The sequence below is a fragment of the Astyanax mexicanus genome, chromosome 21, assembly GCF_023375975.1.
Source record: "Astyanax mexicanus isolate ESR-SI-001 chromosome 21, AstMex3_surface, whole genome shotgun sequence".
NCBI lineage: Eukaryota > Metazoa > Chordata > Actinopteri > Characiformes > Acestrorhamphidae > Astyanax > Astyanax mexicanus.
The window spans coordinates 8359901-8504079 of NC_064428.1; the positions used below are offsets into that span (position 1 = coordinate 8359901).

Sequence of the window (144179 nt, forward strand, 5' to 3'; positions counted from 1 at the left end):
TCATGTTCCAAACTTTAAATACAGTATATAACTACTGCTTCTGCAACAACAGCAGGTGTAAATCTAGTATAACTAATACACAATTTAAAATATACAGATTATTAATATTAAATAAGAGGCTATGTTAAGCCAACTACAGCTGGATCTGGATCTTAGCATTAGACTTAACCAGGTTCTGTCAGTGATACAGACATATAAAAAAGAGGACTGTTTGGACTGAGTGTGGCCAACACTGAGTGTTGGTTCAGGATAAAGGAGACGAACAAAAGTGTGAGAAGTATCTCCATTCATTATTCAGGTAGAAATTTAGATACTGGGGTTTAAAATACTTCTGTAGAAGTTAAAGCATTAACTTACTGTTACCTACTGTTTTTTTACTGAATGAATGCCATAGACAGTTTTTGTGTCGACAATATATCACTCAATTACAATTGTAGACAACATGTTGCACACATTCAAAACTTAAGTACATTTTTTATTAAAAAATGTAAAAAAAAAAAAAGAAACATGATGCTGTTTCTGTAATGTCAGTAGCTTTTATTATTTTGACAGTGGTTGCACAGTGATTGACTATAAATAGCTCTGGAACAGAGAACATTAGCGTTAGTGTTTTGAAAAAATTAGTAGATTAGTAGATTCAGGTTTTTGTGTTGTGAGAACAAAATGTGCTTTTGTGCAGAAAATCAACTATTCGGTTCATTGTATGAAGTGAGTGTGTTGCTGTATTTACAGTTTAGAAAAATTGTCTTCTTTCTTGATTTTTTGTTTCTGAATTTCTTTAGATTTTTTTTTTTTGTATCTTTTGATCTACTTCGCTTCGTCAGGCAGGTCCTATTTAATGTATTTCTTGATTAAGAACAGGTGAGGCAGTAATCAGGGCTGGGTGTGGCTGGAGAAATTGAACTCAGGTGTGATGAACCACAGTTAAGAAATCATGAAGGGGAAACACTTTTTTACACCACTGTCTATATTTCACTATTGTAATCATAGTGATTGTGCTTCTCAATAGTGATCTTTCTTTGTCTATTTCTGAAACTGTTGTGTGTGTTTTAGAGAGTTCTTGAGCTCGATGTTGCTGCAGTAGAGCACCAGTTCCTTTTTACAGTTTTTACCAAATGTTTAAATGCATTTCTAGAAACTCAGTTTCTCAAAACTCTACTGAACACAAACTGAAAATGATTAACTGCTTTGTTGAAACTCCACAAACCTCTAGCAAAACTGATTCCTTTCACCAAAACAACACACAGATATTTATATACTCATCTCTTGTAGAGCATCAAACACTGACAAGATAAATTCAGAGCTCTTTTATCAGAAGTATTTGGTCATGTTTTTGACTTCATGAGGCCACTGTACAAATTCAAATGCATTCAATTCCATAGAAATATGTTGGCTTTCTGTTCTTTATATTTTTATTTGGTGCGGTGTATTATTTGCCCCCCCCCCCCCATATAGCATTTACAGTACTACATGTATATACAACACAAATGTAAGCCATTTTTACTGTATGTAGTTTGTTGCAAAACTGTAATTTTCACTTATGTAATGAGAAACATGACGAGGAAAATCAGATCACATACAAAGACGTAACAAACATGTATTTATTGTTGATGTATTTGAAGGTCAGTGATTCTTAGGTGATCAAGGTTTTCTAAATGATGCAGTTTGTGTTTAGTGATTTGTAAAGCTGTGATTTAGAATGATATCTGAGTGAGAACATGTGGAATTGTGCTCAGAGTTTAGCAGTTTGGAGTCACAATGTTACACATGAGCTTCATGTTTTTGGATTTGTGTGCATAGTTCCACATTTTGTGTTTATACAATGTGGAAAAACTGTAATTGATGAGGTTGGATTCAACCTCACAAAAAGACTCAGGAGGAGAAGGAATCTCATCAGCCAGCGCAGAGGGAACATCACGATGTGTGCAGCAATTACCCACAACAGCATCATCCATCACCATGCTACCCTTAACTCCTACAACACCGCCCATCTGATCACATTCCTGTACACCCTACACACCACACTCACTCCACCAGATCAGACAGACGCCCAGAGCTGCTCAGGTACGCTGTCATTTGGGATAACGTAAGTTTCCACCGGGCTGCTCTGGTTAGTAACTGGTTTACCGCTCACCCACGCTTTTCAGTTGTTTATCTCCCTCCATATTCTCCATTCCTCAATCCTATTGAAGAATTATTCCACCTGGAGATGTGAAGTATCTCCTAACCTAACTTCACAAACAGGTATACCCCTTCTCCAAGCTATGGAAGATGCATGTGGAGAAATAGCAGTTGATGCTTTTCATGGCTGGATTCACCATGCTAGATGATATTTCCTCATCATGCATGGTTTAGAAAAACAGTGCTGTGATGTAGATGAGGTGCTGTGGCCAGACCTAAACAGAAGAGAGGATGCAGTAACTTTATACAGTAAATTATTCTGCTCTTTTGTATGTAGACGACTGTATGTGCATATTTGTGTTAGTTGGGATATACACTGTGTACATTATTTTTGTTTAAAAAATAAAACTAATAAAAATTTATTTACTGTATATTTGTGTGCTCTGAGTATAAAAACAATATTCTAAAATATTTTACAACACATGTATTGAATGAGCTGTCTGTAGAAGGAGTAACACTGAACATTAAAGGATTAAGTCATTATGATAAATGAAGAAGAAGAAGAAGAAGTGTTTTACATTGAGCTCATCAGTGTTTAACTGTTTTTTATATATAAATTCCTATTCATATGATGGTTTGTATGTTTCTTCTAAAAAAACACCATTTTGAGAGGAGAAAACATTGATTTGAATGTAAAGTTTAATTTTGCAGGTAAACTGAGGGGTTTTGCCCATTGTGTGTGTGTGTTTGTTTGATTTGTGTGTGGAGTTCTGAGAGTATGAGACATGCTTTCAGAAAATGTGTTTAAACAATAGAGAAAAACTGTAATATTAGATTCTTCTACTTAAGCAGGAATGAATACTTGGGATGTATGTCAGTCCACTTCTCTAGGATTTGATCATTTTCCTATAGTATGTGAATTTGGTAGAGATTAATAGGATGGGGATTGATTTTTTGTGGAGGTGGAATTTTGTAAATGTTTTCTGAACTTCGTCAGACATTGAGAAATGTAATGATGTTTTATGTGATATTTTATGTGAGTCGGCTAAGAAGTCTGTTCCTTTTAAAAAACCTTACCTGAAGAAGATGAAAACCCTCTCTTGGTGGAGAGAGGAATGCTCTGAGGCTGTTATTACTCATAATAAAGTTAGAAATGCTCTTCTACCCTGTGATTCAGTGGGTTACAAAAAGGCTCAGGCAGTGAGAAGTGAGAAAAACTGTAAATAAAAAAAAATATTTACTGATGATCTTTGTGCAGCATAAATGGAGCCGATATTCCTGTGTGTGATGTGTGGAATATGATTTTAAAAATTAGGTCTATAAGAAATGGTAGTGTCATACCAGGAGGTGGAGGTGGAGTCAGACTATGACAAGGCAGAGATGCTGGATCAGGAATTTGTTAAAATTCACTGCTCAGTAAACCATAAGCAATAATATGTTATAAAGTGTTACCATGCAGTAATAAAGTTCAGATGCAGCATCCCGGGACATTGCTCTGAAGAGAGAACTGCAGCAGTGCTTTAGACTGTAGAGTAGCTATAAGCTGTGGTCTGTTGGGTTTAAGAAATGTTATTAATGGATTCCAGGCATCGTTAAAGTCTGGTATATGCTTCTTTTAATGAGTGTGATTTGTTTCCATTGAGATGTATTCTAAAATGAAGTTCATCCAGTGAGTGATGTGACTTAAGTTCCTTTATTTTTGTTTATGGTTCAGCAAGGGGTTATTGAATTTAGATGGGAGGTGTATAATGGTGGATGGTGGAGAGTGTTTCAGTGACTTTGGTCCAAAAGGAGTGAAAGGAATGACATAGCCATGTCAGTGGCGTGAGGATAATTGCCTGTGCTCCATAACGTGCACTGAGAACAGATCTCAGTGTCGGCTGATGTCATTTTAAACTTGTAGGCCAGTTTTAATCCTGAAGGTTCATCAAACACTGTTTAGGCTCCAAATATAGAGAGTGTGTTTGATTTTTTTGTGGGTTCCTGCACATGTTGAGGTGAGTAGAGGTGAACGCAGTCTGTTCAGAAGTCATGCTTCAGACTACAGCTCAGTAGGTATGGGAGATAAATCCTGCCAAAATACAACTTGAAAAAATAAAAACACTAAAATGAAAATGGCAATGTTTTACACTTTCTTTTTCCACACATGTGTGAAAATATTATGACAACATTAAAAACTAAATTAAATCACTTAATTTGCAAATTATTTTTTCACTTCAGCACAGGTTATATGTGGCAAAGATAACATTTTAATTAAAAAGGCTTTTTGCCATTTCATTTTCATTACTATACGGGTATTTCACAGTCAAATCTAAAATCAAAATGCTAATTGTTAAAAGAAAAATAAAACCTTCACTTTTATCCTTGCCTTTTCTTAATGAACTGCATACTAAATGTCAAAACTAAAATCAAAATGCAATGATTACGTTTTTATTTATTAGTCCTTGCAAAGCGCTGCATGTCTGAGAGAATTAAAATGAAAATATAAAATGGAAAAATTAATACAAAAGTGACTTTCTGTGATTCGGTTTTTGGTGTGGACGGCGCTTTAAGTGCCAAAATAAAAAGGCAAATGCAAAGAAAGATTAGCGCTCTCTACTGGTGATTTACTTCTCATTTTCCACTTTTCTTTTTTATTTTCCTCTTTTCTTTTTAATTTTCTTAACCAGCATGCAAATACATGTAAATGAACAGTAGGCGGGGCTACAGCTACTGAATCTCCGGTAAGAGAGGGGAAGGTGCTGGGTTACAGTGGGCAGCTCTGCAGAGTAAACTGAGGATCGCTGCTGATGAACCGCAGCCTCAGCCGTGTTCAGGAACCTCACAGCTTCAAGAATCTCGAGACGCTTCAGTGGAGAGAGAGACGGTTTAAAGTAGGTAGCTTGTTAGTTAGTTAGCTAAGCTAGCACTAGCTAATTAACCAGCAATCTACTTTAACGGTCTCTCTCTCCACAGAAGTGTCTGCGGGCTGCTGAGGCTGCGGTTCAGTAGCAGCATTACCTGCTGTAAACCAGAGCCTTACACCAGAGTCAAGCTCTCCACGCTTTAAATTTAGATGCGCGTATACTCACAATATTACAGTAAACAGACACGCAGGCTGATAGCACGCTAAAATAGCACAGAGAAGGAGAGACCGACACTTTTCAATCGCTAATATTAATTTACACACATACATTACGCTCAAAAACAAGAAGGAAAATGGATTAAAATCACTCACCTCTCTGTAGATTTTGTACAGTACATTATCTATTTGATATAATGCCATAACAATCCCACCAGTGTTTAAGAGAGAGTCATTTTTAATATGACCAGTGCATTCTGAAGTGTTATTTAATTTATTTTATTTACTTAGCAATTTCTCATAATGCCATAAATAATTAAGTATTCAGATAAGAGATGAGTTTCTCCTCTCATGATTTTCCATAATGCCAGAACAGTTCTGCTACCAAGTGTAAGATGTAGTCTTAGGCTATTACCCTGCAAGTGTGGGAAAATTTCACTGTATTGTTTATTTTTTATTATATTTTTTTTTAATCCATTTAAAATTTTAATTTATCATGATTTTCCTTAATGCCACAACAGGTGAAAGAGGTAGTCCTAGGCTATCACCCTGCAAGTGTGGGCACATTTAACTCTATTGTATATTTAAAGGGGGAAACAGGGAGTGGGTGCTCTGTATAAATCAGTTCTGCTGCTACTTCACTATTTAAGGTGGAATAGAATATTAAGGAAGTTTCAGAGTGTTTTGGTGTACTTTGGGGGAGTTTAAAGGAGTACTAGACATTATAAAACTATCACTATTTGTTCACTATTCTCTTTTCTGCTACAGAGTTTGGTTAATGTATGTTTACTGTGGTTCTGTGAGGATTTTAAGGTGGTGGAGACAAAACTGATTTATACTGAGCTCCCACTCCCTGTTTCCCCCGTTATATCAGAAAATCACTGCTCACCGCTAGAGGGAGCCCGCGAGAGAGTCCTCAATGAATGGAGGTGAATGGAGTTAAACAGATAAAAACTGTAATTAAATACAGTCTAACTATTTCTCCAGGATATTTCTTTAATTTTAGAAATTTGAATTAAGTATTTTACTAAAAACGCAAAGAAATCTTACATGTATATTTCAGTTTTTCTACAGTAAACAGGTTTTATACAGTAGAGTCGCTGCTACTTGTTTATAATAAGGTTTATATTTGGAGTTTAAAAGCTTTTAAATTATATCTATATTGATGAAACATTTAATATGGTTGTTTTCTGAGGAACTTTTTCAGTAGTAAAACGATCAAATATTTATAAAATATGATTTTCTCCATAAGACCCCATTAATTTAGGGCTGACTCTGGAGCGCCCTCTGGTGGTGTAATAAACCCGTAAGACTTTCTGAAGTGGGCATTCTCCTCTCTATACATTCTCTGCTCGAAGCTTCAGAACACAGTGTACATTATCTGCATCTGGAGGCTGAAACCTCAGAGTGATTTGTGTATCTAGTGGACAGATTTTAAAACATTAAAAACATGATCTTTAATGTTACAAAAAAACTGATAAAACTAAATAGTTTGTTGTGCCACTGATAGAAAAGAACATTGAATAAAGGTTACTTTTTTGGTTGCATTACATCGTTTAAGGTTGATGATGGAAAAACAAACTTAAAACAACATTTATTTAACATTCCTAATAGGCATCATCGGTTAGTGTTAGCCTGATAATGAATCAACTTACATTTAAAGGTTTTGAAAAGGTTTGTACTATATTAGATTATCTACTATATATAATATTATCTATTATTATAATACTATACTGGATTATCTACTATATATAATATTATCTATTATTATAATACCATACGGGATTGTCTACTCTCACATTAACGCTTTTAGTTGAAAGATGTTTCCCACAAATAATAATTAATCATAATTCATATTAATAATTATTATTTATTTCTAAAGTGCAAGGCCACAGTACAGACTATGAGAATAGAATACAAACAAACTGCCTGAATAAATCAATTCTGATTTGTTCAGATACTGATTTATAGATCAACATTGTTTCAATGCATTACCGATGGACAAGTTAACGTTACTTCAATTTCTTTTTGGTATCTGGGGCATGTCTTTAAGCCCTTATTGCTGAGGTTTACATACTGTATAATCACTTTAATGGCGGAATAATTTAATGTATTCTATTATACGACAATAAACAGAAATATATTTTAAATAAATATAGAATACACACTGAAAAAAAAACTTTACTGTTGTAATTTTATTACATTCACACCGTTGCTGGTTTTTCACTTTTTCATGTTATTATATCTGTTAATATTTACAAAATCTCTCGACCATAGAATGTATAGAGAGGAGAATGCCCACTTCAGAATATCGTCTGAGTTTGTTTTGCCACCAGAGGGCGCTCCAGAATCAGTCATAAATTCATAGATTGATATAGAGCATATGAATATTTGACCATTTTTATACTGAACATGTTCTCATTTCATATTTTTTTAATATAAAAGGGGGGAAACAGGGAGTGGGAGCTCAGAGCTTTATCACTAAAGATCAGCATCAGTAAAATAAAGATCAACATCAGTAAAATAAAGATCAGCATCAGTAAAATAAAGATCAGCATCAGTAAAATAAAGATCAGCATCAGTAAAATAAAGATCAGCATCAGTAAAATAAAGATCAGCATCAGTAAATTAAAGATCAGCATCAGTAAAATAAAGATCAGCATCAGTAAAATAAAGATCAGCATCAGTAAAATAAAGATCAACATCAGTAAATTAAAGATCAGCATCAGTAAATTAAAGATCAGCATCAGTAAAATAAAGATCAGCATCAGTAAAATAAAGATCAGCATCAATAAAATAAAGATAAGCATCAGTCAAATAAAGAGCAGCATCAGTAAAATAAAGATCAGCATCAGTAAAATTCTGAAAAGTTCTGAAGAGGGTTTTAGTTTTAAAGCATTTCAAATACTCTTTCATAATATTTATAGAACTATCTAGCTATTTAAACCTGTCCAAGAATTCCCGAAATTAACAGTTCTAATACTTTTTATGATATGTTTTGTTTCTTTATGATCGTAATACTTTGCAGTCAGAATAAAAAAATGAACAGCAGATTCAAGAGATTTTTTTATTTGACGTAGCAAATTATGCCTTTGACGTAACAAAAAAAATATTCTAATTCACACAAGAGAAACAATAAAACTCCATTACAATACAAGGAAAGATGAGCCAGGTTTTAATCGCAATTAACACAAAATGTACAAATATTTCTTAAGTCATATTATTTATTCATCATATAATTGGAAGGGTAGATGTTATGAGGTGTATTTCTTTTACTTTATTTGAGAGTATTTAAACTTTCCCTCAGTGAATATTTTCAATAAGGAAATTCCAATAAAAATGAAGCTTTCTGAGATATTTTGAGTGAAATGTCTTTGGAATAAATGTTTTATTACAGGATCTGTCTAGAAGAGGAATAAGTTGCAGAGTAAGTTCGGGAACATGATTTATAAATGTTAATTCAGTTTTTATTAAATTATTTAAACTAGAGGAAATAACTTTAATTATAGTGAAACTGAATGGGAAATTGGTTATTTAAACCCGTCCCTTAAGAAAGTAACCTTTGACATCACAACCTTCACACTGCTTTATTTTCAAAGGAATCAAAAGTTGCCTCTGATAGCCCTTTTCCACCAATGTGGAACCGGTCGACACATTTCCACTAAAAAATATGGTTTGTTTGGAAAAGTTTCTCCCAGCTGGAACCGAGGAACAGTCGGTTTTTTTATCGTAAAATAAAGCTGTTTTGTGTAACTCCCTCTGTTGATGACGGATTCTGTGATGTATCATCGGTTTCACTAAAACTGATGCTGGTTTTATGAGAAGCACCACAGTTCCTATAAGTCTGAACAGAACCTGTTCCAGAACCAGAGTTCTCCTGGTATTTTGGTGGAAGTAAAAAAATTCAGAGATAACAGTTCTATATGTTTTCACTAATATTTACAGCTGGAAGAATCTTTAATAAATAAATTTATAATGGACAGTGTAAAGGATATAAAAAATATTATTTTCCCCTCTCATAATCTTTACCCTATTTAATATAAATATAATACATATTAGGTGCAATCAAATAACTGATTAACTAGATAAGCTGCTTCACATGCAGGACCAAAATGCTATATCCTTTAAAACGGGCCACGTGCTAATTGGAGTCCGAAACTTAATCCGAGCTGATTTACGGAGAGACTGACCCACTTCCTGTTTCCCCCGTTATATCAGAAAATCACTGCTCACCGCTAGAGGGAGCCCGCGAGAGAGTCTTCAATGAATGGAGGTGAATGGAGCTAAACAGCTAAAAAATCTAGTTAAATATAGTCTATCTACTTCTCCAAGATATTCCTTTAATTTTAGAAAATAAAATAAATTATTTTACTAAAAATCAAATAAATCGTACCTGTATATTTCAGTTTTTCTACAGTAAACAGGTTTTATACAGTAGAGACGCTGCATTACTGTTACTGTGATCTGATTGGTTGGTGAGCTGATACTGGAGTTACAGTCAGAGCTCATTTAAAAGGTTTTTAACTGAAGTTTAAAAGCTTTATAAATTATATCTGCAGTGCTGAAATAATGTAATAATGTTCTGTGTTAAAAAATTAAAACATTGTTTAATATGTTTTTGCTCCATAACAACCCATTCATTTTGGACAGCCTCTGGAGCGCCCTCTGGTGGCGAAACAAACCAGGAAGATATTCTGAAGTGGGCATTCTCCTCTCTATACTTTCTATAGTGATGAGAAATTTTGTAATTATTAACAGATATAATAACACGAATAAGAGAAAACACAGCAACAGTGTGAATTTAATAAGAATTACAAGAGTTTAGTGTTTTTTTTCAGTGTGTATTTTATATTATTCAAAATATAATTCTTAAAGTGATTATACAGTATGTAAACCGCAGCAATGAGACTTTAAAGACATGCCCCAGATAGCAAAAAGTAATTAAATCAACATTAATTTTTCCACCAGTAATGCATTAAAACAACGTTCATCTCTAAAATCAGATTATATTCATTCAGGAATTTTGTTTGTCTTCTATTCTTATAGTCTGTACTGCGGTCTTGCAGTGTAGAAAGATATAATAATGATCAATATGAATTATTATTATTATTATTATTATTATTATTATTATTTGTGAGGAGCATCTTTCAACTAAAAGCATTAATGTGAGAGTAAATAATGCAATAAAGTATTATAATAATAGATAATATTATAATATCATTTATTATAACTTGCTGCTGCAAGTTCAGCAATTAGTAATATTAATAATTTCACTTAATATTTATCATATTGTGTCTTAAGCTTTCCACCCTGTCCTGGTAAAATATCACAGTAATTACATTTATTTAAGAAAACTTATATGTAAACTAAAAAAGGAGCCATACCACAAAGAAAGCTTACAAAAGCATTATTTACCATTTGCATTAAGCTAATTAAATATAATACTCACATATATTGCGTTATATTGAAGTATAAAATGTTTTAACTTTTTTAATGAGGAAAAATATATTGAAATCGCCTAAAACAGCAGTAATTATTTTTTAAAGAACTATTAATAAGGTTCAGGAAGGTGCATAGCCCTTCTCATCTAAAAGGCAAGGTCTGTGGTTAACTAAAAAAAGAACCATTTCTCTGTCTCAAAAGTTTTTGTATTAAAAGTATAAATATTCATATTCTTTAAAAATAGATCTGCTTCTGCTTTATAACTTAAAATTAGACAGCTGAACATGAAAGTTATAACAAATAAAGAAATATGTTTGTGTTATATATACAGTATACAGTACCACTCAATTTTTTATTTATTTTCTACATTGTATATTAATATTAAAAACGTTAAAACAATTAAGGGACACATATGGAATTATGTAGTAAACAGGACAAAAAAGTGTTATTCCTCCACATTAATCCCCTGATCTAAACCTGATGAACTGAGATGGTGATTTGAGGTGATTTAATTGGGATGAGCTGGAGCTTCACAGCGTGAAGGAAAAGCAGCAACTATTGTTCAGCACCTCCAGGAACTCCTTCCTTCAAGATGCTGAGAAAACTATTCCAGGTGACTCTCCCTCATGAAGACACTGAGATTAAAATACCAAGATTGTGTAGATCTGTCCTCAAAGATAAATGTGATACTTAGAATAATCTAAAGTATAAAACATATTCTGGTTCGTTTAACATTTTTTATTAACAGAATAATCCAGCATGTGTTTTTGTATAACTTTTATGTCTCCAATATTAATTTTATAATAAAAAAAAACATACAAAGAAATAAAACACATTGAATCAAAAGAAGTGTGTCCAAACTTTTGACTTGTACTGTAAAAGTGATCTGAATGTACTCATTTACAAATTATATTTCTCACAGGCTGAGAAAGCATTATTTTAATAAACATGTGAATGAAAATAAATCCATGTGAATGGAAACCATCACCCACTCTGACTGTAATTCTGTATAAAAGGGCCACTACTGTCACATGCTGAGACATCACCTGTGGGTGATGAGGAGAAATTATAGGCAGATAAATCACACTGATTCATCACAGGTTCTGATCCAATCGTAAGAAGATAAAACACCCACAGGACTCAGCATTATAGTTACATTACTTACAGTCAACAGAAGACAATATAAGTACAGTACATAACATTACTGTTCACTTTATTCTGCCACGCCCACTTTCAAGTGTCTGTTTCTTCCTTACTTGAGTCAGAATTTCCAGTCAGTTAATATTAAATGGTTTCTAGTTGTATCATATTTCACATTTAAAGTAAATGCAGTCTGAAGTAGCTACTGCTGTTGACACTGATCATAAAAGAGCTAGATATGCTAACCCAGCCTCCAACAGGCTATTTATATTTTACCTTATTTACAGCTATTTACTATATTATAGATAACCACATTTCACAAACACACACGCGCAAACACACACATACACACACAAAGATGGGAGTGCTATGTGGGACTCGCTTGCTAACCTATATTCTCTGCCTTCCAGAGAAGAGGAGCTGCGTCTGTGGCTGAAGGAGATAAATTTAACACATCCACCTAAACGTCTATACATCTACTACCATTCTGTGGAGGAAAACTCAGTTCTGAATTCTTATTTAATTGATTATATCTTACTGTTTAATGCATGATTGTTTATGCTTATAATATAAAATTTAACCCCTTCTAATATATTGAGGAATTAAAGTCTTATTAAATTCTTAAATTAATTTATCTTTAAATGTTAGCTGTTTGAAATTAATTATTGTATTCTTAATTACAGATATTACTAGTCTAAACAGTATATTTATAATGGAATATAAAATGTATTTGTGCTGTCTGCAGCACTACAGTGCACAGAACCACTGTAAAAACACTCCTTCTGAATATTGTTTCCCTCCAGCGACCAATCACATCACACGGCTTATCACAGTGAACAAGCCAGGCCTCAACTCTGCTCTACCAAAGCTGCATTCACATGCTTGTTAGACGTACATTTCTCCCAGAGGAGAGTCATTCCTCTAAATTGGTCACATTTGTGTTGTTTGTTTTGGAAATTTTAAAAACAATTTGGAACATAAACGCGACCAAGTCGGGTGAACGACTTTCCTCTCTGAGAAATCATCGCCTGACAAGTGATCTTTTTTTTTATGCTAAATGACATATGTTGTTTGTAGATGTCTAAATTGTGTTACTGTAAGATTCTATGTTTAACAAGCACAGTGATGTTTGATATTTTACTATTGTTAATATGTTCATTGATGTTGGAAATGATTACATCACAACTTAGCCAATTCGTGCTACACTGAAATTTTAGATATGTCTGACTTGAGGTGTTTTCTGGTGGAAAACTCATTTTTCTGATAAAAACAGCAACATATGTATGCAGCATAAGCCTGGTACAAAGCAGGTTTATCCAAAAGCATATCAGATATAAGTATCTCCAAAACAGCAACTTTTTTACCGGAGGAAGATAAAACCTTCTTAATTTTCAGTGGAATTCAATTTAAAAGAGTTTATTTTGGGTAATATTGGAGAATTTCTATTCGACCATTTGATGTGTTCAGATTATGTAACATAATCCACATAATCTACAAAAATGGAGATACCTGTACTTGTTTTTCTTTGGACAGTGACAATATAGTTCTGTACATTTAAGCAAAATGAACAGGCTTACCTCAAAAACCCAGCTTATAGATTTAGCTTGTTTTTGAAAAAAATCAACATGTTTACAACTTTTCATCAGCCATGTTTCAGTGTTAAAAAATTGGACGCATGCATGACAGGAAATAAAAAAAACAAACAATAAAAATGATTGAGCTGGAAAATATGATTTACATGTAGTATGAATATGATAAATATGATAAAAGTCACAGTATTCTGATAATGACCCAGAGGAAGGCTGTAGAGTGTGTGTGGATGAAGCTGATGAACAGCAGTCCTGCATAAATCCTTTCTGAAACTCTGAATGTTCACAGGGAACTTCAAAAATCAGATCTTCAGTTCTGCTGGAGTCTGAAGGGTTAATGAAAGAGAGGGAAACTGAAAGCTGCTGTAAACGGAGAGCATTCCAGAAAGAGAGCAGAGAGGATTTCAGAGCTCAGTGCTTTATATTTCACTCGGTAAGTTAAAGATCCATCCTTAATATTGTTTATATACAGTTTATATAGAATTTATATAGAGTTTAAATGGAGTTTAAAGAAAAAAGAAGAAATCTCTGTGTGTTCAGAAATTAAACAGCCCATTAAACACCTGAACTTCCGTCTCTCCAGGTGAGAATGACTCGGCAAGGTAAAGTTTCACCTTATTCCCGAATCGTTCCAGTGACTGTTTAAAACCTTAACTGAATCTAACTGTTCTGAGCCGTTTTGTCGTATTGTCGCCCAATAATCCAGTTGTAATAAAATTACAAAAATAATAACACGCTGTTATAACAGCTACCACTTCGACATTTGATTGTATTCTTTTTCTGCGTTGTCTGTAGCTTCCTGCTAAATAGACTGAGCCGAGTTAGACTCCTCAATCCCAACGAATCGACTCCTAGAGCAGAGATTCACTGAATCGGTTCGTGACTGAGACGAACTCTCTTCAAAAGTCTTAATTTTAAGCCATATTTACCTGAACATGAGACATAAACCATTAAAACATGCGGTGGATAAAATAATAAAAACAATATTCAAATCTTTTCACTCACTTTAATCAAATGTTACCCATAGCGTTAGCTTAGCATAACTTTATCCTTAGTTGTTAGCCTAGCTTAGCTAGCTAATGTTTCAGCTCCAGTTTAAACTCACATATTTTAGGATAGAAATAAATATTTAGGGAACTTTAATTTAAGTTTATATGTAACTTATATTAGTTTATCAGTTAGTCTGAAATTAAATATATGAACGTTTAAATCATTATACTGTCTTGTTAGCTTGTTATATGACCAGGCCTGCCTGCTTTAATGGTAAGCTAACTAATTAGCTTCCTAGCTTCTGTATTTACAGAGGCTTTTTAACCTAGCTAGCTAAAGCCGGTTAGCTAACAATTAAACCAGATATAGACATTTTATATTAGATATATGATCTTGAAATGTGAAAATTATGTATCTGTATGTTTCCTTCATATAACTAGCTATATAGTTTCAAAATAATTACCTATTTCTCAAGATAATGACATATTCTGTTGCTAATGTTATGTCAAGTTTATTATGACTTGTTTGGAAATTTTGACTTATGCTGAATTTCTGCCATATGTGATTATTACATATAAATCAATTAATTAATTATTTAAAGTAAATTAAATGTTATATTTTTTATTATTATTCCATAAAATATGAAATTTTCCTTTATTTGGCAAAAAATGTTGCGTCCTGTATGAAACCAATATGGGACTCGATTTGTTCTGTATTTTATAAATGTCTAATATAAATGTCTGTCACACACACATCAACACTGAATCTAACAGCGCTGCTCACAAACCCGCACCTTGTAAACATCTCCACCACACCCAACACTCCACCTGAAACTCCCTCCACTAGGCCTTAACAGTGAAAACGTCTGCATAAGTACAGACGTGAGCGGAAAGAGGCTCATCCTTGTCTGAACAGCAGATGTCCCAAGTCTCCTGGAAGTTGCGGGAGTCTACCGCATATCAATTACAGTTCCCTCAGATAAAATCAGATAAAATCTCCTGGAATCTTGAAGGAGTGGCCCAAGAGTGAACACAGACATTTTTTACCCCCGATCACGTGTGCTAAAGAAAGGGGGAGGAAGAGAAAGGCGCTTCCTTTGTGTGCATATTCATAAAGCGCATGAATATAGGTTGGGTGGTTAAAGTCCAGAGGCCTCATGCACTAAGACTTGCGTGGACTTCCTACAAAAAATGTTCCGTGCGCTCAGACCTGAAAAATTCCGTACGCACAAAAAAATCCGGATTTATCAAACGAGCATAGGCAGAATCCCATGTACTTTCTTTTAGTACATCGCAATCAACTTGAAGTCATCAATGCCATCTCCAACAACTCCAGCGCAAACTTTTATGCATGTTTATATAATCTAGGCTAAGTGGAAACACGTTGAACGATTATTTCAGTAAGCAAATGAAATTGTCTCATTAATTTACTTTATTTTACCCAATAATGGCTTACTACAATGTGTGCATAAAGGATATCTTAATATTTGTAATTTCAATGCATCACCTCTAAGTGTCGCCAAATGACAAAAACACAATACATACGCACAAAAAACCTGCGTACACCCGAAACGAAAGTGCTGTGGGGGAACGCTCTTTCTCACGTTCAAGTCAAATTTAGTACATCTGACCGTGAGCGTAAAATATGGCATATGCAATGTTTTTGTGCATACGCACCTTTAGTACATGAGGCCCCAGATCCGGCGGTACCTCCCTGAAATTTATTTGTGCTGATGAATGGTGTTTATGATTAGCAGTGAAAGTGGATACTGTGTAAGAGCAAAGGGTTTGCTGGTGCTGCAGGTACTGAACTTTAACCACTGCAGAGTTATTCTTTATTATCAGGTTTTGACCGATACCTGGTTAATTATAATCTGTTTTTCAGTGTCCTGGGAAACTGTATGGAGTAGAGCGTGTCAGGTCCACTGTCCAGTTCTGTGTGAAGAGGACATCAGGATGGACCCTCAAAACTTCAGCAGTGAAGAAGGACTCCCTGACTCAGAGTGAGTTACTTTATATTAATAATAATAATAATAATAATAATAATAATAATAATAATAATTTAAAGCAGAATTGTGTAGCATTTGAACATTCAAATATCATCTTCAAAATCGTGAAAAATATTCCACTGACTGTAATAAGGAGAATATTGTCTCTACTGCTGCTACTCTGGGCTCGGCACACTGCTAATTACAGCAGATAACATTAGTAAAGTTGGTTATATTTGTGTAAAATCCTGTAATATTTCTATATCGCCTCAGTCTAAATACTTGTGTGCGGTGGATCCAAGCACAAACTACACTACCTGGCTATAGAGGATAGGGCACCAATTCTTATCTAAAGTTGTTTTAAAGCACCACATAATTAGTGATCTCTGCTAATGACTGGTTATTAAACTTGATTTTCAGCATCTCATTTACAGCATCTCAGATGTACAGCTTGATGTTTATTAATGTGAAACATTTAGGGTTGTGTTATGTGTCGTGTGTTGTGTAATAGGATTGATAGCTACAGCAGAATTCTGTTGGATTAACTACAGTACGCTGGATAACACTTTTAATACCAAACTAAATGGAAACCAGTGATTCTCAAATATGTAAATTCTATTTACTCTCTGATTTAGCTGATATAACTGTCCTTAGTATGCTTTATCTGTTTTTTTGTCTTTACATTCAGAGCAGAGCCCAGCTGTGTGTCTATGAAGAGCAACCACTCGAAGTTTGAGTCTCCTGATTTCAGTAATGAAAGAAGCAGTGCTGACTTCAGGTGAGACTTTAATACAATGAGAGCACAACAGGTCTTAATAGCACAGACTGAAAAAGAAAAGTGAGGAGAGTGTAGATAAACTAAACCAGAGCGTAAAACTCTTCTGTTGTTGTTCCTGCTAGTTAGTAACCTGCTGTTTACTGGCTGAGAGGTGACTGAAAGTTTGAGTTATGGTCAGAGCGCTGACCAAACACACGAGAGAACATCAACCTGATTCTGGCATCATTTCTCTGGAGAAGTGGGGAGGCAGAAAGAGAAGTGAAGAGAAGCGAGGAGGCAGATTTTTATTTCTATAAATAAAAATATCAGTTTACTAAACATCTTATTGATGTTAGACATCAGTACATAACATCAAGAAGCAGCTGAAGAAATTATAATAAAATACATTTTACAGTCTGTATTTACTGACTGTTTTTTTTTTATCAAAGTATCTTTATTGTAGTTTAGTTTTTTTTCCCCCCGTCAGGCACAACAGCACCGTCCCTCAATGTTTATAAAGAATTAAAATACATAAATAAAATAAAATAACTAAATAATTAACGATACAATAAACAAAACAAAAAAAAAACCTTAATACAGAAAAAGTAGATAAATGAATAGTTCACAAATTGTTATTACTTAAAATTTGTATCGACATTTGTCATCATCATCATATATGGTTCCCAGAGATTGATAAACTCTTTTCGTTTGCCCCTTACAATATATGTTAATCTTTCTAGTCCAATAGAATTTGAGAGTTCTCTTATCCACAGTTTCAATGTAGGACCTTCCATGCTCCTCCAGCATAATGCAATCGTCCTCCTGGCTTGGAGAAGCCCGAAGTCCAGGACTGGGTATTGTTTCACTTTTCGCAAAAAGTTCTCCGATATATCCCTAACAGGCACAATTTGGCATTTAAAGGGACTATAGCATTGAACATCTCTGACAAACAGTTTATAACATCCCTCCAAAAGCTATACATTTTTGTACATGCCCATAAGCAATGAAGAAGGTCTCCTTTTTCAGTCATACACTTAGTACAGATATCTGGGATGTTAGCAGACATGTGGTGGAGTTTAACAGGTGTTATATACATTCTCATTAACCATTTGTATTGAAGTAATTGAAACCTTGTATTTATAGTCAGTTTTTGTGCTTTTAAACAGGCCTCTCTCCAATCTATTTCGTCAATGTTATCTCTAGTGTCTGTTCTCCATGCATTCAATTTGTCCAATACTGATTCTTTGCTATGTGCAACTAAAATGGTATAATATTTAGATACATGTCCCTTCCCTTCTAAATTTTGAAGTGTTACTTTCTCAAGTTCTGATAAAGGCGGTAAGCACATTATTTGTTTATATTTTGAGGACATGTAGCTTTTCAACTGTAGATATTTAAAAAATGTTTCTTAGGAATGTCATATCTTTGACACAACTGGTTAAAGGATAGTAAAGTTCCCTCCTCATAAAGATCCATTATTCTTTTAATTCCTTTTATTTTCCATAGCCTAAAACCTCCGTCTTTTCTACCGGGTGTAAACTGTTCATTACCCCAAATAGGAGTGAATTGAGATAATGTAGGTTCATCTCCCATGTGTTCATGTGTGGCATGCCAGATTAAAGCTGTATTTTTAAGAAAGGGATTTTTTGTGCATCTTTTCAATGTCTTGATATTACTCGAGTATAAATATGAACACAATGGCAGATCAGGAATGGACTGCTGTTCTATATCCATCCAGGCAGGGGGTGTTATCTCGCTGAAATAACACGATGCCGCACTTAGTTGGGCAGCCATATAATACCATTTGAAGTTGGGTAATTGAAGGCCTCCCCTCTCATAAGGCAAATATAACAGCTTAAGGCGAAGTCTGGCTTTCCTGTTATTCCAAATGAAATGGCTTATTATTTTATTGAGTGTATCAAAAAAGGACCTTGGTAACGGCAGTGGAAGTGTCTGGAAATAGAATAAAAATTTAGGTAATATACTCATTTTTATCAGGTTTATTCGGCCAATCATAGATATGGGTAAAACAGACCAGCGATTTAATGTGTCAGTAACTTTCTCTAGCAGGGGGTTATAATTGGATGGGATTATTTCACTTATTTCTGGAGTTATCTTCACCCCCAAATATCTGAAACCCTCTATAGTTGTAGCAAATGGGGTATTTATCATGGGATTATATCTTTCTTTTTTGTTGAGGAACATTAGCACTGATTTAGAATTATTAATTTTATATCCAGAAAATCTTCCAAATTTCTCTATTAATGTTATCAGATTGGGGATACTTGTTTTTAATTTTGACAAGAAGAAAATTATATCATCGGCGAATAAAGAAATGCAGTGTTCTGTGACACCAATTGTAATACCCTGTATTTCTGTGTGCATTCGTACAGCTATAGCCAAGGGTTCAATTGCTAATGTAAATAATAGCGGTGATAGTGGGCAGCCCTGTCTAGTAGACCTCTTTAGACTAAAGGGTTTTGAAATGGTATTATTAGTTAATACTACAACCATTGGGTTTGTATATAGCAATTTAATCCATTTAAGGAAGTTGTTACCTAGACCAAATCTAGGAAGCACATCAAACAAGTAGTTCCATTCTATTCTATCAAATGCTTGGCTAGCATCTACTGATAGTATTGCTGTATCTGAAGCATTGTGTTTCTCATAAAGTATATTTAGGACCCTTCTAATGTTGTGGTATCCTTGTCTTTTCTGTATGAAACCTTGTTGATCGTCCCTAACCAGGTTAGGCAGATATTCATCCAATCTCCTTGAAAGGGCTTTACATAATATTTTTGTATCACATCCCATTAAACTAACTGGTCTGTAAGAGGCACATTCATCCGGGGGCTTATTTGGTTTTAATATTAGGGTTATTAAAGCTAATCTGAGTGAGTCTGGAAGCATTCCTTTATCCAGCGATTCTTCAAACATATCCAGAAGTGGTTTTACAAGCTTTTTACCAAATGTCTTGTAAAACTCTATTGGTAAGCCATCTGGTCCTGGTGCTTACCGCTTTTCATATCACCTATAGCATTAGAGAGATCCTTTACTGTTAATGAGCTATCTAATGTTATCATTTCATCCTCTGTTATCTTCTGAAATTGTAACTGGTTAAGAAATTTTGTCTGGTCCTCCCTATTTCCTGTATGTTCTGACTCGTATAATAGTTTATAAAAGTCTCTAAAGTTATCATTAATCTCCTGCGGGTCCGTCGTTAAGTTGCCAGATGCCAGCTTTGTGCTTAAGATTGTTCTCTCAGCCTGTATTTTTTTAACCCTCCATGCTAGTAGTTTACCTGGTTTTTCCCCTTGGTCATAATAGGTTTGTTTAGTCCACATTAAACTTTTAGCTACCTTATCAGATGTCAATTTATCATATTCCGCTCTCAAAACTAATAGATTCTGTAATGTTCCTGTGTCCTCATCCTCATAGATTTCCTTTTCAAGTTCTCTAATTTTGTGTTCCAATGTTTGCAGCTCCAAATTATTTTGCTTTGTTGTTGACTTTTTATAACTAATCATTTCTCCCCTTATGTAGGCCTTAAACGCTTCCCATCTTATGCTAGCTGTAGTTTCATCTCTGTTCATGTCAAAATATGTATTAATGCAATTTTCTATAAATTTAACAAAGACTGGATCTTGTAATAAGTATGTTTGTAGTCTCCATCTTGAACAACGTTCCAGTCTTCCTAATTGAATTTCCATTGATACGGCTGCGTGGTCACTGATTACTATACTATTATACCAACATTTTTTTACTTTTTTCTGTAGTTCCATTGAAATTAAAAAATAATCGATACGGGAATGCGTTTTATATGTACTTGAGTAGCAAGAATATTCTCTGTCATTAGGGTTCTGTGTCCTCCATATATCGATTAATCTTAGATCCTTCATATGATTAGTAAGCATTTTCCTAGTTTGTACATGGGCCATGTCAGTGTGGGTGGATCTGTCTAACAATGGATTTAAGGTGCAGTTGAAATCCCCCCCTATAATATTTAACCCTTCTAAAGCAGATACTGTAAGAAATAGATTTTTGAAAAAGGATGGGTTGTCCTCGTTGGGGCCATAAACATTTATAAGATTTAGTTTTTGATTCAGTATTTCGCCTTGTACAATAATATATCTTCCATATGGGTCCTGTATGGTTTTTTTGACCTGAAATGATATTGAGTTGTGTATGAGTATAGCGACCCCCCTGGCATGCGTTTTATATGAGGCACAATAAACTTGTCCTGGCCACTTTTTGTTCAAACGATACATGTCTAAGTCGGTTAAGTGAGTTTCTTGTAAGAAAACTATTCTAGAGTTAAGATATTTTATCCTATTCATTACTTGTTTAAGTTTGGCAAACTTTCTTATCCCTCTAACATTCCAGCTGGTAATTTCAATTCTAAATTTACTTTGTTCTGTTACATCCATAGTTTGTTATCAGTTGTCAGAACATAAATTTTGAAGCAATTAAAGCAATAAAAAAAAAAAAAAAACGGTGCACATGCCTGAACACACACTGACACACTGAACGAACAACCCCCCTCTCCCCCCACCCCTCCCCCCCCCCCCCACTGACGTGTATCCAACCCACTCTCCTCCCTCCGTCCCTCAGGTCGAAAAAAATACAGGGGACGTTGATCCACAACACTTGGGGAGCAACTAGTCAACAAAACCCGACCCATACCTTCAAATAAACAATTTGTTCTCCTAAACCGTGCACTTTGTTTTATAAGATACTCCTTTTTAGAACATATCTCATTCGCGAACTATACAACTTATTAAGTCATACCAAACTCAACCATTTATATAAGGGAAGAAAAAAAAAAAAAAAAAAAAAAATCACCTCAGGCCTGTAAGGTTTGTTCAGAGAGATGTAGCTTGCCTTTTACCATTATGCAGTGTTCAGTTTTTAAACGTTCAAACGTTTCTATAGTATTCACTTGGGCTGGGAGATCTTCCCATAGAATTCCTCCGCTTCTTGCGGTGTTGAGAAGAGGTGTATCTTGCCATTATGCAGGACTCTGAGTTTGCAGGGACTGTGTTGAAATCCGCGGAAGGCCTTGATGTCAACAAATTGCTTAGTAATAGCGTTAAAGCTTCGGCGAACTCGAACTGTCTCCGCTGAGAGATCCTGCACCACCGTGATCTTTGCCCCTTCGTGAGTAATGTCCTTGCGCCGTGCTTCTCTGTAAACGAACTCCTTCTCCTGGAACTTTAGAAAGCGAACCAAAATCGCTCTGTTTTGGTTGGGTTTTGCAGATGCGAGTGTGCGGTGCACACGCTCCAAGGTGAAAGCTGTTTCAGAACTCAACCCCAGCCATCGCGGTAGCATGTTGTTCATGAAGTCGAACAATGGCTGTTTACCTTCAGCTCCCTCTCTCACCCCAAGCACACGGAGATTCTTTCTCCTACCCCGATTTTCCAGGTCGTCTGCTTTGGATTCGAGAAAGGCGATTCGCTTAATTGCCGAGTTCAGTGTAGCGTTAGTGTTTTCCAGTACATCTTCCACATCGCTGACACGGCGTTCTGCTTCATCAATGCGGGCTGTGTTAGCAGAAACATCTCCTCTCATTTCTGTTACCTTGCTCTCCAGTGCGGTCAGCGAGGCTGTCATATCGGTCAAGTGACTGGTCATATTATCCAGCTTCGTCCCGAAGTCCGCACGAAGCGCTTTCAGCTCGTTTAAAACTTCGGCTATGTTAGCCATGTTGTCGTTGCTAATGCTAGCAGCCTTATTAGCTGGAGGACTCGTTGAAGTCGGTTTTGGCGTGTTTTTGCGTGCTCGTGTAAAAATATCACACTGCTTGGTCGCATGGAAACCAGTGATTCTCCAATATGTAAATTCTATTTACTCTCTGATTTAGCTGATATAACTGTCCTTAGTATGCTTTATCTGTTTTTTTTACTTTACATTCAGAGCAGAGCCCAGCTGTGTGTCTATGAAGAGCAACCACTCGAAGTTTGAGTCTCCTGATTTCAGTAATGAAAGAAGCAGTGCTGACTTCAGGTGAGACTTTAATACAATGAGAGCACAACAGGTCTTAATAGCACAGACTGAAAAAGAAAAGTGAGGAGAGTGCAGATAAACTAAACCATGTTTAGGGTCACAGTTTATTGAAGCAAGAGGGTCATAATGGCTAAATAGTTCCGTTTTTTAATATGTCTGTAATTTGTTTTTTTCAGGCGGTTTTCGAGAAGTGGATTCTTTCTTGTTTGCTGCCTTTTCGGGTCATATAAATGCTTGTTTTTACTGTTGACATATATACAGCTCTGGAAATTATTATATTTTTATTATACTATTTATAGGTTTATGTTTGAGTAAATTAAACATTTTTTTATTCTATGAACTACTCACAACATTTCTCCCAAATTTCAAATAAAATGTTGTCATTTAGAGCATTAATTTGTAAAAAATGAGAAATGGTCAAAATAACGAAAAAGATGCAGAGCTTTCAGACATTTTGGGTTGTGTTATGTGTCGTGTGTTGTGTAATATGATTGATAGTCAGCTACAGCAGAATTCTGTTGGATTAACTACAGTACGCTGGATAACACTTTTAATACCAAACTAAATGGAAACCAGTGATTCTCCAATATGTAAATTCTATTTACTCTCTGATTTAGCTGATATAACTGTCCTTAGTATGCTTTATCTGTTTTTTTTACTTTACATTCAGAGCAGAGCCCAGCTGTGTGTCTATGAAGAGCAACCACTCGAAGTTTGAGTCTCCTGATTTCAGTAATGAAAGAAGCAGTGCTGACTTCAGGTGAGACTTTAATACAATGAGAGCACAACAGGTCTTAATAGCACAGACTGAAAAAGAAAAGTGAGGAGAGTGCAGATAAACTAAACCATGTTTAGGGTCACAGTTTATTGAAGCAAGAGGGTCATAATGGCTAAATAGTTCCGTTTTTTAATATGTCTGTAATTTGTTTTTTTCAGGCGGTTTTCGAGAAGTGGATTCTTTCTTGTTTGCTGCCTTTTCGGGTCATATAAATGCTTGTTTTTACTGTTGACATATATACAGCTCTGGAAATTATTATATTTTTATTATACTATTTATAGGTTTATGTTTGAGTAAATTAAACATTTTTTTATTCTATGAACTACTCACAACATTTCTCCCAAATTTCAAATAAAATATTGTCATTTAGAGCATTAATTTGCAAAAAATGAGAAATGGTCAAAAAAACGAAAAAGATGCAGAGCTTTCAGACCTCAAATAATGCAAAGAAAACAAGTTCATATTCAATAAGAAACAACAATACTAATGTTTAAAAAAACATTAAAAAACAGTACTTGATGCAATTACCCTGATTTTAACCCTAATATAAACCTCTGGAATGTAATCAAGAGGAATATGGATGATCACAAGCCATCAAACCAAGGCTTGAATGTTCACACCAAGGGTGGCAAAAGGTCACCCAAAAGCAGTGTGAAAGACTAGTGGAGCAGCTTTTACAATGCTGTAAAAGCTGTGATTAAAAATCAGGGTTATTCCATTCTTCCCAGGAGAAATCAGACATGTATGTCTTCCCACCTCTGTCTTCTGCGCACCCTCTCCTGGTTTAACAAATGGAACATTTGGACGAGATACCTCTGGGAAGGTGTTTGCCCAGACCCTGCACTCTAACTGCTCTACCAACTTTCTTAGCGCCTGGTTGTACCGCCATCTTAGGTGACCCTGTGACAGAGCTACACTACACCCAGATAGTATGGGCTGGAGGCCTACACTACACTTCTCCTCACTTCCAAATCATTGGGAGAGGTTTTGGGGGCAAGGCCGCGACGGAGGCATTCGCCAGATGTCTGTCCAGTTTATTACCCTGTGGATAGTATCCTCCCAGCGGGTCCATGCTCCTTGTTTGCCCTTGGCTGACTTGGGTTCTTCCCAGCACCTCCTTATGCTGCAGCCTGCTGATGGCTTGGTTCACCTCTTGCTGCGCCCTCCACTTGCGCCCAATGCGGATGGACACCTCAGCACCTTTCACTACTTCATCTCTGGACTCCTTTACCTCGAGTACATGACGGGTTTTTTTCCTGTTTGTATCCAAGGTTTATGGACTTCAAAGGGAACTGCATGCCAAAAAGTCCAGCCTCAGAAAAACAAACGCGGAAGGCCCAACCACTTTTTCATGTAGGAGTCGGCAATGTCGTCCATCTTGCTAGACACGGAGGAGGGAGCTGCACACACCTTCAATGGCCACGTCACCCTCTGGAAGAGTGTGAACTGGTAGCACCAGGTTGCGAATTATACAATGATAATTGGGGAGGTCAAGTATTTTTTCGGGGTGTAAATGGAAACCAGTACAGCGAAGGCGCAGGCTTCACTAAACTGAAGTCTTACAAATGTCTAGCCTCTTTACTGTAATGTCTACAGCACGTAAAAAAATATTCATGACATCAGCTTATGTAGCACATACCACACAATAACCTTTATAGTCATAAAAAATATATATTATACAGCAAAATCCACAGTTAATCCTGCAAAACACACACAATGCTACTGGCTGCTATTTTTCATCAGCTTTCTCGCCATTAAATTGTAATTAATATTCTACAGGATCTTTCCCACAGGAATCATATGTTGATTAATTTTAAATAAATAGAAAGTAACAATGTGACTGAAAATCCCTGTACATAAGGTTTTTTTTTCCCATCTCATCCACATATTTTGACACTGGGACTACAATATTAAAATCTAAGGGGAGATGTAGAAATGCATTTATATAGCTTGGCTAATGCCTTTTAAAACACTTGGCTATTGTTAATTTTCAAAGTAGCCTAATAAAACGATTGAAACAAAGTCTTACCTTTACAAATTGCAATACACCAGTTTACTGTAAAACCACATTATTATATTATTGTCTAATTAATATTCGTTATCTGTCTCACACTAATTTCACTTTAATCTCGTTCTCTCTCTCTAGCTGTGGAAGGGATGTGCGATTCCAGGATCAGTCCAGGTGTGGAGTGTGTGAGCAGATTCAGACAGATCCAGTCTCTATCACCTGTGGACACACGTTCTGTAGGCAGTGCATTAACAGATACTGGGACCAGTCTGCTCCATCAGGAGACTTTGCTTGTCCCCGGTGCAAAAAGAGATCTAAAACACGTCCAGTTCTGTATCCACTTATGGAGGAGCCCATGAAGCAGCATTACTGTCCACCAGTGAATGATGACTTACCCACAGTCTTAGAGAAACACAGAATCAGTATGAAGAACAGGTACGAGAGCTTATTCGAGGGATTCAAAACACAGGAGAATAAAATTCTGCTGAACAGGATTTACACTCAGCTCTACATCATAGAGGGAGAGAGTGAAGGAGTGAATGAAGAACATGAAGTTCTACAGATGGAGAAAGAACTCTGGAAACAGCTGCAAGAAATACCCATTAACTGTTTAGATATATTTAAACCCGTTGAGGGAACTTTAGGTGGAATGGGAGCAGAGAACACTAGAGCTTGGATGGATGAAGAAAGAAAAGAAGATGAAGGTAAAGAAGTGCAGAAACTCAGAACTGTGCTGACTAAAGGCATTGCTGGCATTGGAAAAACTGTGTCTGTGCAGAAGTTCATTCTGGACTGGGCTGAAGGAAAAGCCAATCAGGACGTAGATTTCATGTTTGTGCTTCCATTCCGAGAGCTGAACCTGATTAAAGGTGATCAGTACAGTCTTCATAGACTTCTGTGTGACTTCCACCCTGAGATCAAAGACCTGCACCCGAAGATCTATGACCAGTACAAAGCCGTGTTCATCTTTGATGGTCTGGATGAAAGCAGAATTCCACTGAACTTCTCAGACTGTGAGAAAGTATCTGAGATAACGATGACATCATCAGTGGATGTGTTGATGACAAACCTCATCAAAGGAGAACTGCTTCCCTCTGCTCTCATCTGGATCACCTCCCGACCAGCAGCAGCCAATCAGATCCCAGCTCAGTTCATCAGCCGTGTGACAGAAATCCAGGGATTTAACGACTCCCAGAAGGAGGAGTACTTCAGGAAGAGAATCAGTGACCAAGAACAAGCTAGCAGCATCATCTCACACATCAGGACGATACGGAGCCTCCACATCATGTGCCACATTCCAGTCTTCTGCTGGATCTCAGCCACTGTGCTTCAGAGAATCATGAAACAAGGTAATACAGAAATCCCTAAAACACTGACTGAGATGTACTCCCACTTCCTGTGCACTCAGACACTCATGAAGAGAGAGAAGTACGAGGGAAAAGACCAGAGAGATCTAATGGAACTGCTGGAGTCCAACAGAAAGATGCTTCTGAAACTGTCTGCTCTGGCTTTCAGACAGCTGATGAAGGGCAATGTGATGTTCTATGAAGAGGACCTGAGAGAGTGCGGCATTGATGTCACCGAGGCCTCTGTGTACTCTGGCATTTGCACCGAGATCTTTAGGGAGGAGTGTGTGCTTTACCAGAGGAAGGTCTACTGCTTTGTTCATCTGAGCTTTCAGGAGTTCCTGGCTGCTCTCTATGTGTTTCACTGCTATGCGAATAAGAACCTGGAGGAACTGCAGTTTCTGAAGCCTAGGGGTGGTAAGTGGAAAGACAGTGTTCTGTTGGAAGAGCTGCTGAGAGGAGCTGTGCGTAAAGCTGTAAAGAGTGAGAATGGACACTTGGATCTGTTTCTCCGTTTCCTGCTGGGAATCTCACTGGAATCCAGTCAGCAGCTCCTACAAAACCTTCTGACACAAACAGTGAGCAGCTCAGAGAGCATCAAAAAAACAGTCCAGTACATCAAACGCATCATCCAATCAGAAGATCTTCCTTCTGAGAGATTCATCAACCTGTTCCTCTGTCTGACTGAAATGAAAGTCCAGTCTTTCTCCAAAGACATTCAGTCAAAAAAGAAGCTCTCCACCGGAGAGTGTTTAGCACTAGCCCATATGATCCTGATCTCAGAGGAGGTGCTGGACGAGTTCAACCTGAAGAATTACTCAACAACTGAGAAGGGCTACAGGAGACTGATCCCAGCTGTGAGGAACTGCAGAAAGGCTGTGTGAGTTTACATTAATCTGCATTCATCTCTACATTAATGTGTTGCATTTTATTTTATATTTACAGAGGAAGCAGAGGAACAACAGAGAATATTTTTTTTGTTATAACATGATTTGTTTTAGAAATGTAAAGAACCCTTAATCAGATATACAAATTCCCTTACAGTGAATGACTTGTGTGAGCTTAAGTCACACAACTAACATTTAGGTTTCATGTTAATTTTTCACATAGTAAAGCAAAATGAACCCAGCGTTTAAACTGCTTTTAATTGTATACAGTATAAAGTTACAGTAAGACTGCAGAAGTCTTCAAAAGTATCACAGTATTTCACAATTAGCCTAAAGCATTAACAAAATAATTGTAAATATGGTTAAAATAAAGGGTAATCATCAGGTTGTACAATTAATGCATGTTATTTTGCATGTTTGCCCTATACTAGCAAGCGTCACTATAAAAGGAAGTACTCACAGCATTCAAAATAAGTACTTAATTAGGAAAAATATATGGGCCCTTCACCTAAAGCAGCCCCCCTTAGTCTCAGTAATTAATAGCAGAAAAATTACTTTTTCAGTACACACATTTATTAAATTACAGAGCATACAAGACAAAATGTCAGTAAAATGTCAGTTTATTACATTTAGAATAGAAATATAAACATAAATAAAAAGGCATCACACTGCTACCAAAGGAGCACTCATTATATGGGAAGTGATGTAAGGCAGAAGGAAATCACACTGCAAAACACGGAAATACTGTGAGTGACCAATCACAATCACAGCACAACATATTTAAAGGGTGTAGGTTCCAGAAACACTCCTAAATGGCCAAAGTTCTCCTGCCAGCACAACTGCCATCACTCCAACCCAGTGAGATACTGATACAAAAAGAGAAAATAGTCTACTAGCCTGTTATTTTTGAACTGGGCCGAGGCTTAAATCCACAGATGGAGTGGGTGAGGGGCAGATTACGGCGAATGTTGGGGTCAATCTTGGTGGCATAATTAATTTGCTTTCAAAAAATAATAGCGCATTACTGATTAATCCAAATGAGTTGTGTGCATTACAGTTTAACGCTGACAGCCCTAATAAAAATAGATATGTAAAGATGCATGTAGATATATACACAACATTGTACTGAATGATTTTGTTGTAGATTACTAGGTAGCCACCACCTTGGTCTTTAAACTCACTGTGGTAAATATCCATCCTCAAACATGTCCCTGCCCTTTTTGAAATTGAACTGAGGTGGAGTTTTCTGAAATTACTTATTACTCTCTTATAATTACTGATAATCGTATGAATTAGATATTCTCTGTGTTTAATTTTTTTTTCTCTTGTAGATTAACTGGCTGCAGACTCACCATGAACTCCTATGAAACTCTCTGCTCTGCTCTGAAATCAGTAAACTCACCACTGAAAGAACTGGATCTCAGTAACACTGAGCTGCAGGATTCAGGAGTGAATCTAATCTCTGATGGGCTGAAAGGTTCAAACTGTAACCTGGAGATACTCAGGTGAGCTTTCTGTCAGGAGATTTCTGAATGAAAAAATCTTCACCTGTTCTGTATTAAAGCCAGTCCTTATTTAAGTAATGCTCAGGTTTGTGTATGTGATGGTGAAGTGCAGCTGAGCACAGTAGGAGCTGTAGCTGAAATATAACTGCCCCACTAAAACCAGAAGAACAGAACAGTAGAACCGCTGTGGATAGATATAAGATCACATTTCTGTAATGTCTTTCTTTTTTCTAGGGCCAAAACTATAAAATGTGTTCACATATATACATGCTAGTGGCCTGGCTAGCTGACAATCACTAAGAGGAAGATGAATTCCCAAGTGTATTAAATATTTTAGAGGATAATGTGAGACTGTCTGTATATCAACTGAAACTCTGAATTAGGGCTGAAACGATTTGCTGACAATTTGTAGACATTAATGTGTGAGGAATGCAGTGTTGCCGAGAAATGTGGGCCCTCACACCCTTCACTCGCTCTCTGTGTCTCAAAAAATGTAAATACACCAGTTAAGACAAGACAACAGCCATGGTCATTTAACATATTCTTCAAAAATCCTGCCTAATCCTGTCTGTCGAAAACCAGCCCTTCAGAAGCTTAAACTAGCCCAATATTTTAGGTTGTCACAGACGTTGACAACATTACATTTTTATTTTGAACAGTTTGCAGTGAAGGCTTTGTGGCAAACATGTTAAATATTAAAGGTAGCCCAAAAAACACACCCCTATAATTTTCACCTTGTGACTATCAAACAAGCCCAATTTAAGTTGAATTTCCTGAAAATAACATCCTACATGTGTGAATATCTCCTATAATTTCTCAAAAGGTATATCACCTATAAAATTTGTCTAGGGGGCCTAAAAATGTAGCTGTCAAGAGCCTCATTAATAGGACTACTAAAAAATAATTTTCAGGTTAGTTGACTACATTGGTCATTAGTTGCAGCCCTGCTGTGTTAAACTTATGTGATGCAACAGGACACTGACTCAAAACAGCAGAGCAAGGGTTAAGACAAACTAAATCTGCCTTTAGGAGTGACCAAGTCAGAGCTGTCTATTGTGTTTGTTTTATATTCAGCTTCAGATGAACAGATAGTCTACTATAGAATCATCTTATTCAGATCAGAATTCCTGGATCCTTTAATAATAGAAAGTTGTCCAGGTCCTGTGGCAGCGATATGCGATATGTTTTTAAAAGCGAGACGAGTGTAGATGATTTGTGTCTTGCTGCTCTCTCTGGACGCCACTTTTACTCCATTTTATAAATTCAGCAGCATTACTGTGATGATGTCACCTGGCTGTATTTGAGTCACAGTGAAGTTAAGATAACACACGGAATGATGCTACTTAAATACTTTCACTGTTTTAATAGTTTTTCTTTGTTTTGTAGATTATCTGGATGTAAACTCACCCTGAACTCCTATGAATCTCTGTGCTCTGCTCTGAACTCAGTAAACTCACCACTGAAAGAACTGGATCTCAGTAAGACTGTCCTGCAGGATTCAGGGGTGGAGCTAATCTCTGATGGGCTGAAGAGTTCAAACTGTATACCGGAGATAATCAGGTAAGCATTAAAACAGTGTCACCAATACAGACATAACGGTATGAAAATTCTATATCACAATTGAAAAGGTCAACATTATTCAATTTATATTCAATTATAATATGCAATCATGAATATATATATTAAGTAGTGCTGTCAATCGATTAAAATAGCTTAATTAATTATATTCTTTGTGATTATTTAATCTTAATAAATTTTATGTATCAATTTTTGCTATCAAACCTCTCTCATCCAGTTACTAAGACAAACAAGCAGGGTTGCCAGGTCCTCTACCCACTCTCTAATACTGCTGTAGCTCACAAGCAACCCAACATTTCCCACAGGCTCTCTAAACAGAGCCCATACCATACACCTGTAAGCTACATTTGGCAGGTTTAGCAAGTTGCTAATAACAACAGTGGATGGCTAAAGTTTTCGACTTGCCTGAGAACTTCGGTTCACATTACGTTTATTGAACTTTGCACTGGTCGCACTTGACTGTGCAGTGAAGACTTTTAAATTTAACCACGGTCTGCCAAAACATACTGTGCTATTTTTATTGTTATTAAATAATCAAAAGTAACATGTTATTATGAAAGGTTAATATGTCACATGTTAATATGTTAATTATTGTAAAATGGCAGCTGTTATGGATTATGCTAGTTACCAATTTTTAGCTAGTCAGCTAAGTTTATCTTCTAGGGAAACACCTCACCCAGAGCCCTCAGCAATCAACTATAAAAGTTAAATATACCTAAAATGTGCACAGTAACTATAAGTTATTATTAGTTATATTTATTTCTGACATTTATAAGGATTTATATTTATGTTCAGTACACAGACTTAATAACTGTAGATTCATATAGCAGATATAGACATTCTATACACAGCATTGCACGCAGAATACTACAATAATACAATATGCTACAAATAATATAAAACTCAGTTCAGTTAAATAAACATGAGTAAGGACATGTAAAGTTCATCAAATATTGTCAAATATAAAGGATAGGTTGAGGTTTTGGTGAGGTTTTCATGATTTGAAAATGAACTAAAACTAAAACTTTTACTATTCTGCGCATCAGAAAGTCTGTGATTGTTTTAAATGAGGTTTTAAAATGAGTTTTAATTGTTTTATTCTTTTTATAATTTTTATCAAATTAGTTAAGATATATTTTTTTACTTTTTGTCAATTTTTATGATCTTTTTTAAAATGTCCTGTTTTTCCTTTTTATCCGTCTATAGTAAATGTCAGTTTTTATTTACATTTTTTAAAATAGTTTTAATCCCTTTTAAACTGTAAATAATAAGTGTAAATAATGGTTGATTGCTTGATTAATATTCAGTGTTGCAAACCCAGTTTTTACATAAACAATAAACAGAATAAAGAATAAAATAATGTTGCTCTTCCCTTATATGAGCTGCTGGTTTATCTTCACAGCATGACGGCGCAGTCAGTGTCTCTGCGCTCTTAAAATACGAATGACCACAGACACACTGATTGGTTTATTTCACGTTACGCCCAAAACACACCCATGAATAATTAAGAGAATTAAAACACTCCCTTTGCGCTGTTGGAGCTGCACAAAGTGTATTTCTGCGGCCTTTCCATACCAAAGACACAGGACACGCCCCTAAATCCAGCTGCGCAAAGCATAATAAACTAGTATGCTTTAGATCACTAAAATAGGGCCCAGAATGTGGCCAGTTTACTTGTCCTTGTACAGTTCAGTTTTGTTGGTTGGTTGAGGAAAGTACCACTGCATGCTCTTCTTTCTTTATTCATTCTTCTTTGTCCCTCACAACATCATACCAAAAACAACCACTTTATTGGTCATGGGTAGGAGACATCATCTGAGCTCCCTGGGAAGATCAGTGGCTGTCCCCAACCATGTTACTTACTGTATCTCTCCTAACACTTTCTCCAGCTCTCAGCAACATTCTGGTGTCTTATTGAAATCACTTTCTGACAAGTTATGACTTAAATTTGTGGCAACAGTGGAGAAGTGGCACTGTAACGTAAATGGCTCAGTGCATTAGAAAATACAGCACCAAAAAAACAGCATCTCCATGAAAAACAAGTATCTCCATTTTTGTACATTTTAAATTTTACTACATAATTTGAACAGACAAACTGTCCCTTACACTGTGCCAAGATTTCTTGATGAATGGACCAATAGAAATTCTTCAAAAATACTTCACCTAAAATAAACCATTTTTACATGGACTTCCATTGAAAGTTTAGATGGTTTTTCTCTCTCCTGTAAAGTTGCTGTTTTGAAGACATTTGTTTTTCATTGGACAGTGACCATATTCACAATATTATGACCACTTTCTAGTTTCTGTTTTCACTTTTTTTTTCCTTCAGGACCCCACAGAGCAGGTTTTAGTTGTGGTGTATCAGCTGTTAGTGTGTGTTGTGAATTCTCTAATATAGACCTCAGTTTGTAGACAACTGTGTTTGAATGTTGCTGTCCATTTTCTAACACTTTTTAAAGTGTTGGAGTTTTCTGAAATCACTCAGTGTCTTATAATTACTGATAACTGTGAGTATGAATTAGATATTCTCTGTTTTTTAATAGTTTGTTTTTGTCTTGTAGATTAACAGGATGTAAACTCACCATGAATTCCTGTGAAACTCTCTGCACTGCTCTGAAATCAGTAAACTCACCACTGAAAGAACTGGATCTCAGTAAGACTAAGCTGCAGGAGTCAGAAGTGGAGCTAATCTCTGATGGGCTGAAGAGTTCAAACTGTAAACTGGAGATACTCAGGTGAGATTTCTGTCAGGTGATTTCTGAATAGAAAAATCATTAAAATTCACCTATCATAGATTGAAGCAGGGTCACCAGTCCTAATAATAAATAATTCTTGAACTCTCAGCAGAGCATGGGGATATATTCTATGTTAAAGACACACACATAGCTCTGTATTTTAATACTTTTTTCTTTGTGTTTTTAGACTATCTGGTTGTAAAATCAACATGAATTCCTATGAAACTCTCTGCTCTACTCTGAAGTCAATAAAATCAGCAGTGAAGGAACTGGACCTCAATAACACTGAGCTGCAGGATTCAGGAGTGAAGTTAATCTCTGATGGACTGAAGAAATCAAACTATAAAGTGGAGATACTCGGGTAAGCTTTCTGTTAGGTGATTTCTGAATGGAAAAATCACCCCACTCTGCATTGAAGCAGCTTCACCTCTCACAATTTAAAATAATGATAAGCAGAGCCCTAACATTGTACACTAAATACACACATATAGCTGTAAACTGTGTATTGGTGTTTTTAGCAGATACTGGTAGCAATATTGGTTTATAATGGTAGGTTAGCAGTGTGTGGATATTGGGAGCTTATGGCAGTATACTGGTGTTTGAATGATGGTGCGAGCCTATGCTGTTTATGCTGTTTAATACTTCAAATAATTTTCATCCTTAATTAGTAACAACTGGGAGCTATGAATAAAAAACATCTTACCGTGCGTCCACACCGAACGCGACGCGAGCAACAAAGCAGCCGGAAGTCGGTCATTTTCAATGAGAGCGAGCGACACTGGGCGACAGGCAGCGACGCGATGCGAAGCGGGCGGTTTGAGCGACGCGAGAGAGTTGACCAGAACTTAACTTTATGCAAATGAGCAGCGACACGCGGCGGCGACTACCAATCAGAAACAGATTCTCATATGTTTGGCCTGAAATCGCTGCTCTGATTTTCGGTTCCTACTGAAGATTTATTCCGCCAGCAAAACGGAGAGAACAGAACTGAACTGAGCTGATCTGATCTGAGGTAAAATACTCCACTACACCAGCAGCTACCCCACTTACAGAATTACCTTATTTAATAGAAAACTATATATTAAACTGAGGAAACTATTTATTAAATTAACAGAACGATTTATGACAACTAAGGGAATATTTTTTTTTAATTAACAGAACCTTTTATTGAAACAAAGGGAATTATTTATTAAAGTTAACATAATGATTTATTACAACTGAAGAAAGTATTTAATACATTTAATATAACAGTTTGTTCAAACTGAGGTATGGAATTTGAAACGATTTAGGTAAAACTGAGGGAATTATTCATTACATTTTACAGAAAGATTTATTAAAACCGAGGGAATTATTTATTAAATTAAGAGAAAGACTGTTTATTAAATTAAGAGGACGATTTAATATATTTAAGTAAACATATTAATTACATCCAATAAATTATTTATTACATTAAGTTAACAATATTTGAAATTATGGACAAATTAAGAGAATGATTTACTACATTAAGGAAAATAATGTATTATATTTAAGTAAACCTATTTATTGTAATATGAAATAATTATGTTAAATAATTGTACTTTAAAATAGTTATAAAAGTTTTTAATGTTTAGGAATTGTGTAGAGAGGCTGAACCCTTGTTTCGGTACGTGCCGTATTAGGAAAACGCCCACCAGCGACAGCTCGTTCTGAGTGAGACACGCCCCCAAGCGACTCATCGCCTGTTGGACAGGCGACACAGAGCGATTTTATCGCGTTCGGTGTGAACGTACAGTTAAACAGATGACAAGTAACCATTAAAAGCTTTTATTCATTTACATTGACTCTGCAAACTGATTCTCTAACACTGAGATACAGTGGAGCAGGTATTAGGCTGTTCAAACTATAAATTATCATGAAAACTGTGGATAGTAGTTTGTCATAATGTGTTGTCACTGAAGAATGGCTGAACAATAATTGTGTATCAATATTCATTGCAACAGAAAATATTTATCACCAATAGTGGTCTGATTTTAAAAACCCATTTCAGTATCACTCAGAACCTGCACTGAGCCAGTAGCTAGATGACACTATTCTGAGCTTCATAATTAAGGACCAGAGTAAACCACAGGCATAACATGCATATAATAACAGATATCAAGACTTACTCTATCTAACCAGTGCAGTACAGTTGAGCTGTGATAAAATAATAGTGAGTAATCCAGCACAAGTCTGTGAAGTCTGGTTATTCGCTTCACTGCTAACTGCTCCAACACTGTTGAGGCTGGTTTATAACATCGTCACTAACAACTCTAAGCCTGTTGAGACCGGCAGTTAGCATTGTGTATCTGGTATCATGGTGTGTCTTCACAGCGTGACACACAGTCAGTTTATGAGCTCTTAAGATAGAAATGAACAGAAGTCAGAGCGCACCTGCGTCTTAAAGGGAATGACTACAGACACACTGATTGGTTTATTTCAAGTTGCGCCCAAAACACACCCATGAATAATTAAGAGAATTAAAACACGCCCTTTGCGCCGTTGGAGCTGTGCAAAGTGTATTTTTCACGGCCTTTCGATACCAAAGACACAGGACACTAGGGCTGGGGCGATGCGTCGACATAATCGACGTCATCGATTACGAAAATACATCGATTTGCATAACGTGCGTCGGCGCGCCGTAAACATGGCGGCGCCTGTGGAGAGCATTAGAGGTTAGATCGGGCCCAAAAATTCCAAACCGACCCAGCCCGAGCCCGTGCACGTTCTGCTCTAGCCCGACCCGACCTGAACCATAAACTGGCTGTTTTCGGGCTGTTTGAATGAGCGAAATATGATCAGAATTATGTTAAATTACACTGTAACATAGAAGCATAGAACTATTATTTAATTAAAATGATTTTTAAGAACAGCTAAACACAGTTCTGCAAGTCAAACGCGGAGGAGTTCACGTGCAAGAGAGAGAGAGAGAGAGAGACACACACACACACAAACAGAGAGAGAGAGATTTGCGTGTTCTGGTGAGAGCTACTCACAGGTGAAGGTTTTCTTTTATCTCCTCGTGTTCATATTCTAGTCCCATACATAATTCTGCAGCTCCCTCAGTGTTTTCTGTCGTATTTTGCGGCTAGCGCGAGCGCTTACAACTGACACCACGGACCGCGGGGTGCCGCCGCGCTTGTGCCGAATCCGACTCCCGCTTCGCGGACAGAATCGGCACAACACCCCCGCTGTAGAACTGCGGTAGTGACAACAGCGCTTATAAATAAATTAGTTTAGTTTCACTTTCAGTTTTCATTATTTTCGTTTTTTTTTTTTTTTTTATAAAAATATAATTAAAAAACAGACGCCTACATCTCGGACTATTTTCTGGAGCCCGGGTCATGTCTGGTTCGGGCAGAGAATCTAAGCTCTAGAGAGCATGGACTCCGGAGAGCAATCTCCAGCTACAAAAAAAACGCCAGCGGGCATCTAAAGTTTGGGAGCATTTCACGCAAAAGGGCAACAATGTGGTCCTCTGCCATATGTGCAAAAGGAGCACTTGAAGCGCAAACATCCAGGAGCACTATGTCAACAGGGTCACACAGTAAGTTACCGTTTACATCAGGGTCTCCGCGGGTGTCCTTAAAAAGACTTAAGGCTGTCTACCAAAGGTTTTAAACCTGCCACAGGCAGAAATTATACAGTTTTGGTTTATATTTGTGCATGGCATTTCGCAGTTTCCAGAAACAGTAGCATTATTCATAAGTTCAGGTGTTTAGCTAAGCTAGCTGCCTTAAGTTATTTTAGCTAGCGCCGTCGGCGCTGCGGTGTTACACCGTTTTCTGTCACCGTCGGAATTTTGTGACCAGTGCTCACGGTTATGAGCGTTCATTGGCAAAACGGAAGCTTTCTATACCTACACCTTACCCTCAGCCGTAAACTGAACCGTTTTGGCCAGTCGGGGTAAACATTAGAAACGAACACGTTTCGAATCGGTCAGTGCACCGGTCTGCTGAGAACTACTTGCCCGTGGTCACAAAATCTAGCGGTCACAGAAAACAGTGCAACACACGGTTGTGGTGTATGGGAGCTTATCCATTTTTAGCGTTATAGATCTAAACGTGTTGTACATGTAAGTGATTATAAGTGTGGGGTTTGGTTTAGTAGGCTTGTGTTGTTGTTGTTGTTGTTGTTGTTGTTATTATATATAAATATAGTAATTTATCGTTTGCTTTAAAACGTAAAATAATTATTATTTAAATATGTTTCTCAATAAATAGATTAGTCGACTAATCGAAAAAAATAATCGTTAGAATAATCGTTTAAAAAATAATCGTTAGGGACAGCCCTACAGGACACGCCCCTAAATCCAGCTGCACAAAGCGTAATTAACTAGTACGCTTTAGATCGCGAAAATAGGGCCCAGAATGTGGTCAGTTTACCTGTGGCCGTGCTCCGCTTGTCCTTGTACAGTTCAGTTTTGTTGGTTGGTTGAGGAAAGTACCACTGCATGCTCTTCTTTCTTTATTCATTCTTCTTTGTCTCTCACAACATCATACCAAAAACAACCACTTTATTGGTCATGGGTAAGAGACATCATCTGAGCTCCCTGGGAAAATCAGTGGCTGTCCCCAACCATGTTACTTACTGTATCTCTCCTAACACTTTCTCCAGCTCTCAGCAACATTCTGGTGTGTCTTATTGAAATCACTTTCTGACTTAAATTTGTGGCAACAGTGGAGAAGTGGCACTGTAACGTAAATGGCTCAGTGCATTAGAAAATACAGCACCCAAAAAAACAGCATCTCCATGAAAAACAAGTATCTCAATTTTTGTCCATTTTTAGTTTACTACATAATTTGAACAGACAACCTGTCCCTTACACTGTGCCAATATTTATTGATGAATGGACCAATAGAAATTCTTCAAAAATACTGTTTTTATCATTTACATTGACTCTGTAAATTGATTCTCTAACACTGAGCTGCAGTGGAGAAGGTATTACACAGTTAAAACTATAAATTATCATGAAAACTGTGGATAGTAATTGTCGTAATTTGTTGTCACTGAAGTAGGGCTGAACAATAATTGTGTATTAATATAAATTGCAATAGAAAATATTTATCACCAATAGTGATCTGTTTTACATGCCACTAATCTGAGGATATAATATGCATATAATATCACATGGTAAGACTTACTCGATCTAACCAGTGCAGTACAGTTGAGCTGTGATAAAGTATTAGTGAGTAATGCAGCTCAGAAAAACAGCTAACCTGCTCCAAGCCTTTAGAGTCCGGTTTTTAGCATCTTTGCTAACCACTCCATCACTCCGGAGGCTGGCTGGCAGCATCACCACTAACAACTTTAAGCCTGTTGAGACCAGCTGTTAGCATTGTGGCTAACTGTCTGTATAAGGCTTTCCCTTCTGATCCCTTGACGGGTTGTTTACACCAGAAGAGGAAATATATATATACATATTTAAAAATCTCAGTTTAAGACTATATCTTGGATCTCCTGAAAAAAGCATCTGGCACACCTAACTGTCTGGTGTAAATTGTAATTTTATGGTAAATGAAGGTTGTCGTGTGTTATTTCACGACTCTTCTAGGCCTCCCAGAAAGGGAAGCCTGGGCTAGCTAAAATGAGCTCTTAAAACTTATCTAGTCATGCATCACTACAAAAGCTTTAAGTTCAAAAGAAAGAAGGTAAAAACAGACGAGTGCCTTAAGTTTAAAGAAAGGAGAAGACGAATCGTTCCGAAGTTCTAAGTTGATTCTTTATTGTTCTTGAAGTCAGCCAGGTTCAGTCTTCTGAAAACACAGAGGAATACACACACTTTTATACAGTATTTGGGTGAACAAAGGTGGGGGCTTTTGGCACACCTGTTCTTCACTTGGGCACTCTTCTCGTGAGAGAAAGCTGAGTCAGCAACGTCTGGGTGAACAACGGTGGGGGCTTTTGGCACAAGTCAGACAAAACCCAGGTCGCCTCGACCAGCACCTCGCACCTTGGTACAGACTGTACAGGCCTCAGAGAAAGGGTCAGACACCTGTTTTAACAGAACTTAGTGAACTCTAGACTTTTTATCCAAATATATTATTATAAAGGTAATATAGCATATATTGATCACCAATTTAGGGCCCACATTCCCCCCTTGCGTGGGATTTATCCCACGCATCAATTGTGGTGGGATTGGTTAAGTTATTTGCTGTTATCTAGTAAATAAAGATCAAGGTTTGAACTAAGTTTTAACATTTTTAAGGTGCAGGTTCCGTGCTATTTATAAGTCCCAAGCCCATATCAAGCCATGCTGATCTGACACGATTTGCATGCATAAATGCGAGCAAATATGACAGAGTAGTAGGAAATACATGATTATACATAGCATCTATAACACCAAAACAGATGAATAAATGATGGTGTAACTACAAAAGGTATGAAGACTCACACATACATATGATATATAAATTGAATAGCATATATGGTTTAAGTTCCATATTAATATATTGTCCACTAGGAGGGTCAGACAGGTCCAAAGGAATTTACACATCTCAAGTATTGAGATGGCCATTTATTACAACTTTTTGGTATAAGTATCTTACTTTGCCCCACATTCCCCACCTCAGCTGGAAACTGGCGACTAATCGAGCATAGAACGGCACGTCAAACATGGCACCAGGCAAAGCGACCCAACGTGACCCCACAAGCAGCAGCATACCCCAAGAACCAAGGGTTAAGGCAAACCACCCCGGAACAAAGTCAAGGATGGCCAACCCCCCTTAGAACCAAAGGCACTTTGCCGATGAGAGAGTAGCTACGTCATTTGGTGGCTTCCCGGAAAAGCTACCTCATAGGTCCCCTATGGGATTGTGTAGCATTACCAAGACAATGCACAGTCAAGAGGCTCCTCTTCACGCCTCTTCAGAGGATGTTGGGAACGCGGGCAGAGAAAAGTATAGGCCAGAAAGAAGCCTGTGTATAGGCCAGAGATTAAGCCTGTCCCCCCTTTCGCACAATACACATATGTAACGGTAAAACATTTCACCAAACAGTGAAAGGCACTCTTGTAAAAAAATAAAGAAAACACACAATCAATTAAAATGGAGCATTGGGACAAAAAGGAATAAAAGGGTGCTTGATTAAGTAGTCCACAGAGTTGGAGAAGAAATGCAAAGATCAAGAAACGAGTACAAAGTTCAAATCCAGAAAACAGGAAGTAGCAAAAAAAGGTAAAACGATGGTCTTCCGCCTTTTGTGACTTTACGCCACGTAGAAAGGCACGGTGCAGGTCAAGGGAGAGGTTACTAGCACTTCACCCTGACCCATAGTCTCCAGGGAAAAGGGTCGAAGGACATAAAATGACAAGTCAGTCCGACATTAGAAGAATAAGGAAACGTGAATCACAGCGCATTGGACAGTAAGACCAGAAATATTTTGCTTAACCAAAATTTGTAACACAAGGCACAACAAAACAAACATCAAAATAAAAAAAAATACGAAAGAAACATACCCAATGTCATTAGCATAGCGTTCTATTTACCAGAAAATAACCAGGAAAAACAAAGAAATTGAGCAGCCTGTGAGTTTTGTACATGGGCGTGTCAAATATATAGATGAATTACAGAAGAATATGTAAAAACTTTGATGAGATTGTGTACAAAGTGCTGTTTTATATAACTTACAGAGCATTAATGGGGGTGAACATTTAATTTCTTATAATTTACAATCAAAACCAGAAAAAGCTTATATGAAGTGACTGTCCCAATCACATTTCACAAAGTTAGATCTATAATACAAAGAAACAAATTAAGTAATTTATTTATCAATCATGTATTGATAATCCACCCCTAACAAAAACATTTTGTCCCAAAAATGAATGTTATATGGTGCCATGCCAAATCACATTTTAATTAATTAATTAATTATTATAATTGTTATTATTTTTAAATGTACAGTTGTCCTTTTAACTCATGTTTATAGCATATTATTCACAAATTTAATACTTGTATAGCATTCGCTCATCTAACACAGTTGCAGTTCACTATAGTACACCTGAACATTCAGTTTCAGCACAAAATAGTCCAATAGTAGAGTCATATATCATAAACACATGAGTCTTCAGTTTGTGTTTTAAGTAGAAACCAAAATGTGGCAAAATATTTACTAGCCCACTGTTTATAATTATACATCAACAGCTTTCAGATCCACCATCGTTTGGCTTATTTTCATGTCAATAATATTCATTCAACAAAAAAAAAATGCAATGATTTACTAAAAAGGAAAGAAAAAAAATATATATATAGAATTCCTGTATCTAAAGTGTAATGAATACAGTAAGTGGAGTAGCTAATGTATTCTATGTTGAGCATGATTCACATGTTATTCAACAATTTTGTGAGTCAGCTGTAACCGAAAATGGTTTCAGTCATTTGCCAAACCAAGTTCATTTGTTTGCTGAATGCAGACAATACAGATTTTTGCATTCAGATTGTTGTGTGATGTGATCTGTCATATGGTGTGACACCATGTCTTATGGTGTGAGTTTCAGAATGAAAAAATAAGGATTTTGTAATGTATCATAACCTCATCAACGTGACAGATGAGGAATAGTACCAGCAAAGGTCACATTATTTATGGTACTCTTTTTAGAAGGTTTTCCATATTGAAATAATTTGATTAAAGTCTTTCCATGTGTGAAAGAAGCAGGATAATTTGACTTGCATTATCACATTGAGATCCCTGTTAATTTAATCACAATAACATTCATGTCACATCACAACTCCAGTCACAGTTTCAGTAAGTATCTGGGTTGTCTGCTCCAGCTTTCTCAATTATTTGATAAACTGATGTTGGAATATCTACACAATCAATATCTACAGCAATCAATGCCAGTATATACTTCACAAAATATACCTTCCCAGCTTGACTGGTCAAGATTCCGAATACAGTAATGGAGCAGTCATGTGTTGTGAATATATGGTCAGCTGTATTTGTTTCATAATACTTAGTAGTTTTGTTTTCCCTAAAAATAATAGCAGAAACATTAGGAGTAGTCTGCGTGCCTGTTGCACCTTGTAGATCATTAGGAATGGCTGTTGAGAGAGTAATGACAGCAGCTTGTGTGACAAACCCTGGGTCTTCTGTAATCATATAGTTATTTAAAATTGTTCCATGGTCTCTTTCATGTTATAGGTGTTTACTAACGTATATAACTATAGGTGTGATTGTAAAAGGTATTGTCCGCCTGCGTGTAGGTGCGCAGTGTGTAAGAGTGTTTTTCAGTGTGCGTTTGGAAGAGAGTATGTGAGAGTGTGTGTGTGTGGGTGAGGGCCTGTCTGCCCCTCTCTCGCCCCCGGTCTCTCCTTCCCTCTGCAAACTGAGGTTAACTGAATACCTGTAAAAATGAATACACTAAGAGACACACATATTATTAGGCAGTAATGGCTTTGTTTGCAAACATAGACTAATATAAACATCCATTATTAATTTACGTACTATTAATTGGAACGTACTTAAGTTCCTAACGACTTTTCAAGGAAAATAACACTTTCACTTGTAAAACATATTGAGCAAGGGCTGAAACATTAAATCATATTCAATCTCAGTATAGTCATAATTCTTATATAATCACCCTAACAATATAAATTTGAAGCTCATTAAGCTCACAAGGTACATTAAACAATCAAAGCTTCCTGCAAAACGGGTCTAGAACTGTAGATATATACACTGTTTACAGCATTAGTCAGTGACTGACGTTGATTGTAGGCCTCTGTTGTCAGTTCACTGCATTCACGCTGAGCGGACAGTGCAAAACACCACCAGCTTCTGTAGCCTGGTAAAGTCAGTGCCTGATTCGTTATTTTCATTCAACATTTCCTGCTACAAAGTTGGACAAAGTTGGACAAAGAAATCATGCGGTGTCTCCGTAATTCCTGGTAACTGTGTGAACTCTGTATTATTTGTTTTTTCTGTGTCTTATAGATTACCTGGTTGTAAACTTATCCTGGCCTCCTATGAAACTCTCTGTACTGCTCTGAAATCAGCAAACTCACCACTGACAGAACTGGATCTCAGTAAGACTAAGCTGCAGGAGTCAGAAGTGGAGCTAATCTCTGATGGGCTGAAGAGTTCAAACTGTAAACTGGAGAAACTCAGGTGAGATTTCTCTCAGGTGATTTCTGAATATAAGTCAAATGTACCCATTATGAATTAAAGCAAGGTCACCAGTCACTATTTTAAATAATGCTTGGACTCTCAGCAGAGCAAGGGGATATACTGTACATTAAATATTCACACATATCTCTGTATTTTAATAGTTTTTTTTTCTTTGTGTTTTTAGACTATCTGGTTGTAAAATCACCATGAATTCGTATGAAACTCTCTGCTCTACTCTGAAATCAATAAAATCAGCAGTGAAGAAACTGGACCTCAATAACACTGAGCTGCAGGATTCAGGAGTGAAGCTAATCTCTGATGGACTGAAGAAATCAAACTGTAAAGTGGAGATACCCGGGTAAGCTTTCTGTCAGGTGATTTCTGAATGGGGAAAATCACCCCATCCTTCATTAAAGCAGCTTCACCTCTCACAATTCTGAATAATGTTCAGACTCTCAGCCAAGCGTTCTCAGGCCAGATAATATTAATGAATATTAATAGATAAATAAAGACAACATATAATAAAGTTTTTAGGTTATTTTTTTTGTTTATCTCGAGGTTGCTAAGTAATCCTTTGATCAGAATGGGGCCAAAAATGCTTTTAATATTTACTCATTTTTACTCATATTTATTCAGATTAAGATATATTTTAGTAGTCTCAGATCTGCTGAAAACAACACCTGGCAAACTGTCTCCTATAAATTCTTTGTCATTCTTTGGTGCATTAAACTGTCAAAACACGTAAAATGGATGTAGCACTGTAGAGATTTACACAAATTACATACACCACAGTCAGTGACCTTTTTTATACTGTTTATATCAGTATTGGTATTATATTGTAAAGCCTGAAGTTAAACAATGTATTGTGACAAATTTTGGCCTTATTGCGCAGTCCTACACCCAAACCCACCAGTTGTCGCTCACATCAAATTGAGTGAATGTTGGTATTTTTAGATATGCTAGTATATTTTATAGGGCTGTCAATATTAAAGCATTAACGCACACAATTATTTTGGAATTAGTAACGCATCATTTGTAAATTGTCGTAAATTGCCCCCCGCCCAATGTGCATTTTTTTTTTCTGAAGCTGTTTGCTTGTGGTGAGAACTTGTTCTGGTCTCAGTCCGACCCAGCTATCAAATATACTACTTTTTAGTTGAGCTAAACTGTTGATTAGGCACAGTTTAATCTGATAAATTGGCCAGAACAACCATGAATATATACTGCCATAAACAAACGCTGTCTCTGGTACTGCTGTTTACACATGCGGTATATGCAACTTTTACTGCTGTTAGGCACGTGACCCTGTGCTGCACATCCCAGTGAAAACATTTGTTTAAAGCGTAGGGGATCAAAGAAGTTAATCTGCTTGTGTGGTTTATTGGTGCACATTTTGGTGCCTTTTGGTTTACGCTTGTGTGAAACCAAACCAAACAGAGGGAAAAACGCTCCAAATAAACAAACTCATCAACTGATCCGGACCATAAAAACCAACTACACGTGTGAAAACGCTCTTTTACACTCAGCAAATTAAGTTATAATTCAGAAATCCTTACAGCCAAGCTGATATGTTTACAATAAAGTAAAAACATCTTATATCCAATTTATCATACATTCTTTATTCCAGCGCCTCACGTCAGCTTCATCTCCTTTCAAATCATACATGTATATAAAGGGGTTGGAAATTTAAATTAAATACCGTGTTAGATACACATCTGGATCGTTCATCTTCCGTTAAAATTACACCATCAAGCCCAAGTTTACACAAAAAAAACTTACGAAAAACTCTAATTTAGTTCATGTTTGGAGGGTTTTTAACCCTAAGACGGGTATTTAATTAGAATTCAGTCCGGTCCAGTTGGAGAAAATTTCGAGCCATCGCCAGTGTTAACTTGTGTTATGATTCAGTGCTATAACCTGTTTATATATACACATAAAATGTATGATACATCTGACCCATGAGGTTGTTTGAACTATGATGAAAAAATATATATAAAAATAATAAAATTTCTCCCCTGTCTCTCTGTCGCGCTCGGCATGTCTTTAGTTTCCGCCCGTTCTCGTTTTTCCGCCAGTTCTCGGGCTCCCTATCTCTTTATAAAGGTGTTTTTTCCCGGCCGCGTCCCAATTCACTAGCTGGGGCAGTGGTCTACACAGATCTGATTGGCACACACACGTGATTGGTCTGTGCGTTTACTGTGCCGCAAAACACTGCAGCGTCGCAATGCGTTTTTTGTGCCTCCTCCCACTATTTTCTATGGAGCGCGCCGGCAGTAGGGCAAACGAGGTCAAGCAAGCAGCAGAAAGTTTAAATATTACACACACCACAGGCTGAATTACAGAGTGAGAAAACGGAGGAGAAGCTGATTACAGCTTTTTTTAGGCTTTTTTTGTGCTTTAAGATCCCCTTTGTAAGATAACAGAGACGGAGGACCAGCTGGTCCTGAACTGGATGTTTTAGCAGGGTTCACCGGGCGATAAAAAAAGAACAGCGTCTCGTTCATACACAGCACTGAACTACAACTCTACATATTCTTGCTTGTGGCAGATAAACTGCTTGCTCTTTCAGGCGACACGCCCCAAAGCAGCGAGAGAAAGGTGGAGAAAGCGATTGGGAGCGATGCCGCATCACTGCAGTGTGAACAAGAAAAGTTACGCCGCTTTAAAGGAACACTGTCAAAATTAAATCCTTCTCTGTAGTTTATCGGTTTGGGTCCACATTGGACAACGTCTGGGTCGGGACCCGGACCGCGGCCCGCCTATTAGTGACCCCTGCCATATTAAGAGTACAGCATATTCTGTTCACGATGTATATTCACGAATTGACTACTTTAGTAATTAGTAATATGAAATATCATAAAAAAAATTATCAGATCATAGCCCTGTTTCTTTGACCCTAAATTTGAATAATTTGGAACAACCAAATTGAGTATGGAGACTGGATCCCCAGTTGCTGAAAGATCCAGAATTTTGCAAAATCATATGTTCACAAATTATTTTTTTCTTTGAAATGAATGACAAACCTGGTACCTCTCCATCCAACCTTTGGGACTCAATGAAGGCCTACCTTAGAGGATGTATTATATCTTTCCAGTCAACAAAAAGAAAAAATCGCAGAGCTGAGGTATTGGAGTTGGAATGTCAGAAAAGACAAGTCCAGAATTTGACAAATCCAACATAGTCAACCCCTGTGTGGAGACCTATAAGAACATTTAGCTTTACGTTTTAAATATATAACCAGCTAATGTCAGAGAGAGTTATCAAAAGTGTTTTGTGTACTTGACAACAGTAATTTGAATTTGGTAAAAAAAACAAAACAAAAAAAAAAAAAAACTCATAAACTCCTGGCTAGGCAACTTGGAAAAGATGGAAAGTGACCGTACAATTAATAGGGTCAAGGCAGAATGTGGTGAACATATTACTCCGATATTTAAACGGTTTTACGAATATCTTTACTCCTATCTGTACTCCTCTGGGGCAGAGGATCTAGATACTCATAAATTCTTACAGAACTGTGAACTGCCAACTCTAACTCAGGAGGACCAAGATTCCCTTAATGCAGACCCATCAGTTCAAGTGATACAAGAGTCTATTAAAGCGCTAAACAAAGGTAAAGGCCCAGGCCCAGATGGCTATCAAAGTGAGTTTTACTCACTATTTAATTACATTCTTGCTCCTTATTTACTTAAGATGTATTTACAAGCGAAGGAAAATGGCTTATCTCCCACACTCAATAAAGCCATAATTACGGTGCTCCCTAAAAAAGGAAAATATGCTACTGAGGTGAGTAGCTATAGACCAATCTCGCTCCTGAATTATGATAAAAGATATATTAACTAAAACCCTGGCAATTAGGCTTAATCAGTTAATAGGCCAAATTGTTAATTCCAAACAGACAGGATTCATCCCAAATAGATACTCTTTTTATAATCTGCAGCGCCTTTTTAATATAATCTATTCCCAATGCGGTGATAAGGATGATTTAGTTGTTATCTCTTTGGATGCAGAAAAGGCCTTTGATCTGTTAGAGTGGTCATACCTTTTTGCAGTTTAAAATAAATTCAAATTGGGTGATGAATTTGAATCCTGGATAAGGATCCTGTATCATAACCCATCGGCTACAGTAATCACTAATAAAAATTTTTTATCCCTAATTCATCTACACAGAGGCACGAGACAGGGGAGTGCTCTCCCACCCATGTTGTTTTCTTTGGCTCTAGAACCTCTAGCCCAGGCCATTTGTTGTAATACTAATGTTCAGGGTTATGGAATGATATCCTTCTCTTCGTTTTGCAATCCACAGTCTTCAATTCGGGTTATTCTCAAACTAATTTCATATTTTGGTCAGTTTTCTGGCTACAGAATAAATTGGTCTAAAAGCGAACTGATGCCAATCAGATTAAACAGTATCTCAGATATTTAACGCTTCCCTTTTAAGATAACGTTGAAAAGATTTACATACTTGGGAATAGTCATCACAAAACATTATAAATCTCTATTTAAAGCTAACTTTCTCCCTCTCTTGATCAAATTACAAGGTAACATTCAATTTTGGAAATCTCAATGGTTGACAGAGTCAACACTAAGGAGAAGGTATTCTTGCCACAAATGCTCTATTTATTTCAGAATATTCTCATCTTTCTCCCAAAGGCTTTTTAAGGGTCTGGTCTCAATTATCCTTCCATTCATATGGGATTATAAAGTTCATTGTATCAACAAAAAACAATTTTGTAAATTAAAGATTCAGGGTGAGTTGGCCCTCCCCAGTTTCATGTTTTATCACTCTGCTTGTGTTCTTCGAATTATCAGTATATGGTTAGACCACACATATGTACATCCTAAGTGGATCGCAATAGAGAGACAACATTGCTTCCCCTATGACATCAGTGCAATAATTCTATCCCCATCTGCTTTGGATAAATGTATTTATAATGGTAATATACTGATCCATAACACAGTTCAGAGTTGGAGACAGATAAAATCTCTATTTAAGGAAGAAGCATTTTCTCATTATTTACCTATTACTAAGAACCCTTCTTTTAACCCTTCCATTTTAGATGCTACCTTTACACAGTAGAAGTGTTTAGGTCTCCATACCGTTGGGGACATCTACATAGTGGACAATTTTGCTTCATTTGAACAACTTTGGAGTCAATATGACCTACCCCCTAGTCACTTGTTCAGATATTTGCAGGTCAGAGACTATGTAAGGAAACACCAACCAAATTTTAGAACAGCCAAGAACAGCGTTTTCAATATATTTTTCAAATTGTGTGACTGGGCAAATCATGCTATATCAGGGTTTATGATGTATGATTAATTTGGGTTGCACATAGAGAAGGATCTGTGAGAAGAGGCTTTGGGAGGCATTCATACATGCTCAGCGGATACAAGACATTCCCTAATACAATTCAAGATTATGCATAGCTTACATTATTCGAGAACTAAGTTACATACAATTTTCCCAGATGTGTCCCCTATCTGTGACAAATGTCAATATGAAGAGGCCACACCTTTACATAGTAAACTTACCAATTATTGGATTGAAATCTTTGAGACACTTTCTATAGTTTTAGGTAAGATATTAGATCCTGATCAAATTCTGATAGTTTTAGGGCTTTCGGAATTTATATGGACCCCACAGCAGTTACTATAATTCGCCCTTATTATAGCAAAGAAAATTGTACTAAGGGCTTGGAGAGGGACAGATGTCCCATCCAGTAAGGTACGATCAAACTTTTACATCTGGAGGAAAAACGATTTACACTAAATAACAGATATGGACAGTTCAATAAATGCTGACTTTCCTTTCTGCAATATTTGGAAAGTACCAAAAACAATGGCAGTGTGACGTCAGATGTTATTTAAAATTCAGGAAGATATATTGTATATTTGTAAATGTTGAATACATTTATACTCCTGCTTAATAAACAAATTTTAAAAGAAAAAAAGACACCACTTTAATCTTATGTACATGACATTTAGTTCATTAAAATGTTATTAGATTTTACCAGTACATGCATGTAACATACAGTGAAACACTGTTATCTGCTCACTCAGAAGAAAAACTGAAACTGCTGTAAAACTGTAAAAATTCCCAAACCCTAAAACTTGACAGGTTGTTGTGTTTTCTGTCTTTTATTTTTGACATGAAAATTAAAAAAAACTAAATTTCCAGAGTGATTCTGCTATATTACTTTCTATTTGTGCTTTTTTTTACATTTATTACTTCTTGTCCCCTTTCCATGATCCAAAGTGTCCCTCCTATTTTGAGCACATTTTGAAGTTGGAGTGAGTGGTGTTTTCTGAAATCTGTGAGTGTGAATTTGATATTCTCTGTGTTTTAATTCTGTTTGTTTTTGTCATTTAGATTACCTGGTTGTAAACTCGTCATGAATTCCTGTAAATCTCTCTGCTCAGCTCTGAAATTAGTAAACTCACCACTGAAAGAACTGGATCTCAGTAACACTAAGCTGCAGGATTCAGAAGTGGAGCTAATCTCTGATGGACTGAGGAGTTCAAACTGTAATCTGGAGATACTCAGGTGAGATTTCTGTCAGGTGATTTCTGAATGGAAAGATCATTATAATTTACTCATTCTGGACTGAAGAAGTGTTGTTTTTTTAAAACTGCTTGGGGTCTCAGCAGAGGACAGTGATGTGCTTTTTATATTTATTCAGATTAAAAAATATTTTAGTAGTGTCCGATCTCCGGACTGTCTCCTATAAATTCTTTGTAATTTTTTGGGTGAATAAAAATGCATCAAGCTATCAAAACATCCTGGAAAATGGATCTAGCCCTGTAGAGAAAAAAAAAATCGGCCCTGGCATTTTTGGTTTAGACCGGCCCCTCATAATTAGCGGAGCACAACCAACTTGTAATTTATATATGTGGGGTTACAGAGAAACATAATGTATCAACATGTTAAATATAAGAAGTTTAGATTTGTTTTGTCTGTTGTTAACTCCACCATTTTTGTCTGCTCTGCGTAATTCAATTGATCGTATATCATTTTTATTGAATTCATTTCTAATATGTAATTTCTGAATTTCTCTAATATAACAGCTCAATTCTTATTCTTCAGGTTAAAGGTTTTTCCTCCTTTAAACAGCTATAACATGTATTTGTATCAGGCTACAAACAGGGCTGCTTTATGAACTCATGCAACGCAACTATGCCTTTAAAGTATTTGACACTGTTTTACTCTTATTCAGTGTGGGCATACCTTTTGCTAATATTACTTTTATATTTTTAAACTTACTTTTTTAATTAACTGATAATTTATCATTTTAAAATCTTTTATTTCACTTGTTTTAGTGCTTTTTAAAACATGTTGAACCACAGCATAGAGGCTTCAAACTCAAACTATGCGGCCTTTCAACACAGCTTTAACCTAAATATCTAACATACTATAATGTAGCCTAAAATATACACTTGCTGCTCATCCAACACTTCTCATTCTTGACCGTTTGCTATTTTATCAGCCATTGCTCATTATTCTCATGTAATAGAGCTAACGTTACCTCCATCACTTCAAAGTCCCTGTGTTGTCCTGACTTTACTAACGTTACCTGCTTACACATTCCTGCTCAGTCTGTCCCTCGGTTTCTCCGTCACAATCCTGCATCTCCCTGTCTGCTGCCTCTGTCTTCTTCTACGGAGGACAGAGCGGAGGCTACAGCAGCGAACATGTCTGTGATTTTTGCACATTTTGTAGCAGCTACAGAGAATTTCTTCGTGCGTAACTTCTCCGCACAACTATTTTTGCTGCTTCTGTTTCTCTATGCTGCCTCTCCTTTAATATACGTGCTCAACACTGAGCGTAGTGGGAGTTCAGTGGACTAGCGGAGAGAGGGTGGGGCTGCTTTCGTCCTATATCCTGATTGGTCCAGTCCACTGTCTATTTTGAAGATATGCCAATGGGCCGCCCCCTTTAAATTGTGGGTCGTTCTCTTAGAAAAAGAAAAAAAAAATCCAACAGCATCGGCAAATGCCTGGTACGCCAGATTAACAGTCCAGCCCTGACTGTATTTAAATCACGCAGAAAGGGCAGAACACCATTAGCTTCTGTAGCTTGACAACGTCAATGCTTGGTTACGTACACCACAGTCAGTGGCTTTTATACTGTTTATATTAATATCAGAATTATATTGTATTGACCGAGTTAAAGAATGTATTGTTACAGATTTTGGCCTTATTGTCTAGTCCTACTCCCAAATATACCAATTGAGTGAATGTTGTTATTTTTAGATGTAGTAGTATTTTTTAATCTTATGTACAAGACATTTAGTGTGTTGAAATATTATCAGATTTTACCAGCGGAGGACAAGGTTGTGCTTTACACTAAACACACATACCTTTAATCAGTGTATATTAGCAGTAAAATTACACAATTAAACTGGAATATATTTAAAAATAAACCAGATATTGATATTTTTGGCAGTGTAGGCAGGTGCCAAGTCCTGCTGGAAAATAAAATCTGCATCTCCATAAAGCTCAATCAATTGTCCTGGTATACACTGTGCTGACTTTATCGGCTCACCCATCCAAGTCATTGAAGTAATGGTTTTCAATCACTTCCATGGCCACATGTGTATAAAACCAAGCACCTATGAATGTATACTGCCTCCACAAACATTAGTGAAAGAGTGGGTAACTTCTGACTTTATTTTCTACTGAAGATTTGTTCCTTTTATTTCAAAGCGGAGTTTGCCGCTAGCAAAACACACAAACAGCCAGCATAATTTCTCTCATATCTACATTGCAACAATACTTTTATTATTCAGTCCCGTATGTTATCTTATTTTTACATAATGTTATCCACCCCATTTGCTAATCCATGAGCAGTGTCTGAGTAAAATAATGTAGCTATTTTTGTTATGTAAAAGGTTTTTGGTGGGTTATAAACCTCTAGTATACAAATAAAGCCTAGTGTAGTGCAGTGTAGTGGCTGGTATTGGTAGCTTTAGTGAAAACATATCAAACTAGAATATCGGACCACTGGTGAAGACATTTCCATCATATTTGAAAGATTCATCTGACTAAAACAGAGAAGACAACTCACTCCGATTACTGAAACAGATCTACTAGACAGATCTATCTCTGATTACTGATTATATCTGTAGCTGAATATAGTAGCAGTTTACTGAAGCTCACTAGAATCACTGTATGAGAGACTTCTGTTTCTTACTCCAACTACTTTATAGCAGTTAAAATATGAAATAAGTGTCATTTTAGTTACATCACCCAATAACATTGCTGATTTCTTTTTTTATTTCTTTAAGAAATTTCACTTTTAGTATTTTGTAAGAGATACTGACTTTCTTTCTCTTTTCTTTCAGACTGGCTTTATGTAATCTTGGAGAACAGTCTTGTGAGTATTTGGGATCAGTTTTACAGTCAGAAAACTCCTCCCTGAAAGAGCTGGACCTCACTAACAATGACCTTCAGGATTCAGGAGTGGAGCTGCTCTCTGCTGGGTTGAAGAGTTCACACTGTAAACTGGAGATTCTCAGGTGATAGTTCTGTGAATTTATTCCATAATCATTTATAAATTCATAACCAATTTTTTTCCAGAATTAAGGGATCTGTTTTTCATGATCTTAATGGCAACTGAATTACAGAATCGATTAGATTCTGATTCATAAGCTCCAAAATCCAATTTCTGATTCGATTCAACATTTTTACAATTACTGTTTACAGACATGAAAGAGATTTTCAGACAACTAATGTTCTAAATTGTACAAGGAACATTACAGTTGTTTACAGTGGGTAGTGTGATTATTGGGGCTGTTTTGCTGCTTCAGAACCTGGAAGTCTTGCTGTGATAAATGGAACCATGGATTCCGCTGTCTACCAAAAAGTCCTGAAGGAGAACGTCCGGTTGTCTGTTCTTGACCACTTTGGAGTGACCATTACAAAGTCCTGACCTGAATCCTATTGAGATGCATCTTAAAAAGGTGGATTATACTGGAAAAATCTGTGGCGAAATTACAACTATTCTGTAATTGTGGAGCAAAAATTTCACAGCTCTCTGAAAGACTCATTGCAAGTTACTGCAAACGCTTAATTTCAGTTATTGGTGCTAAGGGTGGCCCAACCAGTTAACCAGAAATAAACTATTTTATTAATTGTATGAGGTAGGTGTGTTGTATTTAGAGTTTTGAAAAAGTGAATAAAGTACTGGTAGATGGTAATCTGAGACTGTAATTCCTCTAGCAGGCTTTAGTAACTCTTGAGTTAAGGAAAAAAACTTGTCACTAACTTTAGCTTTTCTTAAACTACGGAAAGACTTTAAACTGCTGGTCTGCAGCTGGCTCTCTGACATTGCAGATGGATGAGGTTGACACACACAAAAAATAAGGGTCCAAATATAAATTCTATGAAATGCCTGTAAAGAGCTCTCAGAACTACAGTTGGGAAAAGGCACCCTTCAAAACGGACAGACCTGGAGCAGCTCACAGAAGACGAATGGTCCTAAACCAGGAGAAATGTGTAAAAAAAACTCATTCATGTTAACAGGAAGCAACTGAGTTCCAAAAGGTGAAATAGTAAAAATGTCATGTCCAGTTTTATGTTTTATGTCCATTTGGGAAATTATATTATATACATAAAAAAAATACAAACAAAATAAATTAACATGTGAATACCAAAGCATTTCCATTTGCAACTAATTTCTAAAAGAAGAGCGGGGTATCAGTTTTTTTGTCCTTAACTGACAATTGTTGCTTTGAATCTGTATTAAAGATCACTAACTCCATTTCCCTCAGTTCAGCTCCTGCAGTTGGATGTTTAACATTAAATTCATATAATTGGATGAGATACTGCATTAGGGACAGTCCTGTAGGCAGTGCAGCATCCAGGTGGCTGAGCAGTTCTGATTGTTTGGTGGTGTTTTGCTCTGTTTAGATCTGTCACTTTGTCTCTTTCTCTCCTCTCTGCAGATTGTCTGGTTGTTTGGTCACAGAGGAAGGATGTCCTTCTCTGGCTTCAGCTCTAAATCCATCACACCTGAAAGAACTGGATCTGACCTACAACCACCCAGGAGAGTCAGGAGTGAATCTGCTCTCTGCTCTACTGGAGGATCCACACTGCAGCCTGGAGACTCTCAGGTATGTTCAGCTTTGTAGATTATTTTAAACGACTGTAATCTGTAGTCATCTGCTGATACTGTACTTAATAAAGCTTTACAGATTATAGGTCACACTTAATAAAGCATCTGCTCTGCTGTAATAGCATATATACCAATACATTATAGTATATAATATCTGTGGTTCACATTTATGTTCTGTTACTGTTTTAATTTGAGTAAAAATATGAATCATCTGGAAGACCCTAATGATTTGTTTAAGAACCTAAATAAAATAAAAATTAATGAAATCAATAAATAAATAAAAAATATTAATTGTTTAAACGGTTGGCTCTTGGTAAATTTACTTGATTAGAAAATATTTAAAAATATGTGTTACAGCACGTGACACCATCTATCTGGCACCCACTATCAGGCCTCATTTAAACCCTTTCCATAAACCTGCTGCCCAGTGTATAACTTTACTCACAAGATAACACCTCACAACTTATACAGGTGTGGGCATTCCTCAACTGTCACATGAAGTAACACTTCATATACAGTTTGCGTACTTCTGTCTGCTGTGGATTATAGCTGATCTACCCTGATGGAGATCACGAAGTTTACAAAGATTACAGAAACGCTACAGCTTGGGCTGTGTAACAAATGAAGTGTGGGTCAAAACAGCAGTTATTAACTGTGATTGTATTTAGAAAAAATAAATGAAAATGTTTGTTTTGCGTAAATAAGTGCACACATAAAAAAACTGTTTACAAGCACACATCACACAATCAGACCGAACAATCTGGAGTTGGAACAGTTTCAGCATCTCAGAAACTGAGGGATGAGTTACACAGCATAAATCCAGAAAAAAATAAAACAAAGAAGAATATAAACCCGACAACAGTATGTAGTAACTAGTAGCTCTCACACCACGAAGAAACTTCACATCTGTGTTCAGTTCCTGTGTTTTAATATGAACTGGATCTGGAGGATCCTGATTACTGGTTAAAGACCCACAGCTATAAAATAAAAACTATAAAACAAAATCTATATTTAAACTGTTAATAAACATTCTGACTTTTGAACAATTTAGTGAACTGGGAAATATTGTAAATCAGCATCAATCTAGACAGCTATCCCCCAACTTTCCTTATAAATTACCCATTTAGGTTTCACCGATGTGGTAATTCTAGCCCAGTGATGATATTCATTATCACACCTTTATATATAAGCCAATGCCAATATACACATTTATAACTTACAGAGAGACTAGAGACCCTGGTATAACATTAACTTTATTTTAAAATAATATAATGAATATATAACTAATGAAAAAAATAATCACTAGCTTAAATCAATGGACTTTAAAGTAGCGAGGTCAGAGTCGAGCAGTTGAAGTAGTGCAGTCCATGTCTCTTGGTCCTTTTCCGGCATGCAATAGGTAGGTAACAAATCTGTTCACCATATAAAGAAAAGATCTGATTTATATCAGGTTCACACAGGAAACATGATGATAAATCCCATCTGTCTGTACTGGTTTAATATTTCCCAGTAACACTGCAGTGAAGGTCATGCTGGGAGTAACAGTGGGCAGATCACAGAGCTGAGTAGCCACTGATCTGGACCCGTTATCCTAAAAGCTTTGTAGATTAAGATCATCTTTTAAATGTTAGAGAGAGTGTTTATTTAACAGTGATCTCTGTGCTAAGAGTCTTTAGGGCAGGAGAGACACAGCTGGCAGTGTTGTGCTGGAGTGGCTGCAGGTTTTCATTCTAAACAACCAGCAGCTCCCCTGATTCCACTGGTTTAATCACGCTACTCTATCGGTATGAGCTCTAATTATACTGGTCCAACATCACCCTGATTATACTGACAGACCAACTACACCAGCAAACAAAAAATACACCATATTCTACTGCTAGAGCTGCTTATCCAGCCTGTTTACCCCCAGCCTCTCTGGATTTTACAGTGGGCTAGTAATGTGGGTTACAGTGGTTTGTTTATCTTATGAAGATTCTGATTAAGTAAAATAAATGAGAAGTTTGTTGTTTCTGGCTCTTTGTTTTAGTGCATTAAGCCTCGTTAAGATTTGTCTTTAAAATAAGTTTCAGTGCAAGGAAAGCCCACATTAGGCCTTTTTACAGCTCTAAGTGTTTTAGTCTCAGTTCTTCAGTTAGCTGGGTTAGCTTTGTGGTTACGTTGCTGCTGCTGCAGGAGAGAGACCGGTACTGATTGGATGACTACCCCGCTAGTCCCACCTCTCCGCCTTCGCTAAAGTAGTAGTGATTGGATCTCTTTCTAACTGGTCCCTACCTTTCACAAAACTAAATCAGTTCTGATTGGATGTCGTCCCTGCTAAACATTTTCTTCTCGTTTTTATTTGTTGGTAAAAATGTCAGTTAATTTCGTCTCGTTTTTAATTTTTTTAATTCTGTTTTTATTTAGTTATCGTCTCGTTTTCGTCTTGATTAAAAGCTTTGTTGACAAAAACTATGACGAAAATTATTTGTCAACGAAATTAACACTGCTGTACACTGACTACTTTACATTGTATTACAGTTTCATATATTCAGTGATGTCCCATGACAAAATGTAATAAATATTTACAGAAATGTGAGGGTTTACACACTGCATACATTGGCAATTAAATGTGTTCTGATCCTCATCTAAGTCACAACTTGATAAACTTGGGAGTTTTTTTTCCCAAATAACTAAATTTTTGTTTCATCTGTCCATATTATATTTTGCCAGTAGCGCTGTGAAACATCCAGGTGCTCCTTTAAAAACATCACACATGCAGCAGTGTTTTTAGTTATTTTTTTTATTTTGGACAGCAGTGGTTTCCTCCGTGGTGTCCTCCCATGACCTTCATTCTTGTTTAATGTTTACTTATTGTAGATTTGTCAACAACAATGTTAGCAAAACAGACTTGGACCCGTATCTCTGTAAAGCTGCTTCATGAAATTTGTAGAAAAAAAGTGCTATATAGATATAATTTAAAAGACTTACAGAAAACAGAGAAATGGAGAGAAACAGGGAAAAAGAGTGTTACAAAAAAAGAGAAAAAAACTAAGTTAAAGAGAAATGGGAAAAATGACAGAAACAGGGAAAGAGAAAAGTATTGAAATAAACAGGAATAAAGAGAAACAGAGAAAGAGGAAAAAAGTGGGTTATGGTTCAAAAAGAAACATGGAGAAAAAGAAACAGGGAAAATCAGAGAAACAGAAAAGGGAACAAGAGAAAAAGAGAATGTGAAAATGTTTTGTGATTGTCAGTTTAAAAACACAATGTAAAAAATTCACTGTGTGTGTGTGTGTGTGTGTGTGTGTGTGTGTGTGTGTGTGTGTGATAGGTTGGAATATGCAGGTGAAACCTGGATGAAATCAGGATTTAAAAAATGTAAGTACACACACACCTCTATTCACACACACACAGACACTCAAATACACACACACACACACACACACACACACAAACACACACTCAAATACACACACACCTCCATTCACACACACACACTCAAACACACCTCCATTCACATACACACACACACACACACAAACACACACTCAAATACACACACCCCTCCATTCACACACACACACACATTCAAATACACACACACTTCTATTCACACACACAATCAAATACACACACACCTCTATTCACACACACACACACTCAAACACACACACACACACACACACACACACACACACACACTCAAACACACACTCACACACACACATACTCAAATACACACTCATACACGTCCACATACATTTACACACACATAAACATTTACACACACACACATCTCCATTCACACACACACACACACCTCCATTCACACACACACTCAAATACATACACACGCACACACACATACACATACTCAAATACACACACACACACACACTTACATACACACACACTTAAACTCACACATACAAACACACACACACACGCACTCAAATACACACACACACACATACACATCCACATACATTTACACACAAATAAACATTCACACACACACACATATGCACACTCTCTCTCTCTAATGTGTGTTCTTGTGTTCAGACGGCTGTGATCTCACACTGGATCCAAACACAGCACACAGATCTCTCTCTCTGAGTGAAGAGAACAGGAGGGTGGAGTTTGGAGGAGGGCAGCAGCCGTATCCTGATCATCCAGAGAGATTTGATTGGTGTGAGCAGGTTCTGAGTAGAGAGAGAGTTACTGGACGCTGTTACTGGGAGGCTGAGTGGAGCGGAGGAGGAGGAGCTGATGTAGCTCTGAGTTATAAAACCATCAGCAGGAAAGGATCAGGTTCAGACTCTCAGTTTGGAGGGAATGAAAAGTCCTGGAGTCTGGAGAGCTATAATAACAGTTACTCTGTTCATCACAATAATAACAGAACTGCTCTCCCTCCTCCTCCCTCTCCCTCTAACAGAGTAGGAGTGTATGTGGACTGTCCCGCCGGCACTCTGTCCTTCTACACCATCTCCTCTCATACACACACACACTCACACACACCCTCACACACCCAAACACTCACACACCTACACACATTCTACACCACATTCACTGAACCGCTCTATGCTGGGGTCAGACTTATTTATTATCCTGGCTCCTCAGTGCGTCTGTGTGATATAGAATAGTGTGTGTGTTTGTGTGAGAGAGAGAGTGTGTGCGTGTGTGTGTTTGTGTGAGCGTATGTGTGAGCAAGAGAGAGAGTGTGTGTGTGAGAAAGAGCAAGAAAGTGTGTGTGTGAGCAAGAGACAGAGAGTGAGACAGTAAGTGTGTGTGTGTGTGTGTCAGCAAGAGTGTGTGTGCGCATGTGTGTATGTTTGAGCAAGAGCGAGAGTGTGTTTGTGCGCACACGCATGTGTGTGTATAAAAGAGTGTCTGTGTGTGTGTGTAAGAGTGTGTGTGTGTGTGAGCAAGAGCGAGAGTGTGTTTGTGCGCACACGCATGTGTGTGTATAAAAGAGTGTCTGTGTGTGTATATAAGTGTGTGTGTGTGTGTGTGTGTGAGCAAGAGTGAGAGAGTGTGTAAAGTTACTGTTTTATTAATATGAATAAATATGATTTATATATACTGTATGTTTGTGTTGATCGATTGCTGAAATATTTGAAAATGTCTGAAGTTAATTAAATTATGATGTTATATTTGAATATGTCTGAAATAAATGTGGTATAAAGAGGAATTTAGTGTATTTTAGTCTTTTACAGTCTCTGAGATCCAGTTTCTGAAACCTCTCACACATCATACGGAATGTTTCACACTTTCAGCTTCTGTTAAATTCTATTTATTCATCCAAACACTACACACTGATGGAGTAAACAGAAAAAAAAAACTACTCCCTTTAATTCTTTAAAAAAAACTTTACTTCAAATATATATAATGATGACTTTAAAATGCAATTAAAATAATTAATCAAAACAAAAAATGCATTTTAAAGTCATCATTACAGTTTTCTTTACAATTGCTAAAACCCTTTTTTTGTAAACTAGGCTGGTTTTATAAAAAATAATAAATACAATTTACAAAACCACAAACATAACCTGCAAAATACGTTATATATCCAGCAAAATGAAGCACTGAAAACAAAACTACAAATAACATTATCAAACTTTAACACCAAATAACACAAACTCTCCCTCTAACCAACTACACACTGTTGGGCACATTTACAGTATTGTCCTGAAAAGATTACCAGCACAAGGCGGATGAGACTTCTTTCTGTCTGCTGAACAGAAAACTGAAATTTGAACATGGTCCTATGAAATAAGGACATAACATTGCAGAAAATACAACACAAATAATAGAAAACAATGAGATATTTCAAAATATTGATGAGGTAAGCTTATCAATGCTGGAACGTGTTTTGCGCAGAAATCATCTGAGCATGAAGCAGATCTACAGGGAGCCATTTAAACGCAAATCAGAAATAGTAAAAAGATTTGATATATAACTATGTGCAAGTAAGTCCTATACAATCCCACAATTGATCCATACTCTCAACACTGTATAAATTACTGTGGAGTGAAAAAGTGTTTGCCCCTTCAGGATTTATTTTTTTGTTGCATGTTTGTCACTTTTATATGGTTCGTATCAGAGACTGTAAAAAAGATGGACGCCGTGTCGCCGTTTCCATTCATTCAATGAAAATGAAGCCAAAATCTTCCTCCATGTTGGCGATTCTGAAACCCGAGTCTGCGCAGTAGAGACCAGAGGAGAGAGAAAGACTGTGGAGAGACAGCCTACTCATTTGAATAACCCCGCCCCTGAGGGCTGCCTCCACAGAGCTCAAACAGTCATTGGTCCCACCCCGGCTAGGTGTAACCCAGCCCTTTTACAATAACCACACCTTTTTTGAATAGAGCTGTATAACGTTTTAAAAAACGAATTCTGTTGGGATATAAACATTTAACAATATAAGCAGAGGTTACACTAGCTGCTGCATTTAAATAATGGAGGTAGAATTACAGTATATTAGAAAAAAAAAACGTGATTGAAAGTTGTCTGTTTTGCCATTGAAACCTATGGGGATGGGTGAGGTTACACAGCTTTCTGCAGCCGAACAGCAGGGAGCGCCCGACCTGTGGTGGCTTCACTTTTGAGAGACGATGCTCTGTCCACCTATACACAGTCTATGGTTTCAGATCAAAGAAAACACAACTAAACACAAATTGCAGTTTTTAAATTAAGGTTTTTATTATTAAGGCAGAAAAATACATCCAAACCTACAGAAATCTAAATCTAATAACTGGTTTTACGACCCTTAATTGCAACAACTGCAATCAAGTGTTTGCAGGAACTTACAATGAGTCTTTCACAGAGCTTTCACAATTTTGGCTCCACTTATTTTTACAGAATTGTTGTAATTCCGTCACATTGTGGAGGGTTCTCGAGCATGAACCACCTTTTTAAGGTCATGCCACAGCGTCTCAATAGGATTCAGGTCAGGACTTTGACTAGGCCACTCCAGAATCTTCACTGTGTTTTTCTTCAGCCATTCAGAGGTGGACTTGCTGGTGTGTTTTGGAACATTATCCTGCTGCAGAACCCAAGGACTTTTTGGTAAACAGCGGGATTTATGTTTTCATTTATCACAGCAAGTCTTCCAGATCCTGATGCAGCAAAACAGCCCCAGACCATCACACTACCACCACCATGTTTTACTGTAGGTATGAGGTTCTTTTTCTGAAATGCGTTGTTACTTTTACGCCAGATGTAATGGGACACACCTTCCAAAAGGTTTCATTTTTGTCTCATCATTCCACAGAGAATCTTCCCAAAAGTCTTGAGGATCATCAAGATGAGCTTTAATGTTCTTTTTGCTCAGCAGTGGTTGTTTATCTTGGCACTCTGACATGCAGGCCATTTTTGTCCAGTCTCTTTCTTATGGTGGAGTCAGGAACACTGACCTTTACTGAGGCAAGTGAGGCCTGCAGTTCTTTTGATGTTGTTTTGGGGCATTTTGTGGCCTCTTGGATGAGTCGTCTCTGCACTCTTGGGGTAATTTTGGTTGGCCGGCCACTCCTGGGAAGGTTCACCACTGTTCCATCTTTTTACCATTTGTGGATAATGATTCTCACTGTGGTTTGCTGGAGTCCCAAAACTTTAGAAATGGCATTATAACCTTTTCCAGACTGATAGATCTTAATTACTTACTTTCTTTTTTGGTCTTGAATTTCTTTGGATTTTTTTTTGTATCTTTTGATCTACTTCGCTTCGTCAGGCAGGTCCTATTTAAGGTATTTCTTGAGGCAGTTGAGGCAGTTGAGGCAGTAATCAGGCCTGGGTGTGCCTAGGGAAATTGAACTGTGATAAACCACAATTATGTTTTTTTATTATTCGCCCTTAAAAAAAACCTTCATTTAAAAACTGCATTTTGTGTTGTCTTTGACTAAAATTTCAATTTGTTTGAAGTGGATAAGGTGCTGAGGCCAGACTGAAACAGAAGAGAGGATGGAGCATAGTTTTCTTTTTTTTTACTGTAACTTTATACAGTAAATTCTTCTGTTGTTTTATATGTAGACGACTGTGTGTGCATTTGTGGACATTTGTACTGATTGGGATGTACACTGTGGACACTGTTTTTGTGGAAATAAAATATTTTTACTGTGTATTTGTGTGTTATATTATAAATATTATAAATATTTTACAATATATGTATTGAATGAGCTGTCTATTGTAAGTGTAACACTGAACATAAGGACTAAGTCATTATGGTGAATGGAGAAGTGTTTTCCATTTATCATAGTGTTTTACACTGAGCTCATCTGTGTTCAACTGGTTCTTATAAATGTCTATTCATACGATGATTTGTGTGTGTCATCTGAAAACAAACCACCATTTTAAGTAGAGATAACATTGTCCATTGCGTGCATGTGTGTGTGTGTGTGTGTGTGTTTTATTTGTGTGTAGAGTTCTTAGAGTATGAGACATGGTTTCAGCAAATTTGTGTAAACAATCAAGAAAAACCTGTAACTTTGGCTTCTTCTTCTACCTTAGCAGGAATGAGTACTTGGGATGTGCTCAGTCCACTTCTTTAGGTTTTGATAATTTTCCTATACAGTGGTATAAATAGTTTGGGAATCCCTGGTCATTTTCATGTTTTTACTTTATTAATGATTGGTTGTTCGGATCAGAAATTTCAGTTAAATATATTATATAGCAGATGAACACAGTAATATGTGAGAAGGACTGTAGTCCTGTGGTGTAAACCTGGCATTAGACACGGGCCAAAATGCCAGAAAAGATTCAAAACGTTTAAAAACTGTGACTTAACAAAATCTTTTTTAGGAGAGTGACGTGGCTTTTTCACCTCGATACATGCTTCAAAGCAGTGTATCAAAACACTGTGATTCAAATGAAACGAGGGCACTATTGAGAATCTCAGCCATTTTTCTCTGAGAGTCTGAATCATAAAGTGGAATTGGAACAGGATTTTGAGAGCATTATAAACTCCCAAAATGCTCCATAATTTGAAGTAAACATTGCTACATGAGCTAAATGCAATCAACAGACAGCCGAACAAATGGAGCGGACAGTGATCCACCATGGGTTGCCAGATTGTTACATTGTTATGTCCAGGTTAAACCAAGTCATCAGATAAAACATTTTAAATCCGCCAAAATGCTAAGAAAACCGCTCAAAAACAAAACAGCTGATGTCTGTTTGTTTCAACAATACCTAAATACGATCCTAAATATCACTTTTAAAGAACTTTATCTGCATGTTTGCATTATATATGAGTTTATTGTTTCGTATGATAGGACACGAGAACCAGTGCAATAAAATTATGTTTCTAAACAGTGTAAATTTAACAGTCAGAGAGATTACTCCATGATCAGCTCAGAGCTTCAGTAACTTAAATTCAGTTTAAGAAGTTTATGGAGTTTTAAACACAAAGCATGCGCATGTTAATTATGAGGGTGTGTGCAAATTCACTTGTGTTTTACCACTACTAAGTGAACTACATAGTGTCTCCCTAAATAGCACAACACTAATGAGGGAGTAGGGAGGCGAATATAACCATCTGTTCTGATTCATTCGCTGCTCTACAAAATCTCCGAACTGGGTGGTCTTCTTGTAGGCCAGATTTAATTCTGGAAATTTTCCAGACACTGTTTAGGCTCGGAATGCAGCAAGTTTGTGTTCAATTTCTGTGGGTTCCAGTCCATGTTGGAGTGGAGGGGAACAAAATGGTCGATATGCTGGCTAAAAAGTGTTTAAAACACCTGGAATGTGATTTTACTATATCCCTGAGTAAAGCAGAGGCAAAAGTGATTATTAAGAGACATGTACTGGCCCTTTGGCGGAGTGAGTGGGGGCATGGGTCAAAAGGTAGGCATCTTTTAAACATCCAGCTACAGCAGGTTCAAGTTCTGTTGGGGGTATGGTCAGAAGACTGAAGTAGTGATTTCTCGACTTACAGGTCATAGGTCACACATCACTGAATTCTTTATTACATCTAATTCACAAACATGACACAGGGCTTTGCTGGTACTGCACACATAAGGAGACACCAGAATGCATAACTATTACACTGTGTGAAACATTCTGCAAAAAGACACATTTTATTTGATACATTATTATTATTATTATTATTATTATTATTATTATTATTATTATTATTATTATTATTATTATTATTATTATTATTTGTATTATTATTATTATTATTATTTTAAAAACTGCAGATCATTATCCCAAATTCTTGCTTCCTATTCCAGCTCAGTAGGTGGCGGTAGTGCACCTGTAGTTGTAGACGGCCAACCTCCATAACTCCATAACCTGTAAAGAAGCAGCAGCTGTGTGTGTGCGCTGTGTGAGGACGGAGCTCAGTGAAGGTGACTGAGGATTTTCCCCGTTTACAGCTTTTCTATTCCTCCAGCTGGGCTTAGTTCAGGTTCGGAGGTGCTGCTGGAGGAGAACCGCTGGACTGTGTGTTCGGTTCGGCCTGGGTGGCGGTTATGGCCTGGTTGGAGCGGTTCTGAAGGAGTTAACTGGCTGGGGTTAGCTTTGGCCGGGGTTAGCTTTAGCTATGTTAGCTTAAGTTGGGTTAGCTTTGGCTGGGTTAGCTTTAGCTATGCTAGCTTTAGCTATGCTAGCTTTAGCCGGGTTAGCTTTAGCTATGTTAGCTAGTCTCTGCAGCGGTTCCGAGGCTGGGTTATTAGCGGTCTAGCTGAGTGTTTTCTGCTGGGAGCAGCAGCGCTGTGTTCGGTTTGAGCTTGGTTCCCGGGCCGCTGTTGGAGTAATAATCTGTATTTTGTGTATTTTCTGCTCTCAGGAACAGAATGGCGCTGCACCGGCTCTTCCAGCTCTCCTCGCTGCTGGGCTCGGCGCTCAGGGTGACTTTCAGGAGGAACATTGGGATCTCCGCCGTGCTCTTCAACCGGGCCAAGGAGCTCGACCCCGTCCAGAAAATGTTCGTGGACAAAATCCGCGAATACAACTCCAAGAGCAAGTCAGTCCCACATTTACTGCCTTATTTACTGATTACAATAGCTGCTAAAGCTGATATAAACTGAACTCAAAATAGAGTTTAACTCCAGACCAGCTGTAACTGCTGTCTGATGTTTGATAGTTAGTTATCTAACTCTAAAGTAGCTGTGAAGTTGGTCTTCCAGACGAAAACATACAATATCCCAGCAGTATACTTACAGGTAAATCAAATCAATCTTAACCAGTATATTGTACAGGTGCTTCTCAAATAAAAAATAAGATTATCATCCACAAGTTAATATATTTCAGTAATCAAGTTAAGAAAGTAAGTTTAAGTTCTTTAGATCCAGTCGATGACAAAAGATGTAAACTTCTAGTGAATTAAAAACTTTGCAAACAGTCTGTCTATTGCAATAGCATACCTGTCAAGTCTCCCGTTTTGGCCGGGAAACTACCGTATTTTACTCCTCTTGCCCGCCGTCCTCCCGTATTAGTATTTTCCCGTAAATTTCCCGTATTATATTAAAAAAACAAATTTTATTATTGAGGCGACAGGGCACTGGTCACTGTGTGTCTCTTAACCAATGGTAGTGCCGGTTCAAGGAGAAAGTCCCGCCTTTCAGGTGAAACAGCCAATCAGGTTCCTGGTTTTGCGGAGCGCAATGTAGGAAAGCCCCGCCCCCCTCACTGTAAAGCATATCTGGATATATAGCGAGGTAACGGAGCTAAACATGTAAACTATGATGACGTTGTTTCTGAAACAGACAGATCAAACCGACTGTGTGCTTAAGAAAATACAGCTTGTGACTCAGTTAGCTTAACTTTACAATTAGATGTTCAACCTGCCCTGATCAGCCAATAACTATTTCATTTTCAAACTGTGTTTATTAATTTAGGATTGCAGGCCTACTGTAAGCTATAATGAACGAAACTGTATTGATTTTATTAGTTCAGGGCTAGTTTAAAATATTGTGGTGTAATTTATTATTTAGAAGGGGCAGAAGAGATGGTTGATCTGGAGAGAGAGAAAATGTGAAGAGGGCTGAAATTAACTGAATTGATCAGTCCAGTCCTGATCAATAGTAAGAAGTATTAATGAAATTATTAATTGTGTAGGCCCCTTTGGACTAATATTTACTTATGCAATATATCTGGTCCATGTCATTTTTGTAAAAGCTGATTTCATGTAAATGTCTAGAAAAGGGTTTTACTTAGGCTGTATTATAAGAATTACATATGTAGGAATGTCCACAACATTTCAGTGTCAACAAAGATTCTGATAATCTAATTGTAGTTTGTAAAAGGTTCCCAGGTGATTATTTTAGATTTATTGTAAACCTGTCTTAAAATATAAGGGATTCTGAACCTCGGTTGGGTTGGTGGGTGACTCGAAGCAGGTGATGGAAAATTTCCCTTATTTTTAAGTCCAAAACTTGACAGGTGTGCAATAGAGATTAACTGAGCTTTGGAAGTTGATCAAAAATGTCAGTTTCCAAATTCTTTATCTGTTGTGAAACAGTGCTGGAACATATGGAGTCAATGCTCTCTCTCCTGCAGCATTTACACACTTACACACAGCACATTCACACTTTCCCCATAATAACTAGAAACATACACAGAAACACACAAGAACTCCTGTAACTAATAAAAGTAAAACTCTCTAACTATTTAAAGTAAAATGATATTTTGTAAATTTGTGTGCAGGTACAGCCAGAGAAATTAATGGCCCTAGTGCTAATTTATGCACATTTACAGGTGCATTTAAAAAAATAGAATAACATTGAAAAGTTACTTTATTTCAGTAAATCAGTTCAAAATTGTGAAACACAATACATAGTTGTGTTATACACAGAGTGATGTATTTTACACTTTTATTATTGTTGATTGTGGCTTACAGCTAATGAAAACCCAACTATCAGTATCTTAAAATAATAGAATATTATAAACTTAGCCGTGTGGGCAGTGTGTCAAGTCCTGCTGGAAAATGAAATTCGCATTTCCATAAAAGCAGAGGAAAGCATGAAGTGCTGTAAGATTTTGTGGGAAAACAGAACTGCACTGACTTTAGACTCGATAATAAAACACAGTGGATCAACACCAGCAGATATCAGACATGTCTCTCCAAACCATCACTGATCATCAGTAAATTTTACATTTCATTTGGAAATTAAGGGAGCAAAGTCTGGTAGAAGAGTGGAGAGAAACACAGTCCAAACTGCTTCTGTGTTATTGTACAATATATAGACATTAGTCTTCACATAAACATGAAACGCCCATTAACAGGAATAAGCCAGTATGTCGGCTTTGTGTTTTGTTTTGTTTTTTCATTTTTAAAAATGATTATTTCAGTTCCAGTGTCTGAATATTCTTAGCAATTAAAAGTTCATTGTGCTTGAAAAGGATGTGAATGCATTATTAAGATTTATCATATTTCATTCTCAGTGGCTTTAGGCCTGTTAAAATATCTAAATTGTCTTGTACTTATATATCTTACCTGATGCTGTTGCAATCAACAATATTATTATTATTATTATTATAAAATATTAAATGAATCCAATAATAATGAAATTACAGGACATATGAATAATAATAACCTTTTAAATAATAGTTTTGTAGATGTATGGCATTTATCAAAAGATGATTAAGATTATTTTCTTATGTTGTACCATAAGCCAAAAAATATAATTGTAATTATCGTGATTTATATAATTATTACACTTAATCACACTTATTCCTAGAAGCATGTAGCACCTTTCAAAAATGATAATCCTGACAGACTTTCTTACTCAGCCAGCTAAACTAGCTTCAGCATGCAGTGCTGTATTTTTCATTAAATAGCTACTGTAGTGCTGATAGCTTAGATCTGGACAAAGCTGGGAAAATTCCAGTCCACCTTTTAATGGTGCAGCAAGTTTGCAGAGCCTGGTGCTGTGTTAGAGTTGGTATTTCGCAATGTTCACACAGCATTGCTACTTTTCAGAAAGTAGATTAATTTTATTTGTTGAAATATGCAATTTAATCTTAGACTCTGTAAGCACTTTTCATGCTCTCTCTGACACATACACAGCTGCTGCTTTTCCCCTACAGCACTCTCGCAACAAACTACACAATTTATTCTGTCTGCCTCCCAATAGTACCAGATTTGCAATTTAATTTCTAATTAAAAATAGATTATTGTTGTGATTTACACTTTTTCTAAAGAGCAAGTGTGATTAATTGTGGTTAATCACATATCTTTGTGATTCAATCTAATCATTTTTGTTGTCATAGGATAAACATGTCATTTGTTTTTATTAAATCTTATGTAAACAAAAACAAAGTTTCTTTATCCACTCAGAACAGTGGGATCTACAAACAGAGTACAACACTGCTATCTACTAGAGCTGCAACGATTATTCGATATAATCAACAATGCCGATTATTTAAATGTCAACTACAAATTTCATTGTCGACTAATCGTTAATTTGTAACAGTACCACATCTCACAAAGTGCTGGGGACAAAAGAGCAATGGGAGATGGGTAAATGGCTCACTCACACAGGTTACACTCCACTCTGTTGTCACTGTTGTTTGGAAATTGATACAGTATTGCAAAATAAAATATTGTGATACAGTATTCTATAACTTTTTACACCCCAAGTGTTTCTGCTTGGCTGGAATAAAAACCTGCAGCCACACCGTGTGGATGTGGACATGTTTGAAATAAGCATCAGTTTACAAACTGAAAATATTGAGACTGGATTTGGGCTTTTTTTTTTTTTTAATGAGAGTTCTGCAGAATCCACACTTTATTATATACAGTATTTAAAATATAGTTCAGTGTGGATTCGTTGTGATATTGATCCTGAAAATTGTATAGTTTTTGCACTTTTAATTCTGTTTTTAATAATTCGACCCACCCCTTTTTCTGTCTAGGAGTGCAGGTGGAGTGGTGGATGCTGGACCCAGCTACCAGAAGAATATGACAGAAGAAATCACTAAACTGCAGAGGTTATATGGAGGTGGTGACCTCACCAAGTTCCCCGACTTCAAATTCCCAGGTCTGTGTTCCTAATCCCTTTCCATTTTACAATCGGTGTGAGACTATGCTATATTGATTTCCAATATCTGAACTTTTTCTGTGCGTAAATTATATTTCCAAATGTTTGCGGACACCCCTTATAATTAGATGGCCATTGAAATACTTTAAAGGAGAAATTTGGTGTGAAATTGATTTGGGTTGTAGTAAAACATGATTATAAGTACAAACACTTGTTGAATAGCCCACTTTCACTCACCAACAGCATTCCGAAATATAGCACTTTTAGCAGATGCTCCCAACAGGCTTAAAATGCTAGGGATATGGGCATAGCATTATCCATGCAAGTAAATAGCTATTTTACACCATTAACAAGCTTAATGTAGCTCAACACTTCATTGGTAAAATTCTGTTATCTTGCAATCAAGCTATGGTAACTATACCCCAATCACTAGCATTATAAGCCTGTTGGGAGCATTGGCTGAAAGTGCTGTATTTCAGAATGTGGGGCTGTTTGACAGAAGTTTTATGCGTCATCATGTTTAACTAAAACCCAAGTCCTTTTCACACCTTAGTTTTCCTTTTAAGTTGCACTTCATGCGTGCACAGCCTGTAAAGTCCACATAGAGAATAAAATATGGGGCTCTAATCTTTTGAGGTGGTGGTCATCAAAAACCCTGACCTCACTACTCTAGTTGCAGAGTGCAATCATTTCATCACAGCAATGCTCTAAAATGTAGTATAAAGTCTTACCTGGAAAATTAACCCTCACTCTCAACTGCACAATCAATACCGTTGAGTCTCCATATAGTTTGTGTTCCAAGGGTTACACACAAACATTTATTAAAGGTAGAAATTGGGGCTTACTTGACCAGTCAAATTAAAAAAAAAGTTTTACAAATGTTTAATCAATAAATAGAAAGGGGTAAAATATTTGAATAGTTTAAGATTCCTCAAACTTCTTAATCTCTGTGATCAATATTGATGAGTCACTTCATTTGAAATCTGCTTGTTTTTTATGCCTGTCCCCTAAACCTCTGCTTTTCTCCTAACAGAGCCCAAGCTGGAGGAAGTGGCCAAGTGAGTGTTCCTCTGACGAGAGCTACATATATTTCTGTCTCATTCTGAATGGTTGAAGTAAATATTTAATAAACATCGTTGGTGTAAAAATGTGAATGTATGTTTTATTCTTCTTGTGGTTTGATTGCATGCATGTCTGTATGCGTGTGACGCGAACTGTGACTGAAATGTCGCAATTAATTAATTATTCTTTTTCTGAGAAAAACAAGAAATAGGAGTATAAACAAACCTTAAGCGGTATACTTTTTAGATTACACAGTGTAGCTACCCAGCGAATCAAAACATTCATCTCAAAGACAAGGTAGGATGTGCAAAGAATGATGCAGCTCAAAATTACACATAATTCACACTTTATTATATAAAAAAAACACAATACTGACTTAAACATACAGCAAATCATTCATTCACTGGATCACACCCATGCATTCCATTTTGAAAGAAAAAAAAAACAAACAAACAAAATAAAATACTGTACAACATGGAGAAAGGCACAAGTTCAAATATTGTCTCAACAAACATCACCGAATAGATAATTCCACTCCTGGGTGATAAAAACTGCAAAGCTAGATATTCTTGGGTTAATCGACCTGTTGCAGAGTTAATACATAATGATGAACACTGCCTGTCAGTTTTGGGAACATCTTGCTGCGCCTTCTTTTAAAACATTCAGAGTGAGGTTGGGTTTTATTTTTAGTGATGGATTTTATTTTTACCATAGATTTGTCATAAACAGTCATTTATAAATCCTTAATTTATACGCTTGTTGCAAAAGTGGTTGTACCTGGAAGGAGGTGTCTTATTGATATACTGTTTGTAGAAGATAAAGGCTACCAGGAGCCATAAATGATTTAACACGTAAAGCTGCAACATGCCAGATGTGTCAGCATGGAGTTGTAGAAGTTCCTAATGGAGTCCTGTGATAATCCATCCAGTACTGCTCCAATATTTTCACACAGTTCCTGCAAATTTTGTGGTAGAGGATTTAGGAGTGTTTACAGTGCCTCCAATGGCATCCCACACATTTTCAGTCAGGGATGGGTTTTTTGATGCAGTATGAAGACAAGTGTGTTCAATGTTTGCAGGACATTATTAACGTATGGTTGGGCAGTAATAAGAATCAAATGTGATTTGCACCACAAATACCCACCAATATTGATTTTAGTTGATTTCTTTTAAATGCAATTCTTTAGACTGTAAGTTTTTATTATAATTGCAGCACTCAACTTTATCATAACCTCTTAAGTCCTCCTTTATGTGAAGAGTGAATTCTGTGTTATTATTATTCACACAGATGAATAAAGCCTTTCAGCTCAGCTTTGAGTACAATTGTGTGGCATATTGCATTATTACCAAGGAAATTGTCCTACTTTGGTCAGTTTGTTCCTTCAGATTTGCAGCAAATTTGCTACAGTTTAAGTGGTTCTCTAGTAGTAAATATATTATTGCATGCTAAGTCATTTTGGAAATTTTGGAAAGCCTGGTGTCCTTCGTTCTCTGACGGGCAGTGTTCATGCTAATCCAGTTAACCCACTAACCAGTGAATGCAGCTCCTCAATAAGGCACAAAGGAATACAGGTAGCATGTGAAACGGCATTCGGGCCAAATTTACCAAAAAGCGCTGTATTATTAAGACCATCTTAGCGGTTAGCCAGAGGCTTTTAAGTCACGTTTATTCAGCCACCTTAACTTGAACCGTGTTATCACGTTTTGTCCAGCAAACATAGTTATGTTGTGCCAACCTATCCCAGAGATCATGCTCATGTGGGATCCAGAAAGCTTGGTTAGTGACGGGATCAGGAGGGGTAAGATCTGGGCCATGTCTGGGTTTTACACTAGGGCTGCAATGATTAATCAATATAATCGATAATGTTGATTTATACAAATTTTGAATTTGGACTAATTGTTCATGAAACTTCTTCACACAACACAAAGTGCTGAAGACAGAAAGACAGTGGATGGTCAGGAAAAGTGCCCAAACACAACAGATTACATATTTAAACATCTGTGCATTTAAGGGACATTTAAATCCCAAGTTCAGATGTTTCTATTGTTTTGAAGTGATGGAGAAAGCTATGACCAGGAGCTGTCAATCGTTAACTACTCAGCTAATCTGTAAAATAATTGACAGATTAGTCCACATCTAGGACTGCAACTAATGATTATTATGACAGTCGACTAATCTGATGATTATTTGTTGTTTATATGATTGGTCAGAGATTATTTCTGCCATGTTCTCCATCTGTAAAAACGATAGAAACAGCTGGACATGAGATTTACATGGCATTTCAATGTCCAGTGTTTGTTTAAAAAAAATTAGATTACTGATATTTAGGGATTAAAAATATAATCTGTTGTGTTTGAGCACTTTTGGAGACGCAGATTAAATTAAGTGTAAACTGTGGGAGCCAGTACTGTTACAAATTAACGAGTAGTCGAACAAATATAAATAATCGTCATTATATCGACTAATCGTTGCAGCCTTATCCACTACAGAAATAAGCATTAGTTGCAGCCGTATTGTACACTGTGCAATGGGGTCTAAAAGGGACCCATGTGAGATTACGGTGGAGTATAGTGATGGAGCTCATTTGAAAAGCCTTACATGGTTCCAGTATCACGCACAGTACAAACCCACACAGCCCAGATTCTACCCATCCAAGCCCCACATGAGTATGCTGGCTGAGATGGTTTTGGTGCCCACAGCTTTCTCTGATTGGTGCTTTCTACATTGTACCAACACTGAAATGTACTTCTTTGGAGAGTTTACTTCAAAATCGTAAAAAATATATCTATTCATAATTTCATATGGCAGCGTAACGTTATGCAATACTGAGGCTGTGAGCTAACGTAAACAGCACCACCTTTGGAAACGTTGTGACGATGTTTGCTGGGTGAAAATCGTATTTACAGGCGTCTCCAATCCTCTAATGTAGTGAAGCCAAGACTGGTTTAGTGTCAGAAGTGGTCTGCTTTAATTCAGGCTTAGATTCTGTGTGACGCAGCTTTTCAGTACTTGTTCAAGCGATATTAAATTCTTATATTTTAGCAACTTACACAATAAACATAAAGGCCTCTCATGATAACATGATTAACATATCATTCAATATATGGGCGTGATCTAAACTTTTTTTTTGCACTGACCTCAGTACTACTAGATAAGCTGGGCGATATAGTGGAAAAATAACTTTAAGTGTATAAGCAATTCTTGATTACAATTTAGATTTTTCGTTCTTACATAACTTCAGTGTTTCATTTGTAAACAGACATTCTGAGATTGATTTGAATCGAATCAATTAACCTCCCAGCTCTAGTGCTAAAGATGAACTAAAATGCAAAATGTGGACCGAAACTTAAGAAAATGTAACATTTGGTTTTCATTAATTTAGCAACTTTTCATATTTTTCATTATTGCTGCCTTAAAAAAAGTGCCTAACTCAACACTCATTTTGATTTGATTCCATCATTAAACAGCTTGTTTGGTAAAAATGTTTAGGTCTTTTTTACTTATTCAATTTTAGTTAAATAAAATCGATTGCCAGATATTGAATGCATACTAACTGTTTGCAAAACTAACTATGTTTAAAAAATCAATTTATTTTGGCTCATAATTATTTCAATTTTGGATATTTAAAAATATTGATTAAATATTATATATTAAAATGAATTAATGGTTGATTTTACTGGCACTAAACTGTCTTTAAATGACAATAATGTCAATTATTGCAATTATTTGTGTAACAATATATTGTCCAAAATATTTTATCATAAGAGGTCTACGAGAAAACAAGGACTAAAACCAATCTGAATGCAATGAAGCATGACCTGTAGTGTTTACATAAATATATATACAGTACCAGTCAAAAGTTTGGACACCTCTTCTCATTCATTAATTATTAAGTAAATAAAAAGTGTTAAACAAACCAGAATATGTTTTAAACTTTCGATTCTTCTAAGTATAACATGTATCTTTGAGGACAGATCTGAACACTCTTGGTGAGATTTTAATCTCAGTGTCTTCATGAGGGAGAGTCACCTGGAATAGTTTTCTCAGCGTCTTGAATGAAGGAGTTCCTGGAGGTGCTGAACAATAGTTGCTGTTTTTCCTTCACGCTGTGAAGCTCCAACACATCCCAATTAAACCACCTCAAATCACCATCTCAGTTCATCATGTTTAGATCAGGGGATTAATGTGGAGGAATAACACTTTTTTTACTGTTTACTACATGATTCCATATGTGTCCCTTAATTGTTTTAATGTCTTTAATATTGAATGAGAAGGCATGTCCAAACTTTTGACTGGTACAGTACATATAAACTCATATACATATAACATCTTTTTATAATGTCACAAAATATATACAGATAAAACAATTGAACTGTTGATGTTTCCAATATTGTACAATACAAGCAAATTTATTAATTAACTGATCAGTTATTTTTCCAATATTTGCTACTTTTATTCAACGATAAATTTGCCACATTCTTCAACCCTTAAATATATATATATATAGTTAGATAATTAGATAGTTAAACTTGACCAAACAACTAAACTGTATTCAATTAATTGGCATCAATTTAGGAGATTTTTAATCGGCTGTTCTCATGTGTTATCATAAGATTAGCATTTATGTTTAAAGTTTGTACTCACTGTGTTTAGAGCAGAACAGATGTTCTAAACAGCAGATGCTTCTGTTAGCTACATAATCCCCGTATCTCCAGTCCAGTCTTGGCTTCTTAACTATATAGAGGATGAGGAGAAAACTGTAAATTAGATTTTTCACTGAGTCTCCCTCAAGCTTGTTGCACTCCAGCCGTGATCTCCTTCATGTGCATTAAGGTTCCACCAGAGGGCGCAGGTGCACAGTGGAGACGTGCACTGTGCAGTATCATTATACTGACTGGGCTCCACATGGTGCTGCTGCACAAATAGTCTCTATTTGAAGATCAGTCAAAGGGTCTTCAGAGCAGCAGCAGAACATGAGATGAAAAGGCTGCTTTCTGTCCCCCGCTGCTCCCCGTCCACAGCGGCAGTGTGAGCTGGCATCACTTATGGCACAGGCCCTTTGGTTCCAGTGTTTGTGTTAATGCTGAGTGTGTGTGTGTGTGTGTGTGTGTGTGTGTGTGTGTGTGTGTGTGTGTGGAGAGAGAATGAGGGTTTCTCACAGCATGAAGGACTGAGTGTGCTTGAAGTCCTGAGTCTGGAAAAGTAAGCAGAGGTAAAGATCTAAATGAGTGTAAAAGTACATTATATTTAATAAAAATAATAAATCAGTACATTCAGAAATCTCCTGGTGATTCATTCCTGTAGACGAGAGTTACGGGTCATTTATAAATGTCTGGTTGCTTTTTAAGGAAAGGGTAAGATTTGGTCATTCAGTGTTTGTGCCAGAGAAACATGGTATTAAAGGTCAGAGAGATTAAGGATTATTAACACATGAACAAATTCATCATGTTTATTGTGTCATGCGGTTATTAATTGGTTTTAATACAAATTACATTGTTTTGAGAATTTAAAAGATGCCCTTATCCAGAATGAGTTATTAACAGAATAAGAATAATTATTAATAGAATAAGAGATTAGAATCAAGATACATCAAGCTCTGATATTGTTTAGGCAGCTAGAAGAAAAGCTTTCCGTTTAGGATCGGAGTTGTTCATCAAAAAGATGTTCTGACACCCAGTCAGTGTTGCCAACTTAGCAACTTTGTCGCTATATATATTTAGCGAATTTTCAGATGCTCTAGAGACTTTTTTTTGTAAAAAAGCGACTAGCGACAAATCTAATGATTTTTTATGGTGTTATTGGAGACTTTTGGCGACTCTGAGATGAACACATGCTCTTTAGTTACTGTGGTGAGCCCCGCCCACACCGCTACACCTCCACACTGTAAATGAACTGCGCATGTCCAAAGCCACCGCTGACTGACCCCACCCCGTATTTACAAAGCAGCATGTAAATATAAATGTGTCTTCAGTGTGGCACGAAAAAAAAATCACTTAATTTAACACAGTCAGTGAGTCTCAATCACTCACCTCATTCACCACATAGCCTGTCACAAACCTCGTCCACAGTGTCTGCATCTTTCTAAAAAGCTAAACATCTAAACATCTTTGTCTATAATAGGTTTAAAAAAAATAAAGAAAACTTTATTTTAAAATAAAATAAAAAAATTAAAAAACCCCTGAAAAACTAGAAAAAAATGCTGCTCTTATAATAACATACAACAGCTAAGCCAAAAAGTGATTCATGTAATTTTTTATGTAAAAATGAAGGTTTTTTTGATAAGTTATGCCTATTTAAAAAGCAACAGAAGTTGTCAATTTGTTGGAGTTCATTTGCAACATTTCTAACATATCCTCTTGAGACCCTGCGTCCTCATATGGGGACATTATATTTCTGCTTCTTGGAACCATGATACTTCATTTTTTTAAAACATTGGGTCTTTGGCCTCTTATGGAAACCCTGTCCATACAATTTAGTGGTGACATAGACTAGATTACACTCAATTAATTAATAACAAGATGGTGGAAATCCCAGTCAAATGTTTCTACAGCCAGTCCAGACAGAAACATGGGCTCATCGAATTTTGCTTACTGTAGAAAGCTAAATTGTTGTTTTTGTACTAATTGGGTTCTTAATTCCTTCTGATTCCAAATAGTAAGGATCCTTTTTAAATATTAAAACAAACTACTATCCCTTGTATTTGGTACAATACTTGGAGAACTAAGAAAAATAAAAAATGTACATCAAGCAAAAGTCTGGGTCTCAGGAGGATATTTAGGGTGTTTTTTACTCACTTTTTTTTATCTCACAACGTTAATCCTTTACAGCTTCAAAAACATGTATTATGCAAATTAGGCGATGACATAATTTAGCGATTTCTAGCGACTTTTAGGACAGCCAATAGCTACTTTCCTTACTGAGGAGTTGGCAACACTACACCCAGTGGACGTTTGGTCCACCTCTTCGGTGCAGGACAGAGAAGAGTGCGGATGTTTGTCCTCTGTGGGAGCTGAGTGATGGATGGTGGGTGGAACTGAGTCGTACTGGAAGCTCTAAGAGCTCTTGGTGTTGGTCTGGCTTTGGTTTTGTAGGGCAGAGTCAGGGTGATTCATTAATCACAGAACACGTTATGTGCTACAGTTCCGCTCAAACAAACACTTTCCGTGACTTGGTAAAAACTGCTGTCATTTTTAAGGTTGAGATTTATTTATATCTGTGGTAATGTCTTTCATTTTTCCCCCCAATATTCTGCAGCCCTTATATATTTCATCGCTGTCTAGTTAAAACATGTACAGTACAGGCCAAAAGTTTGGACACACCTTCTCTTTTTTAATGTGTTTTCTTTATTATCATGACTATTTACATTGTAGATTCTCACTGAAGCATCAAAACTATGAATGAACACATGTGGAGTTTTATACTTAACAAAAAATGAGCTGAACCTCCACAGTCACCGGACCTGAACCCAATCCAGATGGTTTGGGGTGAGCTGGAGCACAGAGTGAAGAAGGCAAAGGAGCCACAAGTGCTAATAAACACCTCTGGGAGCTCCTTCCTTCAAGACTGTTGGAAAACCATTTCAGGTGGCCACATCTTGAAGCTCATTGAGAGAATGATGCCAAGAGTGTGCAAAGCAGTAATCAGAGCAAAGGGTGGATATTTTGAAGAAACTAGAATATAAAAAAACTTTTTTTGTTAAGTACATAAAACTCCACATGTGTTCATTCATAGTTTTGATGCTTCATTGAGAATCTACAATATAAATAGTCATGAAAATAAAGAAAACGCATAGAAAAAGAGAAGGTGTGTCCAAACTTTTGGCCTGTATCTCCAAAAGAAACAACTTTACAGGAGAGAGATAACCCCTTCTTAACTTTCAATGATAGTCAATGTAAAAAAGAATTTATTTCAGGTCATTTTATGTGGTAAACTAAAAATCTACAAAAAATTCTGGACCAAAATGAGATTTTCTATTCTTTAATCCCTATACATCCCTATACATGGAGAGCTTCGATTACAGTGCATTATTGGCTGATAACGGCACTCATAGAATGCCTCTCAGCCAATCACACTGCAGGGTCGGAACTAACGGTGGTATAATTGTTTTTATGTCTTTAATATTAATCTTTCTAATGTAGAAAATACATTAAATATAGAAAAAAACATTTAATGATTAAGGTATGTCCAAATGTTTGATTGGTACTATGTTTGTTAGTTTTTAAGATTATAGTTTTGAGCTATAATTATATTTATTATAATTAGTTATTTACTGCTTTACTGTGGTTCCAACAAATTTGCATCCCATTTACATTATTTAATTGTATTGTACTCATTGATAAACAACATGTAAAAGGTAATATTAATATTGTGAAATGTTTAATCATGTAATATTTTAATATGTATTACAGAAAGAGAATTATTGAACTATTTACTGGATTGCTGAATTATTTGTGATTAAAAATGCAGTAGTAGCACTAAGGTTATTTATGTGTTATCTTTAACAGTGGTAAAATAAATTGAGGGAATAAATATATAAATCATTATTAAAAAGATGAAATACTCACGTCTTGTGGAGGAGGGCCGTAGCCAGCATGGGGGCTGCAGAAACAAATCACAGAGTTTATTCAGTAAATCTCTCCATTTATACAGCACTGAAAATCTAAAATAAAATGCCACTGATTTAAAAACATTCCTTCAGTTGCTGTTGAGAACAATTGTCGACCTACACATAATTACTCTGTTCACACTCTCTCTCACACACACACACACACACACACACACCAACACAAACACACTTTGATGTCAGACGTAACCCTGCCTCCATATTAGGCCTCAGAGGATGCCATTTGTCTCAGTCTCCCAGCTGTCCTGTCTTTTCTCCAGCCTGTCTCACACTCTGTCTTTCATCAGTGTTAGATTAAAGCACTTTAGCACATGGCTTTATCGTTTGTAGTGTGTAGAGACTTCTTTTCCTCAGGGTTACAGTGCTGGAACTGAGTTACTGAGGTTCAGACTCATCACCCACAATCTCTTTTAACCCTCTGCGTCAGTAAGCAATGAAGCGTAACGATTTTAATATCACCCCTAATTATTGTCTATAAAGCGAAATACGCAAAGTTTAAAAAATGACAAATTTTCTGACAATCAGATTGTTGGAAAGTGGTTTGGAAACCCCCTGTCATGTCGTGACGTGTCTAAAGAAGTTGTGCGTCATTTAGTAATAGACAACAACGTATCAAAATAGGGAACTTGCCTGTTTAAGCATGTTCTTTTTTAAAGGAAAATATAAAAAAAAAAATTTACATTGTCTTTTCCAAATATTACTGGTTTTAGATCAAACAACATAAAAAAAAAACATTTGGCCGCAGGTTTTTTTTATTCATTTATCCACTTTTTCGCCAGTGAATAAAATATTTTCTCTATTAAACTTTTAAATATTTATTGAACAGAATTTGATATACCAACAGACACATTTCAGCACAAAATTCATTTATATCTGTAGAGCAATTCTAATCAGGAATTTACTTCAGTAGAGCTACTCTACTCACAATAAACACAGATTTAGGAAAAAGCAGCCAGTCTTTGTGGTAAACAAAAAATGCTAACACTAGTTAGCTAAGCTAACTTTACAATCCTCTCCCTGTACAGCTCGTACATCTTTCACATGGAAAAGAGCCGGCTTGTGATAAGGTAGTAAACTAATGCTAAGAGCGATAAGTGATTAACATTTTATTAAACCTGCCGTTTTCCAGCTCCTTCCTAAACTCCTGGTTCTAAAGGTCAATTAATACCACTGCGTCAAATCTATAGAGTAGCCAACGCAAACCGCTATCATAGCAGCTGACCCTGCGTCGTAGCCCGACAGGTACCTATACAGAAATGTTACTACATGTTAGACCACTGCAGCTGTGATATGTTAGGTGAGCTGCCCACATATTCCCGCCTTAGCTTTATATGTCTTCAATATTAAATTTACAATGTAAAAAATCATAAAAAGAAAAAAAAAATCTTTTAACTCACTTTAAATTTTTGACTGGTACTGTCATAAACAGTAACTTACCAAGACCCTGATTTTGCATACAATAATAATAGAGTAATAAAATTACTCTATTAAAAAATTTATAGATTAAAATAAAAAATAATCAAAAATCTTCTACAAAACTAAAGTGCATGCATATCAACTGCAAACAAACAATTCAAAAATATTTAGTAAATATAGAATATAAAATAAATACAAAATAGAGTTTTTATTGCGTCAAAAGTTTTGGTGCAGTATTATTAGGTACGATCCGAAAAGCAGTTTTTTTATTATTTTTTTTATAAAATAATGTAACCTATAGTGCGAATCCTGTTTCTACTAGTCCCACAGTTCCAATAAACACTCAGTCATGTATTTCTTTCTGTCACTCTCTCTCTAACTCACATGTCCTCTGTTCTGTTGAGGTTCTGGCTGCTGATGTGAGCTGCTCCGTGACACTGTGGGATCCAGAATGACCTGCAATAGGGCGCCATGGGGGGGTCAGGGGTCACATAGGTCACAGTTGTGGATAACAGCACACACACACACACAGTGCGTCATGCTGGGGGTTACAGCCGGTATGAGTGTCTTAATCAACTGGACTCTGTGGGAGCAAGACTCGAGCAGGTGCAGGAATGGAGGAGATTATCTTGGGCGCATGCAAATGTAGGATGATGTTCAGCAGTCGAGACTCAAAAGCCACGGCAAGATCGGCCAATCACACGTCAAAGCCACAGCAGAGTTAGTCGATGATACTGTACGGTGAAGATAGAGATTTTAAAGCTATGATTTGGCCTAAAGTTTTATCTTAAAAACAGCAATCCCAAAACAGCTTCTGTTTGATGTTTGCTGACGTAGCCAACATGAACTAAAAGCTAATAAAGGCTTCTAGCTATTAATTTAGCATTGTGCAGACTGTTTATATTAATCTTAATACGTTCACCCTGATCGGTGTAAAGCATCTGAAATCTGTTGATGTGAATAAATTCTTGAATAAACTCTTTCTTCAGTGGTTTAATGTGGTTTGTAACCTTCTAACTTGGTGACTGACTTTTATTACACAACGAATTACACACACACAGGCACACACACACACACACACACACACACACACGCATACGCCTAAACCGAGTCAGTTAGTAATCTTACCTTCCTCTGTGTCCTGACATGCAGATATAGGGAGATTAAGACGGAACATAGAAATAAAAACAAAGGACAACTGGTCAAAACATTTTCATCTTGCACTGATAAGCACGTCATGACCTACATACATGAGCGGCGGGAAAACGTGAGCGCTTGTAGTGAACTTACGGCTAAAGTAGCCTTGCCGGTGGGCATACCATGCCCCCAGAATGCATACTGATATGACGAGGCACATCACCACTATCCCTGCTATTATTGCTGGAACGTTCAGGTCATCTGAGAAAGGAGAGAGAGAGCGAGAGAAAGAGAGAGAGAGAGAAAGAGAGAGGGTGATGGGAAAGAGAGTCAACGTTATTCACAAACTCACGGAAAAACAAGCAGAAAAAAATGGGTCGAGGCTCAAGAAAACACACCAGTCACAGTCAGGAGAGCTGGAAAGGGAAAACTCTAATATGAACTGATTTACCCTCTCTTACACCGCCTGAACATTTCACTGCTGATACACTGAGAGAGTTTGGCTTTGCTCCTTTTCTTATTAAAATCTTCTCCTAGAATAGTTGGCTTGCATGCAGTGGGCACCAATACAAGAAAAGAACAGGCTCCCCAATTATACCAATTATACTCATCATTAAAGAGATAGTTTCACCTTGAAAGAAGGTTACCAGGTGCAAAAAATTAGTTTAATTTAGACTGATACAGGTTCCATACAGAAATCATTAGGGCTGTACATCACGATGCAAATGTCCTTTTTTGACGATATATATATATATATATATATATATATATATATATAAAATCAGTAGTCAGTGCCAAGCTCTCAAAACCCGAGGAAAACTGCAAAAACAACAGTAATCGGCCCTTTAATCAGCCATTTAAATGGCTTTTTAAAAGGTAAATAAGAGCGTTTGTTTTTCTGGGATTAAAAGAGTGAATTCAGCTGTAACTGGAAACATCTGCGCTGCAAAACTGTGCTGGACTTGGCACGTGCGCAGATTTCGACACATGCTCAACACATTTACAAGCCCGTGCTCATTCATGTGGATGAAGGCCATGCGATTACCTCGTGTTTACTCCTGCCCCCCGCTCATGCTCCCCCTCCCCCTGGCACTTCTTAGGCAGCAGCAGCCTGTCTCTTATACAAACACAGAGACAGTGCTGTGTATCTACTTCCTGTGTCAAGAATCATTGACAAGAAAACATTGCAACATGACATGTTTGATTTAATTGCCTTAAGTGACATTGCACGTCCTGCGATGTGAGTATTTTGCGCATGTGCACATTGCCATGGCGATGCTTAAACGATATATCATGCAGCCCTAGAATTCACGTTTAACACGTGTGACACAGCATGCCAGACGACATTTAGATCAGTTCAGGTCGAGGAGGTGAAAAAAGGCCAGGTGGTTTGCTTTTGCTGTTTTTGCAGCTATAGCTGCACAGCTGCACCAAGAGATGTGTGGGTATGAGAGAGAAGCATGTAGCGCACACGTAAAAGCAAAAAGATACATTCTTGGCGCATGTCCATGGATCGTATATGTATTTGCTTTAGGACCACATATGAAAGTGACTCAAATCTGATTTGAAAAATCAGATTTGGCACGTTCACACAGCCATAAAAAATCAGATCTGAGCCACATTGAGCAAAAAAAATCAGATTTGAGTCACTTTAGCCTATTAATGTGAAACTAGTCTTTCATAAACACAAACTTACATACATACCACACACACACACAAACACCAGATTAATTTAGAGTACTCAATTTTCTAGGTAATTTTACAGTATCCAATTCACCTGATTTCTAAGTTTTTGGACTATGGGTCCCCGGAGGAAACCCATGCAGACACAGGGAGAACATGGAAACTCCACCCAGATAGGGATTTGAACCCAAGACCCCAGTGCTGGGAGGTGAATGTGCTAACCACTAAGCCACCATACCACAGTGCTGAATAAGATGATGAATTATCACAGGACTCCATTAGAAGCCTCTACATTCCCATGCTGAGGTGTCTGGCATGTTGAAGCATTATACATGTGTTACACACTACTTCTATATGTGTAGCTCAATTAATATTATCCATATCATTACATTAGTGAAGCACTGTGCTGTCTTCTTCCTGCAGCAGGCACTACAGGTCCTGTTCAATAGGGGCTTCTTAAAGATTAGTTTTATCAAAGTCAATGATTTATACATACACATATTCATAAACATGCACTTACCGATCTTCATGTGATTTCCTACACAGCTCTTGGGCTGACCCACACCGTTTCTGGCCTCACAGTGGTACTGGCCTGTATCGCCTCTAGTAACGGTTTGAAATGTCTGTTCAGAAGAAAGGGAGAATGATGGAGGAAACACATAGAATGAATTATACAAGTACTCCAACCTATTTTGCCCCTGTGCCAAAAATAAACGTTTAGCATCTGTCTGTGTGTGTGTGTGTGTGTGTGTGTGTGTGTGTGTGTCTGTGTGTGTGTGTATGTCAGCTTGTGCATGAGTGTGTTAGAAATGTCAGTGTCGGGTCAAGACGTCAGTGTTTATTTAGCGTGATTATTCCTGCCTGTCAATATCAATCAGTCACTCTGGCTCACAGGGTCTGTTAGTGTTAGGTCTGTCTAGATCTGCCCTGCAACAAGGATTCAGCTGAATTATAACGTTATGATTATGACTGATGAAAATAGAAAAATGTGTTGATTTTTGAGTCAAAACAAAATCAAACCTTCATTTTAAAGTATATTAAGAAGTATTTTGATATTTTGCTTCCACTGTGTAAAAATATGAATCCTACCATTATAAGTAAACCAAATTAAAATCAGCAGGAACTGTGTGAGAATATTGAAGCTGCATAGGATAGATTATTACATGACTCTATTAGGAACCTCTACAACTTCATGCTGAGATGTCTAGTGTGTTGCAGCGTTAGATACCCGTTATACACTACATCTGTATGTGTAGCTTGATAAATATAATAAAGAGTTTCCCATATGAGTCTAAATTTTTAATAATTTATGGTTCCTGGTAACCTTAATCCTACTTCCCAATACAAGCTCCTGCATTTTAAAGAATGCTGTTGTTGACTCACCAGAATGCCAGTGTTCTTGTTGAAGGTGAAGTTGGAGTGCTGGGATTTGAGCTCTTTCTTGTCTTTGTACCAGGTGTAGACTGCAGGAGGAATGCTGTACTGGTCGCTACAGCGCAGCTGAACCAGAGAGCCGGTTAGTGCCGAGCTGGGGATCTCACAGAACGGGGTGTGTGGAGGCACTGCGGCAACAAAGGGAACCAAACTATAAACTACAGGATCATATCATAAAACAGGAAACTAGACAGAGACAGATCAGACAGAAGTATACTAAATATACCAACACACAGTTGGAAACATAGCTGGGTAGTGTAACAGTCAGTGTAACATCTACACAAGGATTTATACTAGTAATATTTTTGTGAAATCAAATGTATACAAACATCTCTAATCAGCCAGTGCAGATTCCGTGACATTACCTCATCTAGTTTTGCACTGGAGCTATGATGCTAATACAGCTTATCACATGTCGAAAATCAAAAATGATGCTGAAAACAACGGACACAAGGATGTCACACAGCTATCCAGAGTCCTAAATTTTGCACTAGCACAGAGTTTTACTGTGTTTCAAACCACATAAGCATGCATTCACTATCTGGTTACATTGGGATAAACTAGGGTAGTTATTGAGAATCATGAATTTTGCAATGGAACAGTGTTTACTGTGATTTTAAACCACATAAACAGGGTTTTGCTAATCTGCTACACTGGGGTGCACCATGGTAGCTATCTAGAGTCCTGAATTTTGCACTAGCATAGGGTTTTACTGTGTTTCAAACCACATAAGTATGCCTTTACTAACTGGTTACATTGGTGTAGACCTGGGTAGCTATGTAGAATCATGAATTTTGCGATGGAACAGTGTTTACTGTGTTTTTAAACCACAAACATGGTATTGCTAATCTGCTACACTGGGGTTGCACCATGGTAGTTATCTAGAGTCCTGCATTTTGCACTAGCACACTGTTTTACTGTGTTTCAAACCACATAAGCATGCAGGATGTTACATTGGAAGTTACTGGTTACATTGGTGTAGATTGGGGTAGCTATGTAGAATCCTGAATACTGTGTTTTTAAACCACATAAACAGGCCTCTGCTAATTGGATACATTGGGGAAGAAGTAGGGTAAATATCAAAAATCATGAATTTTGCACTTGTATAGTGTTTTTTTCACCACATAAACAGGCTTTTTGCTAATCGGCTACACTGGAAGTAGTTATCTAGAGTCCAAAAATTTGAACTTGTAAGGTGTTTTCCTGTGTTTCAAATAAAAAAAATCAGGCCTTTGCTTATTGGCTACTTTGGGGTACAGGGTGGTAGCTAGAACAGTGTTTCACTATGTTAAAATCTACAAAACCTTTGGCTACATTGGGAAAAAGTAAGATAGTTATCAAGAATCCAGAACTATGCACCTGAACGTGTGTTTTGCTGTTTTACAAATGATATAAGCAAGCCTTGGCTATTCTGCAACATTGGGAATCACTGGATTTACAATCTATTGTCCTGAAATTTGCACTGAAACAGTGTTTTCTGTTTTAAACCACATTAGCAAGCCTTCACTAATCAGATATGTTGGGATACAATAGGGTAGCTGTCTATAGTTCTGAATTTTGAACTTGTGGTGTTTTACTCTGTTTCAAACCAAATAATCAGGCCTTTGCTAATTGGCTACTTTGGGGTTCAGGGTGTTAGCTATTTAAAGTCCTGAATTTTGTACTGAAACAATGTTTTACTTTGCTAAAAACCCTGTTATCAGGTTTTGATTAAAGAGCAGTATTGGAGTAAAACTGTAAACATTTGTTTTCCCACTTAACTATTGCTAAGAGCAAACTGGTGGAAGAGGATTAGCTGAACGGATGAACGGACAGTAAGTAAATCCCACAGACACGGACGGAACCTCCTACCCAACACTTTGAGAGTGACGTTGGTTTCTCCCAGCTTAATTGAGTCATCCGAGGCGCTGACCTCACAGCGGTACTCCCCTGCATCCTTCAGAGTGACCTTCCTCAGCGTCACCGTTGCCCCTTCAATCTTCGCACGTCCTCTATAGGCTCCTGTGAAGGACCGTCCATATATGGTAAAGGAAGATTAAAGGAACGTATCACCATGTACTACAAACTCTTCTCATCCATCTCACTACGAGACCACATCTCCTCCTCTTATAAACTCATAATGCAAACTGTGTTTTACTTTACTTTACTTACTTTACAGTTAAACTTCACCAACCGAGAATATTCACACACTCACCCATCGTGTCACTTACATTTGGATTCATGTATTAAATTGCTTATTTAATAAATGGTCAATGAAATGACTAAATTAGTTTCAATAAAAGAATGTTTAAAAGCTAAAAAGCGATGATATATGTATGTTTGCATGAATGAAGCACCGATCCTATATATGTATTTATTTTCCCTTTTCACAAAACATTAGTTATTATAATTTTTTTGTCATCATGAGATCATGGAAGCAGCTCGCAGGTTTGTAACTCTCTTTTAAAGGCACACTAGGTAGGATTTCTTTGATTATTGAACTTTTTAAAGAAGTCACCATTGAGGTGTAATAGGAGGAATAGCGGTGCTCTCGTGTCTGTGCCGGAGCTCCTCTGAGCTCAAACCAGACTCTGTAAGTTTTTCTAGGCGGCCGCGACCAACGCTCGCGAGAACTGCGCCTCTTTCCTGCACTGCGACCTGCTTTCAGACCTGTATGTAGTTCTAACAGTTCTACAAGGACTACAAAAACCTTTTTTGGAGTTGGTTAATTCTTTACAGAAACTAACTAATAGTGATGGGCACAGCAGCTCTTTTAGATGTGTATTCGATCATCTTTTTGATCTTTTGTGCTGTTCGTCTGTGCTGTAACTTACCAAAGAAGCTCCGGAGAGTATCAGATAAATACCAGATAAAGACAGATTATAAGTAATTAAGTGGGTATTTCTGTTTTGTAAGGAGCTTAAAATGTTAATGAGAGAGTTAAACGGTTCTTAAAACATCCAGAGTGTAAATATGATATATAAGTTGAGTTAAAGTGTTTGTTTTAACTGCTAAAGCTGTAGGCTAGCAGGCGGAAGCTAGCCGCGATTAGCATTTGCGATTAGCATTAGCGATCGGGTTAAATGTGTAAATATATGATGTTAAGTGTAAAATATGTCTGTTTGTAAGCTTAGCTTGCAGTAAATTGCCCCAAACTGAAATATACATTTTAGTCTGGGGCTTGTAAAAGCTTTTACTGATACTGTGTTTCTGTTTTAATATTATTTCATGCTGTGCTTGTTTGGTGGTGAGGGCTAACAGTGCTACTCTGTAAACACACTGTTGTAGACACAGAAGAAATGTCATGTTTCAGTCGTGATTACAATAAAGTAAACATTTAATGATAAAGAGACAAATTGATGATGGTTGTAATTATTTTCATGTGCTTTTTACTTTCTGATGGAAAAAGTAGCGTAATAATAATAATATATATATTATTATTATCTCAATCCTAACTAGTGGAGCTTTAAACCTGTTCTAAAATGTTTTAATGGCTGGTAAAAGCAAGCGGTAACAAAAAAATAAAGTAACAATGTCAGAATATGTTTATGCTGAAAACATCTTACAGCTATTGGTCATAAAAGTTGCATTTTTCACATTTTAGATAGATTTCTCCTTTACTGTAATTGGAGCATGAACAGTACTTGCTGTCATATTTAGAAGTAGGTCATAAATGCTAGTCACCTGTGAAGTTGCGCTCAAAGTAAACAAAGGACACCTCGGTATCCTTCTTCTTCCACTCAATACGAGGATTCAGATCTCTCTCCGTCTTAAACAGACAGGACAGCTCAGCATCTACACCAAAGAAAGTGAAAATAAAACTCAGTTAGTGACATAATGAACTTTTAATGATCAAGAATATTTAGACATCGTAAATGAAATAAAAATGCTGCTTCAAAACAAAGTCAACAAGCCAGCTCCTTCCAGCTTATGAGCTTTACTTATATTATAATCAGCAATACTAAGATCAAAAAATGACTGAGCCTATATCTATAAATTGTATGATAACTAATGCATTAATATAGAATCTCCATTTCTTATCAGACGTCACTCACCGGAATTTTCCTGCACTTCTACAGTGGACTTGGTGGTGCTGACTGTCACTGGTCTCACAAGGTTACCTGATGGAGAATATTTAACAGAGACAGGGTCAATGACGCTTTCCAATTCTGCCTTATTTCGAGATTCAAATTGGAAGACTATGACACAGTAAGGTTGATAATAAAAAGAAATTGTCATTTAAACTCTTTAAACCAAAACAGAACAAAATTAAACATATGCACGAAGACAATTTACACCAATCTAGCAGGTTTGGCTTCTCAAATACAAAGAAGTTTATAAAATATTGACTGAACATTTAACATGTTTAATATTTTAGCAGATATACCAATAAATTATAAGACCTCAACACTGCTATTCTAATCATGTTAGATATAATTGTACCTTGGTAGTGCTATGCTAACCAAAAATGTAAATAAGTAGTTGGGAAGTTAGTTAGGATTTTTTTTGTCATAAATATACCTTAGCAGTACAATCTCAGATATGAATTTATCTCAGCAGTGTTATTCTATTCATACCTTTACCCCAGTAATGCAATTTTAGTCATATATTTACCTCAGCAGTGCAAGTGTCATCACATGTAGCACATGTTATTACAAACTACAAAGATGTCTTTTGGTAAACAAACAAATGCTAGATACTTGTTCCTATTAGTTACTATCCTAGCCCTGTACAGCTGGAAAACAGCCAGTTTGTGAGTAGGTACCAAACGGATACCAAGCGTGATATGTAATGCTAATTGCTTTTTACATTTAGTAAAAAAGCATTTTGTAGAATGTTACGTTTAAGCTTTGTACACAGTAGTGCAATAACAAAGGTTTCAAATATTTTATGTTGCCAAAATATTCTGTGCATCCCTTCTTTTAAAGCCATTAAAATAACATAATACTCATGCAATGAATATAGAATAGGTGGGGTCAATATATACAGTCATATGAAAAAGTTTGGGCACCCCTATTAATCTTAATCATTTTTAGTTGTAAATATTTGGGTGTTTGCAACAGCCATTTCAGTTTGATATATCTAATAACTGATGGACACAGTAATATTTCAGGATTGAAATGAGGTTTATTGTACTAACAGAAAATGTGCAATATGCATTAAACCAAAATTTGACCGGTGCAAAAGTATGGGCACCCTTATCATTTTATTGATTTGAATACTCCTAACTACTTTTTACTGACTTACTGAAGCACAAAATTGGTTTGGTAACCTCATTGAGCTTTGAACTTCATAGCCAGGTGTATCCAATCATGAGAAAAGGTATTTAAGGTGGCCAATTGCAAGTTGTTCTCCTATTTGAATCTCCTCTGAAGAGTGGCATCATGGGCTCATCAAAACAACTCTCAAATGATCTAAAACAAAGATTGTTCAACATAGTTGTTCAGGGGAAGGATACAAAAAGTTGTCTCAGAGATTTAACCTGTCAGTTTCCACTGTGAGGAACATAGTAAGGAAATGGAAGAGCACAGGGACAGTTCTTGTTAAGCCCAGAAGTGGCAGGCCAAGAAAAATATCAGAAAGGCAGAGAAGAAGAATGGTGAGAACAGTCAAGGACAATCCACAGACCACCTCCAAAGAGCTGCAGCATCATCTTGCTGCAGATGGTGTCACTGTGCATCGGTCAACAATACAGCGCACTTTGCACAAGGAGAAGCTGTAGGGGAGAGTGATGCGAAATAAGCCACAAACAGAAATAGCTGTTGCAAACACCCAAATATTTAGAACTAAAAATGATTAAAATTAATAGGGGTGCCCAACCTTTTTCATATGACTGTATTAAATAATAGTTCTGAAAAAAAGTAATTGTTGTGAACTCCAAATGCCAGTTTAAAGAAATTCACTGTTAGATTGAACAGAGTCAAACATCATCAAATCTTTGTTGATTTTCCAGGGAAAATGAGCCCTTTGTATCTGACTGGAACGGAAGAGTGTGTTCATTACCAGGGGAGTACTGGTTCAGGCAATGCTGTGTAGAAAGCGAGGTCTTCAAATACATATACAATTTATATATAAATAGTAACAGCTATTCAAACATGACCTCTATACTCAACAAACAGCAGCGAGGACGGCTTTCCTGAGTGAAGCACCAGGGCTCACCCTGAAGTCCAACTTCCTGTCAGGAACCGGAAACAGGTGCAGCCCTTCCTCCCTGCTGATTGGTTTAGGCATCACAACTATTGTTTTCCATCCTGTTTCTGTTCAGAGTCGATCCATCACATCAGGCCACATCATCAAGCTGTAATTACTCACTTTCAGTGGATCAAATTTAGCAAGGCCTAAACTAACATGTAATCAGATTTGTCAAAACACATCCATTAGATTTCTCATGATTACTATGATACAGTAACTAACCTGAGCATCCCACAGTAATCAGTGATTGGGAGAACATCAGTACAACTGTCTGAAGCTTATTTACCCATGTAAAGTTCAGCTGGACACCAAATCTGACCGAAAAGAACATTTAGGAGTTTTCATGTTGTTTTGCTGAATTAAATTTGCTACTGTTTGTTAGAGTGATTGATAAGAATTCAGAGGACAACAAATTCGCATAGTCAGTAGGATGTAGTTTCCTAGCCTAGTAAACAACCTGTAACAGAGCACAAGTCGGTTTTATTTTCCATATTAGAAAGAGTAAACAAAGAACAAAACACTATGGAATAATATAAATAAAAGGTAACTGAAACAAAACACTATGAAACAGAGGATAAACTAAAAGACTGAAACAAACAAGCAAAAATAAACAATGAAACAAACTAAATAAAGCAAACCTGGAAAAACTGAAGAGAAAAACACAGCCGGTATAAGGATAAAACAAAACAGCTAAACAAGATCCGGACAGAGTAACACGGTCAAACAAAAAGCGCGACAGAGAACAAAGGAGCACATGGGGTATTTATACACAGGCACACACTAGGGACACCTGTGGAGGTAATGAGGGGCGGAGTTACAAATGAGACACAAGGTGATAACACTGATGACTAGGGCAGGGCTAGGGCGGGGCTAGGGTGGAGACAGGACAATAACAAAACCATGCCATGTGCTCAAAAAAAAAAAAAAAAAAAAAGCACATGGCTGGGGAAACAAGACAGGAAAACAGGGCAGGAGCACGAAGGAACCAAAAAAAAAGGAAAGACACTGGACAGACACAGGCTAAGGTGTGACACAACCCTTTTTGCCTCAGTTTCCTTTTAAAAACCTCACAATCTCTTTATTGAGCAGTAACATATTTTATACAGAAACACACAATAAAAAAAATAGAAGTTTCTATGGCAGTGGCAGATCTAGGATTAAAGAATAAAGGGGGCACAATATTCATAGAGGGGTATTTTTTCACCAGTCACACCATGTTCAAACACTTGAATGTAATTTTAAAAAGCTTACACAGTACAATCTTTGGAGTTCTTTTTGTGAACAGTTTTTTTCAGTTTTTCTTCTGTAAATGTTTTTTACAGAAAATTAAATCTGCAATCAAAATTTTAAGATATAAAAAATATTTGAGTATGGATTTTGCCAGTCTTTGCTTTAATTTTTGTGGATTTTGGTGTTTTTTTTGTTCTGAAATCTCACATTTGCTTCATCTTTTTTGCTTATATGTACATAATCTGCTATGCTGATTGCAGATTTGATATTTTTGCGTAACATTTTGGCACACAATTAATTTCTTATCAATTTTCTGTGCATTTTTGCTGTACATAGACTAAATGAGTGACAGGAAAGGGGCACTTGAGACAGCCAATCAGATTTTAGCTGGGGCCTCCGCACCTATGGCCCAGCCACTGGAACCGTCAGTGTGCTATGGGCTGGAATACAATACTAGACAATACAAGACAAAATTTTACAAAATAAATACTGAATAATTACTTAGCTTTAATACTGAATCTAAATTCTATAGAAACTCCAGTAGTTCTACTATAATTAATGAAAGTAAATATACTGTGGTCCTGTGTCCAATGATAAAAGATTAGAGGATGAGCAACACTGTAAACTGTGCAGCAACAGATTCAGATCTTCTGTCTCTGACTTTACTTTATCTACAGGGTGTTTCAGCTGTAGGTAGGAGTGTGTAATAGAGTGGAGGACAGTGAGAGATTAAACACAGTTTTTAAAAACTCCATTAGCACTGCTGTATCTGATCCACTCACTGTACCACCAGCACAACACACACTAACACCTCATACACCACCACCATGCTACCCAGCGCTAATCACTGCAGTGCTGAGAATAATGACCCACCACCCAAATAATAATAATAATAATAATAATAATGGTCTGTGGTGGTCCTGCATTGAAGAACAGGGTAAAAGAAGAGTAATAATAAAGTACGCTGAGAAACAGATACAGAAGGACTACAGCTTACAATTATAGAACTACAAAATGCTGCTCAATGATCAGAGGAGGTGAAGAATAATAGCGCACTCTTGCTGAGACGTGTAGACTACACTGTATGTTCGATGCAAATAAATAAATTATTTAAAAAAATTATAAAAAATAATTTGGGCTTAACATGCTAACGTATATTCGGTGGCATCATCCAGACCTTTTAATAACCAGAACTAATAAAAAAGTAACTTCAACCCAACTTTTTGTCCCCACTGCTTTTAAGCAGCCTCTAGATGTGAAATCAGACAGGTCCCAAGCCATTACTGGGTATACAAGTATTTTCAATGCACATTGTTCTTTTCAGTTGGGAGCCTACTGTAAACTTGTATAAACATATAGAGGAGTGTAAAACAAAACATGGTTATAATGAAGTTCTTTTGTTATTATTAAGTTAATAAAGGTGAGGCTGTACAGAATGCCTAGCTTCTTTATTTTTTCCACCAACTGAACCAAAAACGTACCGAACTGTGCGGTTTATACCGGGGTCTGAACCAAACCATGAATTTTCTGTACCACTACACCCCTTCCTAGTGTAAACTGTATATAGTAGGTTTGTACCTATAGGATTTAGCTTGGATTCACACAAGATGCAAGATCAGGGTCACAAAAAGCAGGTTGCCATTGGCACGGGCGAGTCTGATAAACAGAATGGAAGGAAGCGAAAAACAGGATTTCCACAAATAGAAGAATCACAGTCATGTGCAGAAGGACGCAGTGACTACATTATGAAATATCGTGCTTGACCACGCTAAGCCACAGTTACTCCAGCTAACCCTAGAGGGCACGGCTGCTTGTTTACAAACACAGAAAATCTAATCAAACGGGAGAGATTACAGATTAAACACAGTTATTCCCATCACTGCAGAGCACAGAGCTCAGGCTATAACGGGAGTTTCCTGTAAAGAAGGTTATTGTGTTTCCTGTCTGTTCCTGGGCAGCAGTCTGTTAAACCTGCTGTGTTCCAGTCACACTTCTCAAATCTGTCAACGGAGCTGTCCCATCATTTCAGGTAGGGCTTCCTGCATCTGACCCAGTAGCACTTCCTTCATGTTCCTATTTAAGAAGGTGGTATGTGAGGGAATATTTACAGTGGTAAAAATATAGTGAAAATAAACCCCTTTAACTTTAAGAGAAAATAAATATTCTTCTTAATATAAACAGCATAACCTACAACCTACAAACCTACAGGCATGCAAGTAAAAACAAGGCGTGACTCTCTGAAAATGTTTTGTATTTATTCAGGTTTCCATGCATTTTTGTTTTTAATGGTTCATATATTTGACTTGTGTATTAGGCTTCTCAATATTTTTCTCAGTGTTTTCTCAAATGTTTCTTATGCTTTAAGGAAGCTACTCCACCCCCTCTTCCCCTAATGCTGCTGTTTATAATACTTGCATGGAAGGGAGCAGGCAGCCGACAAACAGCAGGTTTAAGTTCATTTGTTGTAAGATTTGTTGTATTCTATTATTGCCTTGCATCCCTAGAATTTACCTTAAACAATTAATATTAGAAGATAAAAGTTCCACACAGAGCAGTGAAACTGCAGTAGCAGTGACCTAACAGGAGACTGGTCAGAGTGTTCCTTTATCAGTGTTTTTACAGTGTAGTCGACACCTGTGAGAAACAATACGCATTCTTATCAACCCAAGCTAAAGACAAAACGAGTCCAGTGTTTGAAACACAGCTGTGGAGCTAGCATGGCCTTGCAGAAAAGTATCTTATCACTTCATTTCACTTTCTCTCACAGACTCTACTGTAATATCCTGTCTGTGGGAAAACAGAAAGGAAGAGAGGAGAAATTCAGCCAGAGCGAGCGAGAGAGAGAGAGAGAGAGAGAGAGAGAGAGAGAGAGAGAGACACAGAGTGTGTGTGTGGGATCAAGAGAAAGAGAGAGTGAGAAAAAGAATGAGAGTGAGAGATAGAGGGAGAGAAAGAGTGTGTGAGATCAAAAAAGATAGAAAGACAGAGGAAAAAGTGTGTGTGTGTGTGTGTGTTTGATCGAGAGAAAGAAAGAGGGAGAAAGGGCCAAAGAAAGAGAGTGAGAGATAGAGAGAGAGAGAGAGTGTGAGATCGAAAGAGAGAAAGACAGAGAGAGAAAGAGTAAGAGACAAAACAGACAGAAACAGCGAGAGAGACAGAGAGAGATAGAGTGAAAGAGAGACAGAGAGAAAAAGAGAGAAAGAGAGAGAGACAGAGAGAGGGTGTGAGATAGAGAGAAAGAGAGAGAGTGAGAAATAGCCAAAGAAAGAGAGTAAAAGATAGAGAGATTGTGTGAAGTTGAAAGAGAGTGAGACAGACAGACAGAACAAGAGACAGAAGCAAGTAAGACAGAGAGAGAGTGAGAGACAGCGTGAGAAAGAGTGAGAGAAAAAGTGGGAGAGAAAGAGAGTGAGAGAGAGACAGAGAAAAGAAGAGAGAGAGAGAGAAAAGAAGAGAGAGACAGAGAGAGAGAGAAAGAGAGAGACAGAGGAAGAGAGAGAGTGAAAGAGAGATAGAGAGAGAGAGAGAGAGAGAGAGAGAGAGAGAGTAGGCCATTGTGTGAGAGGCCATTTTGATGGACGCCGTCCAAAGGAGTAGCCCTGGTCAGATAAGAAAGTGGCGAGGACAAGTCTGACATGCTGCCCACACTTCCTCCCACATCCCTGCTGAAACCGCCACAGTCCAAACACACACACACACACACACTCAAATATACACACACACACACACTCACAGACACACACCTGTCACACCAAGACAGTCAAAAACCTGAGTCAGCATGGAAACATGCTCGCTCACTGATTCAGAGGAAGACAGCGGATCACGCGTTACTTACAGTGATGGGTAAGGACACGGAGATAAAGCTATAAAAGCACTTCTCTCTACGCATGACTGGACCAACCAGAGAACACAAAAATCCTATGAATGCACATCAATTTACAGACCCTTATTTTTACTAGATATTCCAATAATGTATTTGATGTTATGAAATAAAAGTTCGGGAGAAGGAACATGAATCTGACATCCTATAAATACCTGTCCACAACAAACCTTTACATCCCCCCCATCACTGAGTCACCTTCCTTTAAACTAGAGATATAAAGATTGGTCACTGATGTATTAGTATCGGCTGTGTTTCAGCCAAAATGTGAGATCAACAATCTAGATCTAACAATTTAGTCCTAATCCTGAGAAACGATCAGATCATATTAGGAAGTTAAGGATTACAGCAGTTGAGTGCGAGACAGAGAGAGAGAGAGAGAGAGAGAGAGAGAGAGAAAGAGAAAGAGAGAAAGACAGAGAGAGAGAATGCCATTGTGTGAGAGGCTACTTTGATGGATGTGAGCCAAAGGAGTAGCCTTCCCACACTTCATCCGCACACATATACAGCTCTGGAAAAAAATAATAAGTGCCCACCTAAAAACCTGTGGAATATAATCAAGAGGAAGATGGATGATCACAAGCCATCAAACCAAACTCAACTGCTTGAATTTTTGCACCAGGAGTAAAGGCATAAAGTTATTCAAAAGCAGTGTGTAAGACTGGTGGAGGAGAACATGATGCCAAGATGCATGAAAACCGTGATTAAAAACCAGGGTTATTCCACCAAATAATGATTTTTGAACTCTTAAAACTTTATGAATATGAACTTGTTTTCTTTGCATCATTTGAGGTCTAAAAGCACTACATCTTTTTGCCTATTACATCCATTTTTCTGCCAATAAAGGCTCTAAACGACAATATTGATCACAGAAGCTGCACTTCCTTGTTCAATCTTTAGATGGACCTCTGGACCTGATGCATGGTTGCAGATAGGGATGATAGATGACCTGATACCCCTTTTTCCCTTCTGATATTAATTCTGATTGGTAAACCAATACAAAGCAATGATACCAATACCAACACTGACCTACCTACTTGATAGGTGCCTATAAAACCTAATATTTACAGCCTGGACATCTAATGGCATTCATGTGCTTCAGTAGCTGCTTTATGGTATCAGTGCTCTCGGCCAATGGCAATACAGTGTGTACGATGTGCCAGTATTGGATCAGATACTGATACAGTATTGGTATCGGTGCAACACTAGCTCCAGACACTTATTAACCACCAATTCAGCTTGGCTGACATTTGTTTATTGTTTGCTGGTTCTGGCTCAAACGCAAATATATTTGTAGAATGTGTAAAACTAAAGTGTAGATACGAGAGAGATACGAGAACACCAAAAGTACAGCAGCAGCAGTGGGAAATCTAAATGATTAACATTCTAAAAGATAGAGTTTTAGCACTGGATGAGCAGTTCCTTGGTTGTGTTCTTGCATAATGTTGTTAGTAAAGTTGATCCAAGGGTATCTAAAGTTGCATCATAAATAAATAAATGGTTAGTGTGTGGCTAGTTAATGTCCACTGTTAATCAAATGTGGAGAATACAATAGAGCTCTGTACTGGCAAGAACAATACATGTTATAATTGAATATATCAGAATATATTACGATACTGTAAGTCATGTGATATATTGTGATAAAATAAAAAAAATAATCATGCAATAAAAACACTATTATATTTATAAAATCTAAATAAACTAACTAACTAATCCAATCAGAACAGTGGGATCTAATGAAAGAATACAAAACTGCTACATAGTGGGCGGGATTTAAACACAAAACTAATGCTGCCTTTAATTTGGCAGCTAAACTAATCATTAAAAATCAATACAGTTTTGCAAAACAAAACTGTTATAGAACACAATATTTTATTACATCCCTAAGAATACATGGGGTGTAATACTGATTCATGCTGTGTATCTAGCCATGTAATTATGTGTGGTGCTTAGATTTGTGTATATACACATTTTTATCACTTTTAAATGTTTTTATTTATGTTCTGTTTGATCTTTTGTATGTTCTTGTGGTCTGCTGGCATTATGCTTCCACGGCACGTTAAAATGTTGACATGTAAGTCTCTTGGCAAGTGTAAAGAAAACATGGTTGAATGGCATGTGTGTGTGTGTGTGTGTGTGTGTGTGTGTGACAGAGAGAGAGAGAGAGAGAGAGAGAGAGAGATGGGAAAGAAGGGAAAGAGAAAACAAAGCCTCTCTGTGAGAGTGTAATTCTGCACTGGTCAGAGGGAACAGCTGGCTCAGCCGGGTGGCTCTAGCACAGAGAGCCCCACCTTCAACCACACACACACACACACCAGCATCCCGTAGTACACCCCCCAACCCACACTGACTAAGAAACATCAGAGCAAACATTACACATCATAAGGCTCTAAGGCTTTACAATATGGGCTCTTTCTTACTCTACCAAACTCTACTTCGATCTACCTTGCTCTATAGCTTGCTCTACCCCACTACCTCACCTTACCTAACTACATCTCTGGAAAAAAAATCCACAGGAGAGCACTTCAGTTTCTGAATCAGTTTCTCTGATTTTGCTATTTATAGGTTTATGTTTGAGTAAAATGAACATTGTTGTGTTATTCTATAAACTACGGACAATATTTCTCCCAAATTCCAAATAAAAAGTTTGTCATTCAGAGCTTTTATTTGCAGAAAATGAGAAATGGCTAAAAAAATAACAAAAAAGATGCAGAGCTTTCAGACCTCAAATAATGCAAATAAAACAAGTTCATATTCATTCAAGTTTTAAGAGTTCAGAAATTAATATTTGGTGGAATAACCCTGGTGGTTTTTAATCCCAGTTTTCATGCATCTTGGCATCAAGTTCTCCTCCACCAGTCTTACACACTGCTTTTGGATAATTTTATGCTGGTTTACTCTTGGCGCAAAATTCAAGCAGTTCAGTTTGGTTTGATGGTTTGTGATCATCCATCTTCCTCTTGATTATATTCCAGAGGTTTCCAATTTGGTAAAATCTAAGAAAAAGTTTTTATGGTCTCTTATTTTTTTCTAGAGCTGTATATCACTCTACCTCGCTCTACAATGATCTACCTGCTCTACCTCGTTCTAACTCACTCTATCTCACTCTTTCTTGCTCTACCACACTCTAATTCTCTGTGTATCACTCTACCACACTCCTCCTTCCTCTAAATTACTCTGCTTCACTCTACTTCACTTCAACAAATCACTCAAAGGACCATCCAGACTGTTATCAACAACAACACATCCAAAAGCCAGGCTCTGTGATAGTATATGGGTGTGTCAGTACACTTCTGTGATTGCAGCATTATTGCAGAAAGCGACAAAGCGACATCTGCTGCCATCAAGGCGACATCTTTTGCAGGCATGCACATGCATTTTTCAACAAGAGAGTGCAAAACCACACGCTGCACACATTACAAAGCCACAGCTAATGAAGAAGAGGGTATGAGCAATCTCAAATTTCTAAAAAATGATCCGGAAGATACTGGTAATTGGGGTGCAATTAGTTCTAACTAGGGGTGTGACGAAATTATAGATTAAAACAGACGATATTTCTCGTCAGGCTTAAACCTGTCTCGCGGGGCAAAAAAGCAGTTAAGTGTGGAGTTTTTACGAGGGATCTGGCAACCCAGTAGAGATAGCGATAGGGTATGATGGCTGAACAGTGAGAGCAGCTCTTAGGAAAATTCGGACATTTGTATAGAAGATGCTTCTGCTTCTTTTAAGTTGTATGTCTGGCTGCATTTTGGCTCCAGTGGAAACAATAAACGGTAACAGAGTGACCAACAAGACACAAACCATATATAAATACTGTAAATACATCCTACACATGACTGTTTCAGAGGCAGTTGTACTGATCACTTAACTCTGTACTGTATTTAAAAACATGTTCTGTCTCTGTTTGCACTTCAAGCATATGCTTAATATGACTGGTTATGGTTATGCATAGTTAAATTACAAGAGATTTAGGAGAAAAAAACACAAACCATAGTCTTAATATGACTGGTTATTGTTTGCACTATGTAAGAAGTTTTATTTTTATTTTTTATAATTATTCTTATTTCTATTTCTTACAGAATCAATGTGTGAGAGAAACCAGTCTGTTAATTGTGCGTTATATGATTTTGTCAAATAAACAAAAATCTAGTTTTCAAGCATTTTTCATTTTTGATGTTTAGTTTAAATTTATATTTTAAATCTCGTTTCGTCTCTTTCGTGAACCCAGTATCGTGTCTCGTCTCGTGATATTAGTGTCTCTTCACACCCCTAGCCCTAACCCTTTCAAAAAATGACCTAAAGCAAGCCACTGGTTACTGACAATACTAGGAAGCAACCGTCACATCAAGTATACATAAGTATACCTTGTTTTAGTGACCTCCAAGTGTTTCTCTCAAACAGTTTTCAGTCCTCCATACTATTGCATGGCTAGCTGATATTACACAGAGGAGTTTCACCGTCCTATAGAATGAACTGACATTGACTCACCAAAAAAATGATGCACCATGAATTTTGGCCAAACTCTGCATGCAGTTATGTCTTAGGCAGATATGTAAATGATTACAGGTGTGGCCTGGTTTGACAATGGCTCTTAGTACAAGGAATAGTGCTGTTAATGCTCGTTAAAAAAGCCTACACTTCTTAATTCCTTAAACTATACAACTCTCCCCTCCTCAAACCTACCCCATCATAGTCCATAATCACGTACCGTCTGAGCTTCATCCCGCCCGCAGTCTGAGAGCTACAGATGAATAAAGCTTTTCATTTTTCCCCCCACTTTATTTTTTATCCCCTGACTGATCTTTCCTTTCCTTCTGCTCAGACTCATCCTGTAATGACCATAAATGCCACTTGTTGTGAGTTTGGTGTCGTTGAGGTCGTGGGTTTCAGGCCATAAAGTGCTGCTTTTTTTTCTTTTACCATTCTGGGCTCTAGGCTGCTCCCTCCATCCTTCTGTGATCTTTATAGCTCTCTCAGTCTCTCTCTCTCTTTCTCTCTCTCTCTCTCTCGCTCGCTCTATCTCTGTTGTCCCAGATGAACAATGCAGAGTTAATCTAAATCCCAAGATCCCTCATCTGTTATGTGTGCGGTCAATTCTTTGGCCATAAAACGATTTGAGCCAGATTAATGGATCCTAAACTTTCACTTTTATCTCTTTGTAAAGAAAAATAGCATGAAAAAACATAACAAGAGCACTTTAAATTGTCTGGCCAAATAAGTGAGTATACCTGATAACTTACACTGAACATTGACTTATTTTTTATTTTCATTGCATTTTTTTAATTTTCATTATTCTAGGTCATATTGCTGTGTTTTTCCTTAAGAAATCCCCCCTACACCCCCCCAGCCCCCAGTGTCACTACATATCAGAGAGCAGCTGTATACAGGGCAGGGAGTGAGGGAGAGAGCTGACAGAGTTCACCTAAATCCCAGGATCCCTCATCTGTTATGCGTACAGTCAATTCTTAGATCATAGATCATAGTTTTATCGAACGACCACTTTTATATATTCGGAAAGAAATATCATCTCATAACTTTCCAAAAACTACTTGTTTTTTTGTTAAATCACATTTACAAGACTACTTATTACAGAAATCAGTTTGTCTCTTTTTATTTCCTGTTATGCATGTGTCCACCCTGTTACAGCAAACCGTATGAAGGGGTGGACAATTTTATCAAAAATGTACATTTGACGAAAACGTGGTTGATTTAGTTGAAGACTTGTTGATGTTCATGATGAGTGTTTGTTCTTGTTCTGTTTTCAAAGATACATTTTAATTTTATAGCATTCATTTAATTACCGCAACAGGAGGAAAAGCTTAAACTTTAACTTAAAAAAGTATTGAGGCAATATGAGAAATAATAAGTGAAATTAATTGCTGAATATCCAGTTCAAAAATAAAATAGTGTGAAGATGGTAATGTCACTGATGATGTTAAAAATTACACAAATATGGACAAAATATTCTTGTTTAAATAGCTTGATCTATTTATTTACGAGGATAAATTAATAACTGAACTGCAAATCTTCAAAAAAAATTCTGTGCTATTAAGTATCAGTCAAAACACACACACACACACACACACACTTAAATATACTCAAACCACACACACACACACATTTCTCTCACACACACACTCAACACACTTTCTTTTATACAGTGTTGTTTGCCAATTTGTGAACCCTTTTCTATATTTCTGCATAAATTTGACCTAAACCCAGTTAAACAAAGTCAAAAATATTATACTTAGTAATTTATTTATTAAGGACTATGATCCAAAGTGTAAACCTCTAGGATTAGCAGTTAGATTTAAGGTGAAATTAGTGTCAGCTGTTTAAATCAATGGGATGACACTCAGAAAAAGTGTGGTTGATGCTCATCAGGCTGGAAAATGTTGCAAAACCATGTCTAAAGTCAAACAGACTGTATACAAAGGAAGGAAACTAAAGACCATTGTTAAATTCCCTAGACATGTTAGACCAACAAATATCACATTTCAACAGCAAGGTGTGTAATAGTCGTTGAGGTCACAAAGGAGCCCAGGGTAACTTCTAAGCAACTGAAGGCCTCTATCAGATTCCAAAGTCCACCATCAAGTGAACACTAAACAACAATAGTGTGCATGGCAAGGTTACAAAGAGCCACTGCTCTTCAAAAGATCATCTGCAGTTTGCTAAAGATCACATGGATAAGCAGGAAGGCTATTAAAAGTTGGTAGACCAAAATAGAACTTTTTGGGTTTTTTGCTGCGTCTGGGCCAATTATGGAAGCATGAATTTTGAATTATATCAGAAATGTATTTTAAAGGATAATGTCAGGGCGTCTGTCCATTAACTGATTCACAAGTAAAGGTGGATCATGCAGCAAGACAACGACTCTAGGCACACAAGTTGTTCTACCAAAGAATGGTTTTAAAAAAATATGAATTGAGAAGATAATGTTTTGGAAAGTCAGACTGGAAATCCAATAAAAATGTTGTTGAAAAAAGGTCTGAAGTAAACAGATAAGGTGAGGAAACCCAACAACATCCTAGAGTTGAAGCTGTTCTGTACGATAGAATGGGCTAAAACTCCTCTAAGCCGGTGTGTAGAACTGATCAGCAGTTACCGGAAATGTTTAGTTGCAGTTCTTACTGTAAAGGAGGGAAATCACACCAGATACTGATAGTAAAGATTCACATATTTTTATATATATATATATATATATATATATATATATATATATATATATATATATATATATATATATATATATATATATATAGTTTTTACTTTTTACATACTTCATATACTTTTCTTATATATGTAATATTGGATCATTTTCCTCAATAAATAAATAAATAAATAAACAACTATAATATGTTGTCTCATTTGTTTACCTGGGTTCTCTTTATATACTTTCAGTCCTTGTTGTTTTAGATAATATTTATGCAGAAATATAGAATTTTCTTATGGGTTTTAACTTTTAAGCACCACTGTACACTTACACACATACACACTTTCTCTCTTACACACTAGGGCTGGCCCGAATAGCGTTTTTTGAGCTCCGGATATTCGGCACTGATTCGAAGCGAATATTCGAATATTCGTTTTTTAAAAAAAGAGGTAAAAAAAATAAATAAAAAAAAGCAAATCACGGCCCCTTTAATCCACTGAAAAATGTTCAATTTGCTCTGACCGACGAGACATATTCACCCCGGATTTTTGGTGTTTTTATCCCCCATATTTTTGTGTTTTCACCCCATATTTTTTCTGTGTTTTTAGCCCAGATTTCTTTGTGTTTTCATCCCGGAATTTCTGCTGCCCCACACGCGGCTTATCCGCTGCGTAAGCAGGCTAGGAGGCTGCTGCACGGTTTCTCCGCTGCGCAAGCCAGCCCAGTAAATTGCTGTTTGTGTTTTCACACTTAGGCTATTTGCTTGAAAAAACAAACAAAAAAAAAACGTTTGTTCAGGAAGTATTTTATATTCTTAAACATTGTTAATTATATTAGAGGACAGTCATTGTAAACTGTACTTGGTCTATTTCGGATTGTGCAGGGCATATTACTGATTTTGTATTTTTGCACTTGGGCTATAAGCTCAATATTAAATATTTCGTTTGTTTAGAAATTATTTTATATTTTTAAACCATGTTAAATTATATTAGAGTAGAGGAAAGTCATTGTTAATGACGTTATTGTACTTGGTCTATTTCGGTTTAAGCATTGTGCAGGGCATAGCCGTATTACTGATTTTGTATTTTTGCACTTGGGCTATAAGCTCAATATTAAATATTTCGTTTGCTTAGAAATTATTTTATATTTTTAAACCATTTTAAATTATATTAGATAAGAGGAAATTCGTTCAGACATCATTTTTGTAGGCCAGGCTTTTGTAACCGATTTAGCCCCTACTGTTGCCACATTACCCCTTACGTTTTATTATATAAATCAGTTTCGAAGAGCCTGCATTTTTTTTTTATCATGTATAATAGAGGTCTGCGCGAGACTGATTTTTAAACCCACTCTTCCACGCTCCCGCGTTTCTGTCTCGTTACCGCTCCGCAAAAAAATTGCTTCTTTTAATCCCGCGCCCGCCCGCCACATACACATTTCTGCCGCTCCCGCCCCACGTTCCTAATATAAATTAAATAAACTACATTTAATGCTTCAAATTTACTTATATATTTATTAAAACAGCAGCGCTGAATAGTGCGGTCCCGTTCCTTACCCCAGTCCAAACACCATCGGTGTGTGCGTGTGTGTGTCGGTCCATCCTGCACGTTGAGAGTTTTCTTTAGGTTTTTTTTTTTTACAATTATTACAGTTTTCTTAACTATTTATTAATTTGCTCCCGCATGGTCTGGATTAAACTCCCGCTCCAGCCAATAACAGTTCAGTTCTGTCCCGCGCGCAAGATATTCTGACGGGACCCGCGAGAACAGAAGTGGTTAGAGTGAGGTGGAACTCTGGAAAGGAGAAAAAAAACGAATATCCGAATACCAAAATTAAAAACCGAATACCTACTCAACGAACGAATATCCGAATACCCGAATATTCGGGTCCAGCCCTATTACACACATACATTCTCTCTTACACATTCTTTCTTACACACACACACACACTTTTTCTCTTACACACACATTCTTTCTTACACACACTTTTTTTCTTATACACACGCTCACACACATTTTCTCTCGTACACAAACACACACTTTCTCTCTTACACACACATATACACATACACACGTTCTCTTTTACACACACAAACACTACCTATTTTACACAAACAGACACACACCTTCTCTCTTACACAAACAAACACACTTTCTCTCTTACACACACCTTTTCTCTTACACACACTCACTTTTAAACACACACTTTCTCTCTTACAAACACTTTCTCTTAGAAAAAACACACACTTTCTTTTTTACACACTTTCTCTCTTACACACACTTTCTCTCATAAAAAACACACACACTTTCTCTTTTACACACTTACACTTTCTCTTACACAAACACACCTTTTCTCTTACACACACACACACACACACACACACACACACAGATAAAGAATGAAGCACTCGGTAAGAGTGGCTAATCCCGCGCTGGGGGGTAGATAATGGGACGGTAAGACAGTAAGAAGATGAGCAGGGATGATCTACTCACAGTACAGCAGCAGCAGCAGGACTGGGATCAGCCGAGTAACGGTCATTTTCCAGCTCCGCGAGACCCGAGCAGCAGCGCGCTCCCTCCCGATAACTCTCTCAGTGTCAGAGTGTGTCAGAGAGTGTGTGAGTCAGTGTGTAATAGTGTGTGTATGTGTGAGTGTGTGTGTAAGTGTGTGTGAGTTTGTGTGCGCGTGCCGCTAGTGAGAGGTGCGGACCTGCGCGTTCTCGTGTCATGAATCCTCGCGCGCCTCTCCCACAGCGCTTCCTCACCTCGCGCGCCTCCTCAGCCTGTTTTTTTTCCCGCCCGTTTTCTGACAGGCACCGCCTACTGCGCTGTGATTGGTTAATTTCACGCCCCACGCTTTGCCACTGGTAGAGAAATTGGATGATTGTTAATTGGGCAAATGCTAGGGCGTGTCTCAATTACATCAACTTATTACTAATACTAAATATATCTACTAATATCTAAATATAGCAGTTAAAGTGAGGAAATTAATAAAAAATAAAGTAGTGCAAATTAAAATAACTTTAAATATAATGACTTTAATGTGCTGCCTATGTTTAAAACACTGTACATATTAAAGTAAGAACCATATATAAGGCATATTAACTGCAAAATGTGTTTTTCAAATAATTTGTAAACAGTCACATAAAATATTCTTGCCTCTTCCTGTAGCTCTCCGATTGGCTGTTGACATTGTTCGAGTCACTATTTGTCTGAAACAGTGAAATTGCTTAAAAATCATTAGTAGCAAGGTTAGAATTATTTTGCTATTGACTCGTTTGACAGTGTTTTAGGGTGTACTCACACTAGGCAATCCGAACCGTGCCCGGGCACGGTTACCTCCCAAAGCACGGTTCGTTTGGCTAGTGAGATCGCTCCGAACCGTGCCCGGGCACGGTACGCTGAACCGTGCCCGGGCCCGCTTGGAGAGGTGGGCCCGAGCACGGTTCACTTGGACCCATCAAGATGACGTCAGTGATGCGACGCTACTGTAAACGGAGGACGTTTTATACACAATTCTGCATATAATATTTTTGAAAAGGGTTCTAAAGAGCACCATAATGGTTAGTGTTACCCATAATGAATTAGGACTACTATCTACAAGTCCTAAACAACAAACACATTTTATTATTACTTGAGTTTTATGTTTCGCTCCTTTGGTCACTATTTATGTATATAGCAAGTACGTCTCTTACCTTACTGATGAACCTGAATTGTAGTCCGCGAGTAAAGCTGCAAATTTCTCCCTGGACGTCTGCTGCTTGTGTAAAAACCTTCTTACACGTGCAGCACGATTAGCAGTAAATCGCTGTGTTGCACAATCAATGAATCTCTGGTTCAGTTGCGTATTTGCACGCCCAAAACGACTCCAGAGAAACAAAAACAACAGTACAATCCTGAACTCCATTGTTTTGCGCGCATACTGTTCTTCAAAACAAAAGTCACCTGTTGATGACGAAAGCGTGCTCGTTTAGCGCAGTGTGAGTGCAGGCCTGCGGGGGAGTGGGGAGGGGGCCGAACCGTGCTCCGGGGGAGTGGGGAGGGGGCCGAACCTTGCTCCGGCACGATTCAACCAAACCGGGCCTAGTGTGAGTACACCCTTAGAGTCTTCTTGGGACTTATATGGAACTTGGCCTTCAGTTTGGAGAGCTCACTTCAAATAATGCAGCAAGTTGGTTTTGAGGAACACCAGCATGAAGTTGTCCTATCATACAGGCTCTATCCAGATCAATCAAATGTACATAGAGCTGATTCTTAGAACAGAAACCTACTGACCTCTGTAGCAGAGCCCGTGCTCTCAGGTGCTGCCAATCAGGTGCTGCACCTGGGGAAACCAGAAGCTCAAAACAAGTGTCAGTAGCAACAGCAAAATTAGCTGTTCGGCACTGACAGAGAAAATTTGGCTAACTTTTAATGGACACAACCCACATACTCAGCTCTGCTGCTCATCCCACAAATACATGTTCCCTAATAATGAGGAAATGAACAGGCTTTCCATATAAGACTTATTTCCAAGCAGCATTGTTACAACAAAGAAAAAAACAACACATTTCTATGTTGAGTAAAAAAAAATATATAAACTTATTTTTTTTAGTATAGCTTGTTGTATAGAAAACCTAACAAACGGCAGGTATCTAGCGTTATATTTACTTTATTTTACACAATAGACTAATTAGTAATCGCTAGGAATGGCCATGAGTGAAAATTAGCGTCACTTCTTTTGGACGTAAGAAATTGCTCAACATATAATCACATTCGTAGATAAATTGATTGTATATAGAGTCTAACATTCAGGAAAAAAATAGCAGATCGGAGTCTTGTAGTCTTTCTGGGCTCTCTAAATCTGTCAGACTTACTGTCAATATTTACTCTGTATCATTATTAATATTTTGGATTTTAAACCTGGCAACCTCAGGGATGGAATTAGAGTTGGTAAATGGGCAGCAGGCAGAGTCAGATGCGACACCCACACAGAGTTTTTGAGGTATAGCACAGTTCCAGTAAGAAAACTTTGAAAGTTTTCTTAATATCTGATGACAGATCTGATCATTTTATCATTTACTACTGAAAATATATTCCTATTGTTTTTTAAAAAATGCTCACATATTAACATACAGGGTTTGTTCCAATGAACTAGTTTCTAAATTACTAACTAGTTCTCGACTAGTTCTTGAGTATAAAATTAGGAGTGAAAGTTGTATACTTAAATATCTAGAATGTCATATATATATACTCTATTTATATATTGTACATTGTCTTGGATATTTCTTCTATATAAACAAGAGGTGCACTAAAATATGAGCATTTTTAAAAGCATTTTAAGCTTATATAGACAAACATTATATTTCTCTATAGTACTGAATAAGGTATATTTAGTTTAATTTTTTATATAATTTATTATTGTTATTTGTATGTCTTTTCCAGACCCTGCATATTTATCTTACAAATGTATTGCATTTAATCAAAATAACTTAATTAATGAATTCTGTTTTTACAGTTTTTACAGGACTTAAAAAAATGCCACAGGTTACTGCCAAGTGTGCTAAGCACATTCACCCTAAGTGTACAAACTCTGGACACGGTTCAATCCCATAATCCCATGGCATCTGAGGTTTCCTCTGCGGTGGATGGTATGCTGTGTTGCATGTTGGTGGATGTGTAGCTATGCTGTAAAACAGTGGTTCTCAGTGACCCACAGACTGTTCACAACTGTGCAATATCTCTATGGGTGTGTTGTGAGTTGGGCTGAAACAAAATACAACCTGTGAACTCAAATATCCAATGTATTTTGATCTTATATGATATATCAGAGTGACTACAGTATTAAAGTGAGTGGATAAGTTTTCTAGTATTCTGTTAGAGCCTCTAGTCTGGATGCAAGATGAGATAAGGGTGGGTATGAAGGTGTACAGGTTTTGTATGGCATCCTGCAGCACATTTACCCACATATGTTGTAGCTGGACCTGCAGATCCTGGTCAACATTTGTAGTTTGATAAAGCTGGCACCCTGGCTGTTTCTACCAATGCTTGATTGACAAGGCCAAGAAATTGCTGTGTCTGGTTGAGCATTATCCTGCTGTAGATTGCAATTAGAATCCTTGCCATGACATGCAACAAATTGTTGAACTAATAGTGTCCCTTTATCACTAGTTGGGGTAATTGATTGTTGTATACAATGGCTCCCCAGATCCACGCAAATGCTTCAGACAATTTCATTACAAAAGAAGCACAAACTGCATTCTGTGCAAAGCCACAAGGGGCACTAGAGCAACAGTAAAATTGTTAGACTTTTACTGCTGACATGCTTTTTCCAGTCAAATATCATGGTGCCTTCTGTCTCACCGTTGAAAATTGAATGTTATAAAAGCCACAGTAACGTAAGGACACTTGTTAAGTACGTAATTGAGAAGCCTGCTTTTACAGAGCACTGGTCAGGCATTGGCATTAGTTTGCATCTTTGTGGGAAGTATTTTTCAAGCCTAAGACATTATCAAGTAGAATTTTATCTGGTTTCGGAACATACCACCTTTACTTGTGATTTAGTTATGTGATCAGGTAGTTATCTCCATTTACACAAGACTAGCTGCTTATCTCTATGAAAGGGAAGAGACAAAAATACTGGAAACTTAAGGACAAACTTCCTTAAAATCCGATAAAAATATAATGAACAGTTTATAGCATTTGTGTTTTGCTATGGCTGCTGTGCTTTCGCAGATCTCCTCATCCTCATTCCTCTACTTTTGGCACAGTCAACAACCTGATTGGCTGTTATTGTTGTTAGGCAGGACTTCAGGACTTCCTTAAACTTACACCATGTTGAGAGTTATGAACTATATTAATAACCAGGGGCGTCGCCTGGCCTGGGCTTCCGGGGCTTTAGCAGCGAATAATTTTCTAGCAGCCCAGAATCGTTTTGCTCAGCTCAGCTGTATTATTAATGAATAAACAGGCCACTGGCCGTGTGAATGGAAATAATCACAGAGCCAGTTCAAGGATAAAGTTCCGCCTTCCAGGAGAAACAGCCAGTCAGCTTGCATGTATTGCGGAGCGCTGTGGGCTAGTAGGAAACTTGTTTCTGATAGCTGATTAAAAAGATTCGCCTCTTTATCAAAACCCAATGTGTGATTCATAAATTACAGCCTGTGACAGTCACTTAATTTTAGAATAGAAAGAACTAACCTGCCCTGATGTGCCTGATCAGCCAATAAATATTTTATTTTCAAATTGTTTTTATTTATTTAGGCTTGCAGGACTAAATATATGTTATAATAAACAAAAACTAATTTAGCTAACTAGTTAGCTAGAAGCGGGATGTTGTGGATAGACAGAATTTAGTACAATACTTAGTGTAAATGAGTTTCCTAACCCTGGTCTCTTCCCTTAACTTGTATGTTTTCCACCGTATCCAACTGATCAGCTATTAAACTACACATTATAGCGTTAAACATTATATATCAGGATCTGAGCCCCAGATCTTTACATACCTAGGCAACTCCCCTGTTAATAACATCTCTGCTGCTAATGGATGGACAGTTGGTACATATGAACCACTAACCAATCACATCACAAAGGTATAGTTTTATCATAGTGTCTGAAATGTGAGAAATGCTGCCCATTCAGACAGGATTGTGAGTCTATATCAAAGTTGTTTGTAAGATAAATAAATATTGTGTAGAAATGCTAATGGCTAATAAAAATACATTAGCCAATAAACACTCTTCTGTAGCAGTGAGCTGTCTATATATTTGTGACAAGACGCATCATTGCCTTCGTTATTCAGTTACAGAGACTTTCATCCCTACACTGCCTTCAGAAAAAGCCTGGACAGCAAGACATTAAGTCAGCTAGCAAGATACTTCCAGTTTCAGGAAAAAATCAACAGGGTTTTCAGGCTGTTATTCCTGCTATTCCCGCTGGTGCTGCACGAGTTTGTGTGTGGGGAGGTGGGGAGGTGTATGAAAGTGAGGAGGAGATACACCTCACCTCCCCAACTCTTTTCAGCCTCTGTGAAAGTCTAATCAGGCGAATGCATATGGAAATAAAACGATCCTGAAGAGGTAAAGACTCTCAGACAGACGATTGGTGCGTAAACATATCAAATTTTAATGGGAAGTTGAGCAACTGAGCAGCAGATCAAACGACATGTGACTCCTGGGAAAGCCTGATTGCAGCTGTGTGGAAAATGGCTGGAAATCAACGCTATTCCCGCGATGATCCACCTGTGACACATCTCTCTCTGCGCGTTAGATCTACTCTCAGCATCTGATCTACGCACGCAAGATCAAAGGGATTACTAGCACCAAATGGCCCAGATTACACACTATACTCGCACTGGTTCTGTGTGTTTATATGTTATATAGGGCACCAGCATTGAGAATCTACTGGTACACTGTAATTGGCGTTGCATAGCACGCCATGTCATACTGTCTGTGTCTTAAATACAAACTCTTGACACAGCAGCAGTGTGCAGATGAGCGTCGTTCTGTTGGAATAATGAACTGGAGTTTGTGTTTAGAAGACCCAGTAGAGCCACTGGCTGCAGGACCTCATTAACCTAATGAGGTCACCTCATGTACTAAATTTGATGCGAACGACAATAAAGTCTCTTTGACTCCTTAAATCCTTAAATTCTTGATGTTGATGTGTAAAATTGTCTGCACCAAGTGACCTAATTTACGCCTGCTCAGGATCAGGGGTTGGCAATTAATTTTGGCTGTGGTCCAGATATTTTCCAAGCCTTTACATGGCGGTCCACAAAAAAAAAATCTGTTTTGGAAAAATGTAGTGTAATGGGATGGAGTACTGCAGACTAGTAGCTCTCCAGCCCAGAGTGTTGTTGAACCCAATTGCAGGACAGTTGATCTTAAAGCAGGTAAACCCAAAATGAAAGGTAAAAATAAATAGATAAACCAACACACAGCTCCTCACTTTTAACTGAACCTGTGTCATCAGGGTCTTGGTCCAATACACTACTGCTACCCCGGCTAGTGAATTGAGACACAACTGGGAAAAAACACCCTCATAAGGAAATAGGGAGGCAAAGAACGGGAGGAAAAACGAGAAAGTGCGGAAACTAAAGTCACGCCAAGTGCAACAGAGAGACAGGGCAGGAATGTAAACAAAAGCTTGCTGAAGAAGCATTTTACTTAATATATTTTTTATTACCGTTCATTATAGTTCAAACAAGCCTATTGCTGACCTCTGCTCTAGTGCATCTAAAAAAAACATTAATATAATTGAAAAGTTACTTTATTTCATGATTTTAGTTCAAGATGTGAAACTCATATATTATATGTATTACACACAGAGTGATATATTTTAAGCATTTATTTCTTTTATTTGTATTTTTATTGTTAAATTTTATTGTTAAAATATTATATAAGATCAATTTGGCAGTGTGGGCAGTGTGCCAAGTCCTGCTAGAAAAAGAAATCCACTTCTCCATGAAAGTTGTCAGGAGAGAGAAGCATGAAGAAACACTTTACTGACTTTGTTACTTGATAATAAAACAAAGTGGATCAACACCAGCAGATGACATGTCTCTCCAAACCACCACTGATCATCAGTAAATTCTACATTTCATTTGTAAATCAAGGGAGCAGAGTCTGGAGGAAGAGTGGAGAGACACACAGCCAAACTGCTCGAGGTCTAGTGTGAAGTTTCAACCAATCAGTGATGGTTTGGAAAGACATGTCATCTGCTGGTGTTGATCCACTGTGTTTTATTATCAAGTCTAAAGTCAGTGCAGTTTTGTTTTCCCACAAAATCTTACAGCACTTCATGCTTCCCTCTGCTACTGACAACTTTTATAGAGATGCAGATTTCATTTTCCAGCAGGACTTGGGACACTGCACACACTGCCAAAAGTATCAATTGCATAATCGGATACCTGCTGTAATTTGATAAACAGATTTTTGAAAGTTTTTAAAAAACGTCATATTTTTGTTTGTTTCTTGGTACTTGGTGTCAGTAGCAAAATCTAAACTGTATCATAAAACTCAGCTGTATAAGTGCTGGGTTGTGTGGAGCTGTGCAACAGTGGAATGAGCTGGACTAAGTGGATGCTTATCCCCCTTAACTCCAGAATAAATGTGTATAATGGGAGAAATCAAACATGCACAGCTATTTTGATGACGGGTTAATCTGAGGAAACACTGGAGAAATGCTCCAGATTAGTGAGTGCCCTGCATAACTGCTACAGATGGAGAGCAGAACACTGCTGGTCTACTGAGATCATATTTGGCAGGGAGCTGGGTAAACACTGGTGGTCTGTGATGGCACCGTCTCAAACATCTCCACTGGCCCGATAAGAAGCAGCAGCAGGCGGTCCATTTGTCCTGAGGAGCGAAAGGGTGGGTCTCTTTACACAGACAGCAGCTGAGCTCCAGCCCAACCTTAAGAGCAGAAGAGCAGGCCTGTGATATGCAGCTCAACCAGATCAGACCTGATGATGTTTGGGGGGGTGAAATGTAATGTGGGATTTTAGTCACTATATAGTGTGATTGCAGTTGACTTGTGTACAGCTTTTATATACATGCAATAATATTCATACAGTAATCAAACAAATCCAATGTGGTCAGAACTCTCTCATAGGAATGCATTGAAATTTGTCAGTTTATGACAACTGTAGAACTAATAGCCTAATTTTATGATTTGTAATTTATAAACTAAACCAATCCAACTTATTAAAGATACTGCTCTATTAGACGAAGAAATTAGCATTTTTTTTCGGTTAGGCAGGTGTTTTTGGATTCAAACATTTTGTCAAATGTTTTAGACACAACTATCTCAGCCAAACCTATTTGCACTAAAACAATTTATTTTTTTGACTGCAATATTTAGTTAAATGTTTTTGGATTCCAACATTTAGCCAAATGTTTTTGGATTGCAACATTTACCCAAATGTTTTTGGACTGCAATATTTAGCCAAATGTTTTTTGGATTCCAACATTTAGCCAAATGTTTTTTTAGCTTCACATTTAGCCTAAAGTTTTTGTATTCCAACATTCAGCCAAATGTTTTTGGACTGTAATTTTTAGCCAAATGTTTTTGGATTCCAACATTCAGCCAAATGTTTTTGGACTGCAATATTTATCTAAATGTTTTTGGATTCCAACATTTAGTTTGATGTTTTTGGACTGCAACATTTAGCCAAATGTTTTTTTTAGCTTTAACATTTAACCAAAAGTGTTTAGATACCAATATTTAATCAAATGGTTTTGGATTCCAAAATCTAGCAAAATGTTTTGGAGTCAATATTTAAGCAAAATACTGTGGATTTTTCTTGTGTATTTGTATTTCACCTAATAGCAGAGCCACAGCAACCAGCACCTGTTCCACAGTGACACTGCTAAGCTGCAATCACAATCACAACCACTTCTATTCTGCTTAAAAAAGCCATTTATTCATAATGAATATCATCAATAGACCCCCAGATTCTTCATAACCTGCTACATGATATACTGTTTTTTTTTTACTTAATTGTATTGTATTTGCATTCATTTTCATACACTTTTATGGAGAGAAATGTGTAAAAGAATCTGGCTGGGACTAGGGCTGAAAAAGTTGCCAACTTATTAAAACATGGTTTAGTTGGGTGTGGCAGGAAGCCAACCAAAGCTGTGGCAGTAAAGCACCATTAAGCCTGATGCATGTTGGAGCGACGGGTGAAGGAGATTACTGGTAGGTTTGCAGGAAGTTAGTGTTAATTCTATTTTTTTTCTCACTCAATGTGCCTAAAGCCTGTTAGAGTAGTTAAACAAGATAATTCTTAAGATAATTTTTAGCCTTAACCCCCTTCCCCATGTTTTTATGTTCCACCTTAAATGTGACAGCAGTCACACGTTGTGGGAACGTGTTTGAGAATCACAGCCAAGTCTATATTTATATATTACATACACTGGTATTAATAATGATAATAATAAAGTTTATGTAACTGATGGGTTAATTCAAATTCATTGTAAATCAAATTTAGTTTTGCTCCTTTGATATCCAATTAATAATCGATTAATCAGAAAAATAATTTTCCAATTATTAACAACCATCAAATTGTTAGAATTCTAGGTTCAAATGTTTGTGAATACCCCTTCTAATAAATTCTACACAAGTTACACTCATTGCTGACACATATGTGCAAATACACACAAGCAGCTTAGAAACACCTGTAAAAAAAAAAAGGACTGCCAATTGAATAGGACCCCCTGGACCCCCTGCCAAATATGATCCTATTGGCACCATGCCTAATGCCAGGAGTGATCTAGAGGAGTATAAGAAACTGTCTCAGTTATGAAACTGTCTATGGTTATGCTTATGGTTGTATGGTTGTAACTTATATTTAACACATTAGAATTCTGTATTTTACACTGTAACTTATTTTAGGTATTTGCTTTAGGTATTTAGTTATTTAGGTATTTATTTAAGTATTTGGACTGTGACTGTTCTTATTATTCAGAACACAATGTAATAAACAAAACACATTGCACTCTCAGTATTTTAGTGTAACAGTGTAATAATCACACTTTTTTACACATCACAACTGCTGAGGGTCTCAAAGTGTGTGAAGAATTAAAGGAACTGTGGGGTCTCGACTTGTCAACCACAGCGGCATTTAAATCCCCACCCAGCACTGCCCACACCTGTCCCCCCACTGACGGACAGGCCAGCTGCTGCGACCCTGACCACCAAACACACAGCAGCGCCTTTGTCTCAGCCTGGCCAAAGTGCTGACCTCTTACTTACACACACACACACACACACACACACTCTCACTTTCTCACACACACACCTCCAGCTGACCAGGCAAGGCCAGACATGCAGTATACCAACACACACACACACATACACACGTGCAACACACACCCACAGCATGACATTCCCCTGAAGCTTTAACTCTGAACAGATGTAGAGGGGTTTCATGTCATGTGATCTCTGACCACTTTCGACAAATTAGCAACCCAATACAGCGGCCTGCCCCAAAACAATAGCCCGGGCTCTTGTTGACAGCACGAGCAGCAGCAGCTATACTGTCATCAGAACATATTAAAACAGAGCCCACCACAGCAGCTGCCCCCTCTTTACACTGTGATCCTGTGTCAGGATCCAATACAATGGACCAAAATCACTGTAAACTAAATCTTAACTCGCTTAACAGACACTACTTTTATCATACAGTTGCAAGAAAAAGTATGTGAATCCTTTGGGATTACTTGGATTTCTGCATTAATTGGTCATTAAATGTGTTCTGATCTTCACCTAAGTCACAGCAATAGACAATCACAGTCTGCTTAAACTAGTAACCCACAAAAAATTATATATGTTTGCATAGTTTTATTGAACACAACATGTTAATATTCTAATGATTTTTTCTAAGAGCTAATTGGAGGCAGGATGTGATGAGATTGGTTGTGTTGGTTAAAGCTGCCCTGCCCTATAAAAAACACACACCAGTTTTGAGTTTGCTGTTCTTAAGAAGAATTGCTTAATGTGAATCATGCCTCATACAAAAGATCAAACTCTCAGAAGACCTACGTTCAAGAATTGTTGACTTAAAGCATGAAGCTGGAAAGGATAACAAAAGTATCTCTAAAAGCTTTGATGTTCACGTGTCCACGGTAAGACAGACTATGTACAAATGGAGAAAGTTCAGCACTGTTGCTACTCTACCTAGGCATGGTCGTCCTGTAAAGATGACTGCAAGAGCACAGCACAGAATGATCAATGAGGTGAGGAAGAATCCTAGAGTGTCAGTTAAAGACTTACAAAACTCTTTGGCACATGCTTTGAAACATTTTTTGTTGACAAATCTACAATAAAGAATACATTAAACAAGAATGGAGTTCATGGGAGGACACCACGGAGGAAGCCACTGCTGTCCAAAAAACAGCAGTACTGGCAAAATATACTGTGGACAGATGAAACTAAAATTGAGTTGTTTGGAAGGAACACACAACGCTATGCGTGGAGAAAAAAGGCACAGCACACCATCATCAAAACCTCGTCCCAACTGTGAAACATGGTGGAGGGGGCATCACGTTTTGGAGCTGCTTTGTTGCCTCTGTGCCTGGACGGATTGTTGTCATCAACGGAAAAATGAATTCCCAAGTTTACCAAGACATTTTGCAGGAAAACTCCAAAGGTTCACATACCCTTTTCCACCCTGCACTGTAAATGTTAACATGTTGTGTTCAATAAAACCATGCAAACATATAACTTTATGTGGTGTTAGTTTAAGCAGACAGTGTTTGCCTATTGTTGTGACTTAGATGAAGATCAGAACACATTTAATGACCAATTTATGCAGAAAACCAAGTAATCCCAAAAGGTTCACACACTTTTTCTTGCAAAATTCCAGACAGTATGAACCACAAGGTATTTTATGTTTTTATCTGCTCAACTTCAATTCATTTAATAATATACTGCATTCAGCCCTGTTGTCACACCTTAGCCTGTGTCTGTGTTGTGTTTTCCCCTTTTTTTGTTCTTTCTGCTCCTGTCCTCTGTTCTCCTGTTTTATTTCCCTCCCCATGTGCTCCACTCGCACATGGTCCTGTGTTTTTGTCCTGTCTCCGCCCTAGACTCACTCTGTCATTAGAGTTCCCACCTGTCTCATATGCAACCCCGCCCCCTCGTTACTTATCCAGGTGTTTCTTGTCTGTGCCTGTGTATAAATACCCCATGTGCCTTTTGTGTTTGACTCTCTGCCTCTGTGTTTGAACTGTAGTTTCTTTGTTTAACCTTTAAAGTCTTTGCTTTCTTAGTTTTAGTGTTTGTGCTTTGTTTGTTTTTGGATATGTCTAAGAATAAACGTTACTTGCACTTGCATCCTGCCTCCAACCCGTTACACCTGCAACACATTCAAAACAAGTTGGGACCAAAAACCATCATTTACCACTTTGTAATGTTGCCATTTCTTCTCACAACAAGTAAAAACATTGTAGCACTGATTATACCAAGCACATTTTAAATTTAAGATGTTATTTTGTTAAAATTTTCCAGTAAACAAAGCTTAAGATGAGTAACAGTACAGGATAATCATTACATATTCCATTTCAGACCCTCCACACATTCTGTACTGAGGACTGGTCAGGACTGCATGCTGCCCAGTCCAGTATCTGTAACCTCTACTTCCACAGTAACACCTTTATAATGTGTGCAGCATGTGGTTTTGCATTATCTTGTTGAAAATGCATAAATGCATTTTGATTGATACTGATTGGTAGGGGTGGGAATCGATTACTATCTCACGATTCGATTCGATTCCGATTTTGGGGGCCACGATTCGATTCAAAATCGATTTTTGATTCAAAACGATTTGAATTATAAATATTTCTGCTTCTGGCTTATGAATCGTATTGAAAAAAAACCCTCCATAATATACACTGGTCCTGGAGCAAGTAATGTGTTACAAAAACAATAAAATGTGCAGGAATGTGGGTCCTCAGTGACAGAGGAATCACTGGGATATCACAATGACGTTAATGAACAATAAATACATAAATAAATAACACTGCTTTATTACCAGGCTACTAGCGGTGGTGTGTAGGTGACGCTGCTGGGCTGATGTGATGATAGCAGTGGAGCGCTAAAGTTCAGGAGCAGCTGCTGATTAACTAGTTAATTTAAGGTGGTTGTATTTCTTCAGAAAGGGGGCAGGAGGTGGAGAAATTAATTCATATTGTCCATTCCTTAATTCCTCTGTGATGAGGAGCTGAAATTAGCTCTGATTAGCTTATTGTTATTTTTCCGTTCCGCCTTAAATGCTGCAGCCCGCTGCCACCTGTAGCGTTATTTAAGGTGGAACTGGAAAGTTAGCTAGTTAGCTAGCTAACAGTTACTGAAACTAACTACTAGCGATCTTTTTTATGCTTGTTATGAAGCATTCTGCCATAAAACATTGAAACTACACGTTAATCTAAGGTAATATAGTGCTTGTTCTGCCATCTTACCGGTGATTCTCAAACACCTACGCTCTGTGTGTGTCTGGAAGATCTCCAAAGGGACAAGCGCTATCCCCAGGGTTGCCAGGTCCAACAAAAATACCCAGCCCAAAATCAGTCTAAAACCCGCCCCTCAGAATCGATTTTGGGACATTTTAAATCGATTCTGAATCGTAGTAAATGAGAATCAAGATTCTTATGTGAATCGATTTTTTGGCACACCTCTACTGATTGGTCTCTTCTTGTGCTCAATAGGCCTATCACTGCACTCTGTGTGCAAGATTTACATCCTGTCCTTCTACAGTATGAAGATATGTGGTTTTAAAGGCAGAATTTCAGTGTTTTTTCTACATTAATGCTGCATCAAACCCCATACCATGACAGACCCTGGCTTTTGGACTGGCTGCTGATAACAGGAAAAGGATGCTCCTATTTACTCTTTTTTCCGGAGAACACAGCATTCATTTCTTTAAAAAATATCTGAAATGTTGATGAATCTGCCCACAATACACTGTTTCAAGTATGTGATTTTTTTATTTGTGGTTGCAGTTTATTTTATGTTATATTATGTAATAATTAAGGTAGGAAAGTTAGTTTTAAAGGTTATGTCTATGCAAAATAATATTGAAAAATTAAAAACACACAGAAAAACACCTTAAAATGATCTTGCACAAAAAGACATTTGCTAGTTTTGTTTTTTGAGTCTGCACTTTACACCAAATGAGATTTATTCAATTGAAGCATTTATTCCTTTTGAATTACAATTACAATTATCTGAGTGTGTATTGAAAATTATGGAATGATAATAATGGTTTCAAATCAGACCACAAAAAAAAATCACTGTCTACAAGGCTGCATATGTTTATTCAACATTATAATACACAAATGACAATTATATATGGGTGGACGAACATCATGGCTGGGAAGAAGAGGATGTGGCTTCTGAGGAAGTGGGTATGGTCTCTGTTTCACTTGTTTCACTGGCCACAGATGAGTGTATCTCGACCTGTAACACAAAAGCAGCCGGTAAACATAAGAGAATGCCACTGGAGTCAGGAAGCATTGATAAATAGTTTTATTAGTAAGATCATCTAATCAATATCTCACCAGCTTCTCTGCTCTCTGCTTCAGCCTCCTCCACACTGTATGATGAGCCTGAGGAGAAGAAAAAAGAGCAAAATTAGACTAAAACTGATATAAAAACACACCAATGGATATACATATTAGATATAGCTAAAATAACCTATTAGTATTAGCAAACTTTTACTTTACTATTAATCTATTTCTAATTTTACTCCTAATTTGGAAGGTCAATTACATAATCACTATTCATATCAAGACTTCCATCTCTAATAAGACCAACACAGGAGGGTGAAGACTAGCACATGCCTCCTCTGATACACGTGAAGTCAGACTTTGCCTCTTTTTCAACTGGTGTAGATGTAGCATCACTGGGTAGCATGACGGCACACTTAAAGAGGTAAGCACAATGACCCAGCTCTCATTAATAAGCCAAAACATTAGGAGTGATGAGGGGAGAGAGCGCCATCTACCCACCCAGAGAGAGCATGTCAAACTGTGCTCTCTATCTCTCTGACTCTGGCTGAGAGCATGACCCAGTAATCTATCCTGAGGTCCTCAGATCATAGTGATAACATTAGCACTTTTTGATCAAAAAAAGATTACAGATAAAAAAGAAATATTGGTACCAAATTTAACATCTTGTGTTTTGTTTTGTAACTATTGTCAGAATGCTTTATCTCATTTACTACGAATGAACAAAAACTTAGTAAAATCAATCAAATAAATCTATTGTGCCTTCACAATATTAAATCGAGACTACAGAGAAAAGCTTTGATACTTCAAAACAGCAGTTAAAATAAATGAATATTTAAAATGCCTTGTCTTTGCAAAGTTTTTTTTTGGTGTGTGAATCAATCTGCATTATGAAGTTTTTACTGAATCAAAAATAACCCAGACTTAATGTGACAAATTATTCCTCAACACCAGTGTTGACACCAGTCTGTGGATATAAAAAGTTAATTGATTTTCTTTATTTATTTATTTATTTATTTATATGCAATGCTAATGGTGAAGGCTTTAGCCTTTACGGCGGCTCAGAAATTTATTTCACGTTTTTGCTTGTTTCCTTACAATATATTTTAATTAGTGGTGTCTATCATTTAAAAAAAATATATTAATTATGTTTAATCAAAGTTTTTTTTCTTAAAGGTCACCTTCCGTCGTTTTTTCTTTCATTTTAAAATGTCTAGTTGTGGTCTCTAGTATGAATGAATGACATGTGAGCCGTTTTTGTAAAAAAAAAGTGCTCAGGTGTCTCTGTATAGCTCTTTTTTAATGGACTGTTTTAGGGGTGTGTCCAAAATGACCGGATTCCAGCTTTGCTCATGAATATTCATACATGCAAACAGCATGCAAATATCTCTCCTCTGATTGGCTAGGAGCACTGCGACGCCCCTCCACCGCTCTGCCGCTCACTGCCTCCCACCTCCTAACTGATGAGCGGTGATGTTGCGTCGCTTCAGCTCCGCCTCTGGGAGTTTCTCGAGCCAAGGTGGGCTGGTCTGTGAGTTTCTGCCTACGTAGGCAGAAAGATAATTCAAAATTCACCCGTTTTTCGGAGGGGGGGAGGGGGGATTTCTTTGCTTAGCTCCTGCAGACAATGGGGGCTGCAAAACAGTTTAATGTGCAGGTGTACACATTCAACTCGGAGAGACCTACTGTATTCCACAAAAAACAAGAAAAATCGGATTTTCGCGGAAGGTGACCTTTAAGATTTAAGAGTTTAATACTGGATTGTTAACTATAAATAAAATAGTGAATGTATGATTGGCACAATGACACGAGCACTTAAAAAAAAAGAACATTTAAATGCTGGTATTTCCCTGTATTTTTGGCAGGGAGAGAATTAATTGTAATTGGTAGTGATTGCTTTTTAGTAGTATTGCTTTTAAATATAATTGAGCAGTGAGTACAATTTTGTTCCACCTCATTTACCACATGTAATGCAAATGACAAAGGCACTCCTTAAATCCTTGTTGTGTATGTGTGTGTGTGTGTGTGTGTTTACATCACTACATAAAACAGCTAACACTTCTATATAGATTCTGTAAAAAGCACATCTATGTGAGGAAACTGATGCCAAACTTGGCAACATGATTAAATTGCATTAAGAATAATTAACTTGCTAATGCATTAATGTAAACAGCACCAATTAACATATTAAATTTAACATTTTTCAATAATAAAAATCCAGTACACACTTTTGTTGAAGACCACATAACACAATCATTCCCAAAAGTTTAAAACAGTCTTAAATAAGTAAGCAAGGATTATCCAACACAGGCATATTTTAACGGATCAGATATCACACTGTGTTTTATAAGCACTACAGTACCGTTAGGTTAACAGGCAGGGAGAGTCCCTGTGCGCGGCGCTGTAAACCCCAGGGTCCTTCTCCCACTGTATGCAGAGCTGTAACCTCGTACTGAGAGCACAGGCCTGTTCTGCCCACCAGGGGGCCTCCAGCCAGCACCACATGATGCCCACACCTGAGAGAGGAAGCAGGTACAGGGTTACTCATGATGCTCTGAAAGTGTAGTTTTTTTATGAGATATGCTGAACACTGTGTAAAGTGCTGTGAAGGTAAAGTGATGGTGGAATGTGAACGTTGGAGTGCCTGCAGACCTGTATAATGACACTGTGCCGTTTGGGCTCTGAGCTGCTTTTTCCTCCACCTCTTCTTGTTTACACCTGTATGAGGGAGAAAAACATTAGTATTAATAGGAAAAATATGATCTGAAGCTAAAATTTCAAACCTGCAAAATACACTGCCTGGCCAAAAACAGGACACCACCTAGGTTTTTACTAAGCAAATAGCTTAAAGCCTCCCATTGGATAATAATTACTGCATGGGTGATTATGTTTTATCTGGCAACAAGTTGTTTAACCCTAACTGATGCAGGGAGTAGCTTCTCATTTGTTAAACAACCATCATGTGGACGTGGAAAAGATGTGGCATGCATCAAGCAGAGAAAACATCTAAGGAGAAGCTGAAAATACAGAAACTGTCCAACGTAGGCCTCTCACTATATATTGTCCCAGAAATTATTGCGATACCCAATATTTTTGTAATTTTAAGACTATTAAATGTCACTGACATAATGAGAACAGAATAGCATTAAAAAAGCAATCATACACTTTTTAAAGCAGCAAAAAAATAAATAATCATTTATTATAGTTATTTTGGGAATGATATATATATTTCTTCACCTACTTTAGTCCACACTGTGTGTATGGAGTCACAGTTATTGAAGCATGACTGGCTAAAATAGTGTTCACTGTTTTTAGACGATATCACGATTATCAAAAATGATTGAGGTCCTGTTCATTTATTGTACGATCAATCGATATTGCAATTATTGTGACAGTCCTAGTCCAACGCATTATTGAAAAGTGGAAGAACAGTGGGGGAACATCATTTTCGAGAAAGGAATGTATTTGGGGGGGAAAATTTTTTTTTGTTATTTAATGTTTTATTGATTTCAAAGTTAAGTGCAATTTACAGGAAAATAGCACATTAATCAATCTCAATTAAACAAACAAAAAACTTCTGTTGGTAGCACACAAAAAAGAATAAGCACCAGTGTTGGATATGGTAGGTTCTGGTGTTTGATATTACATGTCAGAGTTCAGTTTGCTCACATATTTGAAAGAATTATACAATAAATGTTAACCTTCAGTTAGTACTCATAACAGGTTAGCGTTGATTCGTTAGCATGATGGCTAACATTCTGCTCACTACAGAACACACTCTACAGTCTGACTGACTAAAATCACAATGTTTATAAAAGAATGATTCTGCTGAATGGAGAGGAAGCTAAAATTATAGTTTTTCTTTTTAGCTTTTTATTTGCTAATCTAGCTTGACTAATTACAGATCTGCAGAGTATCAGAGAGCCCAGTGCTGCTACTGCTGTTCACCAATATACCAGAGCACTGCTGATAAAACCTTGTGTCTGAGAAAGTGAAGCCGGAGCAGCATTTATGGTCCAGAACATTTACTCTATATTATATACTATTTTTTTTATGTTTATTTAAAATTTTCTCCATTTTTTCCCCTAGTTTTGATTCTCCCACCTATTCAGCTGCTACTCAGCTGTATATCCCCCATCACTAGTGATGCCACAACACAAGGAGGAAAAAAGACAAGCACATTCCTCCTCCAATAAACTTCGCCTCTTTTTGAACTGCTGCTGATGCAGCATTGCCGAGTAGCATCACAGCGCACTCAGAGGAAAGCGCCGTGACTCGGTTCTGATACACAGGCGCCTTGTGCTGATTGACATCACCCTGAGAGTGATAAGAGGAAAGAGCACCATCTACTGTACCCACCCAGAGATAGCAAGACCAATTGTGCTCTCTCAGGGCTCTGGCAGCTGATGCCGCCCCCATTACTTCATATTCATCCAACAATCAAGTCCTCACAGCAATAATTCATGTTCAAGTTCTTCAGTCAGAGTGAAAACATTACCTGCTGTGAGAGAATATCTCCAGGGCTACAGGGGGCGCCACCTCCAGAGGTTCCCACGGTAAGTTTTGATGGATGAGCTGATTAGCGTCCCGAGTGAAAGAGCGCAGGCTCTCCTGTAAATCAGTCAGAATCAGATGATTTTTAGGTCAGTTAATCCATTTACCTACGTAAAGAAATTACATTTCTGATATTTATCAAGCTAAACATTTACACCCAGTATCAAACTTCTGCATAGTATGTATAGACATGAACCGCAGACTGACCTCTGTGGGGGTCCAGGCATCCAATTGAGGGTCCAGAACAAAATCACAGCAGAAAGCTCCTGCAGTCACTAAAGACACAGAATAAAGCACAATAATGGATGGACACTTTATTAGAAACTTATCTTTGTTACTTTATTGATTGTCTGTTTTTTTTTTTTTTACCACATCCCACATTTTTACTGAATATTTTGGATGCAACACTATACTGCGCGTTATTTGTTTGGACGATACAAATTATCAGAGAAATAATTGCAAATTATAGAAATTGTAATTTTTATACCATTATATGACAATGATATAAAGATAATATGATAGCATAATAATGCAATTCCACTCTTTTAAAGTGCAAAAAACATGAGAAAAGGAATATTCAGAAAAAAAACTGGCATATTAAACACGTCTATACATTGAATATATGGTTTCAAGCAGACATATCAGCTTAAGCATATTAGTGGTTTTTCCTTACTAAGAAAAATGTAACAGTCAATACTGCAGTAAGTATGAATGAATGAATGAATGAATGAATGAAGTTACACTTTATAAGCCTCTTTATAGACACCCAAGGGTGCTTGATCTCCTTGTTTCTGAACTGTGGGAGAAAACTGACACAGACATGAAGAAAGCATGAAAACTCCACCCAGATAGGGACTTGAACCCAAGAACCCAGTGCTGGGAGGCAAACATGCTAACCAATAAGCCACTTTCCCACCCAACTGATACAAAAAATGATCAGTTAAATTAAACTATTAAAGGTGACAGGCCTACTTGCAAACCTGTACAGGCACATCTGTAACTGTACTAAGGATGCTATGGTTTGATATTATAAAAATAGATCTCCACCCCATCAGAGTATGAACTGTTTGACGTTGAGGTTGACAGAGTGCTTTGCTGAACTGCTGGAGTTTAAAGTAAAGATTGCTGTATATATATAATTCAGACTTGATCCTTTGTATCAAAGCCTTGTTTGCAATTACAAGTAAATGAGCATAGTAATAGCCAGTAGACTTAATTTAAAACTGTAAATTAATGACCAAATTTCCAAATATGTTTGATTGCAACAGAAATAACAGACCAAAATATAAAAAGAAAAAAAATCATGTCACTTCTTTGTGTTGTATGTTGGGTAAACAAAAATTTAATTCTGTACCCGGTACTTCAGGAATCCTCAACAGCTCCACATTGTACTCCTCCTTAAAGGCACCCTCCAGAACCTGACCCAACAAAGCTGCACAGGATCGCCAATACGCCTGAAAACAAATAAACACATACACACTTTTATAATGATGTAACAGAAACATGCTCATTGTGTTCAAAATGATGGCACATGATGGTAATGATTCCAGCACAGCTCGACTCCGTTTCGCACCACTTCACCGCAGTTTCATCACTCACCTGGTTGGGAAGCTGAGGGTTGGCGTCTTTAAAGGTGAGCAGAGTGAGGGAGCAGGAGCGGGTGAGCGGCCGGTGAAGGTGCCACGGCTCTCCGTCCACCAGGGCCAGAGCCGCACTGCTCACGTGCCAATCTGTCAAATCTGAACAGAACAGAAAGAACAAAACGAGAAACAATTAGCAATATGTTAATAATAAGCTAATCAAAAAGAAAAAGAAGTTTTATTTAACACAACACAGCTCACATACTGTACAGCTCTCTGCTCATCTCAGAGAGAAGCAAAGCTGTGAAAAGTATCTCTATTCATTACTCTGTAGGTAGAAGTATAGATACTAGAGTTTAAAATACTTCTGTAATAGCTGAAGTATCAACTCAAGCTTTTTATTCTAAGTAAAAGTTCTGGATTCAAAACTACTTAAAGTGTAAAAGTAAAAGTAATATAAGATATCCACAGGCTCCACAGAGTCCTATAGTGCACTACCCCCCCCCCCCCAAAACACATTTTACTAAAAGCCATAATGACTATAATGTTATAGTAAAATGTTAATGCTGATAAACTTGGGATGCCCTAGGGGACGTGTGCAGGTGTGATTGATCACAGTAAAAACCAATAGGTGTCGGAATGGTGTATGTTTATACTTCTCTAAATCTAAACCCAATTAGATTCACTCTATCTGGATGGAGAGATTTATCTGGATAGGGGTTTTATTGAACGATGAGAAACTAGAATGGAAACGAGCTGAAATGAAATAGCAAAAAGTCGTCTGAAAAATATTAATTACTTGAATAAAAAATAGAGGTAACTAATTTCTCCTTAAGTCAGAGAACAAAGTGTTTGTACTTTATTACGTTACACCTCTGGAGAGAAGAAATAAATATGCCCTTTAAAAAAACCTAATAATAATAGTTGAAATTACAGCAAATATAACTTTGTGTGAATAAATAAATAAACAAATAAATATTTCCTCACGTCTGGAGCAGCTGTACGGGGTGGACAGGCCTTTGTTCATTACTAGAAGTGTCCCCTGCACCCCCGCTCCCTGCATGGTGACCTCGATCTTCTCTATCCGTGGATAAAGGGAACGCTGGCGCTCCTGCTCTTTAGAGAACAGGGTGCTCCTCCAGCTGCGAACCTCCGCGGCTGAAACGCGCTCCGCTGCCGCGCTCGTCGCCAGACCTGCAGGACATCAACAAAATGGAGAAGAAAATCATAATAATTTATTATAAATAAGTTAACTGAAAGCCATGAAACTGTGCTCAACTAATCTTTAAACCATATTTTACATTAGTAGTTGAAATATGTCCCTTTAAAGTAGTGAAACACACCAGTCCTGCTTCAATTTTTTTATAATAATTTCCTAACCTTTAAAAAACACTTTTATTGTGGTAATTTCTGCCTCTGCAGCGCTCTCTCAGCTGTGCTAAAGGCGAGAATTATGTTTTTGTGTACTTTGAAATATGCAAATCAGTTAATCAGTAATGAGTCCCCTGCTGACGTCCAATCATCTGCGTCTCGCCACTATCAGAGGCACACTGCTAAGCTCAATCAGCTCTCCCTTCTGCACCGCCCCTAAACTCATACATCACTTCAGTGCTCCTTCCAAAATACCTCTCCCATTTTTTTTGCAATTTTGGAACGGTCAGCTAAAATCAGGGGGTTTAGTTACCCTTTAATATCTCAGAAGAGTAAACATAGAACAGAACTCAATAAACTCCGTGAGCTGTTTCCAGATAACTGTGAGTTAAGAAATAAACGCGGATAAAAACAGGTAAAAACAGATAATAAAAAGGTAACAATAGGTAAAAAAGGGAGTCTGCAGTGAAATCAGGGTAAAAACTGGAGCTGCTGAGCTGAAGGTCAGCAGTGTGTCTCCTCTATTAGTGTCCGGGTATTCAGGTAAAGATTATAAACTCACGGCGCTGGAGGATCAGACACGCTCTCCCGCAGGCCATACTGATCTCCTGCTGCTCCTGCTGATCTTCTGCGGCTCCTCACAGACACCCAGAACCTTCCTGAACCCAGTAAAACCCAGTAAACCCAGTAAAACCCTGATAAACTCACTAACATTCACACACACAGCGCCATGCAACCACTCACACTCAGCCTGCGCTACTGCAACACCACTCCGCCCTCTCACCCGACCCGAAACATCAGTTCCGCTACACATTACACACACACACAGCTAGCACCATTATTTTAACTAACACACAGAGTTTATAACCTCTACTCAAGTCTCCAGCATTCTCCACATTTTACAATTCAAAACAGGACTTTTTAACTGCATTGAACACAGTTATCTGCATAACAAACAACCATCGGATACAAAGTCACATATTTCTCTATCAAAACACTGCCATTCAAAATCACATAGCATGAGCTAACTGGCCAACATATGTACCACCTGACCACAAACACCTCAATGATTAACTGAGAGAAATGAGGGGAAGATGGAGAGAATGAGAGGGGGAGGAAGAGTCAGCCATTAATAACTGAAATGTGTTCCTTTGAAGTAATGAAACATACTGTGCTATAGGCAAGGATGATATGCAAGTTATTCAATAATGATACCGCCCCCCTGGTGACAGTCAACCATCTGCCTCTCATCACTATCAGAGGCACACTTCTCAGCCCAATCAGCTCTCTCTCCTGCCCTACATCACCAGTGCCCCTCCCAAACTACCCCTCATATTTTTAAGAATTTTTAAATTGGGCTGAAGGTGAAGTCACCTAAAATTATTTAGTTCATCCATACTAAAATCACTAGTCACCGCTAGAGGGAGCCCGCGAGTGAGTACAAAATGAATGGGGGTGAATGGAGCTAAACGGCTAAAACTGTCGTTATAAACAGTGTCCAACTACTTCTCTTGGATTTTCCTTTAATTATAGAAAGTATAATAAAGTATTTTGCTTAATAAGCAAAGAAAACATACCTGTACACTTCTATTTATCTTTAGGGAACGGGCTTTTTGCAGTAAAGAGGCTAGCATTACTGGTAGAGCTGAAATATTTAATATTTATCTGTGTTGAGAAAATTAGTACAATTTTCAGTATGAAAATAATTAAACCTTCAGTTATAAACTGGGATTTTCTTTGTTTCTTTGATTGCTCCATATGAACACCATTTATTTTATGATTTATTTATGGGTATTCTCCTTTCTATTCTGTACTGCCTGAGTATATATTTACCTGGCTTATAATGATAATAACTTTAGTTAAGTGATGCTATTTGTTAAAGTTAAAGGACACTTAAGCACTAAAGCAGTGTTTCTGTAATAACTTCATTATTAATGATTCTATCAGTATTTAGTGCAATGGTGTCCCTTACCTCTTAACAGGTAATGGTTCAATTAGGATAATTTACTCGTTTTTTCTAAAAACATACATTGTAAAATGTTTCTTAATGTTTTTCTACTTTATTACGTTTGAAAGACCAACATATAAAACATAATTTACATAACACTGAAGCATAACATTGCAATTGTACACTGCAAAAAATCCATTGGCAAAAACTAGACAAAATATATGCAAATTAAGACAAATATATGTAAATTAACCACAAAAATCTGCCAATGTGGTAAGCAAAATTTTCTTAGCTAGATTTCTTACAAAAAGCAATGGCAAAGTCTTAAAATGAGTGAAGTAACACCTAAATCAAGCAACAAAGTCACTGTTTTTGGACAAAAGAATCAGAATAACTTAATTGTGCTGCTTGATTGTGCTTATTTTGAGTTTAAATTACTTAAAATAAGGTACAAATTCTAAGTAAGAATGTAAGCAAAATAATCTAACACTTACACACAATGCTTAGTAAGACAAAAAATCTTATCAGAGAAAAAAATAAGATATATTGCCTTAAATTTAGAAGATTTCACTTGCTAAGATTTTTTTTTTTTGCAGTGTATATATGTGAAATGAACCATTTTCACATTGATTGCACTAATTAAAGCAAGCAGAAAGGTTTCATACTGAAAAAAAATACTTTAAACTATTCCCAGATCTTCAAACTTTAAAACAGGTCAAATTGACCCATAACGTAACAACGTAACAGGAGGGTTAAAGGAGAACTCCAGTGTGAAATGGACTTGGGTTGCAGTGAAACATGATAACAAGTATGATTCTTCTGTCAAATAGCCCACCTCCGTTCACCCCCAGCATTCCCAAATACAGTGCTTTCAGCTGATGCTCCCAACAGGCTTACAATGCTAGTGATAGGGGCACAAACTTAACCATGCAAAAATCACTATTTTTACACCATTAACAAACTCAAAGTAGCTCCACATTTTATTGGTAGAATTCTGAGAGCACTTACATTTAAAATAAGAAACTAAGAGCTTTGAAAGTGTGTTTCAAACAGTTTTTTTCACTTTCAAAGTTTTCAGTGCCTTATTTTAAATATCAGGGCTCTCAGAATACTAGTGTGGAGCTACTGTGAGTTTGGTAATGGTGCAAAAACTGTGATTTTTATGCATGTGCAATGCTATGCCCCTATCACTATTTAAATGTCTCTTTCTACACCTCAAGACCACCCAGTACAGGCTATAAGATCAGAAAACAAACAAAATATTATAAATGTTTAATGCAAATGATACATACTGTACCAGTCAAAATTTTAGACACAATTCTTCTCATTCAGTGTGTTTCCCTTTCTTTTTATGATTGTTTGCATTGTACAGTTAATATTAAAGACTATATTAAAGCTACACAGGAACACATGCTGATTTTTTCTGTAAACAAAAAGTGTTAATCAAACCAGAATATGTTTTATATTTCAGAATATTCTAAGTATCACATTTATCTTTCAGGACAGACCTGCACACTCTTGGTATTTTATTCTCAGTGTCTTCATGAAGGAGAGTAACCTGGAATAGTTTTCTCAGCGTCTTGAAGGAGGAAGGAGTTTCTGGAGGTGCTGAACAATAGTTGCTGCTTTTCCTTCACGCTGTGAAGCTCCAGCTCATCTCAGTTAAATCACCTCAAATCACCATCTCAGTTCATCAGGTTTAGACCAGGGGATTAATGTGGAGGACTAACACTTTTTTACTGTTTAATACATACGTTTTTATGTCTTTTATATTACAATATGTGCCCAAAAAAAAAACACTGAACACCTTAAACCAAATATGTTAGTTATATACAAAACATGTACATTCCTCATTAGCAATTTCAAAGGCCTTTCAACAAATAACTATATATCAACCAGTAAACTAAATTTAAGTAAAGTTTATTTAGATGTATTTTCCTCTATCCACAAATTCTTTCAACTTATAATTGTAAAGAATATATCTAATTCTCCAAAAAAAAAAAAAAAAAACTTGATTTATGGTTATTCGTTGGAAAGGCTTGAATATCATGACAGTTTTGGAGTCTCTGTCCTGATTAAACAAAGTGTCTAACTAATAATTTAGTTAAGTTATACTGAAGAAACTTGTGAACTTGTGAATAAAGTTTGTGCAAAGTATCCATCCACTGGCAGCAAAACACAAAGCATTCCCTAAAGCATGATGCTCCCACCACCATGCTTAACACTTGGTACATTGTCGATATTCTTGACATTTGCTTGCCTTGTATATTTACTTATTAAAATCTACCACTGGTCATAATTTCATCTGATCATAAAACTATCCTCCAGATGGACACTTTCTTTAGCTGCAAACCCCAACACTCCCTTGATTGCAGAAGATTTACCTCTCAGCTAAAGGTGATCATTTGGGTCGCAACATTTCCCAATAACCTGTACTTATATACAGTATATGGATTTGATGATCTTGGAATCTGAAGAAGTTTAGAAATGACTGGATGTCTTATTGTACTAAGTGCTGTCAAACATTTGCCTGAATAAATATTGTTTGTATATTTTTTGCACTAAAGATATAACACTCGGTTATACCTTGGAAAAAGCACAGTTCATATAAACAATTGAGAGCAAATTTACGAATCAAAAATGTTTATTGTACACTTTCAAATTGAAATTAAACCTTCAAATTCCATAAGATCTGCACAACATCCCTCATTTCCAACCTTACCCAACCCACCAGTGCAGAAAATGAAACCAAACACAAAGATTAGGTTAAGGTGAAATCATTATGGCGTACGGTTTATTCATAGAATAAATCATAGAAAACAGTCTGATATTAATCTTACGTATAACTGTTATGGCAATGCTAGCACTAATATACACAAAACACATGATTCAGAGCATTTGAAGCACTTTATAGAAAATCCCACATTAAACAGATCCACACAGATTACAGAAATATCGCTCACTGTGAAAAATTACAAGCCTAATCATTCTATTTCACATATAATTACAACATAAGATATAGTTATTAATGCAGCAAGTGACTGATATTATGTTATATTTTCTTACTGGAAATGGAAAACACTGGAAACACATTTAGTTTTAATTTAAAGAAAAAAAGTAAATATTTTTAATATTCTTTTTATATGTTCCTGTGCAGTGTGTGAGTGCGAGAGTCTGCGCAGTCTCTGGATGTGTGAATGCCACCAAGCTGGAGTGAGTTTTACCCTCACAACCCCAGTCATGAACAGCATTAACACAAATACTGTACTGAGAGAGAGAAGAGAGAGAGAGAGAGAGAGAGAGAGAGAGAGAGAGAGAGAGACGGAGAGAAAGAGAGGAAGAGTGTGTGTTGAAGAAAGAGAGAGAGAGAGAGAGAGAGAGAGCAAGGGAGAAAAAAGAGAAAGAGAGTTAGAAAGAGGGGAAAAAGAGATGGAGATGGATAGAGATTAAGTGGAAGAAAGGAAGAATGTATAGATACATTAAGAGAAAACTAAAAAAAGCGGTGGGGAGAGGGAGAGTGACAGATAGTGGAAGAGTGGTGGAGACAGCAGGAGGGTTCGGATAGATAGATAGATAGATAGATAGATAGATAGATAGATAGATAGATAGATAGATAGATAGATAGATAGATAGATAGATAGAAATATGGATATAAAGCAAGTAGAATAAAAAAAGGTTAAAAAACAGATATAAAGAGAGATGAGGGACAAAGGGAGAAGGCAAGAAGGACAAAGAGAGAAAAAATAGAGATTAAAAGAAAGAGATGGAGAGAAAGAGACAAAAAGACAGAAAGTGAGAAAAAGACAAAGAGGGAGATAGAGGGAAAGAAAAAATGACAGTGATATAAAAAAGGGACAAATGAGGAAATATAAGGAGAGAGAAGTGGAACAAGGAACAGAGATAAAGAAAAAGAGGATATAGATGAGAGAGAGAGAGAGAGAGAGAGAGAATAGAAAGACAAAAAGAGAGATAGAGAGAGACAAGGAGGAAGAACAGAAAAGAAAGAGACAGAGAGTGATAGAGCGTGAAAGGGAGAAAGAAGGACAAAGACTGATAGTGAGACAGAGAGTGTGAGACAGAAACAGCAAGAGTGAAAAAGGACAAAGAGAGATAGAAAGAGAGACAGAGAGAGGTAAATTGAAAGAGAGAGAGAGTGCTGTAAATCCCTCAGTCACTGTGGGTGACTGCTGTGCGTTGTCTCCATGCCGTGGCGTGATCTGCACAGCGCAGGAATAATGCTAACGGTATAGGTGTTCACTCTGATACAACCCCTATCACGATTAGCATTAACCCTGCACTGAACACCGTCCTCATCCCCGTCCACCGACTGCTCTCAAACACCTGCAGCCTACAGACAGAAACACAGCACACACGTTATGGAAACATGCTAATACAGAGATCACATATCATGTATTCTAATCAGAGAAGAGCGGGGGATTTCCCAGACAGCTAGCGAGTGTCGTATCACACATTGACACTGAAACTCTGAGGATGTTCACACTTAGATCAATGGACGCCGCCGGTTTAAAGCCATGTGCTGTGGAGGAACGCGTCACTGTCATACAGCACACTGAATCCAGTGAAGCCTAAATGCTAATCAGAAGACTGTGGTACGCTATGAGGCGTAAAGAACTGTGGAAAAAATGACACATCTGAAGAGAAGCTAATATGTGTTAGCATGCATGCGGTATGGGTCTGCCCCCACCTTCATATTCTTCCTACCGAGAATTACGGGCAACAATCCACGTGTAACCTGACCTTTAACTGCTGTTACCCTTGAGTCATTTCACCCCTGACGTAAAACTCACTCACACTGACTAATCTGAGGGATGATGCTGCTGGTGGCTGGAGTGTCGTAGACTTTAGCAGCCATATTTAGCAGATATTGGGAAAGTGTTCTAGATGTAGACAACTGGCTACATTGTTAATCACTGTCACTGTTCACATACTTAGCCTAAATGCTACTCATGTTACTGAAAGCTTTCACTTGATGACAAGATCTTCAAATCTGGACTGTTAGGAAGTTTAGCAAATTCACCATGTAGCATAACACCTACCATGGTCAAGGACCGGAAATTGGATTCAAGGTGCAAAGATTTGAAGGTCACTACACTACACTAGAGGCTTCCACTAGAGCAGAGGGACTCCTTCCTGGTACTGGAGATCTACCAGACCTAGATCTAGAATGTTCTCATGTTTTTAAAGGTCTTAATTATCTGGATAAAGTGTGAGAAACTTTGGGCACATCATATCTGGGTAGTCGTTCTTTAAAACTTGCACTTCCCCCTACACTCCATTTTAATTTTTGACCAAACAGGACACGCAGGTATGCAACCCACTTTTAACAGCAAGTTATAATCTAGCACTTGAGCTAAGCAAGGTGTTGTAAGAGACTGCCTTGCGCTTGGCTTAACTTTGAACCTTTAGCCTACCCTTCAGCGATAAATAAAAAGAAAACTATCCGGTTCTCAAACCATAAGGCTTGACACACTTGAGAAGCTTGAGAAACGTTTGCGAAATGTAAAACCCTGCTCAAAGCACAAGCAGTCGAGGAAATGCTGCAGAAACCACAGTGTTTGTCGGTTGTAAAACAGCGCTATGTGGCTACACTGGGGTTAGTTACAACTACAATTACCTGCTCAGACTCATTTCCTTCCTCTGGGCTGCCGGCGATGGTGCATGTTCTTGGTTCTTGATGGTGCAAATTCCTTTAGAGCGCTCCATCGATGCTCTAATCTCGGAAAGCAGAGATTCAAGAGGGTCTTTTGTAATGGTCCATAATAATGTGGTATTCCATTCAGTTTTATTCTCTTTATCTCTCTCTCTCTCTCTCTCTCTTACCCTGATACTCTCAGCCTCTAGGTGAGCCGGTCTGAAGAGGACAGCCCCATGTAATGTCTTATATATTTGAGCGTATGACTCATCTAAAATCCCCTTACGCTGAGGGGAAAAGCAGTTGACACCGAACACCTGAAACTACATGAAAGCAAGTGTTACATCATTTAGTTCATCTATAAGAAATATTTTGCGAACTTTCGTTTATGTATTTTTAATTCCAATAAAGATTTTAAAGATAAAACAGTCCAACATGGAGCCTGAACCTAACTCAGGGCAATTTCCAGTTAAAATGCTTTTTCATATAGGCTTTTTCTCATTATTTCCACCATATGACACATTTAAATTCAACTTTTCAACAAACAATTTGATGCTAATTTTGGGTCTGCTGGGGAAAGTTACTAGTACAGTCAAAAACAAATCACTATGTTGTTTTTTGGAAAGGACCTCTTTTTTCTGGCAAACTGAAAGAACCTACTGTCATTATGTCAACTGATTAAAAAAATAGTTTTATACCCTCAGTTTTACATTTTGTACCCTTTAATACATTCAATACAAGATATGCCACATGCACAACAAATTATATTATCCTGACACACCTTACAAATACTGTATAATTGAAAGGAGGCTGTATAAGTACCATGTTTGAAGCCCCTAGCCTGGGCACAAGATGAGATTGAGATGGTTGGGTATGGAGGTGTACAGGTTCTGTATGGCATCCTGCTACACATTTATCCACAGATGTTCCCATAAATGCCGAATTGGTGATAAATCTGGAGACCGAGCAAGACAAGGAAGTGCTGTTATCTGCTGGGAAAAGTGCTATGTGTGGATGAGCATTATTCTGCTGAAAATGGCAGTTGGAAGCCCTTGCATTGGAGGCAACACGCGACCACAGGATGTCCTGTCCCTCGTGTCGCATGTGATGGCTCCAGATCATCACAGCAGCAGTTGAGGGCAGTCTGTCGCTCCACAGCAAAGGCAGCATTCGTCCCTAAATAAATACCATAGTTTTATTTTGAGTTAATTCAGATTTCTTGTTTATGACACCCAGGGGTGCAACCACATACTTTTTGAGGTGTATGCAAACATACTGTCTGCATCCCCCCCAGTTAATTATATTAGTTTATTAGCTGCTCAGTTGGATCCAGTGGAAAACATACAATACTAGCCCACCGCGCTCCGCAAAACCAGCAAGTTGATTGGCTGTTTCTCCTGAAAGGCGGAACTTTATCCTTGGACTGGCTCCGTGATTTGCATCAAGAGATGTTCCATTCACAGCGGACAGCAGCCTGTGTATTCACTTATAATACAGCTGAGCTGAGCGAAATGATTCGGGGCTACTGGAAATTTTTTTGGGGCTAAAGCCCCGGATCCCCAGGCCAGGCGACGCCCCTGTGTATAATAATACATGAACAAACAACTCTTACAGAAAATGGCGACTAGATATAATTTTGCGGCATCGATTTGGCACCCCCTCTAGTGCAGCGCCCCTATGCGGCGCATACGCTGCATACCCCCTTTTTGTGCCAATGATGACATCACACCTAGCTGACTAAAAGCCTAGATGGCAGGCAAAGTCTGTAAACTGGGCAAAATGTATTGGCAAAAAGTGTGGCATTTCTAGTCAAAAATCTCTCACCAGGAAGTGAACTACCCAAAAGAGTACAACCCTCACATTTATATGTATATAATAGTCGTCAGTGTACAGCAGTACAGATTTACTTACCTCTGTGAATGACTTAACACACACTGTCCAAATTGTGCCCAAAGTGTCTATAATATTTTGTGTGGCCACCATTATTATCTAGCACTGCCTTAATCCTCTTAGGCTTGGAGTTCACCAGAGCTGCAGAGGTTGCTACTGGAATCCTCTTTCACTTCTCCATGACGAGATCGTGGAGCTGGTGGATGTTAGAGACCTTGCTCTTCTTCACCGTCCACGTGAGGATGCCCCACAGGTGCTCAATTATCAGGCTGCTCCCTCTTTACACCAGAGACCTTGTAACACTGTATGTAACGAGTCACATGACACATGACATCTGGCCATTTTCACTTCAGGGTGTATTCACTTTTGTTGATAGTGGTTTAGACATTAATGGCTGTGTGTTGAGTTATTTTGAGGGCACAGTGAATTTAAACTCTTATACAATGCAGACTGACTGTACTACATTGCATCAAAGTGTCATATCTTTAAAGTTGTCCAATAAAAAAATAAAAGATAAAATATTTACAAAAATGGGAGGTGTGTACTTACTTTTATGAGATGCTGTATGTAGTATAATACTGTCACGGCACAGTTTTGTGTGTTAACATGCTGTGCAAATTCTGCGAATTCAGGAAGAGCATAAAGATATTTCCTAGCAACAGGCAAACATACAAACCTGCAAAACAATGTACAAACTTCAAGCTTAAAAAGGGTATTGGCCTATTTCCAGTTTCACACAGGCGCCCCTAAACTATGAAATCTGCAGCTGGTACCATTTCTCATAGCTTACATACATTTCTGTGACTAGCAACATGCCCAGTATACAAACTCTGCTCACAATGCAAAGCTTTAGGTTTCATATGTGTGTTTCCAGCTGCCATGTGGTCTGATTTCACTTCCACCAGTGGATCTTAAAGGGCTGTACAAAATGTTTCATTAAAAATGTAATAAAATGTGACTGCCACATAATATAATATAATAATATAAAAAATGTATACACTGCAAAAAAATGTATTATCATGTAATTAAAATGACAAGAATAGACTGATTACTATAATATATATAAATTAAATGAATAAATAATCTGTTTTTTTTTAAACAAAACTAAAGTCAGATAAAACAATCTGTCGCTAAACAAAGGAGCAGCATTTTCAGTAATTTTACACAATTGTACAGTTTATTTAATTGTTATGCTAATATACACGGTGAAATATAAAAAAAAAAATGAATGGCTGCAAAACAGAAATCTCATAGCAAACAAAAATAGCTAAATTTTCAAACATTCATTTTTCTTTCTGGCAGCAGTGGTGCAAGACATTTTAAACAGTGAATTCAACTTTAATTTAGGCAGCCATTTAACCCTAATTTACATTTAATTTTGTATATTATTGTTTTTACAGTGTATTCAAGTTCTCAAGCATTTTTCATTCTGAAAACATTGTTGAATCCCCCCAATACTAAAATACAAAAAACCCTAAACATTCTTGTGTTAATTTGATTTCCAAGAATGTGTTTTTTTTATAAACTGATGGCTAAGGCAGATAATAATAATGTAGTGTATGCTGCTGTGAGGGAGAGTGCAACAATAAGTAATGCACTTGTTGTCATATCTGAATGTTCAGTCAATACTCATAATGGTCTGATTGTTAGGATTTCAGTTGTTTCAGTTGTAGCTGAGTCAATCCTGGATTTTCACTCTGAGCTGTTTGACTGTTAAGATCACGCCACATTCACCCGTCCTCAATCATCCCGACCTCAACTGACCTGCTTAGAATTACACGTTTAAACTTAAATAAAGCATTGCGTTTATCAAAATCACAGAATATACTGGTTTCTTGGTTTCTATTAAATAATGTATTGAAATACTTTGCACTTTGCCATCATCCATCCATCCTCCACTGCTTATCCAAAGTTGCAGTTATCATTCAAGTGGTAGGGTTAGCAGTATAAGCAAGGAGCCCCAAACTTCCCCGTCCCCACCTGGTTCTAGGTCTGTCCCTAGGGCTCCTCCCAGCTGGAAGTGCCAGGAGGAACACCTCCTTAGGGAAGCGCCCTGGTGGCATTCTCATCAGGTGTCTGAACCTCCTCAACTGGCTCCTTTCAATGCAAAGAAGCAGCGGTTCTACTCTGAATGCCTCGCGGATGACTGGGCTTCTCACCCTATCTCTAAGGGAGACCCCAAATCTGACTCTAACAGAAGAACAATGCACAGAAATTATAAATCCTTTCTTTTTTTACTTTTCTAAGAGAAAAGTACACTAGGAGAATGAAGCCCTCAATTCACTTTTGGAAAAATGAAGGGAGAGAGTGCCATCTACCACACAAAGAGAACATCTCTCAGACTCTGCTGATGGAGAAGCAGGATGATCCAGTGTTTGAGTCGGCGACCCTTAGTCTACTGGACCACCCAGAGCCCCAATGCTTTCAATAGTTTCCAAACCATATTCAGAGGTAGTTTAAAATATGATGATTACAATCAGATTTGTAGCATGGACACTTACATTTATGGACAGAATGAGTAAGGTGTTCTTAAGGAAAATGACAAGACCACACTGAGATCATTTCTTTTAAGATGTCAAGCAGTGCTGTATTCCTAGGATCGATTCATCAATCCATCATAAATTAAAGCCAGATGTACTTAATAAATGTATGAACTAGAAGCCAGAGGAAGCAGGAACTAGAGGAAGTAGGAACGAAAGGAAGTAGGAACTAGAGAAAAAAGTAGGAACTAAAGGAAGCAAATTTGAAACAGTTATACATTTGTTCTCACCATGCCCTACTTAACAAACTTCTGGAATGAAGTAACATTGTTGATATTTAAGACCTTTCACAAATTAATTCATATTAATGAAGCAACTGTATGGTTTCTTTTGGTTAATACAGGTGATTCTGTTATTGATGACACTGTAAAAGTAATGGCCCTGCTGGGAAAATCTACACAAGGTCAGAATTACCCAACATTAAACTGTTCCTCATAGACTTAAAATTTGAAGTTGGAACTACATAAATAACAAATTGAAGGAAGCAAAAAATAGGTTAGGTTGCAGTTTGAGGAAGTAGAAACTAGAAGGAAGTAGGAACTTGAGGAAGCAGGAACCAGAAGAAGCAGGAATTAGCCAGGAAAAGCTGTTTTTTCACCTGGTTGTTCTGCATTGAAGACTGCTGAACCTTCTTCCCGAGGCCAGCGGTGAGAACAGACCATGGTGGGGGTGGGAGGGGCCTCTAATTACTGTTTTGAGCTCTGGTCAGGCAGCAGTTTGTGGTCATGAGGATGAACATGGTGCTCCAGAGCGATGGACTCAACTGGAGATGTTGTTGCCCACCTGCACAGACTGAGGTCTATGTGTGAGTAAGTCAAGCATCCAGTTTCAAGTATATATTTTTTTGTTAAATTGGGCCAAAGCCACTTTAACAGAAATAACGTTGTATATATGATTTCCAAATATCCAAAGTACAAACTTTCAGGGTGGAGGTAAGTTCAACAGAAGACAGCGTATGAAACCTGTATTCATAATGCATCATATAGTATTTATAGTGCCATACAAGTACTGTATTTATAAAGTCTTTATTAAGACAGGATTTAACATGTCTTACATTAGTATGTACAATGACTAGATATTCTCATGACTAGATATTATAATTCAATATGAAATCTCTATTTATAAAGTTATATACAGTATATATATGTCATTATAAATAATTAAGAGTTATTACACAAGCTAATTACTGTCATTATAAAGGACAGGGGATTTAATTAATTTTCTACATTGTAGATTAATTTTAAAGACGTGAAAACAGTTAAGGGACACATATGGAAATACTTAGTAAACAGTGAAAAAGTGTTTATCCTCCACATTAATCCCCTGATCTAAACCTGATGAACTGAGATGGGTGAAAAAGCAGGAAACTAAAGGAAAAGCAGTAGCTATTGTTCAACACCTCCAGGAACTTCTTCAGGATGCTGAGAAAACTATTTCAGGTGACTCTCCCTCATGAAGACACTGAGATTAAAATACCAATAGTGTGAATCTAAATCTGAATTTAAAGTATAAAACATATTCTGGTTTGTTTAGCACTTTTTGTTTACAGAACAATTCAGTGTGTGTTCCTGTAGAGCTTTAATATAGTCAATATTACATTAACAATATAAAAAAACATGAAAAAGAAAAGAAAAAGAAGAAAACACATTGAATGAGAAGATACTGTAGACGGTACTGTACATATTGCTATATAATGCATTATATATTACATGAAAACAGAATTTATAGGAAATGTTACGGACATTCCAGACATGAAAAAACAAACAAACCAATGAAACAAATGTTTAACACCTGTTTTAATGAATGCAGCACAGAAACTCAGACATGTGCTCTCACTGAATAGAAACACAGTTATACACAAAGACATTTCCTTTTTCTTTTTATAGCAAAACTAAATACGAGTAAGTTGAATGAAAAGCAGAGAAGAGAGGGAAAGTTAATGGTTAACACAAGGTTATGACACAAAGAGAAAGAGTCACAAAAAACCCTTCAGATGTAGTGGGACGGGACTTACGGAGAAGCAGGGGGGACTCCCCTCCCCAAAGGCTGGAAATTTACAGCCTACGCTGCCGCCCATTTGATGAGCGTGGCTAACCAGTACTTCCAGTCAGTAAAGTGAAAGACCTCATTAATATTGTAGCTTAAAGAGAAATAGACATACTGAATGTAGAGAAGATACAAACGCTATGTGAAATGGGAGGATTCTCTGCTACATCTTCACAGAATGACATTCACCCACACTGAGGACAAGATAGTAAACCAAGATAGGAAATATCTGATAGCCAAGTCACGAAATCGAAAACGCTGCTATCAGCACATGTGTGAAATGTAAATTTTTGCTAGGTAGCAGTCACATCCTCCCCAGACATGTGTGTGTGAGTGTGTGCATGTGTGTGTAACCAACATATGATGTCACTTCCTGTTCAAAGCTGCAGCCATGCAAATGACATGTGCTTGAGTTTAAGTTGTGCAAAGAAGGTCATTGAGTTTCCCTGAAGACTGGGGGCTTCAGATCTGAGTGAAAATGAAACTATAGTGTGGTAGATCTGCGCTTCTCTCATTTTCTAAATCAAGACAGATGAAATAGCTTGGAGATCAGATGTAATATGCTAATGAAGTGTGAGGCAAAGTGAGGAGGATCAGTAATAATTAGACAGAAACGCAGAAGCAGGACAGCACACACAGAAACGTCCATATATCTGCTGGCTGGTCTTTCCCCAAGTCCACGACACATTCTGGAAACAGAGCGGCATGGGGGGAGCCCACAAACACAGTGGAAAACACCTGCCACGCAAAAACACTCAACTGTGACCTTAATAGATCACGTTAGAGAACATCACCCCACTTTACATTAATCATCCTCCTTAATCAGACTCAATAAAGTTCATAAAGTTATTTAAATCCTGTTTGGAATATTGATGATCTGATGAATATTGACACACTCATTCTCTCTCTCCCTCTCTCACACACACTGTCCACTGTCCACTAGTTGGTGGACAAGACATACGGTGCCTCTCAGACATATCCTCATGAAGTAGCATCACCTCCTGTTAAACCTTTCCAAGACTGAACTTCTGGTTATACCAGCAAAACCATCTTTTCCAACACAACTTTGCAATAACCATCAACTCTCTCTCTCTCTCCCCGACAAAGGTTGCTAGGAACCTTGGTGTTCTGGTTGATGACGAGCTCTCCTTCACGCACCATGTGGCCTCAGTTGCTCGATCCTGCCGCTTTGCGCTTTATAACATCAGAAAAATTCCACCATTTCTAACGCAACAGGCCACCCAACTCCTGGTATAAGCAGTGGTTCATCTCACGCCTCGATTATTGCAATGATTATTATTACCTTCTACTACCAGATCAGGAGAATCTCTCACTATCATTAAAAAACTCCTGAAGACAGAGCTCTTCAAAGAGCACTTACTCTCCTAACACCTCTAACTAACTACCTTCTACTACCAGATCAGGAGAATCTCTCACTATCTTTAATAAACTACTGAAGACAGAGCTCTTCAAAGAGCACTTACTCTCCTAACACCTCTAACAAACTACCTTCTACTACCAGATCAGGAGAATCTCTCACTATCTTTAATAAACTCCTGAAGACAGAGCTCTTCAAAGAGCTCTTACTCTCCTAACACCTCTAACTAACTAACTACTTATAACGTAATTTCTTTCTTCCCCTCCTTTGCTCCTCTATCACACTATTTCCTTTTGACCTCCTTTAGGCTCTGTCAAA

At 37.3% G+C, this 144179-nt stretch overlaps 4 protein-coding genes across 10 annotated transcripts; 2 read left to right on the top strand and 2 right to left on the bottom strand.

Annotated features, from left to right (window-relative positions):
* The first annotated feature begins 13741 nt into the window (after nt 1–13741).
* LOC125785735 (NACHT, LRR and PYD domains-containing protein 12-like) lies at nt 13742–60329 on the top strand. 7 transcript variants are annotated; one of them, XM_049469802.1, is made up of 15 exons: nt 13742–13786; nt 16228–16345; nt 17019–17108; nt 23004–23093; nt 23764–23853; nt 26018–28105; nt 33757–33930; nt 34118–34291; nt 43873–44046; nt 44231–44404; nt 50417–50590; nt 53388–53561; nt 54990–55157; nt 58470–58516; nt 59201–60329. In XM_049469802.1, the coding sequence occupies exons 2-15, from the start codon at nt 16299–16301 to the stop codon at nt 59779–59781; spliced, it is 4245 nt and encodes a 1414-aa protein (XP_049325759.1). In that variant the 5' UTR covers nt 13742–13786; nt 16228–16298; the 3' UTR covers nt 59782–60329. The 7 variants fall into 7 exon arrangements, with proteins under 7 accessions (XP_049325759.1, XP_049325760.1, XP_049325762.1 ...); XM_049469803.1 differs by lacking the exon at nt 23764–23853 and having other exon boundaries at nt 13743–13786; XM_049469805.1 differs by lacking the exon at nt 23004–23093 and having other exon boundaries at nt 13743–13786.
* A 5014-nt stretch (nt 60330–65343) lies between these two features.
* Nucleotides 65344–71273, top strand: atp5pf (ATP synthase peripheral stalk subunit F6). The gene is made up of 4 exons (XM_007238238.4): nt 65344–65484; nt 65925–66101; nt 69995–70119; nt 71153–71273. Exons 2-4 carry the CDS (start codon nt 65932–65934, stop codon nt 71179–71181), a joined length of 324 nt encoding a protein of 107 aa, XP_007238300.1. The 5' UTR covers nt 65344–65484; nt 65925–65931; the 3' UTR covers nt 71182–71273.
* A 265-nt stretch (nt 71274–71538) lies between these two features.
* On the bottom strand, nt 71539–106732 carry jam2a (junctional adhesion molecule 2a). The gene is made up of 10 exons (XM_049469814.1): nt 106404–106732; nt 89509–89574; nt 89138–89248; nt 87326–87475; nt 85424–85602; nt 84561–84663; nt 82511–82618; nt 81605–82361; nt 79746–79779; nt 71539–76375 (listed from the first exon to the last, which is right to left on the bottom strand). The coding sequence occupies exons 1-8, from the start codon at nt 106447–106449 to the stop codon at nt 82345–82347; spliced, it is 780 nt and encodes a 259-aa protein (XP_049325771.1). The 5' UTR covers nt 106450–106732; the 3' UTR covers nt 71539–76375; nt 79746–79779; nt 81605–82344.
* Nucleotides 106733–120690: 13958 nt separating this feature from the next.
* On the bottom strand, nt 120691–129208 carry mrpl39 (mitochondrial ribosomal protein L39). The gene is made up of 10 exons (XM_022663086.2): nt 128969–129208; nt 128023–128229; nt 127055–127194; nt 126810–126909; nt 125663–125730; nt 125400–125512; nt 123554–123619; nt 123264–123417; nt 120953–121000; nt 120691–120851 (listed from the first exon to the last, which is right to left on the bottom strand). Exons 1-10 carry the CDS (start codon nt 129003–129005, stop codon nt 120759–120761), a joined length of 1026 nt encoding a protein of 341 aa, XP_022518807.2. The 5' UTR covers nt 129006–129208; the 3' UTR covers nt 120691–120758.
* Between the last annotated feature and the right edge of the window lie 14971 nt (nt 129209–144179).

Excerpts from the sequence above, each read along its gene's own strand:
- atp5pf (XM_007238238.4), top strand. The coding sequence starts at position 65,932 with ATGGCGCTGCACCGGCTCTTCCAGCTCTCCTCGCTGCTGGGCTCGGCG. Across the intron at positions 66,102-69,994 it reads GAATACAACTCCAAGAGCAA|GAGTGCAGGTGGAGTGGTGG; the intron begins GTCAGTCCCACA and ends TTTTCTGTCTAG. Across the intron at positions 70,120-71,152 it reads CCCCGACTTCAAATTCCCAG|AGCCCAAGCTGGAGGAAGTG; the intron begins GTCTGTGTTCCT and ends TTCTCCTAACAG.
- jam2a (XM_049469814.1), bottom strand. The coding sequence starts at position 106,449 with ATGACCGTTACTCGGCTGATCCCAGTCCTGCTGCTGCTGCTGTACT. Across the intron at positions 89,575-106,403 it reads CCTGCTGCTGCTGCTGTACT|GTAACCTTGTGAGACCAGTG; the intron begins GTGAGTAGATCA and ends ATTCTCCATCAG. Across the intron at positions 82,619-84,560 it reads AGGAAATCACATGAAGATCG|ATGACCTGAACGTTCCAGCA; the intron begins GTAAGTGCATGT and ends CTCCTTTCTCAG.
- mrpl39 (XM_022663086.2), bottom strand. The coding sequence starts at position 129,005 with ATGGCCTGCGGGAGAGCGTGTCTGATCCTCCAGCGCC. Across the intron at positions 126,910-127,054 it reads ACCCTCAGCTTCCCAACCAG|GCGTATTGGCGATCCTGTGC; the intron begins GTGAGTGATGAA and ends ATTTGTTTTCAG. Across the intron at positions 123,418-123,553 it reads GGCACAGTGTCATTATACAG|GTGTGGGCATCATGTGGTGC; the intron begins GTCTGCAGGCAC and ends TTCCTCTCTCAG.
- LOC125785735 (XM_049469802.1), top strand. The coding sequence starts at position 16,299 with ATGGACCCTCAAAACTTCAGCAGTGAAGAAGGACTCCCTGACTCAGA. Across the intron at positions 16,346-17,018 it reads GAAGGACTCCCTGACTCAGA|AGCAGAGCCCAGCTGTGTGT; the intron begins GTGAGTTACTTT and ends CTTTACATTCAG. Across the intron at positions 17,109-23,003 it reads AGAAGCAGTGCTGACTTCAG|AGCAGAGCCCAGCTGTGTGT; the intron begins GTGAGACTTTAA and ends CTTTACATTCAG.